At 38.6% G+C, this 120,595-nt stretch overlaps 2 protein-coding genes across 5 annotated transcripts; one reads left to right on the forward strand and one right to left on the reverse strand.

Annotated features, from left to right (window-relative positions):
- Positions 1–7,823: 7,823 nt before the first annotated feature.
- Positions 7,824–90,094, forward strand: SEC24D (SEC24 homolog D, COPII coat complex component). Of its 3 annotated transcripts, none has more exons than XM_058192778.1 (23): positions 7,824–8,074; positions 13,952–14,119; positions 14,585–14,714; positions 27,798–27,922; positions 30,678–30,935; positions 32,840–32,961; positions 34,196–34,307; positions 34,986–35,113; positions 51,306–51,444; positions 55,474–55,589; positions 59,456–59,580; positions 61,528–61,731; positions 62,011–62,104; positions 65,783–65,899; positions 70,397–70,567; positions 75,613–75,709; positions 76,285–76,430; positions 79,319–79,457; positions 79,946–80,064; positions 85,214–85,393; positions 86,690–86,881; positions 88,644–88,733; positions 88,892–90,094. In XM_058192778.1, exons 2-23 carry the CDS (start codon positions 13,969–13,971, stop codon positions 89,030–89,032), a joined length of 3,096 nt encoding a protein of 1,031 aa, XP_058048761.1. In that variant the 5' UTR covers positions 7,824–8,074; positions 13,952–13,968; the 3' UTR covers positions 89,033–90,094. The 3 variants fall into 3 exon arrangements, with proteins under 3 accessions (XP_058048761.1, XP_058048763.1, XP_058048762.1); XM_058192780.1 differs by having other exon boundaries at positions 61,543–61,731; XM_058192779.1 differs by lacking the exon at positions 7,824–8,074 and adding an exon at positions 10,189–10,210.
- A 1,492-nt stretch (positions 90,095–91,586) lies between these two features.
- METTL14 (methyltransferase 14, N6-adenosine-methyltransferase subunit) lies at positions 91,587–107,660 on the reverse strand. 2 transcript variants are annotated; one of them, XM_058192781.1, is made up of 11 exons: positions 107,414–107,660; positions 106,905–106,993; positions 105,464–105,551; positions 103,831–104,022; positions 102,967–103,054; positions 101,492–101,582; positions 100,248–100,389; positions 99,187–99,279; positions 97,964–98,080; positions 94,190–94,400; positions 91,587–92,082 (listed from the first exon to the last, which is right to left on the reverse strand). In XM_058192781.1, exons 1-11 carry the CDS (start codon positions 107,477–107,479, stop codon positions 91,778–91,780), a joined length of 1,482 nt encoding a protein of 493 aa, XP_058048764.1. In that variant the 5' UTR covers positions 107,480–107,660; the 3' UTR covers positions 91,587–91,777. The 2 variants fall into 2 exon arrangements, with proteins under 2 accessions (XP_058048764.1, XP_058048765.1); XM_058192782.1 differs by having other exon boundaries at positions 103,831–103,911; positions 107,414–107,653.
- Between the last annotated feature and the right edge of the window lie 12,935 nt (positions 107,661–120,595).

A 120,595-nucleotide genomic window follows, 5' to 3' on the forward strand; every position in this document is an offset into this window, starting at 1 on the left:
TTTTTGTCTATTAATAATTCAAAGAATAATACTTTTGTCTCTTGCCATTTTTTTTGATGCATTAATCTCTGTCTTTCCTTCATTTCTCCTTTTGAAAAGTCAGTCACAATATTACCTAGTAAATCCTTACGTTCAAAAATCCACAAAATACTACCATATATTCCATCAGTCCAAAGAGGGAATTCTTGATAAACATTAAGTCTATAAGTTTTTCCAGTTCGGGAGACAGCCTCCTGTAGCACTAATTCTGACATTTCATCCAAACTATTTGAAGGAAGCTTCTTTACATCAGCTTGTTTATTCACGATCATATCTTCATCCATTGCATTTAAGTCCTGTTTCAGTTCGTACTTTTGAGTAATTAAATACATTCTTTCTGTGTAATCCTGTATAAAGTCACGAATCCATTCTTCTGAAAGAACCTTCATAACAAAGTTCTTGCTGAAAATCCCCTTATGAAATACTTAAACAACGTAATATGATCCAACAAACCAGAATCCAACACAATAAGATGATGTCTCCATTCAGTTTCGATTTCACAGCAAGCTATTTGCAGTTAGTCTAAAACGCCATTTTAAGAAAAGGAAAAAAAAGAATAATTTTTCTCTCTTTAAAAAGAGGAGGAAGTCAGGAAATCAACAATACTTGCAAACCAATAATTATTCACTTATGCTTCTTCCGCCTGCTTATAAATCCATAAAAAGAAATCAATTGTTAGCAGAACTTGGACACCTTCCTCTTTTCCTGCTGTTGCAAGAGATAGGAGGAGATAGGAGGGATTCGAAGGGACTCACCTTCCAGGACTTTGCATAACAAAAACAAAGCCCCTAAGGGAATCTACCTCTCTCCCCCCTGCTCGTTCCCCTGCTCTCTCAACCAGAGAGGGAAAATTAAGTCGGGAACAGCTGTTTGAAAGCTATTTACACTGGCTTTTACAATATCCAGCGCGGAGTGCCAGAAATTAGCACCCAGCGAGAAAGGTGGAGCCAAGTGGAAGTCCAGGGCGAAGACGTCTTGTTGGGGTGGTGGATGACGCCTGAGCTACTCGTGGCAGTGATCGTAGTAGGCTTTTTCCATCTTCCCCCCCCCCTTTGGAATTCCATCTGGACCTGTTAGGGCTGTTTTGGGCCGACTATTTCTGCCTCGTAGTCTGTGTGTGCGATGGTGTTCCATGATGGTGCACATTACATGGTAATCCTCCCCCCCCCCGGACTCTGGAGCTTGGATGGGGATTTGGACTTTGGATTTTGGAGTTTAGACTCCCTCCTAGACTTTGGAGCTTGGAAGGGGGTTTTAGATGGTCGTGACTGCTTTGCCAGGCTTGCCTTAAGATCTGGCAAGGGCCATGGGACAGCGTTTGTTTGCTGTTCAGGACTGGCCTCATTTTGGCCAATCTATGGTAAGATCTGCCTTATCCTGGTTCTTCCCCCCCCTTCCCGCACTCCCTGTTGGTGGGGAGTGGGGTGTCTTGGAGGGGAATAGACTGGCACCTTAAACACCTGCTACTTTAACATCGTCTTGAGGATTTCATGAGAGAGCATCCATCTTGTCTTCATCATCTTGCCTTATCATCTTTATCATCTTTACCATCTGTGGGCTTTTTGTTATCGGCCCCTAAAATTATGACTGCCATACCATCACTAGTGGTCTGGGATGAACTCTTTTTATGCCAGTTTGGCCCAATATGAGATATGAGATACTCTTCGTTGGAACTCCATCACCTGCGAGGTTCCCCCACCTCACAGGAATGGCCCTCTACGTTACCGGGGGCCTATCTCAATGATGGGTTTTGGGACCCAGAGAGATGGCATGTGGCAAGAAGGAACCTTTGGGGTTTTTTAGATAGATTTTTAAGGGGAGGGAGGGTGAAGTCGGGTAATGGGGGATATTTGTCAGGGAGGGAGCCAGTCCTTGCAAATGCTCGCGGCGAGACTTTATTAGGTTCGGAGGTGAAGGGAGAGGTTCATTGTTCTACTCCAGAGGGATGTTCCATCAGCACGGTAAGTGGGAGGGGCAGATACGGCGGAAGTGAGGGGCCGTATCATGTTCAGGGGGCGCGTTCTCGCTGTTTAAAAGCGATTGCACGCTCGGGCCCCTCAGACTTTTCCCGTTCCCCGAGCGGTCAGCATCACCAGGGCTTGGACCTCCGGCTGATGTTGTGCAATGCGCAGTCCATGGTTAATAAAGCCCCCCTGATTTGGGATCTTATACAGGGGGAGTCCGCGGACCTTATGGGCATTACGGAGACCTGGCTGGGCACGGAGGGGGGAGTGTCCCTTGTTGAAATGTGCCCACCGGGTTTCCGAGCATTCCATCAGCTGAGGGCCCAAGGTAGGGGTGGGGGGGTGGCGGTTGTTATTAAGGAGAGTCTAGAACCGAGGGAGACCACTGTTCCTCAGATTGCCGGTTGTGAATCCCTCTTTGTAAAGTGGGGCCATAGGGGTCAGATGGGCTTGTTGGTCACGTACCTGGCTCCTTGCTGCGTGACAACAGCCCTGCCCGAGCTGTTGGAGGTGCTTGCCGGGGTGGCGGTTGAGACCCCCAGACTTATGGTCATGGGGGACTTTAACTTGCCATCGACCGGCGTGTCATCGACAGCAGCTCGGGAGTTCATAGCCTCCATGACGGCCTTGGACCTGACACAAGTAATTGATGGCCCTACTCACATTGGGGGAGGCACACTGGATTTGATTTTCATCTCTGGTCAGTGGTTACATGATCTGGACTTAGGAGATTTAGTCACCGAGCCTTTGTCATGGTCAGATCATTCTCTCCTCTGTCTGGACTTTCGGACCACCACTCAACACTGCAGGGAGACGGGGCCAATACGTTGGTTCCGTCCCAGGTGCCTGATGGACCCAGAGAGGTTCCTGACGGAGCTTGGGCCGTTACCTGAGGGTCTGACCCACGGCACGGCTGAAGAACTAGTTGCGGCTTGGGAACAGGCCGCGGCTGCGGCTCTAGACCATGTTGTGCCTTTGCGGCCTCTGACCCGGCGTAGGTCTCAACCAGCCCCTTGGTTTTCCGAGGAGCTGAGGGAGATGAAACACCGGAGAAGACGCCTAGAGAGTTCCTGGAGATCCAGTCATTCGGAGGCTGACCGGACACTAGTTAGGTCATATAGTAGGACCTATCTAGTGGCAATGAGGGAAGCGAGACGCCTCTATGTCTCCTCCCTCATTGCATCGGCAGATAACCACCCGGCTGCCCTGTTTCAGGTGACCCAACAGGAGACGCGGGATGACCCATTGCAGGGATGTGCCGAGGAGTTTAGTGGTTATCTATACGATAAAATCGTTCTGCTTCGGGATGGATTGGATCAAAATTGGGTTGATCCAGGTGAGAGGTCGGAGACATGTCTTGTTGAGACTATTTGGGATGAATTTGACCCTGTGGCTCCCGAGGACATGGACAGGTTGTTGGGGAGATTGAATGCCACCACATGTTTACTGGACCCGTACCCCTCCTGGTTGGTACTGGCCACGCAGGAGGTGACACGAGGCTGGCTCCAGGGGATTGCTAATGCTTCTTTGTTGGAAGGGGTTTTTCCTTCTGCTTTGAAAGAGGCAGTGGTGAGACCCCTCCTCAAGAAGCCTTCCCTGGACCCAGCTGTTTTAGGACATTATTGTCCGGTCTCCAACCTTCACTTTGTGGCGAAGGTTGTAGAGAGTGTGGTGGCACGTCAATTACCCAATACCTGGAGGAAACTGTCTATCTAGACCCGTTCCAGTCCGGTTTTCAGCCCGGATACTCTACAGTACAGAGACAGCTTTGGTCGCGTTGGTTGATGATCTCTGGAGGGCCAGGGATAGGGGTTACTCCTCTGCCCTGGTCCTATTAGATCTCTCAGCGGCTTTTGATATCATCGACCATGGTATCCTGCTTCACCGGTTAGAGGGTTTGGGAGTGGGAGGCACTGTTTTACGATGGTTCTCCTCCTATCTCTCCGACTGGTTGCAGATGGTGTTGGCAGGGGGGCAGAGATCGACCCCGAGGCGCCTCACTTGTGGGGTGCCGCAGGGATCAATTCTCTCGCCTCTCCTGTTCAACATCTATATGAAGCCGCTGGGTGAGATCATCAGTGGTTTTGGGGTGAGGTACCAACTGTACGCTGATGACACGCAGCTGTACTTTTCCACCCCAGGCCACCCCAACGAAGCTGTCGAAGTGCTGTCCCGGTGTCTGGAAGCCGTACGGGTCTGGATGGGGAGAAACAGGCTCAAGCTCAATCCCTCCAAGATGGAGTGGCTGTGGATGCCGGCACCCCGGTACAGTCAGTTGCAGCCGCGGCTGACTGTTGGGGCCGAGTCATTGGGCCCAATGGAAAGGGTGCGCAACTTGGGCGTTCTCCTGGATGGACGGCTGTCTTTTGAAGACCATTTGACAGCCATCTCCAGGAGAGCTTTTTACCAGGTTCGCCTGGTTCGCCAGTTGCGCCCCTTCCTAGACCGGGATGCCCTATGCATGGTCACTCATGCGCTCGTGACATCTCGCTTGGATTACTGCAATGCTTTCTACATGGGGCTCCCCTTGAAGAGCATCCGGAGGCTCCAGTTAGTTCAGAATGCAGCTGCGCGGGTGATAGAGGGAGTCCCTCGTGGCTCCCATGTGACACCACTCATGCGCAGACCGCACTGGCTACCTGTGGCCTTTCGGGTGCGCTTCAAGGTTTTGGTTACTGTCTTTAAATCGCTCCATGGCTTAGGGCCGGGTTATCTATGGGACCGCTACTGCTACCGAATGCCTCCCACTAACCCGTGCGCTCTCACAGAGAGGGACTCCTCAGGGTGCCGTCGGCCAGGCAATGTCGGCTGGTGACCCCCAGGGGATGGGCCTTCTCTGTGGGGGCCCCTACCCTCTGGAATGACCTCCCCACAGGACTCCGCCAACTTCCTGACCTTCGGACCTTTCGCCGCGAGCTGAAGACCTATTTGTTCACTTGCGCAGGACTGGCATAGGATTTTAGATTTATATGGTTTTTAATTTTATATGGGTTTTATTATTCTAAATTTTTTAATTTTGGCCAATTGAATAAGTTTTTTAATTGTATTTTAATAGTATTTATATTGTAATATTATTGTTTATTTTATCTGGCTGTGAACCGCCCTGAGTCCTTCGGGAGAAGGGCGGTATAAAAATCGAAATAATAAATAATAAATAAATAAATCACGCCTGAAGCCGTATTGGCTAGCGATCTGAACTGCTTGCGATTGCCTTGAGGACGGAGGCATTAAACCGGAGACTCCTCCCCTATCAAGTTTATCATGCCTGAAGCCAGATTAGGCTTGGGAGTGATTGCAGCTGGCTTGAGAGGGAGACATCAGAGCAAAGATTTCTCTCTTTTTTAATTCATTGCGCCTGAAGCCGAATTCGGCTAGCGATTTGAAGAGCCTGCAGCTGGCTTGTGGAGTCAACCATTGGAGCGCGATTCTTTGACTCGCAAGTATACTTCGCATATTTCTGATGGTCTTAGGCGACCCCTGGCAAATCGTCATTCGACCCCCAATGGGGTCCCGACCCACAGGTTGAGAACCGCTGCTGTAAGAGCTTTCTGGGAACCACATAATAGAAGTTTAACAACTAAAAGGAAGGAACACCTGATTTTATTGTGAATTGAACTGTGGCCAAAGTCACACATCATAATTGGCCATAATATTGTTTGTTTGCTTGTGTCTTAGTTCATGGCTATGATAGGTGTTTGAAATATAATATCATGAACATCTTCATAATATCATTGAACACATATGAATTATTTTGATGCTACTAAAAATGTAATGTTCTACAGTTAGGCAAGAAAAACAAAATGCACAGGTACAGTATATGTGGTACCTTGCTCAATAGTGGTAACTGTGAGAGGGAACTTGGAGTCCTAGCTGACAATCCTTAAGTATGAGCCACCAGTGTGCTGCAGCTGCCAAAAAAACCCAACATAGTTCTAGGCTGCATAAAAAGAGGGATAGAATCAAAATCATGTGAAGTATTGATACCAGTGATGGGTTGCTACCAGTTCGCCCCTTCTGCAGGCACAGAAGTGTTGTGTGTGCGCACGCATACACCCACCCACAAGCGAACCGGTAGCAGCTGAAGCTGAAACCCACTACTGGTTAATACCACTTTATAATGCCTTAGTAAGATCACACTTGGTATACTGCATCCAGTTTTGGTCATCACGATGTAAAAAAAGATGTTGAGACTCTAGAAAGAGTGCAGAGAAGAACAACAAAGATGATTAGGGGACTGGAAGCTAAAACATATAAATAATGGTTGCTGTAACCGGGTATGTCTGATGAAAAGAAGGACTGGGGTGACATGATAGCAGTGTTCCAATATCTCAGGGGCTGCCACAAAGAAGAGGGAGTCGGGCTGTTCTCCAAAGCACCTGAGGGTAGAACAAGAAGCAATGTGTGGAAACTAATCAAGAAAAGAAGCAACTTAGAACTAAGGAGAAATTTCCTAACAGTTAGAACAATTAATCAGTGGAACAACTTGGTTCCAGAAGTTGTGAATGCTCCAACATTGGAAGTTTTAAAGAAGATATTGGATAACCATTTGTCTGAAGTGGTATAGGGTACCCTGCCTAAGCAGGGGGTTGGACTAGAAGACCTCCAAGGTCTCTTCCAACTCTATTGTTCTGCTTTGTTCTGTTCTGTTCATATAATCATTTAGATTATGCGTCTTGTTTGCTTGGCTTGAAGAAATTGCATCCCACCTTTTTTCTACCAAAGATGAGCTTCTGAACTGCTTCTTCGGTATTAAAAAACAACCATGATTTATGGGCCTTAATTTCTAATTTTGTTTAGTATATCCAGTTCAGCTTGCGACCAATCAGTGAAAGCTGCAGTATATCAAATAATTAGAATAGTTGAAGTATTTCAACTTTAATTTAATTTTGTTTTTAAACTATACCAGACTAATTTTATATAATTGGATCAAATATTATCTTAGGACCTTTAAACGCGAGCTCAAGACTTTTTTTTTCACCAAGCGGGGCTGGCCTGATTGATTGATTCTAATATTTGGGGATTTTAGCAGGTTTCTTAACAGGTTTTTTTTATCTTTTGTATTTTTACCTAATAGTTTTAAGTATACAGCAGTCTAATTAGATTTTTAACTTTGTTATGATATTTTAAATGGTTTTGGATTATTGTCGTTTTACTTGCTGTACACCGCCCTGAGTCTTCGGAGAAGGGCGGTATAAAAATGTAAATAAATAAATAAATAAATAAATTTTACTTGATTATGTAGTAAGTCAGATAGTAATACTGTTTGTATCTTTTTCTGGTACCAACTGTCCCATTTTCATTAGCTGTATTCTTATTCAACAAGTATTCTTCCTCCAAAGCAAGCTCCAAAGATACACGTTAGTCTATTAAAAGGCAGACGATATTTGGTCCAATGTTTGTTAATTGATGTTTGCTCTCTAAAGGATGGTAATTTGTTCACTCCATTGAAACAGAAAACACTCAGCCACATTTAAGCGATCACATTGACCAAGTTCACCCTGTGTGATTAAGATATAGTTCCATGTGACATGTAAATCCATAAAAATTGGGTAAACCATGGTGGGTTAAACAAGTACTATGAAGATAACCACCATTACTGCCTTCAAATGATGGAGTTTAATTTCCCTGTCAATCTTTCATTCCTTGTTAAAACCTTGGTGCGTTAACCTTTTTCTCTCTTGCATGCTATTTTCACAAGATGCGATTACTGGAACGCAACCTAAGGGCGAAATGCTTCAGCGCAGGCAATACGCATGCGCTCCTCCTTCCTGTCTCTTTCTTTCTGGTGTTTGTTTTTTTTTTGGGGTGGGGGGGGGGAGAGCATGCTCTCAGCCCGACTGGCAGCTTAGAGCAGAGCCCAGCTTGCGTGGCGGCGGCAATGCGCGCTTCGAGCCCAGCTGTGGCCTCGGTGCGCGCTCCCGCGAGCACAGTTACACGTGGCAGTTCTCTGTGCGCTCCCGGGTAGGGAGAGCCTGAAGGCAGCCGGCTCGTCGCGCGGCTTTCTGACAAGCGCCTGCAGGACCAGCTTAGAAGCAGGGCGAGGTAGCGAATTGAAAGCTGGGGACGGCCAGGTAAGGGGAATGACCTTCGGCAGATATTGGGGTGGGGGGCAAGAGAAATTAGAAGGCTCTGGGGACGGCCAGTCTGGACCCGAGAGCGCCTTTGAACGCAGTCTGTATTTGTTAGGTAGGGCAGTCAGAGATGATAGCATCCCTTTGAACCAAGGGGCATCTAAGGCTGGGGGGGGGGACTTTTGCATTTGCATAGAAGAGGAGGGAGAGAAGATATATCTCAGCGCAAGAGATGCAGAGAAGCCTCTCCGTTATAAAATTGGGGGTCTCATAGGGAACATTGCGAATGCAGTACCTGATCCACATCTGGCCAATCTGTCTAGCTTTAGGAAAGCTGGCTGGATTTGCTTTGAAGGCATCCGGTGATTTAGTCTGCGACCTGCTCAGTTATCTTGAAGTTGTTCAGGTTCTAAATATGCTTAATTCTTTTAGAAAGTTATACTCCAAATTATTAAAAAGCCCATTCAAGCCCCATTCCCCCAGCTTGGGTGCAACTAGCCCTAATTTTATTGCAAGACTGAAGGATTTGTAATATATTCAAAAACTGTGAAAAATGGGCTGATTGCATGCCAGGCAAGCTTTTCATATTTAATGTTGAAATAGTACTTTTCAAAGGGGTTTACTGTAAATGCTATATAATAAAAATATTGACATTGCTTTCTGGATTGAGATTAATCTTCACCACACACAAGCTACCTGAATCCACATTGTGTTGTGTTGTGGGGGAGGGAAACTGACCCTGCCATATTGTATAACAAGAATGGGGAAATAGTTATTTTAACATATGTGCTGCAGTGGTGGCATGTATCTTTTGTCCTTAACTTGCATCCCAGTTGTCACCCTTTAATTATGAGCTGAGTATATTTTGAGTAAGCTCTTATGTCTTCATACATTAAAGAATATATGGGACAATCATAACATATTTTCTCAGTTTATAGGAATATGGGAACTTGACATTTCAATACTGTTTTATCTGCTATCATTATAGAAGTATTTTCTTTCTCTGTTGATTCAGTGTAATTTAGTGATTATTTTTGTTTTATATCTTCTTTGGTTTTTAATAACTAGGTACATAAAATGTGCGTATTTACTGTTAGTTATGATTCTCTTCATCACTAATGTTGGAACCTTAAACATGTAGTCTGACTCGCAATCAAATCCTTGTTGGCATTATGGACCATGCTCCAGGTTCATAGTCTCCAATTTCATACCAATGTTTCCTGATTGCAGTGATTATTATTTGCTGGAGTATTTAGATTGGACAAGCTGTCACAAACCATAAATCACTTCCAAACTAGATTTGGGGACTATGATTCCAACTGGATTTTCAAAACCAGTTCTGTCATATATCATGCAGCAAATAATGAAGCAACAGAAGAGGTCAAGAGTACTTCATAATGGGACACAAAGAGGTTATAGCAAGACAAAAGAGGAAGTCATCAGTTCTATTAGAGAAATTAAGCTGCTCCCTCCATCTGTTGTTACCTATCATCAACCATCTGATTTGGCTATATAACAGAGTGTAAAAAGGAAAAATAGGGAAACATTCTGCTGACTTAGTTAGTGTTTGTCTATTGTTTGGATAGTTTTCTATGTAGGTAGTAATTAATAACTATATAACTAAAATCTGAATTACTTTTTTTGCTTCTTAACCTAAAAAAATATTTTCTTTGTTGTCTTTGTTGCAGAGATTGTTTTTAAACAAATATGTAAACTTTTTTTTTGGTATAACGTAACTATGATGGATTATCTTCTTAGTATTGAGATGCTTTATAAAATGGGTTTTAATTTGCACTTTGTTGATACACATTGTTGGAAGGGAAGGAAGGATGGAAGGGAGACACATTTGTTAGGTTACTTTGTTTATCATGAAACTGAAAGTAGATTGAAGTCATTTTAAGCACAGTTATGCTTGCATTTCTTTCTTGGCCTTTGGTTTGCTTAGGATGTTCTGACGTGGCACATTTTTTTCCTGTCTCAACTGTGCAGGAAGTAGTTTTATTGGCTCAGAATATTATCAACTGTAACTGGCTAGAATGGAATTCTTTATAGACTATCATCATGGCTTATCAAGCAGTTAAATGCACCTGTTGAGATGATTACACTGCCACGTTTCTATCCTGAAAGAAAAAAGAAGTATGTGTCTATTTTGGGGTGGGAGACGGTAATCACTGGCAGCAATCTGCTTCTTTCATAGAATGTACTTAATTAACTAGTGCCACCTCACCAAAAATATTTTTTTTCATTTTATGTGCATGGCACTTGAAAAATGGGAAAACTTGTGAATTGGAAACTTTCCTCTTTCAAAGAACGTGTTCCTAAATGTGAACCCAATTATTATTTTCAACTGTAATTACCACTTTAAATAACATCCTCATCAGTTATACCCAATCAAATCATATGTTTCTTCTAATGAATAAGTAATGTGATGCAAGCAAATAGGATTTTCTTGCAAGTAGTGGGCCATAGAACTGCAGAAATTGATATTTTGGTTATACAATTAGGAAAAATACACCTGTGAATTTTACCCGTCAGAGACTTATTTATTTAAATTTTTTTAGAAGCCCCTGCCCACTTCTTACGCAAGTCTCAATGGCTTAAAAATTAGGGTCTTCACTTATCTATGAATTGAAGTAATGCTACCTTTGAGTTGGTGCAAAACTCATAACATTTGTTTTCTCCTTTACCAATTCTTACCAGTTTTTTTTAATTATTATTATTATTACTACTACTACTATTACTACTACTATTACTATTATTATTACTATTATTATTACTATTATTATTCCAAGGCTTGGTTGGGCATGATTCTGTACCATTAATTGCTTGGGCAAAATGATTGCTGTGTTCTTCTGGCTTTGATGCCATTCTTTTCCAATATAATACCAAGCAGTAGGGAAAACACCTACCAGTGAGGGCTCTGCAGCAGGATTTGAGGAATTCTGATTTTTGGTTTTGTCTTCTCTGGACTGATTTATCTGCTTCTTCACCCAACTGTATTTGGACATTCCCCAAATTAAAAGAATATGAAATTCAGAAATATGGAAATATGCTGTGCACCAATAACCTTACAGAGAACGGAGGCAGACCCCTTCACAGTTAGTGAGGTTCTTGTAGAGCAGGAGCACTAAGAAACTAACTGCTAAATAATTTAGGGTTCCGCCCCCCCCCGGAATTGAGAGGACTTATTTAGAAGCTACCCAACTCTGGGCATTCATATTTTAAAAGCAAGAAACATTAAAATTAGGGATGAAACTGATAAATACCAGGAAAGGGACAAATAAGCATTCATCTTAAATAAAATCGGGCTGCTTTTCTTTCTTTATGCTGAATATCAGTGTTTCTCAGTCTTCGCAACTTTAAGGTGTCTGAATTTCAACTCCCAGATGTCCTAGCCCCATGATGGAGAACCTATGGCATGTGTGCCAGAGGTGGCATGCAGAGCCCTCTCTGCTGGCACGAGCGCCATTGCTCCAGGTCAGATTTCCATGGCGTTTCTTTTGTGAGCTTCTGTTTCCCTGCAATCGACGAAACAGAAGCTCACAAAAAAAAAAAGTTCTCACCTTTTGCCGCACTGTTGATGTTGGGATGCCCCGCCTCCTGCCGGCCAACTGGTCTTCGGATCTCAGCTGCGCATGCATGCATCTCCGTGCATGCGCAAGTCTGCACACATGCATGTCTGTGTGCACACATACACACATGTCTGTGTGCACACATACACGCATGTCTGTGCATGTCTATGCATGTGCATACACGTGTACCTTTCAGTTTGGGCATGTGCGCATGTGCAGTTTGGGCTCTCGGTGTCAAAAAGGTTCACCGTCATTGTCCTAGCCAGTATTCTGGGAATTGGTTGAAAGCCTGCAGAGATGTTGTGGTCAAAAACAGCAGATGTAAAAAGAACTTGAAGAGAAGGACAGAAGTTAGAAGAGAATGAATAAGACGGAAGTTGACTTATAAACAGAGAGTGAAGAGGCCAAGTCTATATCTCCCAGTACTTCCCAAAATACCCCACATCAGGACATCTGATGTGCTGTCCCCTCCTGGCCTCAGCCACACGAGCTGGCTAAATGAGCCAATAATTGAGTTCACAGCTGCTATCAGTCCTGGCAGGGAATCTGCAGCTGCCTGCCAAAGTCTCCCTTATCTTGGAGTTGCCGGGCAACCAAGAAGTCAGTAATCCAGGCCGAATGTTCAGCTCACTTCTCCACAAGTCAAGTAGTTCAGCTCAATTTTTGCTCGTCACGGAGCAGAAGAGCAGCCAGGGCTGCTTTTATACTGTGTGGGGTGTGGCTCCATGACTCAGCACTCTCTAGGCCTGCCCCACCCCTTCCTTTGTTGTAGCCGCCTCTCGTATCTCCGAAACCTGGGATCCAGCCAGGCCTGATTGCCAGCAGCCGGGTCTGGATGCGTGGCCTGGGGGGGGAAGAGTCAGGGGACGGAGGCCTTGTTATCTCCTCCACTTGGCCTGCCTCTGGCTCATGGAGCTGAGCCAGAGGATCTGGTGCTCCAGAGGTTAGTCCTGATGGCCCTTCCCCTCACTTTCCGAGTCACTTTCTGGCAGGGGGCTGGGCTCGAGGGGCACAGACACAACACCTGACTGCTTCCAAAGTAATGGCGAGCAACGTAATATGTTTTATTCATCTTGCAGATGTCTTGTGATGATATTGGAATAACGTAGAAAATGCTATTAGAGTGGCATGGCTAATAATGATTAATGTCTTTCTCATTCATGGAGTGGGAATGAGATAATATTAGGTGAATAGAGTAAAAATTATATTCATGGGAGGATAGTACTGTGTTAAGGGCAAGTAGCGATTGGGTCTTAAGGTCTCCTTGGAAAGGTCTCCTTAAGGTCTCCTTTGCTGTTTAAATACTTATTTGTTGCCACATACTCCTCTATTGAGGCAGGTGAGGGGATGTTGGGGAATTCTTGCCTTCTTGGAAAGGATATGCCTGTCAGTTAGAGTGTTGCAACACTATAGAGATAAAGATACTGTAAAGAGATAGATATAGATAGTGTTTTCGTGTGGCATATGTATGTATGTATGAATACAAAATGATTTTAATGATATATATAATTACCGTATTTGTGTCATTTGACAAAAGTAGGTATAAAAGGGTTTAACACTTCAACGAGACAGGGAAATAGTGGAAGGACAGAAGAAATTGAGGAATGGGTCATAAGAGGGATGGATATTATTTCAGCTGCACATAGATTGTCCTACTTAAATAAGGTGTAGAGTCTAAGTCAGGATGAATCACTTGTGTCCTGTAAGCAACAGGTGGACTCTAATCTTTTTCTTCATACTCTTGGGGTATCCTGAAACTGTACTCCTGAATTGTAGTCACATAGTTTTACATATTCAAAAGAAACATGTTGGAAGGTGCATTATTTGCAGTGGCTTAACTTACCAATTTCTTTAACCAATTGCAGAGAGAGTGTAAAACTGAAAATTTAATTCCTACTCCTTCAGAAAATGTTGCTGTTTTCCCTCCATCATAAGAAAATGTGTATGTCCAGGCACCAAAGAGATGTCTGCTCCTCAACTTTATCCAGAAAAAATAGACTTTGGAAAGATCTTCCATGAAGGCATTCTGGAAAAATTCTATATTTTATAAAAGGAAATATATATTATCCAGTTGTGCGATAAAACCATAAATTTACATCTGTATCCCTGATATAGAAGAACTACCATATGCTTTGTCCATATAACCATTCTTAAGAGAATTATCAGACTATGGACCACTTTCTTGGGTCTGATCTGCCAAAACGCTGATTCTGTTTCTTACTATTATAAAACAATAGTAACAATTCAATTCACATTTTTAGAGCGTGAAAATTATAATTTTTCTGTTTGTTCACATTTTTATAAGGAAAAAATACCGCTGAAATGAATCACCAAGGATATGTTGCAGCACCTCCATATTCCCAGGCCCAGCCAGGAATGGGAGGATTTTCTTCTAGCTTTGGACAAACAGTTTCTTCACCTCTTCATGGACATTATAATGATCCAAATCCAGCACCTTTTACATCTCAGTCAGGTACAGTTACTTCGAGTTGTATTCTAGAAATAATGGGTTGTATTTTCCAGATTCTTAGCCAGGATAATGTTTGAGGGGAATTCTGGACGTATGAGTTGGGGAAAAAGAGTTCACTATCATAAAACTAACTAAAATTACAACAAATAAAGGTATATCATGGTCTGTGGACTCAGGTTGTATGTGATTCAGCATTTAAACCCTGGGAAAAAACCTAATACTTATGGACTTCTTTCACCGACGTCTTTGTCCTTTTTTAGTATGGCTATAAAATTTTTAAAAGCTTATTGCTTTCTCGTCTTTCCTGATACTGATATAAATGGAAGATACTGAATAACTTGGAATTTATTTAATTTAGTTTATTAATGTATTTCTTTAACATACATTATTTATGCTTTGACTTTTATGGTGTACTCCTTTAAATGTAATGGTTTTCCATTAATATTGATATGTTTACTTTTCCTTTAGGTATATTGAAAACAAATGTGCCTTTTGGAGCTCCTCCTGTCATGGGATCTCCACCTCAGAACCTCCACTCACCTAAGCAGAGTAATTTCCAGAATGGACCCAGCACTGCAGCAGCTCAACAGCCACACAGGTGATTTAAAACAAAGCAGAATAAAGCATTAGGAATATTCCCTAAGGTGATTTTTCAAGAGGCAAGTGGACTTTCTTGTTTTTCTTGGAAGATGTTTCACTTCTCATCCAAGAAACTTTTTCAGTACTGAACTGATGAAGTTTCTTGGATGAGAAGCGAAACATCTTCCAAGAAAAATAAGCAGGTCCACTTGCCTTTTGAAAAAGCACCTTTGGGACAATCATGAACCTGGATGACTGAGAATCTCCATAGACATTAGGAATATTTTTTATGCTTTTATTTATTTATTTATTTATTTATTAAATTTGTATACCGCCCTTCTCCCGTAGGACTCAGGGCGGTTCACAGCCAAGTAAAAAATACACAATAAATACAATTAAAATACAATTTAAAAACCTTATTAAATTGGCCAGAATTAAAATTTAGAACTAAAACCCATAAAAAACCCATAAACTAAAAAACTAACCCAGTCCAGCGCAGATGAATAAATGAGTTTTAAGCTCGCGGCGAAAGGTTCGGAGGTCCGGAAGTTGACGAAGTCCTGGGGGGAGTTCGTTCCAGAGGGCGGGAGCCCCCACAGAGAAGGCCCTTCCCCTGGGTGTCGCCAGACGACACTGTCGCGCCGACGGCACCCTGAGGAGTCCCTCTCTGTGAGAGCGCACGGGTCGGTGAGAGGTATTCGGTAGCAGCAGGCGGTCCCGTAAGTAACCCGGCCCTATGCCATGGAGCGCTTGAGGACTGTGCAGACCCTTTGATGAAATTCTTTGCTCATGTGACATGAAACAGGCTCAGAAGCTCCAGGATGGCTCTTCATTAGAGTGTTGGTTTATGCCAGTTGTCCTTCCAGAAATGTCTTTTATGCAAATAAATACAACCTCAGAAAACTTTGGGGTAGTGGGCTGTAGAGTAGGGTACACTAAGCCTTCGAAGGGCTTGTGGTTGCTTTGTGTTTTTGCATGGTAGATCCAAAAATACTTTTAAAAGATTGGCGTTCTATGATATATCCATTCCTGAAAGCATTTTGTTAATATTTATCACGAACTTGTTTTGCAAATTCAGTAGGCTGTGCTCAGTCCATGATATGATGTAAGCAGAATCTGCCTTCCTTTGGCAGTATGATCTTGCACAATTTTACATGCTCTTTGGTCTGGCAGAAGCTCTATTTTTCATATGCTGTGTAAGCAGCATGGAATCATAATACTGGAAGGAACCAATCTACGCTCAGTGTAGAATTCCAACTTAAAGCAGCACCCCCAAAATATATCCCTGGTTCAACATATAGAGGAACCTACCACCTCCCTTAATGATAGATTCCACTATAAAAGTGGAATTACAAAAGTGTTATGACATTTTTCCTAATATTCATCTGGAATGTGCTTAAAAACATTATTCCAAATTCAGGAACAACAAAGTATAAGTCTTTGACTTGTATTGTATGATATATATTCCTCTATTAATAAACTACTATCATATTTGTTCTACTACTTCACTTCTCAAGGCTAAATATAAAACTACTCTGTCAATATTTTCTCATTGGATTTGCAATCTAACTTTTTTACCATCTTACTACTATTTTAAGAGTTTACACCAGTTTATCTCAGTCTTAAAGTATGATGACCCAAATGGAACAGAATACTTGAATTAATATCTGACCAATGAGAACACAATGGAACCAATACTTTCTGTCAATTGGAAACATACTTATATTGGGTATCACTAAACTTTGATTTTACAAACTTTAATGCAATGAAATTTGAATATAACAGTTATATTGTGTCGGCATTTATGTTGTATGTGTAATATTATTATGTATCTGACATATATATGGTAAAGTCAATATACATATCACTTTTGTGCCAATTAGTATAATTTGCATAATGACAACATAATGTGAATGATGTAATCTGCATCACTATAATGACATACCTATTGATTTACTGGACTTAATAATAATAATAATAATAATAATAATAATAATAATAATAATAATAATAATAATAATAATAATAATAATAATATTTTTATACCGCCCTTCTCCCGAAGGACTCAGGGCGGTTAACAGCCAGATAAAATAAAATATAATATACAATAAAACCCATTTAAAAAACTTATTCAATATGGCCAAATTAAAATTATAAAAGACCTAATATAAAACCCCGTTTAAAATCCAATTTAAAACCCATGTTATGCCAGTCCTGCTCGAAAGAATAGATACGTCTTCAGCTCGCGGCGAAAGGTCCGGAGGTCAGGAAGTTGACGGAGTCCAGGAGGAAGCTCATTCCAGAGGGTAGGTGCCCCCACAGAGAAGGCTCTCCCCCGGGGGTCGCCAGCCGACATTGTTTGGCTGACGGCACCCTGAGGAGACCCTCTCTATGGGAGCGCACCGGTCGGTGGGAGGCATATGGTAACAGAAGGTGGTCCCGCAGATATCCGGGTCCTATGCCATGGAGCGCTTTAAAGGTGGTGACCAGCACCTTGAAGTGCACCCGGAAGACCACAGGTAGCCAGTGCAGCTTGCGCAGGAGAGGTGTTATATGAGAGCCATGGGTGGCTCCCTCTATCACCCACGCAGCTGCATTCTGGACCAACTGGAGCCTCCGGGTGCTCCTCAAGGGGAGCCCCATGTAGAGAGCATTGCAGTAGTCTAGGCGAGAGATGACGAGGGCATGAGTGACCGTGCATAGGGAATCCCGGTCTAGAAAAGGGCGCAACTGGCGAACCAGGCGTACCTGGTAAAAAGCTCTCCTGGAGACGGTCGCCAGATGATCTTCAAAAGACAACCATCCATCCAGGAGAACGCCTAGATTGCGCACCCTCTCCATTGAGGCCAGTGATTTGCCCGCAACAGTCAGCAGCAGTTGCAGCTGACTGTACCGGGATGCCGGCATCCACAGCCACTCCGTCTTGGAGGGGTTGAGCTTGAGCCTGTTTCTCCCCATCCAGACCCGCATGGCCTCCAGACACCGAGACAGCACTTTGACAGCTTCATTGGGGTGGTCCAGGGTGGAAATGTACAGCTGCGTGTCATCAGCGTACAGTTGATAACTCACCCCAAAACCACTGATGACCTCACCCAGCAGCTTCATGTAGATGTTGAACAGGAGAGGCGAGAGAACTGACCCCTGTGGCACCCCACACAGGAGGCGCCTCGAAGTCGATCTCTGCCCCCCTGTCAACACCGTCTGTGACCGGTCAGAGAGATAGGAGGAGAACGACCGTAAAACGGTGCCTCCCACTCCCAAACCCTCCAACCGGCGCAGCAAGATACCATGGTCGATGGTATCAAAAGCCGCTGAGAGATCTAACAGGACCAGGGCAGAGGAATAACCCCTATCCCGAGCCCTCCAGAGGTCATCCACCAACACGACCAAAGCCGTCTCTGTGCTGTACCTGGGCTGGAAACCGGACTGGAACGGGTCTAGATAGACAGATTCATCCAGGTACTGGGGTAACTGATATGCCACCACACTCTCAACAACCTTCCCAAAACAGCTGGGTCCAGGGAGGGTTTCTTGAGGAGGGGCCTCACCACCGCCTCTTTCAAGGTGGTGGGAACAACACCCTCCCTCAAAGAAGCGTTTAACAATTCCCTGGAGCCAGCCTCGTGTAACCTCCCAAGTGGCCAGTACCAACCAGGAGGGACACGGGTCCAATAAACATGTGGTGGCATTCAGCCGCCCCAGCAACCTGTCCATGTCCTCAGGAGCCACAGGATCAAACTCCTCCCAGATGGGCTCAACAAGACTTGCCTCCGTCACCTCGCCTGAAACTACCCAATTTTGGTCCAAACCGTCCCGGAGCTGAGCGATTTTATCGTACAGATACTTACTAAAATCCTCAGCACAACCCTGTAAGGGATCATCGCGCACCTCCTGATGGAGGAGAGAGCGAGTCACCCTAAACAGGGAGGCCGGGCAGTTATCTGCTGACGCAATGAGGGTAGAGACATAGGCTCGCTTGGCCTCCCTCAGTGCCACTAGGTAGGTCTGAATATGAGACCTAACTAGTATTCGGTCAGCTTCAGAACTGCTGGTCCTCCAGACACTCTCTAGGCGTCTTTTCCGGCGTTTCATCTCCCTCAGCTCCTCGGAAAACTAGGGAGCTGGTTGAGACCTACGCCGGGTCAGAGGCCGCAAAGGCACGACACGGTCCAAAGCGCCCGCTGCGGCCCGTTCCCAGGTCGCGACAAGCTCCTCTGCCGAGCCGTGGGCCAGATCACCAGGGAGTGGCCCAAGCTCTATCAGGAACCTCTCCGGGTCCATCAGGCGCCTGGGACGGAACCAGCGCATTGGCCCCGTCTCCCTGTGGTGTTGAGTGGCAGTCCAAAAGTCCAGACGAAGGAGAGAATGATCTGACCATGACAAAGGTTCAATGACTAGTTCTCCTAGTTACAGATCATTCAGCCACTGTCCAGAGACAAAAATCAGATCCAGTGTGCTTCCCCCAATGTGGGTGGGGCCGTCAACTAGTTGGGTCAGGTCCATGGCCGTCATGGAGGCCATGAACTCCCGAGCTGCCGTTGACGACACGCCGGCCGATGGCAAGTTGAAGTCCCCCATGACCATAAGCCTAGGGGTGTCAACTGCCATCCCGGCTATCACCTCAAGCAGCTCGGGCAGGGCTCTTATCATGCAGCAAGGAGCCAGGTATGTGATCAACAAGCCCACCTGCATCCTACGCCCCCATTTCACGTAAAGGGATTCACAACCGGCTATCTGAGATATAGTGGCCTCCCTCGGCTCTAGACTCTCCTTAATAACAACCGCCACCCCTCCACCCCTACCTTGGGCCCTCGGCTGATGGAATGCTCAGAAACCCGGTGGGCAGATATTACCGGGGCACACACCCTTCGGTGCCCAACCAAGTTTTTTGGGGGAAAAACAGGCACTCTCCTTCCCAATCAGTTTACTAAAATCAGATTTTTATTATATTACATCTGCTAAGGACACATGGTAACGTAGTCTTTTTGAAAAATAAATCATTTTTGTACTGAGTTCTAGAATATTGATAAATATGTGCCTCTATAAATTGGATTAACCAAAAGGAAAAGCCTAATTCTTTTTACTATTGTATCAAGCAGTTATTTTAATTAGAATCCAAGGCCTAATTTAATCCATATGTTTTGAACAGCCATAATGCAGAACATATTCTGTGGGCAGAGAATCACCTTTGACTTTTATGTCCAATTTAAAAGATCAAAGCTGAAGGTCTGTGAACCATGAGATGAGATTTAATCTATTTCAGTTCCTTTTTGTTTCTTAGTCGTTAAATGAGCAGTGTATGCAAGAATTAACAATGTCATATTTTGTAGAAGTTGTTAAGTTACTTATGCATGACTTTGAGAAATCATTTTTGAATAAGGGCAAATTATTCAAATTGAGCTGCCTACTAATTAAAATTATTCTTCTCTGATCCTATTAAGCTTTGCTTTGTTTAAGCCAGTTTTAAGTTTTAAGGAAAAGTATGCTCAGTACAGTGGTGGGTTGCTCCTGGTTCGGTCCGGTACTATAGAACCGGTAGTAAAACCAGCAGGAGGCTCTGCCCACCCGCCCCGATGTCATCATGGGTGATCTGAGCATGCGCAGAAGCGCACGTCCCATTGTAAACAGGTAGTAAATGTAAGTAGAACCCACCCCGGCTCAATATATATGTTGCATTTCATTAATTATTTCATCTATTTTTGTTTCAAGATTTGAAGAGAAAGGGAGAGAAAATTCTCTTTGTTAAAAGAACTTAACAAAACACATTTGCTAATATGGATTAAAAGAGAGAAGGAAAGATTTTTAGACTTCAGTCATACTTTTTAGAAAGTAAAATCCACGCTAAGCACAGTGTTCTTCATGATTACTCAGATTTTGGGCTTCTGCATCATGCAAAGTTAAAATGTGAATGTTTGGTCTTAGCTTAGCAAATTCTATAAATCTTGTCATTATGGTTTGCAAACCAAAGCTTAGGGCTTAGTCCAGTCTCAAACCAGCCAAATTGTGCCTGATTTATGTGAAATAGTTTTAACTTTGCACAGTCTACTGCGTTCTGTATACACAGGTTTGTATATATTGCCATTATAAATTAGAAAAAAAATTGGAAAAGAAAATGATGATCAAAAATGAAGGAGCAGAAAGAATAAGGCAAGGAAAAAAAAAACCTTAAATACAGAATATTGTTTGTAGTTCACGGTTGTGTTTCATAGGGAATATTAACTTTTTGTAAACTGAGATCGTTTGTATTAGATTGGATTTAATTACAAAACACCTATTTCCACTTAAGTTTTTTGCAATGTGAAAAAAGATCAATTGACCCTGAGGACACAGATAAATCTCCAAGTGCTTCAATGATCCTCTAAAAGGATGCAGATTACCAACTGTCTGCAAAGAATATAAATCTTTCCATTTCTTATAACCTGTCAGAGTTGAAGAAGCTTCTTGGATGAGAAATTTATTTATTTATTTATTTATTATTTATTTATTATTTAGATTTTTATACCGCCCTTCTCCCGAAGGACTCAGGGCGGTGTACAGCCAAATTAAAATATACAATCTACAATATTAAAACAACAAATTAAAATAACATATTATATAACGGCCTGTTGCTGTTGGTCTGCAACACTTATTTGTTGTCCTAGGTTCCCTGTTAATGTTGTCCTGAGTTCCCGCAGGAACGGGTCTCAGCCCTCGCTGAGACAATTTAGTGGGTCCTCGCAAGGACGAAAGAAGCCAAATAAAAGACACCACACCAGGAGTTCTTCAAAATGAGAGAGCACGAAGAAAGGGGTTGTAAAAGGAATGTTGTAAAAAGAAGTCCCCCTTAGATCGCAACAGTCTCTTTTATTATGCAGTTTTAGCAGGGAGGGGTAACTACAGCAAGGAGGGAATTAGCATATAGAAACTTAACATCACCAATCAGCAAGCGTTTAGAGTATACGTATTAGCAAAATACCACGTGTTTTTCAGGAAATCATGCATTTTACCTGAATAGAAACCCAACTCAGGAATGTAAAACTAACTCAGGGAAAGGTAGGGGCCCACTTCAGGGAGAGCAAAACTATGCATCTAACTCAGGGAAGGTTAGGCGGAATAGAAACCTAATTCAGGGAAATCAGAACTATGGGTACTATTAATCATGTCTGTCATGTAGCACTGAAAAAAGTCAAGTCAAGTTCTCCCGGCTGTGAGGCCTAAGAAAACCTGAACCAATGATATATCCATATGTCCTCTGTTTTTATTTTTTAAGATGGGTAAATGATATATCCATATGTCCTCTGTTTTTATTTTTTAAGATGGGTAATATTCTTCTAAAGCTATGACATCCCCAGTGGATCCCCCCTCCGGGAGACCCCGCAGGGAGTCAGTACACTTTTCCAAAGGAATGGTTCCCGATTCAGAGTCTTCATCAGCCTCAGAGGCTAATTCTAAAAGAGGTTGTTTATATTCATTTTCAACAGTGTTTCTTAGCAAGAGGACATCATCTCCAATACTGTTTAGTCGTTGTTTCAAGAATGCTAGAACTCTCCCATAACACATGGGCCAATTGTACATGCAAGGAGCAACAAAATCAGAGGACCGGCTAGGGCAGAGAGGAGGGTGGTCAACCAGGGAGAGAGTCCACCCTCCAGTGTCAAGTCCTAGCCTTTCTTTGGACAAGTATATTGTGCAGGAAATATAGGCATCCGAGGAGGCATTAATACAATAGTGAGAAAAGTTAGAGGGTACATACCCAAGGCAACAACCTTGACCTTCAATTGAGGATACCGTTATAGAAGAGTTAGACCACCTACAACCGGTATCTGAGGTGCTATTGGTAAAAGGTAGGGCAGAACCTATGGCCTCATAAAAAGGGGGTTGAGAAGACAGACACAGCCAACATCTACTATCATTGTTAGGAAAAGTACGGGCTGCTACAAGGGCATCATGCGCAGAGGAGACCAAGGACACCAATGGATTGTTGCTTTTAATCAAGGGCTGTAAAAAGGGCGAATTGACTTGTTTGTTTGGGCCCACAGGTGGGGATGTTTCTAAGGACATGGTAAGACGAATTATGAATATATTTCCTGGATGTCTGTATTCGGAATTATCTCTCGACCTTCCCCCCCATCTTTTCCCTTTAAGCCATTCAGTAATCGGAAGACTCCTTCCATGAGATGTAAAAGTAACAGTCATAGGATTGAGGCGAACGCCACAGCAGGCCCAATTGGAGCAGGAATTCCAAGGCAAATTGTTATCAGGGCCTAGTATAGCTTTGATATAGTCAGTAGTATAGGGAGCAGTCCAGCAAATCTTTCCGGTTGACACACATTGCCAGGACTTACAGTACCAATCAGAGATGGTCCCACATTCATCTAGGTGGGAGAGATCAGAAAGATGTCCTGGGCAGATATACAGGCCTGGACCAATTGACCAGACGTCCCGAGGGGAAGGATCACATTTTGTTTTATGTTTAAATCCATGGGCGCCGACCAGCATTTCAGCAAAGTCAAAGTAGAGTGCAGGAAACCAAGGCCACAAAGTTCGATTAGAGATGGAATGAAGGGCGCTTCCTTGGAAGTCCAAAATAGTCCAAGTATAATTTGCGGGACGATGCAGGTTCTGCTGTGCTCCGGATAAGGAGCGCCGCGAACGGAGAGCTGCAGAGGTAGAAACGTGGGAAGAGGGCAAGAAGCGAGATACGTCAGAGGAGAAATGGGTAGCAGAGAGAAGGGAAATTTTCATGTACATTTAGGAAGAGAGGAAGAGGCATTAGAGACAGAAGAGGCAAGAGAGATCAGTGATAGAGGAGTGAGGGGTAGATGCAGTCAACCAAGATGTGCTAACCTTAGCAGCCTGAGCGCCTCCCACACCTTGAACAGTAGAAGCGTCAGAAAGAGGCCAGGAAGAGGGCCATTCAGCTGTGCGAATCACCGAAACATCCGCTCCCGTGTCAATAAGACCTGAGAAGGTGCGGCCGTTGAGAAGAATGGAAATTATTGGCTTGGCGTTTTGCACAGGCTGCTGGAGAGCAAAGAGAGAAGGATGATCAGGGGGAGGCAAGAGAATGAGAGTAGCAACAACAGTTTCAGCCTTCAGAGAAAAGCAGCGATCACCGATCGCAGCCAGAGAAATGTTTTTTAAGGAGTCTGAATTATGCAGAAAAGGTGCAGCTATGACTCCTTCAAGAGTAAGAGAGGAATTAGGAAATAAGAGAAGAGGTACATCAGGGGGAATGGGATTCTGAAGAAGAACTTTCAAGGGCATGGTGAAGACAGAGCCAGGATCATCATATACAAAATCTACTGCTAGACGAACAGGAAAAGCAAGAGATGGATTAGAAGAAACAGCTTGCAAGTCAGCCTTTGAAGTGGGGCTGGCTGAACGCCCAGAATTAGTTTCCCTCGCAGCTTGAGAAGGATTCTGAGGACAATTGCAGCCCAATGAAAGCCTTTACGGCAGCGCTGGCAAACAGTTTTGGCTTGTCATTAGTAGGTTGGGGGGGAGGACCCCTAGCGCTCCCGCGCGGAGCTCCTCCACCTCCGGGGAAACGACATTGACTCTTAAAATGACCAGGCTTCCCACAATTAAAACAATTGCCATGCTGAACAACAGGAAAAGCTTGAGTATTAGAGGAAGGGATAGAAGGAGTTATAGCGGCTGCAAGAGCAGACATTTTATGAGAAGTGGTTCCCACCACGGCAAGCCTGTAAAAACTCAGCAAGAGTAACACCTGGTTTTCCTGTCAAGGGCTGAAGTACTTTTTTGCAATCTTCATTAGCATTTTCAAAAGCCAATTTTATCAAAAGTTCGTCTCGGGCAGTGTGATTTTGAATTTGCCTCTCAAGAGCCGTTTGAAGGCGGTTTATAAACGTGGCATAAGGCTCAGAGGGTTCCTGAATAATTTTTAGGAAAGTTTGAGAAGCCTTGCCATCCGCATCATCTACCTGTTTCAAGGCACCCATAGCACAAAGGCGAATGATAGCAAAGGCACGGCGCGGGCAATTTTGCTGCTGGACCAAGGTTGTGAAAGGTCCAGTTCCTTTTATATGATCAGCCAAAACTGCTTGAGGCAAGCCTCGCATGATCTCAGCATCTACCAATTTATTATACTCAGAAGACCAGATAACAAATTGAGCAGGTGTTAATAACATGGAAAATAAGGACTTCCAATCATACAGTAACATTACAATATTGGTATCTATTAAGGAATCAAGCAATCCCATTACATACGGAGAGTGAATGCCGTAGGAAGTAACAGCTTCTTTTAAATTTTTAAGCACCCGTACATTGATGTTCTCATGTATCGGCTGTCCCCCTCCTGCTGGATTGAGGTTTAAAGGGTAAGCCGATATCGGGGGTTCAGTTCTTAGAGAAAGAGAAGAAAGAGCAACCAAGGCAGAAAGAGTGCCTGCAGCTATGTCTGTATCCTCCGGCGGGGGGGGAGACGCTGCAGAAGGAGAAAGAGCTGTGTCTGCAGGGGGAGCAGAGGCAGCTACAGAGACAGAAGAAGATTCATACGGAGGTGGAGAGACCTTTTCATCTGTAGTAGAAGAGAGCGGAGCAGGCGAATCAGTAGAAGGAGAATTAGGATAGAGGGTGCCAAGAGCAGCCGTAATAGCCCGCCAAGTCACTAGAATATCAGGCGGAGCTCGAGGGTGGTCATGGAGGAATTTTCCCAAGCGCGTCCAGGTAGCCTTCTTAAGAGTACCTTCCTCCGGGTAGGCAGGGCACTTTTCATGAACATAGGATAGAAAAGAGGTAAGAGATTTCTTAGAAAGAGGATAGACAGTGGTGCCATTAACTTTTTGCAAACAATTAGCCTTCTTCACCAGAGAGTAAAGCTCATTCCTATGCAATGATGAGACTTTCGAGTTCGAGGAGCCCATTACTTACGTGTGCACGTGTCGCATCCCGGACGGGTAAGCAATGAGGGTGAAGGTGACGCACCGCTAGACAACGATCGCGCCTCTGGACAACACAACAGGTCCGGACGAGCCCCCAGATGTTGCTGTTGGTCTGCAACACTTATTTGTTGTCCTAGGTTCCCTGTTAATGTTGTCCTGAGTTCCCGCAGGAACGGGTCTCAGCCCTCGCTGAGACAATTTAGTGGGTCCTCGCAAGGACGAAAGAAGCCAAATAAAAGACACCACACCAGGAGTTCTTCAAAATGAGAGAGCACGAAGAAAGGGGTTGTAAAAGGAATGTTGTAAAAAGAAGTCCCCCTTAGATCGCAACAGTCTCTTTTATTATGCAGTTTTAGCAGGGAGGGGTAACTACAGCAAGGAGGGAATTAGCATATAGAAACTTAACATCACCAATCAGCAAGCGTTTAGAGTATACGTATTAGCAAAATACCACGTGTTTTTCAGGAAATCATGCATTTTACCTGAATAGAAACCCAACTCAGGAATGTAAAACTAACTCAGGGAAAGGTAGGGGCCCACTTCAGGGAGAGCAAAACTATGCATCTAACTCAGGGAAGGTTAGGCGGAATAGAAACCTAATTCAGGGAAATCAGAACTATGGGTACTATTAATCATGTCTGTCATGTAGCACTGAAAAAAGTCAAGTCAAGTTCTCCCGGCTGTGAGGCCTAAGAAAACCTGAACCAATGATATATCCATATGTCCTCTGTTTTTATTTTTTAAGATGGGTAAATGATATATCCATATGTCCTCTGTTTTTATTTTTTAAGATGGGTAATATTCTTCTAAAGCTATGACATCCCCAGTGGATCCCCCCTCCGGGAGACCCCGCAGGGAGTCAGTACACTTTTCCAAAGGAATGGTTCCCGATTCAGAGTCTTCATCAGCCTCAGAGGCTAATTCTAAAAGAGGTTGTTTATATTCATTTTCAACAGTGTTTCTTAGCAAGAGGAAAACCGTCCAATTGACCCCAATAAAACACAGTACCCCAATTTAAAATTATTAAAATTCAGATTTCAGAATTTAAAAATTAAAAGTTAAAAATTAAGCCAGTCCCGCTTGGATGAACAAATATGTTTTCAATTCACGGCGAAAGGTCCGAAGGTCAGGTAGTTGACGCAAACCAGGGGGAAGTTCGTTCGAGGGTAGGTGCTCCTACAGAGAAGGCCCTTCCCCAGCCGACATTGCTTGGCGGATGGCACCCTGAGAAGACCCTCTCTGTGTGAGCGTACGGGTCGGTGGGAGGCATAGGGTAACAGCAGGCGGTCCCGTAAGTACCCGGGCCCTAAGCCATGGAGCGCTTTAAAGGTGGTAACCAACACCTTGAAGCGCACCCGAAAGACCACAGGTAGCCAGTGCAAACTGCGCAGGAGCGGTGTTACCCTTTTGAAATGTCTTCAAAAGAAAAAAAGCACCTTTGGGACAACCATGACCTGGATGACTGAGAATCCTTACAGATCTCCTAATAAAAATACTTCTAATCATCTCAGCTCATCTCTATTGTGTTTATAAAGCATAATGTCACAATGGAAGCCCCCTTTTTTTAGAAAAGAAATTTCAGTTGGGCAAAATGATTCTTACAATTGACAGTGCCTGTGTATTCATAAACTGTATTTTATTATCCTGAGAATGAGCCTTGGTGAACTTAGGACTTAAACTCTATTACTGCTGAGCAGTCATATGAAGAAGAGATTGGCAACTTTGATATTTGATTAGCTGCAGCTTAGTATTAAGTAATTTTTAAAACCTGGTTAATGTTGATTAGTGCTTTATTGAAACAACCTGGCTATATCTAATTTTTTCCCCCAGTAAGCCACAGTGAAAGCTAATCATAGTTTATATGGGTTTAGTTATAATGATAAACTGTTACTAGTAGAAGGGGAAGAAAACCTCTTATTTTGAAAGTGCCTGAAAAAAAAAATACAAGGGACAAATAATTTATCTGAGGATGGCTCACCTAGAATTGTTCCCCTATAAATAATAATTAATCAGGAAGTTGCTGTACAGCATGTGATGAGTCAACCTGCTACAGACAAAGCCTCTTTTTAGTTTCCTAGACATTTTAGGTGTGGTATTTTCTCTGCAGAGTCTACAGGAATGATTCATGTGCATCTTGGATGATATGTTTTATGAGCAAAATAATATAGTGTATGGTGATTTCCTGAGTTTGTATAATGTTATTTTTTTCTTTTCAGATTGCCAGGTCCTCCAGCTTCTTATCCTTCCTACCATCATTCTTTACAGTCTGGTCCTAACAGCCCCCCTTTGCCTCCAGTACAGCTGACAAATCAGTTTGGCAACATGCAGATAAGTAGTTATGGTATGAATTGCATAATCCATGAAAGGTTTTTCTTTTCTTTCTTTTTTATTCGGTATAAAAACAAAAAGGAGGAAAAATAAAGGCAGAAAGTCAAAATAAAATAAAATCTTTTAAAAAGTATACATTACATATATTTATTCATATTTATACATATATAAAATGTTCTATATTAGCATTTCAGTGAATGATAACCATATTTCATTATAATCATCCAAAATCTATCTATTCCTTTATAAATTGCTAAAATATCAACTTTGCAAATCACTGGATAGTTTCTGACAGATTAGAAATTTAACTATGTATTGGTTTGTTTTAATATGAATTGGATTTAAATAAGCTTAGCATAGAAACACTAATTTAAAGTCCATGGAATTCCATAGACCTTAATGGTTAGATCCAGATTGAATTGGCTAGAAACAAAGTTAATTCAATCTGGATCTAACCATTGGCTCCAATTGTTGCAAGTGGATTTTTGCTTATATTAAGGCTTTCAATTATTTATTATTATTTTATTATTATTATTATTATTATTTATTTTATTATTATTTTATTATATTAAGGCTTTCAATTGGCGATTCCTGCACCATCACAAAAAGTAATAGAGCAAGGGGATGGGATGAGTGTATGATAACATGGGGAATTTGTGATCAGAAGCCTGGAAATGAGCATTTTACATTGCACAGATTTTACATCAACTGGTTATCATATATATACAAATCATCTAAAGGTGGTATAAAAATACTTAAGAGAGACAAACTATATAGTATGGTTAAGTCTATATAGTTTTTCTGGGATTTTCCTTTCTTAAAAATATTTAAAAGAATTAGAATGATTTATTGTACTATTCATTTAAACGTATTTTTGGTGACGGCAAAGATCTGATAGTTTGAAAGCTTATTGGACGCTTCCAAATAATATCAATTCCCAGTACTAATTGGATATGTAATACGACTAAATGACTAAATAAAGTTATCGTCATAATCTTACTTTGATACAAGATTCCTAATGCAAATTTTAACCCATTGTAAATCTATTTTAAGCAATTTTGTCAAAATCACAATTATTTACTCATTGGATAGAAGGGTGTTCATTTTTACAAACATCATAAGGTTAATAATACTAGAAAAAAATTTCCACTCTATTTTCTTTTATGTGTAAAGTGTCAGCTTTGGAAGCCATGCTAGGCCGAAGACTTCCATGCGCTGCCACAATTCTCCTCTGTGGGAAAGGAGGGGAGGAGGGTGGTAGTGCAAGGAATGATTAGACATAATAACATTTTCTGCCGGTCAAGGTCAGGCTGGGTTCGCATCTTGAGAAGGAGTGGCTGGAGTGATGCTTTGACATGGGACGGTTGAGGATTGGAGCATGTGACCGGCAGAGGGGTCATGAGGGTGGAGATTTTGGGGTTTGTATTGCTGAGGGAGGAACCGGAGTCCCCAGTTTCAGTTTTCCTCCAACTGTGCCAGTTTACCTATGCTAGAACTTTGAAAGATGTTGGTTTCGGAGTCTTTTCTGCAGGAGGGGTTTTCTGGGGTTGACATAAAGAAGCAAACAATTATTGGTTTATGCAAATCCTGACTTAATAAATCTGAATTTATCGAAGAGAATGCAAGAATGACAAGAATTACCAAATAATGATTGCCATATTTGCTCACACAGATTGTACAGCATACAATTTGACATGTGAAAATGAGTTTATCCTAGAATTCCTGTGTAATTTGGAAGCTGTATGTATTCAGACATGATCTCTGAAATATTCCATGGGACACTTACGGATTAGGCCTAACATTTCAGCAAAGGAACTTCATATTTTATGCCCTGTTTTCTATTGGTAATAAAAGTATTGATTAAAAATCTTTGCAGCTGCCATCTTTCATCTGATTCATAGTATTTAAATATCCCAAATTATGCTTCTTTTTATCATGAAATGGAATGAAATAATTACTTCTAGGAATGTGATTTTTTTTTTATTTGCATTTATATCCTGCCCTTCTCCGGAGACTCAGGGCGGCTAACACTATGTTAGCAATAGTCTTCATTCTATTTGTATATTTATATACAAAGTCAACTTATTGCCCCCAACAATCTGGGTCCTCATTTTACCTACCTTATAAAGGATGGAAGGCTGAGTCAACCTTGGGCCTGGTGGGACTAGAACCTGCAATAATTGCAGGCAGCTGCTGTTAATAACAGATTGCATTAGCAGCCTGAGCCACAGAGGCCCTGTGTAATTTATGTAAATTTAAGTAAATTTTATTTGCATATTAAATTTCAACAATAAATTTAGATAAATATCTTTATAGCTGTGCTTGTGGGGTAATTTTAGTTTAAAATCTAATAATTGTTAATTGATTGGATTCAATTCTAGTCATGGCTGGAGCAGTTAACTATTGAAAATAAAATAGTCATAATTGAATAGCTTCTGTGGATCTAAAGTCTAGACTAAGGATGAAAAACAACAACAACCCAGAAGAAAGCAGTGGCAAACCACTTCTTTATTGTTGCCAACAGTACTATATAAATACATCCATGAAATCACCAGGACTCTAGTTTGACTTGAGTTGCAGGGTGCCTCTGTGCAGACTTTAAATATAATCAAATGTATGGTATGTAATTTATTGTAATTTTAAAGTAATATATAATCATTAACAAAAATATGTATTGTAAATGTCTAGAAGACTAATTTACTCAGATGTGACTGCATGACAATTTTGAGTTTTAGATGCATACTTCATAATTGCATTTTTGCAATTAGGTCCCAGTAATCCTCAGAATCCACCTTCTTCTGGTCCTTCGGGCCTACCATCACGTTTGCAAGGTCCACCGCTTCAACCACATCAAATGGCTTTGCCAACAAGTCCTCCACCAAATAACTTGAATAGTCACTGCACTTCATCTTTACCTCCTTCAATGGCCAGGCAGGAGGGGATCCCTGGCCCAAATCCACTGAACACCAACTTGCCACAGCAATTTGCAGGTGAACCCCCAGGTCCTGGGTTTCCTTCTCAGTATGGTAAGTATAGATGCCTTTATTTCATTTCATTTCATTTATTTATTATTAAAATTCTACACTGTCCATCTCACCTAAGCAACATAGGGTTAAAGGTAAAGGTAAAGGTTCCCCTCGCACATATGTGCTAGTCGTTCCCGATGCTAGGGGGTGGTGCTCATCTCCGTTTCAAAGCTGAAGAGCCAGCACTGTCCGAAGATGTCTCCGTGGTCATGTGGGTGGCCGGTATGACAAAAAGCCAAAGGCGCATGGAACGCAGTTACCTTCCCACCATAGGTGGTCCCTATTTTTCTACTTGAATTTTTTATATGCTTTTGAACTGCTAGGTTGGAAGAAGCTGGGGCAAGTAATTGGAACTCACCCCATTACACGGCACTAGGGATTCGAACTGCTGAACTGCCAACCTTTCAATCGACAAGCTCAGCATCTTAGCCACTGAGCCACCGCGTCCCCCTGACACAGGATTATCAGGCTGTAATTTCTGTTTTGAATATAGAGAAGGGAGTAGTGTCTAATGAGAAATGAGAGAAGTATCTAATGCTGTAATTTAGAACAGACAAGATTTAAATGTGTTTTTTTTCTGTCCATAGATTCTTTGCTGTATGTAGCATAGTGAACAGAAATTGGCTCAGTATGACCTATAGAACTAACTCTAGACCTAACATGTTGACTAGACTGCACTATAGATCAAACTTTTATTGTTACAAAACATCCCTATTGCTGTTTTACTTGACTTCTTGGCCTCCTTGAAACATTTTATGAGTTCTGAACCCAGAGACAAAATGCTTGAGTGATGCAAATTAGGACATGATTTTTTTTCACCTTTTTATAGGCCTGGCAGAAGAGGAATAAAAAAATAGCTTTACGTATCCAATGCCTAACTGGACCATTACAGAATGTGTAGAACTGTTTAAATTGGGTCTGTAAAATGGATAGTTATCTGCAAATAATTTATGCTGTCTTTGAATGCCACCATTTACATGCGTTACCAGTTGTTGTATTTGAGCTTTTAAGTCTTTGTGACCCACCTTGAGTTGCTCTTGCAAGACGAACTCCCGTATAAATTGGTTAAAACAATATTTTAACAGTATTGTATCCTTACGATTTATATTGATATTGATTGTTTCCTGATTGCTTATTTGTACGCTATGACTATCATTGTGTTGCACCTTATGATTCTTGATGAACGTATCTTTTCTTTATTGTACACTGAGAGCATATGCACCAAGACAAATTCCTTGTGTGTCTGATCACACTTGGCCAATAAAAAATTCTATTGTTCTGTTCTGTTCTGTTCTGTTCTGTTCTATTCTATTCCAGTAAAAATAATTGTTAGGGAGATAGCAGTTGGCCAATTACCAGAATATTGCTGATCATACACTAAGAAAATGACCTTTGTTTGCTGGATTATCTAAATCAGATGTCCATAGGATGAATATCTTACTGATAGGTAGCATGCATGTTCAGCAAACATACTCACTAGCACAAAGGAGAGAAAACAACTTTGAAATAGAAAATTCAATAGTCAGCAGGATTACCCCATGTGTCTTCATATTAGGATAACATCTACTCCCCACCATTTTTAAAGAAAATGATAGAAATATTGGAAAGCATTTTATTTTGCATATGTTAAACCATTCTCTCCTTTTTTCCCCCCACCATTTCCCATGAAAAATTCCCAAGAGATCTTTATTTATAGAGATCTCTCTTTATCCTTCCCTATCATATAAGAGAAGAAAATAGCTATGTCTTGTTTGGAGTATAGATTTTAAACAGGAAATAGCTTTTTCACTTGTTTGTTTTTTTAAACCTCTTTAATAAAAATCAAAACAAATAGAAAATACAGGTTATAAAATAAAGCTGTAAAATAAATTGGTGAGATTATTACATTTTTATCTTTTTTGCAGGAAATTATGGTCCTCCAATGGCAGGGGCACAACTGTCTTATCCAGGTGGCCTTCCCTCAGGTCCAGCACAATTAGCTGGACCACAGCAAAGAAAACTTGATCCAGATTCCATTCCAAGCCCAGTGAGTAAGAATTTCATCCTTTTGGTTTCCTGGATGTGGCATTCAAGCTGTATCACTGTATCATGTCCCAAATCTTCTGAGCCTGAGATTTTCATTGAAGTGCTTAGAGCAGGGGTGTCAAACTGGCAGCCCGCGGTCTGGATGTGTCACGCGTGGGCCATGCCCACTCAAGCTCCGCGAAGGGGAAAAACGTCGAAAAACATCACATGACAGCAACGTGATACGGCGAGTTTGACACCCGTGACTTAAAGTAAAAACACAGCAACTGCTTGCAATTACTGCAGGTTCAAGCCCCACCAGGCCCAAGGTTGACTCAGCCTTCCATCCTTTATAAGGTAGGTAAAATGAGGACCCAGATTGTTGGGGGCAATAAGTTGACTTTGTATATAATATACAAATGGATGAAGACTATTGCTTGACATAGTGTAAGCCGCCCTGAGTCTTCGGAGAAGGGCGGGATATAAATGCAAATAAATAAATAAATAAATAAATAAATAAAAATAGCTGAAAAACAAAATTCCATATTATTTTGAATATTCTGCTCAACAAGCTCTTGCTTCCTTGTTTTTTTTTTTTATCCTAGGACCACAGATGTAATTTGAGTGCTGATACTTACCAAGTGACCAGCTATATTTTAAAAAGCATAGGGGGTAATTTAATAAATAAATAAATAAATAAATAAATAAATAAACAACTATGCAGGCAGACAACAAAAAACATTGCATTTTCTTGGTTTATTGCATTCTAAACTTGGAAATGTAATTCTTTTTATCCCTTTTTTAAGAAAAACAAAGTTCCAACTTTCCTCTTTTAGTTTCTGTTAAATGTTTTTTGTGTCATTTATCTGCTCATTTTATTTTGTTTATTGTAATTTTGTGATTAGCTGCAGAAACTCCCTAAGATTGTCCATACTTTGTAGAGCTGAGGAGACCAACAAAAACTGTTCTTTGAACATATGCTTGAATGTTAATATAATGGGTGAAAGACGGGTGGGAGTGTGAATCAATTACTGTATTATTATAATGCTTAAAGACATTTTTGAAGTATATAAGGTTCTTCATTTTTTTGAAATTGCATTCTAAAGTTTCTTCCAAGCAGCATCAAAACCTTTTGCTTTCCTGATCTATAAATCCTGCCTTGATTTTTGAACTGTGGTAACATGTCTGTAAACATTAATTTGAAAAAATTAGTCTGCCTCCAATGTTTATATTGTTTGTTTACTTTTATCCATAAGATTCAAGTAATTGAAAATGATAAAGTTTCCAGAGGAGGTCAGAGCTATGCTACCAATATCAGAGGTCAAGTCCCTCCTTTAGTTACAACAGATTGTCTGATCCAAGATCAAGGTAAATAGATCATATCAGTTAACTTGAATTACAATTTGTATTGATTTGAATATTCATATTTAATTTCTCTAATATTTGTTAAATTGATCTAGAAGTCAAAAGGACAAGATTAAATTAAATATTAAAGGTTTTTTTATTGGTGAACTCATGTTAATGTAGCTTCTTCTGGAAATAATTTATGTAGTTGCATAGTAACTTGGTTAAAACTAAGGTTTAATGGGAGAGAATTCATTTTTTTTACATTCCTTTAGGGATTTTATACTTTTGCAACTGATTCCAAACTTCTTGGTACAAAACTTAATATTTTCTTGGTTGCTTCTATCTTGGAAAGGAGCTCTTGGGAAAGGAGCTCATTCCTATGAGTGTTCAAATCTGCTCTGTGGGACTGAAAAATTTCTGTAGCTTATTGGTTTGGAAAGGAGGAGAAACCACGCTGAATTTTTTTTTTTTTTACTTACAGAGTTCTGAGTTGCACCCTATTAGGGTGTTGTTGTTTTTTGGTAGAGAAGCCCTAGAGATTTCAATGAGAGGAACAGAACCTATGTGGTTTTATCGTTAGGTTGAACTCAGTCAAAAGATATTTATTTTGCATTCTTTGTGAAGAAATATTTTCTGATTTTAAGGTCAAAACGTATCTGTTTTTATCATCTAACGTTGTCACTATTTGCAATTATTCAGGTAATTCCAGTCCTCGTTATATTCGATGTACCTCTTATTGCTTTCCTTCAACTTCAGACCTAGCAAAACAGGCTCAAATTCCATTAGCTGCAATCATCAAGCCTTTTGCCAATATTCCAGCAAATGAGGTAAGTGAGAAAACTGACAAAAAATCATAAATTACATTTTTAGTGATTTTACATGTAAAGAGTATGCATCTGTTTATAGCAGAGCAGAATATAATGTATCTGTTCATAGCAAAGGAGTGTTACAACAATGAATCAATAAAATCAGTTGTCAAGTCCAGTGATTGTTCAATTATCATGGAGCAGCTGCAGGAGTACAATTCTCCCATTATCACTGTGAAGTTAATTCACTATTCAGGATTTCAACCTACTGATTGTGTGAATAGAACCCTTTAATGTAAAGCTTTAAATCTATAACCTTTATTTTATAATTTTTATATATATTTCAAGTACTGGATAAAACTGAAAGCTATCTTTCTGATTAAATCACTAAAGCAAAGAAGTGAACATCAATAATAGTTACTTCTTTTATGCATAGTTCTTAGTTCTTCTGTATAATCTGATCAATGTGGCATGTACTAAAAGAGCTGTTTTACCAACCATTAAGTTTTTATTTAGCTGATTAATATTCAGCATGAATCTTACATATGTGAGATACTACAGTACATTTATCATTTGTAGAAAAATCTATATTATTAGAATGGTATGAAAGTTCTATATCTTTACTCCAAAGATACAGACTTTTTAGGTTTTTAAAATTCCATTTTTAATATATTGGACAATGCATAAGTATTTAGGTAGTTACAGATGTTCTTGAAGATTTTTGATGAGTTACCGGTATGTTGTTTTATTTATTCAATTTGAATGGACACAAATCTCACCTAAGTGATTCTGGATGGCTCACAGCTATTAAAAACAACAATTAGATCTAGTTAAACAAGCATATAAAAATCATCAATATCTACATTGTTCAAAAATAACCATGATCAGTGGCAAAATTCATCATTGTATCTCTAAATATTGCAAAAAACTGTAAAATGCCAGGTCCCCAGGCACAGCTAGAGAACCATGTGTTCCTAAAGGCTGGGAGAGTTGGGACCAATCTAAGGTCAAGGGGATGATATCTTACATAAGTACTGTGGGGTACTTACTACTTTCTGCGTGTCTCCCCGCCCCACTGCCCCCCCCCGCCACTATTTCTAGACAGAATCCACAACTTGCTTCTCCTGGAAATCTTGATAAAATGGATCAGAGGTGGGATTCTGTGCATGTGCAGTAATCGCACATTATACTGGGTGGAGCCTCCTGCAGTCACCACTACCGGTTCATGCAATCCGGACATAACCGGCTGAATCCTACCACTGGAATGGGTAGATATAAATGGAGAGAGTGATCCCTTAAATAAATCTGTCCCACATCATATAAAGCCATATATTGCCAACATCTTGAACTGAACCAGGAAGCATAATGACAGATAATGCAGCACAAGAACAAAGGTGTAATATAATAATAATAACAACAGAGTTGGAAGGGACCTTGGAGGCCTTCTAGTCCAACCCCCTGCCCAGGCAGGAAACCCTACACCATTTCAGACAGATGGTTATCCAACATTTTCTTAAAAATTTCCAGTGTTGGAGCATTCACAACTTCTGCAGGCAAGTCGTTCCACTTATTAATTGTTCTAACTGTCAGGAAATTTCTCCTTAGTTCTAAGTTGCTTCTTTCCTTGATCAGTTTCCACCCATTGCTTCTTGTTCTACCCTCAGGTGCTTTGGAGAACAGCCCGACTCCCTCTTCTTTGTGGCAACCCCTGAGATATTGGAACACTGCTATCATGTCTCCCCTAGTCCTTTTTATATGCACTGATTATATTTATATGCACTGATTAAAGAGTACACATAATGCCAACACTGCCACATTTTATGCTAGTTGCAGCATTTGGATGGTCACTAAGGGCAGCATCATGCATTATATTTATTGACCAGGATAAGCGTGAATATGGGCAGGGCCTCCTAATCCAGGAATGGGCACAACTGGCATGCATAAGTGCACCTGCATGCCTACCGTCCCTGTCCTAATATTCCTTTTTTTTCCTTACTCTTTTCATGTATCCAAATTATGTTTATACTTTTACCTGTTATCTTATATGTGATTGACAAATAAATAAAATAAATAAATAAACAATACAAAGTCGTGCAAATATTCTTCTGGCCACAGCAGCTATCTGTTGTCTGAGTAGGAGTTGTGAGTCCAAGAAAACCCAGATTGCATATACTATTCCATTAATTTCAGTAGAGACAATTAGGATGTTTTGGCAGAAATTCATCATATTCACATCCTTTTGAGTTTAGGCAGATACATGCATAATCCACAATTTGTCTAAAGAGTCATTTCACTGTTATATGAAATGTATTCCAAAGGGTTATATATTTTGGGATTATATTAGAAGTAGTTATCACAATTTAGCATGAAATAAATTCATTAAAAACTCATAAGCATTGAGTAACAGTTAAAATATCCTCACATTCAGAAGAAACGGAGAAGGACTATTTTATTGAAATATTAAGATTTTCAGTGTATATAGAAATCAGTGAATATCATACTCTTTCTTTTTACATGTGGGTTTACAAACTAATGATAAATATTTAAGCAGGTTGGAGTAGGCAAGCTAAACAGAAATAATTTTTTAGGAGGAGATGTTATGACAACCATCAGCTCTGACACACATAAAGATATATAACTCTTGTCGTTTGGGAAACTGTTTGTAAATATTTTGCCCTTAGGAAATGTGATCTATGATATTGCTTGTTTCCATCCAAGGATATAAAAGTCTAGGGACTGCTGAGGATTTTATAAGTGTATAAAGAAAAAAAAAAGAACTGATTTGTTGTTGTTAGTTGCGAAGTCATGTCCGATTCATTGTGACTCCATGGACAATGTTCCTCCAGGCCTTCCTGTCCTCTACCATCCTCTGGAGTCCATTTAAGCTCACGCCGACTGCTTCAGTGACTCCATCCAGCCACCTCATTCTCTGTCGTCCCTTTCTTCTTTTGCCCTCAATCTTTCCCAGCATTAGGCTCTTCTCCAGTGAGTTCTTCCTTCTCATTAGGTGGCCAAAGTATTTGAATTTCATCTTCAGGATCGACCTCCTAAAGAGTAGTCAGGGTTGATATTGCTTGTTTCCATCCAAGGATATAAAAGTCTAGGGACTGCTGAGGTTTTTATAAGTGTTTGAAGAAAAAAAAAACCCCAGGAACTGTTAAATTCTGGATATTTTGGACAAGAATTTGTCCCAGATGTTACTTATGCAGATGGTTTCAACCTTTGGAGGGGCTATGCGAATGGTAACAAATTTAATCAATAGCCAGAGCACCTTAATGGGATAACCCCACCCATAGTAAGGTCATCCAAAGGAATCTATTGAAGAGATACAGATGGAAAACCCAAGTAGGAAAAAAAGTTGGGTATCAAGCCTCAAGATCTATTAGCTGTGGAAAGGACTCTTACTTCCAAGAATTCAGGTATCTTGGGATCCCATAAATGGATGTGGAATGAGTCCAAAACCAACCGCAGTAGAGCTTATTTTAGAAATTCATTTTTTCAAATCTGTAGTTGACCAAGGGTATTTTTGGGGCTTGGAATAACACAAGCTTTATTCTATGAACTGATAGAGGTCTTGTGTCCTTTAAAATAAGTCTTTTTTTAAATAATATTTTTTATTTATACATAAATATTTTGAAAACTGTGTATTGTCCATGCATTTTATTTTACCAAAAAAGCAATAGATATAGTAATAAAGATAATAATAATAATATACATACTAATTATAGCAATATTAATAGTTATATTAGCTTATTTATAGTCATGTTCATTATACTAACATACAGTCATAGACAACTTCATCTTTTACGTGCACATAACAATAATCTTTCTTCATCTAACCTCTACCTCTTATGTCTAATCATTGATAAAACTGATTCCATGTTGAGTAGTACTCTGTATCTCCTTTATCTTTTATTTTAAATCTTTTTTTTTAAAGAATAATTTTTCAGGAGTATCAAATCACCAATTGAAAACCTGGTGCTGACATTTAGTGATGTCAGTGATACAGTATACTGTTGTGACTGGTGATGGTAGCAAGTATTAAAAAGGCAGAGTTTTGCTTCCGGATCATGAAGGGATGTTGATGCCAATAGTTCATAGTTTCAGAATAGTCCGAGATCCAGATATATAATATGCCCAAAGTCTCAGAGCGTATATTGCACAGTAGTGGGTTCCTCTTACCTTCGCTACTGGTTTGCAACTGGGAACGCGCTCATGTGTGTGCTTCACTTGTGTGAGGTGCTTCTGCGCATGCGCCGAGCATCCATGATGATGTCTGGGTGGGTGGGCAGAGCCTCCCCCTGCCACCGCCACTACCGGTTCACCCAAACGGGGGCGAACTGGTAGAAACCCCCACTGATATTACAGTGTATAAACAATTCTGAAAGTATCTTAATGGACTGGAATAGTAGCCACAATATACCGACCACCCATTCCAGGTAACATTGTAGAAGTTTGGACTATGCAGTAATAAAATGTAGAGACATATAATGATTAAAAACAACCTTCACAATTAATATCAGCCAGGTAAAACTTTCAATCTTAAAACAGTAAGTTTCTGGTAGTTATCAGAGTCCACCAAAATTTAGAACTGGAATCTCCTTACATTAATTGCTCAGTGGCTGCTCAGTATCTTAGCTGCTTTTCTTTCCATTCATTACCAATCAGCTGGTTAGATCAAACCTTATTTATTTATCCAGTACTGACCACAATTGTTAAATAAATGTGTTTTTTCTAAGAAATATTAAAAAGACCTTTTGAAATGAAATTGTATGGGAAGACATGCACAAATAATTGTCATTTAATATAGTTATATTATTTGCGGTAAGGAAAACAAACAGGAATTTTAATGCTTTTATAAAGAAACACGTAGGGTGGAGATGTTAGTTTAATTGGATAGTCCAACATTTGTTAAAGTTTTATTTAGTAACCTATGATTGTGGAAAGTTTGAAAAACACTGCTTTAAAAGAAGTGGAAAGGTACTAAGCATAAAAAATATTGTAGGCTTTACCATGTTTTTTCAGTGTGTACACACATTATTGCTTCTTATCCAGGACTATAAACAATGTTCAACTTTATACACATTAGTTGGCTGTCACATGCAAACATCTTGCCTACCACACTCAATCTATTACTGTTTCTTTGAAGAGAGAAGATTTATGGTATCACAGGGACTAATTCTCTATGGTAACAGAGTTGTTATTCCAGCTGAGATGCAACAAGGAATACTGGAAAAAAATCATTTAGGCAGCTCTAAATGGGCAAGAATATTTCTTTTTGGCCATAGATGAGTCAAAATCTTGAACAGATTATAGTAGGTTTTGTTTTTCCCACAAAACTAACTTTCTCATCAGAAGAAAAATGTGATAATTACAACAATGCCAGATAGAACCTGGAAGATAATTAGAGCTGATGTTTTTGATATAGGAGGTTGTAATTAATTAGTTGTCATGGGCTGTATTTTTCATGTATCTATAGATTGCAAGTAACAGCAGCTTTAAAAATCAGAACTATAGGCAATGAATAAGAATAAAAATAATGAAATTATAAAAATAAATATTTAAATGATAAGTGGATGAGACTATTCTGAGGATAGAAGACATTTGTGCCTAGTCCACAAGAACTTCTAGAGATGGGTTGTGAGATAAGCTAACCAACTGACAAAAATTCTAAGACTGAGTTATACCTCCACCCCCTAGAACACTTATTGTTCTCAAGTGAATTCTAGAACAGAATGATCTGAAACTCTACACATTGTAGAAACTAGTTTATGTATATTATGTATTAGAATGCTGCTCAAGTACTGTTAGAGGTGATTGGAGATCTGTACTGCAGTGTTATAGAAAGCATTAAGATTTATTTTTTTGGGTTACATATAATTTGTGTCTTAAACAAAGGAAAGTAAGAGCTGAGAAATACAGCCTTCTACTAGGAAAAGCAGACTGAGGAGTGGATGCAATTTATATATGTCACTGTAAATAAACTAAATGTTGCTTAACAAGAAACCATGGCAGTTTATACAGAGCAGGGGAAACTGAAAAAAAATATGAAGCTGTCTATTACAGAGTTTACTGTAGAGTCCTGGTAGCCAATGAACACACCTTTTTCTGTTGGTTGACTGCATTGTCCAAGCCTTACCCTCTGCTGCCTGTTTGACTACTGATAAACCGCAGTAAACCTCACCTGGGACAATGGCTTTAGGATACATGCATATTCTGAGGAAAATGTGAGCATTCTGTTCTCCAAAACAGTAGGTTTCAAAGCAGTTATCAAAATTGTTTGTTACTAGAATCCACTAAGAAGGAACTGTCATCAGGATAATGGCTATTAGCTTAAACATATTATATCAACAGAACCATGAAATAGTAATCAAAACCTTTAGTATTTAGCAGTTGCACTGACTCTCAGTTGTGATATGTTCAGGACAAAATGCAAATCATCAATTTTATTGGCAATACAAAGCAAACATAAGACAATAGAATACACATTAAGAGATACAAGTGACCTAACAGTCATCAAGTACCATTATAAATTCATGCACCCAGGCATGCAGAGATTCTTCCTTGAATTGGATCGAAATAATGCATAGAATTCTAGAGAGAAATTGAAGTTTGTAATTTTATATTTCATTGTTTTGTACCATCGATTTCTTCTCCATTTTGGCAATTCAAGTTATTTTTCTTTTCTGTGATCTGTGAGGAAAATTCATAAGTTCCTTTCCCCTCCTTTCCCTTTTCCCTTTCTTTTCCCCTTTCCTTTCCTTTCCTTCCCTTCCCTTCTTTCTCCTTTCCTTTCCTTTCCTTTCCTTTCCTTTCCTTTCCTTTCCTTTCCTTTCCTTTCCTTTCCTTTCCTTTCTTTTTCCTCTCTCCTCTCCTCTCCTCTCCTCTCCTCTCCTCTCCTTAAAGCAATATAATTGTTTGACAGAATATATTTTTAGCAAACTATTGCTTTAGCAACAGATCTTAGAAACAAAAGCCAACAGCTAACATGTTTGTCCAAGCACTTTGCACATTCTTTTTTGAAATGTATTAATAATAGCCAGAGTTGGATAAACTAGATGATCTTTGTTTAATATTTAATGCTGCTTGTTATTATTATGTTGGATAGATGATCTCTTTTTATAGTTTTAGAAGTTTCCCAGTCTTTGCCATCTTTTTAATCTTTGCAGTGTCCAGAAGAAATCAGGTTATTTCAATAAGTGTTCTATAGTAAATTAATATATTTTGTAATTCTTTAATATTTCTAAAAATTACTAATATTGATTGTAGAAAATTTAAGCAAATGCTTGATTTTTAAAAGCGTCTTTAAAAATGTGGCCATAGTAAGAGTACGGTTGCAGTTGGAGGTGTGTAACCATTTTTTAACTTCTAACTTTTTTTCAGTGGGAACTGGCAAATTTCCCACTGAAAAAATGAAAAGTTAAATACATGGAGTAGAAATACCTGGTTTTTATTTATTATTCAAATTTCAAATTTCTATACTGCCCTATCTCCCGAAGGTTTTAAATGGATTGTGTTTTGTTCTAAATATGTTAGATAATGGGATGTTTTTTGGGTTGGAAAAATTAATATTATTGAGAATTATAATAGCAATTGTGAAGCATTTTGAGATAGTTTCCATCTAATTGGGGGAAATAGACAGATCACTGTTATTATAGGACAGAGTTGACACGGTGTGGGATACCAGGCAGACTGTTCTAGGGAAAGGAGGCTCAAAATTATACTGTCAGTTCCTATTTCCATGTGGTGGATCCAACCCTGCATCCTTATTGTCAAGTTGCTGGTGACCTTAGCCTTAGATTTTAGAAGAACAGTGCAGACTTCTGATGAAAGTATGACAAACTAAAATTGGCTCTGCAAAAGTGGAGCCAATAGCCTCAGCCAAGACTACGGAACTGGTGAGCAGACTGGTTCCTGGGAACTACTCTGGAAAGGGAGGGAATGGGAGATCCCACACACAGGTGATCAGATGGTGCTACCCACGAGGAGATGCAAGACTATAGTTTTCATCAAGTTTAAGCGCCGGAAACAATGAGATTAGCCATCTTGCAACTCTGGCAAGCACTTTTAAAAGACAGTAACTGTCCAATAGACACTTAATTTGGATAGTCTGTACCAGGCATCTCATGGATCTAGATAGTTTGGTGTGGGGAATTTCCAAGTAACTTGGCAAGAAATTCTATTGATTGCCTCGAAGCAACTGTCAACAGGAGAGAACTTGGCTTCTTTCTGTGGAGCAGAAATGGAGCAGCATATCATTCTCTAGTTGCCAAAATTCAGTAATCATAATTGTTACGAATTCAAGAACATGGCACAGTGCAAACTTTGACTTACAACCTTAAGGGACATGATGCAATTTCTTAAGTAGAGCGCATTGAGTTTGAATAAAATTGAATGTTTTGATTTTTGAGAAATTATGACAATGTTGTTTTAATAAAGGAAAAGTGTCTCAATTGTTTTATTTACTGTATATACATTAAAATTTTAAATCAACTCTCACTACTTCAATAGTTTGGCTTAAAAAGGCATTTTAATGAATTTCTATAAAACTTAAATTGATTCTGTGGAAGTGATACATTTTTTTAAAAAAACCCAATAATTTTTAAGAAAATTGATTCCCTCCTGGTTATGGCAAGATTGGGCATTTCACAAGTCTTATACAGTCCTTAGCATGTCTTGATGCTCTATTAAGTGTCATCTTGCCATAGAAATTTATAATGTGTATGAACTAACCATGTGTCTGAAATGATACAGTATCTCCTCCTTGAGCTGGGACCTCCAAGGTCCCTTCCAACTCTGTTACTCTATTATATCACTAAATCGGCATTGCTATTAGTAAAAATAATAGTATTTACATTTCCAGTGAGGGCAAAATACATTGCATCTGCTCTTTATTGCTGGGCAGAAAATGCAGATTCACAACATGTCACTGTCAGTTTCCTCATTGGAGCTTGGCAGTAAATCACAGATTTTCCATCACAATCTAGTTAACTCGTCAGCTTGACTTGGATAAATCTTAATCATCTTCCATAAATCATATAACTGTCCTCTTTTTACTAACAAGGAACAAAGGAGAATATGATTATAGAATTTTAAAGCTTTGTAGTCTAAAAATGATACTAGAATGATTTCTAGAATGGATCAATGAAGCACATAAAAGTTTCCCTTTTCTCCTCTTTCATTCTTGGAAATTAGCCAATATGGTACATTCAGCAGAAACTAATACTTATTTTCCAGGGCTCACAAGAGCACTTTATAAAAGAAGCAATGCCCAGACACATCAGATACTATCTCTATGTATGGTCTTCTAAATGTCAGTAATCTAAATGTCAGTTCAGTGCTAAGTGGAAGCTATGAAAGGCAGAAGACTAGCATGAAAAAAAGCACTTTGTAGTCAATTATTTTCATGACCTTCTAGCAACAAAGTTAAAACTGCTGTTCTGATGTTATGGCAATTTACCATACGTTTTGCATATTAGCTTGTTAATTTTTTCTTTCCCGTTCCTTTGTTCTGATTGCTTCTGCTCCCTGACATTTTGGAGATCCATTGTCTAGTAGAGGCTTTTGATTACCTTGATATGTTCTGATTTGATATTTGTGTTTTTATCATTGGTTAATCCTGACTACTGACCTTCCCTTGATAAACAGCACCACCCAACTTCTATATAACAACCAACATTTTAAAAGTAAAGAAAGTCATTGGTATTCTAATATGAGCATACCCTGCTTAGTTACTACAGTGATTAGAATGGGTGGGACTCTGAATATGTCATATTTTGGCTGAAGGAGACTGGAACTAGAACTAGTATTCTTGACATTAATGAACCCCGATAAGATGTCAGGATAATTGTTGAAAATGAACTTTATTATTTATTTATTAAATGTCTATGTGCCCATCTTCCCTACAAGGTAAACGTGCTACAGGCAATTTGTAGAATTCTTTGGCATCATGACAAAAGACTAAAGTGGGCGATGTAATCTTTCAGAATCTCAGAGGCCAATTAATCCATTCGGGGCAGGGCTGGACTTTTATTTTTAAGTTTAGATAAGGTTAGTTGTGGTCATGCTTTAGTATTATCTGTTTCATGCCACAAATTTTGTTAACTAAATTGGGAATGCCAGTATAATTCTTGGTCATGTAATATACTGCACATTAATGATCTACCAATAAAGACCAGCCTTGTGATGTAAGAGTATTGCTATTGACTAGAACCAAGCACGTTCCTTGCTTTGTCACAAAATAAAGCAGCCATTAATTACTTAACTCTTATTTGGCTCTATTATCTAGAACTTTCTGAATTCAGAATTTGGATATTTTACTGTGAAAATCTTAAAAAATAATGGCATCATTATCATCTATCTATCTATCTATCTATCTATCTATCTATCTATCTATCTATCTATCTATCTATCTATCTATCTATCTAATTTCTATGCTGTGCATCCTCTTTATGATTTTGGGTGGATTACCTATTTAGGCAGAGTATTACAAATGGACCATTGCTGAAAGTGACTGTCAATACATTCACATTCAGAGTTGTATTTTGTTCCTCTAGCATTAATTTGTAGCAATTAATAGCAGATGACTTCAGTCAAAATAGTGTTAACTTGTAATGGAATGTATAAAGGTTTCATTTTAGTTAATGGCTAATGTCTTGATTGATTTGGCTTTGTTGTGTGGCATTAGGAGAACCTGTTTTTTTTCTACCTTTCTGATTTTATGATATGTCGGTAAATATTGCACTCCTTGACAACTGCAAATGTATTGACTTCCCTGGTTTGTACCTTGTTACCTGTTGAATGATACAAAAACAGAGAGTGAACGTATACTATTCATAGGAAGAAAGTTATTTAAAAATGTATAACATTATCACTGGTCTTAATACACACACAGACACACATAGATATATACTGTACATATCATATATATACTGTATATAACACACATATATATTATATTGTGCTACATGTTTACTGGACCCGTGTCCCTCTTGGCTGATACTGGCCACTCAGGAGGTGACACGAGGCTGGCTCCGGGGAATTATAAATGCTTCTTTGTTGGAGGGGGTCTTTCCCGCCGCCTTGAAAGAGGCAGTGGTGAGACCCCTCCTTAAGAAGCCTTCCCTGGACCCAGCTATTTTGGGTAATTACCGTCCAGTCTCCAACCTTCGCTTTGTGGCGAAGGTTGAAGAGAGTGTGGTGGTGTCGTGTCCCACTCCTCCGCTGATGGCCGGGTCAGGGAAATCCGAATCAGGCTTGCCTCTGCAGCTCTGCCCAAAGTCCTAGCAAAGTCCTCAGAGCAGGCAGGAGACCAGTAAGTGACTTCAGCAAGATAAGTTCGACTTTTGCCTGACTCAGAGACTGCCAGAAAGCAGATCCTTTATATAGGCCATGGGGTGTGGCTCCATGACTCAGCACTCATTAAGGCCTCCCCCTCCCTTCCTTCTGTTGCCTCCGCCTATCCAATCTTCTGATGCGAGGGTCACTCCAATCAGCTGTTGGTAATAAACCCTCCTCAGGCTCACATGCTATGGAGGAGGGGGAGGGGTCTAGCTGCTCCGTTTGCCTGGGCATGGAGTCAGGGCTGGGGCCGGGAGGTGCTCCTTCTTCTGCAGTTTGTCTGGGCATGGAGCCAGGACTGGGGCCGGGAGGCATACATTCCTCCGTGTTCGGGAGCAGATAAGAAGGCCCCGGCTGCTCTGAGGGCGGGCAAGACACAACAGGTGGCATGGCAGCTTCCCCAGTACCTGGATGAAGCTGTCTATCTAGACCCATTCCAGTCCGGCTTCCGGTCCGGGTATAGCACGGAGACAGCTTTGGTCACGTTGGTGGATGACCTCTGGAGGGCCAGGGATAGGGGTTGTTCCTCTGCCCTGGTCCTGTTAGATCTTTCATCGGCTTTTGATACCATCGACCATGGTATCCTGCTGCGCCGGTTGGAGAGTTTGGGAGTGGGAGGCACTGTTTATCGGTGGTTCTCCTCCTATCTCTCTGACCGGTTGCAGACGGTGTTGACAGGAGGGCAGAGATCGACCACGAGGCGCCTTACTTGTGGGGTGCCTCAGGGGTCGATTCTCTCGCCTCTCCTGTTCAACATCTATATGAAGCCATTGTGCGAGGTCATCAGTGGCTTCGGGGTGAGTTATCAGCTGTACGCTGATGACACTCAGCTGTACTTTTCCACCCCGGGCCACCCCAACGAAGCTGTCGAAGTGTTGTCCCGTTGCCTGGAGGCCGTACGGGTCTGGATGGGGAGAAACAGACTCAGACTCAATCCATCCAAGACGGAGTGGCTGTGGATGCCGGCACCCCGGTACAGTCAGCTGCAACTGCGGCTGTCTGTTGGGGGCGAGTCACTGGCCCCAACAGAGAGGGTACGCAACTTGGGCGTTCTCCTGGATGGACGGCTGTCGTTTGAAGATCATCTGGCGGTTGTCTCTAGGAGAGCCTTTTACCAGGTTCACCTGGTTCGCCAGTTGCGCCCCTTTCTGGACCGGGATGCCTTATGTACGGTCACTCATGCTCTCGTCACTTCTCATCTGTATTATTGCAATGCTCTCTACATGGGGCTACCCCTGAAGTGCACTCGGAGACTCCAGTTAGTCCAGAATGCAGCTGCGCGGGTGATTGAGGGAGCTCCACGTTGCTCCCTGGTAACACCACTCCTGCGCAGTCTGCACTGGCTACCTGTGGTCTTTCGGGTGCGCTTCAAGGTTCTGGTTACCACCTTTAAAGTGCTCCATGGCTTAGGGCCCGGGTACTTACGGGACCGCCTGCTGTTACCTTATGCCTCCCACCGACCCGTACGCTCTCACAGAGGTCTTCTCAGGGTACTGTCCGCCAAGCAATGCCGGCTGGTGGCCCCCAGGGGAAGGGCCTTCTCTGTTGGAGCACCTACCCTCTGGAACGAACTTCCCCCCAGTTTGCGCCAATTATCTGACCTTCGGACCTTTCGCCGGGAATTAAAAACTTATTTATTTATCCAAGCAGGACTGGCTTGATTTTTAAATTTCCAAATTTTAATTTTTTGTAATTTTATATGGGGTATTTTAGGTTGGGTCAATTGACGGTTTTAATTTGGCCATTATTGAATATGTATTTTAAATTGATATTTTAATTTTGTATATTTAATTGTTTTAACTTTGGCTGTACACCGCCCTGAGTCCTTCGGGAGAAGGGCGGTATAAAAATTTAAATAAATAAATAAATAAATACATACATACATACAGTACCTGATTCCTGATACAATTTTCACAAATCTCATTTGATTACTTAATATATATCACACTAATATGATACTTATTCTATTTAGTCAACTCCTGCAAAGCCACAGAAGAGATCTTAAATTCCCATAATCTGGTAATATAACTGTATCAAAAGAATTATATATGATAAATAATGCATCAAAAAGCAGCTCAGCTCTTGGTCTGCCAAGAGTCAAACACTACTTATTTGCCCCAGAGTTAACAAAATATTTGCTTCCACTAGATCATTCTAATCAATATGTCAACATTTTAAACGATATACTAAATAACTTCATGAAACACCAATATCACCCACACTTTCTCTCTAACAACAGTCTAGAGAAATCACAACATGGCAAATGGGAAATCTGGGATAGCAACATTATATATCATAGCATTTAATTGCCAGTTGCTTTGTTAGTAGTTTTGGTCTTCATTAGGAACAAATTTGGGTTAATTAATGTTCATACAGAATGTGTTTTTCAGTTATTAATCTTAGCACGTTATTTTATTGTAGGGCAAATGAATAACATTTGTTTGGTCTTTCTCAGTCTCATTGGATTTGTATTTTAGCATTTATGGCAATAAGCACAGATCTGTTGCTTATTATGAGTATTGTATCTCTTTGGGGCACAGTGACCTCTACAGATAGCTCAGAGCACAAATAAGATTTTGCTCAGAAAAAGACTCATTGTCTTTTCTTATTGTAGGCAATTATAGATGAAATCATACTCATACGAACGTCTCAGTTTTATTTTAGATAAATGAAATAAAATATTGCATTTAAAAATAATAAATTTAGTGCATATAATCTAATGTTAGATCAGATATGAAAAAAACCCAAGCTCTGTATTGTTTTCACTTTGAAATGAATTAATATGCATGTTTAGAAAATGAATGGCCATAAATATAAATAAGTGAAATTGTTGGAAAAATTATAGTAAACAGTGCTAATTTAAAATTACAGAGGCATTGGAATTTTTTTTTTTTTTAGAAAGGAATGACATTTCAGGCAACAAGAATTTTCTCTAACAATATAATAATTTTTTTAAAGAATGTGGATTTGATATGAATAGGAGAATTTCAGAGGAAGCAATATGCAACAACATGCATTTCCTTTGAAATTTATTGTACTTGAGATAAATAGATGATTTCTGCAATTTTTCCGCATTTTAAGTAACTTGTATATATAAAGTAAATAAAATAGTTGATGAAGTAGTTCTGATCATGGTAATGTAAGAGGCTCCCCCCCCCCAAAGTATTAGTTTTAATTATATTTCAGTTGTAATATTTCTTTGCAATAACTGTATTTAAATTTGGTACTGCTGGCAATTAAAAAGGCAAGACCATTCTTAAAAACATTCAGTGTAAAACCAAAACGTTACGTTGCTAATTTGAGTTTTTTATGGGCATCAGAATAAGTATAAAGATAACCTTTCTACTTCTAATAAGAAATCATTAGAAAAATCTATTTTGTTTTGATTTTATTCAATCTGTCTCTAGTGGCATATTAGAAACAAGCAAGCAGATTAATATATCTTCAGTCTGTTAACCTCAGCCAATGACTTTTATGAGCATTTCTTTTGAACTTGCTGATTTGAAGAAATAATTCATGGAAGATAAATTGCTCACAAATTATTTTTCTTAAGATAGCCATGTTTCAAATGCAAAACAATTTCATTGAAAGAAGAGGTAGATTAAATAATATAATGTTCATAAATCAAAGCAAATAAATAATTGTGTTAATGACATTTAATATGGTGTAACCAAACTACTGGCTTATTGGACACAATCCAGCTCAAACAGTCCAGTTTCATGTATTTTTATTCAAAATAATTCTTGCTGAGTTTAGAAGACTTTATTCCTTACCCTGTGAGTTTCAGTAGAAGGAATTATGCATGTTTTATCTCTTTTGTTAAATGCTATAGATTTTGAAGTGGAAAATGTTCAAAACTGACTATTCAAACCAATTTAAAAATTAACTTTATATCTCCTGCTTTGAGATAATAAAGTTGCTGCTGCATCAGTTATCTATTGTGGTGTTAATTTAGTGATTTACAGTCTAAATGAGGGGGGGGGGAAGAATTTTAATAATTTACCCCTTGGTTGACTCAAATTAATCTATTGAAGTAATTTTTTTAGTGTTCCTTGTGCATGTAATGTACTAAAGTTCATATTGACAAAATATTTAGGAGCCATTGTGATACAGTGGTTAGAATGCAGTTTTGCAGGCTAACTCTGCTCACTGCCAGGAGTTCAATCCTGACTGGTCCAAGGTTGACTCAGCTTTCCATCCTTCCAAGGTCGGTAAAAAGACCCAAATTTGTGGGGGCAATATGCTGAAATTTGTAAACTTCTGAGAGAGTGCTGTAAAACTCATATGAAGTGGTATATAAATGTAAGTGCAATGGCTATTGCTATTTATATATTCATAAGCACATTGCACATTCTTAGTAGAAACCTTGTCATTACTATGGTAATTATTTCCAAATAAATGTTGTCACTATGTTATACTATGCAATTATATACAATTAGTTGCTCTAATTTTTGTTTACAGTGGATAGGTTCAGCCCAAAATTAAGTACTTTCAAATCCCATTCATTTTAGTGGGAAAGATTTGTACTAAACTCTCCCATAAGAAAAGCGTGAGTGATATATGATTAGTGAACTAGTTTGTGTTAGATAAGGATAATGTAATTTTTAAAAGCTACTTTTACATTGTGAAATATTGATGCATGCAGATATATTTCATACTGATTCAATTAATCAACAAGAACAGTACGGTAAATTACAAAATATTAAAAGTACTATGCAGAAGAAAGCCCCAGGATTCAAATTCATTAAGAACACTGGTAGTTTAAAAGCTCCCTCATATCAATATGGAACCAGTGATCCTTCAGGTGTAACTGTCTGTAGCCGGGGCACTGACCTATTCAAGTTGCATCATCATTTTTTTTAAATCTCTGCAGACACCACTTTATTTGGTAAACCATGGGGAAAATGGACCAATTCGATGCAATCGATGCAAAGCTTACATGTGTCCTTTCATGCAGTTCATTGAGGGAGGAAGAAAATATCAGTGTGGATTTTGTAACTGTGTGAATGATGGTAAGTAGCACTGGTTTTCTGGTTGTTGTTTTTGAAATGATAGAAAGCTCATTCTCCAAAGAAATTTTAAAATAATTGAGTTAATTTAAAAAAATAACACCTAGAACTTTTTTCTTTCACTTTATTCCAACTGGAAATACTACTTCTTAAAAAATGTGTCACTTTTCATCTAGTGGAGATGAATGTATGTATCTCAATTCTGTTTCCAGAGACAATGCTGAAGAGCAAAGAAGATAACATATATTTTAATGCAGTTCTTGTCTTTTGAATAAAGATATTGCTTGCAAATTATGACTATTTCTTAGTTTTGCAATAATAGTTAAAATGGAGCACCCCTAACCAAAGTATTGATTTGCATTTATTATTTGTTCAAATATAGGCTGGACAATATATTTCAGGGATTCTTAATTTGGATTCATGAATTGAGTACAGGTTGGACATGATGACATAATAGGCCCTTTCCAACTCAGGGGTGTCAAATTCAAGGCCCGTGGGTCAAATCTGGCCCACAATGTGGTCAGATCTGGGTCATGGGGCCATCCTGGAAAATGTAAGGGACCATCCTGCGTCGCTTTGGCCCAGTCACTTAGACCAGTTTACCCACATCGCTGTGGCCCAATCTACCCAATGCAAAGAGGAAACATGCCAGCAGTTTGGGGAATGGCGTCAGACTGGCCACGCCCATCCAGTTGGCCATGCCCAGTGAGTGGCATCAAGATGGTCACCCCACCCTGTCAGCCACGCCTGCCGAGCCCTCGAGGGCAACCACAACCGTGAAGTGGCCTTCAGTGAAATTGAGATTGACACCCCTGTTCCAGAGAATGAAGGAATGATTAATTTAAAAAGACCAAAGGAAATGAAAATTAGATGTTCATGCTGATCTTCTACTCATCTAAGAGCCATTGGAAAACTCTGCTGAACTTTCTTCAGTCTCTGCCCTATTCTCTTCTCAGCATCATTTTATTTCTATTCTAATATGAAAATATACATTACAGTCAAATCTTGTGCCTGATTTTCAAATGTGTATTTTTTGTGGATTACCACAAGACATGTAGGTATAAAATTGCAATCCAGAAGTAAGAATCTGCATCCTGCCAGGATGAATTGGTATTTTGCTTAAACATTTTACTTTATACAAACTGAAATTTTGAATTTGTCCATTGAAAAGATTTCAGCATGATCCTTCATGCATTGCCTGATTGAAAGTAGACTTCTCAAAAGCCTATCCTGGCAATTGAAAACATGCAATAGAATCGCTCAATCTTTGCTTTAGGAATTATGTGGAAATATTTCATATTGATAAGACAAAAGACAAAAAAGCTTATCTGTTGTTTTCTATAAAGTTAGATTAGAACAACAACCAAAGCTAAGCTAGAAATCTTTGTAGTAAGGCTTCCCGTAAGATGTATAGATACATGTACTGGGCATGCTCAACAAAGATGAACAGGAAGAACAGTTAATCCTTAGAAAAGTACTTGAATTTTTCTGTAAGATCACTCCCATAAATAATAGCTGTGAAAATAGGCAAGCAGGGAAGGAAAGATATCATAATTAAATCAAACTGTTTTCTATATGGATTTAAATATATTTTTGAACCACTTAGAAAAGAATAAATATTAAGGACTTTGCCTTACTTTATGTCAGAGGACTACCATGGTTAAAACATCCATTAATTTTACTAGGCTTGGAGCTGCTTTGAACAGTAGATGCCATGCCATATTTGTCCAAGTACAACTGCATGTGACTCATAAATACAAGTTCCTGAATTTCTGGCTGAGTCCCAAAGCTTTGCCAGAATGCCTTTTTCAAGATGCTTGCATCTAGTTGGATTTCCTCAGCTGGATCAAAGTGTCACAAAGCTTTCCCTAATACAGTAATCTTTTCGGCTGTGAAACATGAACCTTAAAAGACTTATGCCAACTCTTATTTGCCTCAAAGCTTAATCTGTGGAAAGAAAGAGAAGGCTGTTGGCTGCTGTGACTTTATTCAGCAGAAAGTTCTCACAAATGTATGTAGCAGTGAGCTATCAAACATTTAGACTGATACTGCCATTTACAAAAGTTGTTTGCATGCCTGCAATATTCTTTTTATTATGATATTTTTTGCACTCTGATTTTCATCATAAGCAGGAGAACAATGTTCAGTCTTGTGGAGAAAACGATGGCGATAGTAAAATAATAGTGATTTTAGTTTCAGGTTCACTGTAGCCTCCCACTCAGCAACTAAGAAGTGAGATACAGGTGATACATTTGTATTTGTAGTCTAAAGTATGGTTCTGAGTTAAAACTGAAACTTTGAATGTGCAAAATGTTTGCTGGGTTCATAACAGAAAGATAGATTGTGCATTAATATGTATTGTTTGAATCAGTGGTGGTATTCAGTAGGTTTGGACCAGTTCGGGCGAACTGGTAGTGGCGACCTGCGGGTGGCTGCCCCCCGCCCACCCACCCCAGCACTATGCCGTCCTATTTAGCCATGTGTTTCTAAGCCACATGCATGTGTGCAAGCCACGCATGAGCAAAGCACATGTGCAGAAGGCCGGGCGCATAGCGTAGAAGGTGTGCACTTACATTTTCGGTGTGCGGCGAACTGGTCATAAAATTATGTGAAACCCACCTCTGGTTTGAATGTTGGAAGAGGTCAGATGTTTCCACAGTGAACAGTTGTTTGAGATCTGAGAACTGCTGCATTTTCACAGCCATTATTTATCTATGTTATTTACACATATGAAATAATACAGTGTAAGATATATTGTTCCAGTATATTTTTTGCATCTTGGCTGGTGTGCTGATTTTTTTTTTCAATTGCTGTCTATTGCCAGCAAGCTGCTTTTCCTCAAGGACAGATTTAAGGAAAGCCCTTTTTCTTTTCAAATTTTAAACTCTAATTGCACCAGATAAGCAAAAATGTAGAGGCAGCCCTTCTTTGCTTTTCCCACAGAGAACAAAAATCTCTTGGGTTCTTTTGAAGTGCAGGATCAGTCCTTTTCTAATACTTTTAGAGCCAACCCAAGCCCTACCCAGTTATTTTCTTCTTGCCTCCCTTTGCATTTTAACATTACACTAAAGGAAATGCACTTACCATATTGAAAACTCTACAATGGCTGTTGCAGGGATAGGCTGCTGGGGTTCACAGAGTTTCAGGAGAACCTCTAGCTAAGATTCTGTGCAGTTTGGAGAACCCCCAAATCCCACTTCTGGCTGGACCCGCCCACCTCACCCCTCCCTTCCCTCCCCTCCCCACCCAGGAATCCCCACATGGTCCGTTTTGGATGCAGGTAAATGCAGGGCATGTACAGAGGCTCGGGGAGGGCGAAAAACGGGCCTACCAGAAGTTCAGGAAGTTTCTGGCCTCCAGAGGGCCTCTGGAGCTTGGGGAGGCCATTTTCACCCTCCCGGAGGCTCAAGGAAAGCCTCCGGAGCCTGGGGAGGGCAAAATTGCTCCCCCCTGCTGTGGTGCAGGAGGTTGACTAGGCCATGCCCACCCTGGCCACACCCACCCAGCAACCAGGCAGAGAGCCCCTTGCTAAAATTTTTGAAGCCAACTCCTGGGGTATTGCAAGTGTGCAACATGCAAATACTGGAGTAACCAGTAAGAAACTTCATGTAAGTGATCAAAGGAAAAACAATATGAAGAGAAGTAACATCAAAATTAAATGTTTCCTTGTGTGATGTGTACCCCACTGGACAGGCAGCATATTGACAGATTGAAACTCTCTTAAATCCTAAAACTGAAAGATGTGTGATTAGATTGGCAGAAAGAATAGGGATGAGATAAGTAAAAGAAGTCCCTTTAAGGTGGATATATTTGGTCGGAAATGTGAACTTATATTACAAGTGGTTTCATCTTTGTTTACAATTGTTGTAAAGCAAAACCAATACAAAGAGTTCCATCCTTTGCAACACTGTTCCTTTCATGTAAAATCTATGCATGCATATCAGGTATTATCACTTCAGAACAATATGCTGAGATTGTATGTGGTTATTTCTGTTGAAAAAAAGGAGAAAATAATCCCCTCTCTTTTTTTAGTTCCTCCGTTTTATTTTCAACATCTGGATCACATTGGTAAAAGAATAGACCACTATGAAAGACCAGAACTATCACTTGGATCATATGAGTATGTTGCTACTTTAGATTATTGCAAGGTAAGTCTGATCAGCATGGAAAAAATAGTAACATGCTAAATCAGAGATTTACAGATTATATCTGTAGAAAGAGTGCTGCCTTATCTGTTTAGAGAGTTTAAAATTAAAATCTACACCCAGAGCGATATGAAATATAATCCAAATAAATGTATGGTAAATTATATTAATACAATTTTCCTATTTTTCCCCTAAGAAATTTCTTTTGAGGAAAAAAAAATACATATTTTTAGTTTTTACAGTTGTATAATTCATCTGCTCACGTTACATGCTTAATATGATTGCCAAATTGGTTCTTTTGGTTTTTAATATTTGCACAGAACATTATTATAAGTTGTATCACTTCACAGAATACACTAAGTCTCATAAAATTAATTTGGACTTAAAACTAACTAGGCTTATCCATTTTTTAAGCTGAATATAGCCACCATACCTGCAATCTGATAACCTGGTAAACTCAGTTCCCCCATTGATTTGACTTGGAATCTTTGATGTTTCAAAACACATCTGTAAAGGGTCTGGTTCTCCTTTTTGACCACATAATTCAAAAAGTTAGTATGAACCACCTGTGTGATGTGGCTGCTAAGAGCTAAATGCTATGTTGGGTGCCTTAAACAGGACCATACAATCAAGTTCAATGTAACTTGAACAATGATTGTTCCATTCTGCTCAGTTTTCAGTTTTGGGCACCTCAGTTCAAATAAGTCTGTGGCTAGTTGGAGAAAATATAGAGTAGGGGTACTAAAATAGTGAAGACTCTAGGCAGAGGTATCAAACTCAGGGCCTGGGGGACGGAACTGGCCTATGGGGTGCTTAGATCTGGCCCACAGGGCTGCCCTGGAAACAGCGAAGGACCAGCCTGCAGTGCCTCTGCCAACAAAAACTGAGCTCAGGAGGCCGTGCGTGGCCCTCCCAGGCTCCATTCTCAGCCATGACAGCTTCCTGCAGCCCTGTGCAAGCGGAAACAGATTCTTTTTATCTTGTTCAGGAAGCTGTCCTGAACTCCATTTTCGCTGGCAGAGAGCCACACCCACCCCATCCTGCTCCCACCCCCGAGATCAAACACAAACCTGATGTGGCCTTCAATGAAATCTTGACACCCTTGCTCTAGGGGGGGAAAGCCATTAAACAAGGTCAGTTCAAAAGTACAGGGCAAAGCCATATTGTTTGATAACGCCACCTTGTACTGATGTGAAGATTTGGATTTTTAGAATGATTTGGAAGAAGGGATGACATTGCCCTCCTCCCAAGTTTTATAATCCTGAGCCAGTGCCTATGGTCCTTAGCCTTAGCCTTAGCCTAAAACCAGCCCAGCCCATTAGGAACAGTTAAAGGATGTGGATATGTTCAACCTATAAAAGAGAAACGGAGGAGAGATACAATAGCAATCTTCAAATCCTTTCAAATTCCCATCACATGAAAGAGAGAATAAGCATGTTCTCTCTTGCCCCAGATAGCTGAAACTGGATCAGGACCTGAATCAGTGGGTTAAAGGTACAAGGAAGTACATCAGCAGGAAATTCCGAAATATAGAAGTGTCAGTCAATGGAACAGGTTGTCACATGAAGTGGAATGTTATCATTTGCTAGAAGTCTTCAAATAAAGTCTGGGTAGTTTTGTCTTAGAGATGCTGTAATGAATCCTCCACTGAGCAATGAGTGGATCAGATGACCTCTAAATTCTCTTCAACTATACTTTTACAGTATGTGTTCTTCTTGACCTTGCATGAATTTCTAGATAATCCTCATGGATAAAGTGTTGTAGAATTGCTTTTTTTCTGTCCAGTTTGTAAAATGTTCATAATTAAGCTAAAGGACCAATTGTCCATGCTTCTTTTATAATTGACATTCGTGTTGAAACTTTCTCACTAGTGTAGAGCATTTATAATTTGCAGGAAGATGTTTGAATTCTCCACCTCAATATCTGAGGAAAAGAGAACTTTCTATTGTGTTTATTGATGCTAAATATGTAGAAATATTAGCCATGATGATAAATATCTAGCTAGAATTTAATATATGGATATGTGTTTTGTGGTAGTATTTGGGGATTGATTAGAAAAGCTTTTAAAAACTCAGACTCCTCACAAATTTCTGCAGTCCTCTTATTTCTCTGAGGGATGTGCTGACATTGCTTCCCCTACAACTAAAAGAAGAAGAAACGGTCATTATTGTTAACATAATGGCTTATGTTGCAATTACTTGGAGTTGCATTCCTAATTGCCTTGTTATTTGTTTTCAGCAATTAACCTATGAATGTAAAGAGGAGCTTTATGAGTTACTTATGGCACAGGAAGTAGTTTTCGTAAAGCATTCTACTCCTGCTAAGAGTTCAGGCTCATTATTTGAAAGAGGAAATAAGGGAGTCTTTTCTAACTTTATATTTGACTTCAAGGGATAGTCTGTGTTGGATTGGAGCAGAGGGAATGTTGTTTGCCATTTTTGTGTTTCTGGAGCAAAGATGACTTAGGAGTGCTTGCAGTGGATAACTGATATTCTCAAGAGTATTCTCATAAATTGTCTTAATGCTGAGTATTTTCTTCAGAGCAGATCTGACAAACACATTTTTGCCTGCTTAAATTATTGATTAATATTATTACTACCTTAAATGAATAGAATAGAATAGAATTTTTATTGGCCAAGTGTGATTGGACACACAAGGAATTTGTCTTGGTGCATATGCTCTCAGTGTACATAAAGAAAAGATACGTTCATCAATTCATATGATACATGATCATTCTGCTGTCAGAGTGAAGTAAAATTGTGGAACATCAAAACATTTCACAGCTTTTCAACCTTGGTTGCAGAAAATCTGACTTCTGTAACAGGGTTGTTAACGCTTGGAACTCACTACCTGACTCTATAGTCTCTACTCAAAATCCCAAAAACTTCAACCAAAAACTGTATACTATTGACCTCACCCCATTCTTAAGAGGACTATAAAGGGCATGCATAAGAGCACAAAAGTGTCTACCGTTCCTGTCCTATTGTTCCCTTTCATTATATCAAATTAATATAGTTGTTGCATACTTTTGCTTATATATATGTTTTTCTTTTATAATGTGTTATTGTTTTATATCAATGCTTACGTATACTGTTGTGACAACTAAAGAAAAAACTCCAGAATGTGGGGAACATATATACATGCACATATAGAACATATAAAAGTGAATAAATATATGAGAACATTCCACATGTAGGAGGAGGAACAGGTTATTATAAATGTATTTTTCACCCTTCAGTCCCTTGTGCCTTGTAGCTTAAACAAGGTGTTATTAGGAAAGTGCAAAAGGGATGCAGAGAAAATTACATCCCTTTTAAGTAAGCATGTATTCTGCAACCCCATGTTACACATCGTAGTGTTTATATCTTTTCACTTTGCCCCATCATCTTGAATCTCCCAATCCTTTTTCTTCTGTATTAGTCACTTGGCAGTCAAAGGATATGCCTTTTAATGATGTCACAGTACAATCATTATTGTAAACTGTCACAGTTTGAAATAACTACATCATGTTATGTGGTTAGATCATATTTTCATGCACTAGCTGCATAATTATAAATTTCATGCCAAAGAAGAGTGTGAAAACAGAATAATAAATAAAAGATAGATTATTAGTAGAAAATTAGTCCAATACATAGTGCTTGGATTTTGTAATTTTTAATACTTTCACTGAAATGAATCTTAATACCAAAAGAGATTGAGTCTTAATTTAGCTATAAATACTGTATGTAATAGTAATAGAGTAGTAGTAGTAGTAGTAGTAGTAGTAGTAGTAGCAGTGTATTTGTAGTATTTCATGGTTGGTTTGAGAACCTTGGAAAAATAATCTAATTTGTCGTATTACTATTGTTTTTTCCCCCCCTTCTTCATAGAACAACAAGCCGCCTCAGCCACCAGCCTATATTTTTATGATTGATGTGTCATATAATAACATAAAAAGTGGCCTTGTTAAGCTTATTTGTGAAGAACTAAAAACTGTACTGAACAGACTTCCAAAGTAAGAAAAAAAGTATAACAAATATTCAGCAAAACTAGTGATATTTTTAATTGAGAAACAACTAAGGGGTAAAGGTCTTGATCAATGGATGGATTATCTGTTTGCTTTCTTTCTGCTTTCATTTCTGTAATGATGCATAATGATGCACATCATGTTGTCATCTTCAATCCCCTAACCTCAGTTTCAAGAAGATATTTAATGTAATAAAAAAAGACTGAAACTGCCACATGTTTATAATTTGTTTGGATTCTGTCCCCCTTCTTTCTTAAGCCAAATTAAGAGGATCAAATTCACCTTTGCCAAACGCCAAAAGCAGGGTTGCACCTGAATATAGCTTGGGTGGGAAGCTAGCAGTAAAGTCCAGGTCTAAAAGCAAATACCGGTAATTTCCATATTATGAGCAAGAAAGTGGCATGGCCCTCCCCATAAAGCCGCCAGGGGTTTGAGTCTGAATTAAGGAGATTCTACTGAGTAAGAGCATTGTTTAGAAGGTAGTAAGATAGGTGGGTTGAAGAAAGAAGTGCCTTCGGATTATTATAACAGCAATCCAGAATAGTTCCTAGAGGTACCAGTCTTTTTCTCTTTGATGTCCACCAGGCTATTTTTCCAATCTAACTTAGTTTTTTAAAGGTAGCTTTAATTAAAACAAAATAATTAAAAATACTTCTGAGGTAGACATGATTTACCCTGAGAAAACAAAAACATTGGTTGTCTGTAACCCAGGAGTGAAATTCAAAACTTTTCCCTACTGGTTCTGTGGGCGTGGCTTGGAGGATAGAATAGAATAGAATAGAATAGAATAGAATAGAATAGAATAGAATAGAATAGAATAGAATAGAATTCTTTATTGGCCAAGTGTGATTGGACACACAAGGAATTTGTCTTGGTGCATATGCTCTCAGTGTACATAAAAGAAAAGACACGTTCGTCGAGAATCATAATGATAGTCATAGGGTACAAATAAGCAATCAAATCATATTAGAAAATAGTCAATATAATCATAAGGATACAAGCAACAAGGTTACAGTCATATAGTCATAAGTGGGAGGAGATGGGTGATAGGAAAGGATGAGGAGATTAATAGTAGTGCAGACTTAGTAAATAGTTTGACCAGTGGTGAAATCTGAACTGGTTTGCTACCAGTTCGCTGGCCGTGCATGTGTGCTATGCACGAAACGTGCACTGCATGTGCATGTAGAGTACGCACCAAAAGCAGGCTTGGGAAGGTAAGTAGACCAGCGAGGAAGGGAAATCAGCCATGGCGTGCAAACTTGGGAACCTTTTTAAAAACATTTTTAAAGCATTTTTTACTACCAGTTCGGGCGAATAGGTAGTAAAAAATGTTTTTAAAAAGTAAAAAAAAAAGTTCCGATGATCACGCGTTGCTCAGCTAATCACTGGAACTTTTTTTAATATATTTTTTACTACCGGTTTGACGAATCAATAGCATTTTTTACTACTGGTTCGGGTGAACTGGCCAAAACCGGTAGCATTTCATCCCTGAGTTTGACAGTGTTGAGAGAATTATTTGTTTAGTAGAGTGATGGCGTTTGGGATAAAACTGTTCTTGTGTATAGTTGTTGTGTATGGGCGTGGCAGGGGAAGGATATTGCAAAATCTCCATTCCCACCCCACTCTGGGGCCAACTATTCAAAATTTCCACTACCAGTTCTCCAGAACCTGTTAGAATCTGCTGGATTTCACCCCTACTGTAACCCAATGCTCGCTTTAAAAGTCAGTCAGTATTTTCTGTGGTTGATTTATTCTTTCTAACTCAGACCCAGATTCTACCTCATATATATCTGTCTAGAAATGGATTCACTGAAAGATTGTATGCGTATGTGTTGATGTAGTCTTTTATCTAATATGTTCAGAAAAAATCCAAATGTTTGGGTGTGATGAAATAATAAACGAGTAAAAAAATTCCTGCAACTGTATTTTCTAAAGCTATTTCTCTTCAAGAGAGGAGCAAGACGTTTCAACAATTCGGGTTGGATTTGTCACTTACAATAAAATCCTTCACTTCTTCAATGTAAAAAGTACTCTTGCACAACCTCAAATGATGGTAGTTACTGACGTCAGTGAAGTGTTTGTACCTTTGTTGGATGGCTTCCTTGTCAACTTCCAAGAATCACAATCTGTTATAAATAAGTAAGAAAATATTTTATACATTTTTCTCATATTAATATCTAAGCAGGGATTATATTTGTAAAAAAAACCATGCACTAGTTTTGAAGACTGATAATGGGAAAAATGGATGTTCATAATTTCCCGCCCTTCATAAACACTTTAATTGAAAATAAGTCCCATAATAGACAAGCAACATTTTTATTATGCGAGTTATAGTTTAAGAGCACCAGAGCTGGAGAGTGATTTGTTTCTTCTTTTGTCCAGTCTTTTGAACAACCAGTTTTTTCCTCCTTTCTCTAGCTTGCTGGACCAGATTCCTGAGATGTTTGGCGATACAAATGAGAGTGAGACAGTCTTTGCTCCTGTGATTCAAGCAGGCATGGAAGCACTCAAGGTTAGACTCCTTTTCACCATAGAGCCTCACTAAGCTATGAAAAGCTCTCCTTGAAAAATATTGATCACCATAAAACCTACTGCTGTTTTCTGTCAGTAGAATTTTGTACTATACCTGGGTGCTGCTTCATGCATGCTATTTTTCCTATTAGAAGCCAAAAAGTAAACATAAGTAAATGTTTAAAATTTATTTGAAAAGGGGTAAAATCTCATTTGAGTTGAGCACAGTTTCTAGTGGCTTCATGGGTGCATCTCTGTAGTATTTCTTGATGACCACAGAAGATTTCCTGTCAAGATAGTTATTCAGATTTCCTTCAACTATTCAATCTAGCCTACACTATCCTGATATTTTCTGGTGGTCTTCCAATGAGGTATCAACCAGATCTGACCCTGATTAGTCAAAGCTGGCTAGGCGTTGCCACATAGCTGGATAAAATACTATAGAAAACCGTAACTATTTCACTTGCACATATACATTACCATTCTCAGCATTCCAATGCAAATGATACAGCAAGATACCTTTTACACATGTATTTCTAGTTGCCACACCTTAAAAAGGATATAATGGACATGAGGAAGATTCAGAGGACAGCAACTAAGATGGTGAAAAGGACTGGAGTAATTTCCCTAAGAGGAAAGCTTGTAAACTTTGGAGCTTTTTAGTCTAGGAAAGAACCACATGAGAGGGAACTTGATTGAGTATATAAAAATTATGCCTGATGTGGGTAAAGTGACAAGGAGGAGCTGTTTTCCCTTTCTCAAAATAATAGAATCAGAAATCAGCCAATAAAATCTTGAAAGAATCAGGAGAAACAAAAGGAAATATTCTTTTTTACCCAATGTATAATTAAACTTTGGAATTTGCTACTGTGAGATATGATACTATCTACAAATTTGCCTGGCTTCAAAAAAGGGATGGATCAAGTCATAGATCTCATGGGGATCATTGGTATTAGATTTGATGACACTTTGACCACCTCTGAAGGTCATCTGCTGGTAGACTACTGGTTTTCCTTGTGCAGTTGGTTGGCAGCTGTAAAAACAGAATACCAGACTTAATGGGATTGAGGTCCAGTCCAACGGGGCACTACTTATGTTCCTACAATTCACACACAAAATCTATAAAATATTCCATCCAGTATTCTCTTCAGTTATATTCCACTTTATCTCATTTTTATTTTTAATGCCATTTATATATAGAAGAAGAGGACGCAGTGGCTCAGTGGCTAAGACGCTGAGCTTGTTGATCGAAAGGTCGGTAGTTCAGCAGTTTGAATCCCTAGTCCCGCATAACAGGGTGAGCTCCCGTTACTTGTCCCAGCTTCTGCCAACCTAGCAGTTCAAAAGCACGTAAAAAATGCAAGTGGAAAAATAGGACCACCTTTGGTGGGAAGGTAACAGTGTTCCGTGCGCCTTTGGCGTTTAGTCATGCCAGCCACATGACCACAGAGATGTCTTTGGACAGCGCTGGCTCTGGCTTTGAAACGGAGATGAGCATTGCCCCCTAGAGTCGGAAACTACTACCACATATGTGTGAGAGGAACCTTTACCTTGACCTTATATCAGAAGATCTCTTGTTTAGCTCTCTTCACCCATTTTCAAAACATGCTTATACACAAGAAAATTAAAACGAAATTCCATACACTGAATACATTATAACTTCAAAGGGGATCCATCTGGAATGGTGTGTATATGTATATATTTACCATGAAAGTGATATCAGTGGCTCAGCAGACTTCTAGTCTCTCGATTTATTTTCTTTTGTTTTTTTGCTCACAATGCCAACTGTGAACAAATTCAGTAACACATGCTTTGCTACATAAATCAAATGATCACAGCATTTTTGTATTTCACCATCTTCCCAGGAAGAGGAAATTGATGTTTGAATAATAATAATAATAATAAGGTCTGTTTGAAAAGGTGTGGTGGTGGAATGAAAAGTTACAATTTAAACTGCTTATAAAAATACTAAGTATCAGATAGACTTCCTCATAAGAAATTATTGAAATTCATGTGTGGGTGGATAAATTAATGGTCTGTGTGTATAAAACACACACAATAATACTTCTTCTGTGACAAATGCAGAATTGAATCTAACAAATATGAGAAGGATTGATGCAAATTTAACTGCTTTCTTTCCCATATATGATCATATATATTTCATGATAGCTCTTTTTCTTTTGTTTTTCTGATGTGAAACATTTTTATTACTTTATACTTTATACATTTTCATGCTTTATATATTTTCATGCTAGGGAACGTGTAATTCACTATTTCAATGTGAATGATTTGGGTGCTAATTTCTCTTAAATATGGCAAAACGATTATGAAATCTTAGAATTTTTAATGCTAATTTCACTTGATTCCCATTAATTATTTGGTATGCAATTTACTTATGAAGGATAGCCAATGAACCATGTACTTTGAAAGATTGTATTCACACTCAGTAGAATGTAATTATGATTTAGGCAAAAATATGACATCATACATTTTTTGGATTTTTCGTTTTAAACAATCAATATTTCAGTCCCTGATAAGATTCAGTGGACATTTATATTTAAATAAATACAGATTTCCTTAAGTACAGGCTTCTTCGTTGCTCTTTGAATAACATGAAAGAACCAAGTAAGCCCCAATAATCAGTGATGGATAGTATGTCTATGTATTCTAGGTACTTTAGGAAATAAACTTTGAAGTAAAATAAATGTTGTGAATTTATTTTGCTTCTTTATTTAATCCAAGTGTGGCAATCTGTAGAGAGAGTCAGCGTTAACATTGGTGAAGGAACTCAAGAACTATTAACTGATAAAAGAGAATGTACAAGAAATCTTAGCCCTGGGAAAGTAGGAAGCATAGAAACTGATTTAAAGTCTGTAATTCTGAGTAGTATATGAGAAGACAAAGGAAAAATTGGAAAAACTTTTCAAAATTCTGTTTATTACATTTATAACAATAGAGCGCCACTAACACTTGTGAATTTTCTTCCCTGACCTGGCCTGTATAGGCACCCATAAAGCTTTGGTGCAGTTGAATAAACTTTGTTATTATAGCGATGTACTTCAGCTAATTTCATTATAAAGATGTTTAAACTTGTATATCCACTCTAACAGTTTTAAGATAAGCCAACACTGCTTTTCCAGGCTGAAGTAAACCATGTGTTCTATACTGAATCAATAAAGGAAAATATTTGCAGCACAGGGCTGAAATATGGGATCTTTGGGGCCTCTCTGAGCTTGGTTATTTTCTTGCAGATGTTTCAATAACCAAACTAGGTAACACCATCACTAAGGCACTCAAGTTTAACTGAATTAAATTTTGCATCTGGACAGTCTTGGCTTTCCTGGTGTGCCTGTTAACGCACAGACACATGTATCTACATACAGATGCACACAAAGAGAGAAAGTTTTAATTTTATCCATGACCCAGATACTACTATGTTGATTTTTTGCGAATACTAGATGTTTTCTTTTCTTTCTTTCTTTTCTTGTGGTAATAGAGGTGAAGTTTTAGGGTATCAAATGAAGTTCAAACTATAAACAAATGGACTATTTAGTTTATAAAGTCACTGAGAGTTTATACTGGAATAACAGAACTGTATAAGGCTCTATCTCAGAAGTTTATATCTGCAGGAGAATAAAGGTCATTTTTGTTTTTTGCTTTTTTTCTATTTTTGTTACAGGCAGCGGAGTGCGCTGGAAAACTGTTTATCTTCCACTCTTCATTGCCAACTGCAGAGGCACCAGGGAAGCTGAAGAACAGAGATGATAGGAAATTGGTGAATACAGAAAAAGAGAAGGTATTCATTAAAAAAAGGAATTATTCTACAACTTACTGTATAAAAGAGTAAACGTGTTTCTGCATTTCATTTTTACCAAGTTTATATATATAGTATATAGCAGAGACAGTTGCAATCAAGATGCTTTTACTATTGAATTCTGACACAAACTCCAAGGGAAGTTTCCAAGGTATGCAATTCATCCAGTTAGCAATGATAACAAACTATGAATATAGCTCTGAATAAATGTTGCATTGTACCATAGTAGTTAGGTAGTAGTAATGAATATAAAGCTTAACAACTGTGATATGAACCTCCAGCATCGTTAATATTTTTGAACTCTGTTTTAGGATGTATTGCTGTGAAGTATATAAATCAATTTGCATTGTTTTTCTACTAGTTTTCATTTAATTTGATCAAATAAAATTAGTTGCAGAAATTATTTCAAAAACAAAAAGAAGAGAATTTTGGAGAAATTCCTACGGGGGTGGTGAGCTTCTTTCATTTAGCTGGGAATATTACAGTAGATTAAAATGCAGATGAGTAATTTGTGGTTCAGCGTGCCATATTAATTCAGCCATTGGTCAACATTTTATGAACTAAGATAGCAGGTTAAGATACAGTGTGGATTATTTAGTTGGACATAGGAGGTTATATGAATGTTGTTAACTAAGATGATAGATAACTATAGATAAATAACTAGAGATAGATAGATAGATAGATAGATAGATAGATAGATAGATGGATGGATGGATGGATGGATGGATGGATGGATGGATGGATGGACGGACGGACGGACAGAGAATTAGAGAGATAATTGATTAGTTTTTTATAACCATATTTAAAATAAAATGTGAACCCTATTTATAAAATAGTTAAAAGAAAATACAGTAATAAAATACATATCTGGTTAAATACAAAGAATTAATGTTCAAATAAATACATCGCCTTTACATTATACCATGATCTTCAATATAACAAATTCTTAGCTCCACTGTTTTGTCTATCAACTCTGCAATTCTTCTAACAACATATATATTAGAATCTAAGAGGAAATAGAAGAATCTATGATTCAGGTCCTAGTGAGTTATTCATTGAAGTAGGAATTTTAGATATCTAACTCCAAAAGTAGCATACAATTGATGATCAAATAAAACATGAAAACATATACAGATCCTTTCATAATATGGCAAATGAGGGAAACTCCCATATTAGTCCATGGATTCCAACAATTCAATTCTTGCACCAGAATAGGCTCTTCTTAGGAATTGCTTCTAACTCATTGACTGGTATTTTTTTGGCTTGGAAAGTGGTTTTTTCCCCTAATCAACCAGTTTAAAGATCTACCATATTTTTCGGCATATAAAATGCACCGGAGTATAAGACGCACCTTAATTTTTTTTGGGGGGGGGGGAATAAGAAAAAAAGAATTCTGCCTCTGCCTACCAGCATTAGGATCAGCGGTGTCCTCACTTCCAATGCCTTAATATTATTAATATTATTATTAATAATTATTATAATAATTATATAATTATTATATAATTATTATATAATTATTAATAATATAATTATTATTATATTAATACTATTAATATAATTCTTAATATTATCACTCATAATTCGTTTTACATGTCATCCTAACTCGCCTAGCAAATAAATACATTGATAAATGTGCATAGCTGATAAGGATTAGAGTGGAAAGCCACCACGAGTAAGGAACCAACCAAATGAAATAAAATCTGCGATGGAGAATGTTTGAAAGCCCAAATCACAACTGTACACAAGTCGTAGCCTTTTAAGGGAGCATCAATACGAGGCACGCAGGGGGAAACGTGATCATAGTAGACTCGTCTGAATAAAAGTCGCTTTTAGACCGATGACCTCATTGGGCTTCAACGTTGAGAAAGAACATGGTCCCATGAGGAAAAGAAGGCAGCAGACTAGGAATAAATATTAAAGCACAGGTCTGCTTAGTTCTCTCCTGAAAAAGCATCATGGGCTACAACGCGGGGTACCATCTTTTTTTTCCTGCGAGTTAGTCACTACACTAACTCGCAGACAAAAGATGATAGCGGTAAGCACTCTTAGAACAAAGTTACCACCCACTTAAAATTCCAGCGGGATACGCAGTTGCTCCGGAGAGCACCTGCTGGTTGCTCTGCTGGGCATAAGAGGCTGCTGTGGGTCGGCTGTAGGACATGATCCAGGCCCTCTTCTTCTTCTTCTTCTTCTTCTTCTTCTTCTTCTTCTTCTTCTTCTTCTTCTTCTTCTTCTTCTTCTTCTTCTTCTTCTTCTTCTTCTTCTTCTTCTTCTTCTCCTTCTTCTCCTCCTCCTCCTCCTCCTCCTCCTCCTCCTCCTCCTCCTCCTCCTCTTCTTCTTTTTCCTCCTCCTCCTCCCCTTTTGGAGGCATAGATGCATTTTCACTTCGCTTGCTTCTCGGAAAATGGTTGCATGTGCTGTTTGGCTTTGAGGAGCCGAGGCGGAAGAGAAAGCCGTCCTTTGCTGCTTGGGGAGTCGCTGCCATGGGTTGGGAATCGAGGGTGTGAAGGGGCGGCGGACTTCAGGAACTGGCTTGGCTGTCGTGTTACTGTGGGAATTGCTTCGGGCAATGGGGGAGGAAAAAGAGCATCGCTTCCCTGCATGGCATTTTCCAGCTTTTTTCTCTCAATTCTCTGAAGCAATTTGCAGAAAAGGAGGAGGAGGGTGCGCGGCTTTGCAAATTACTTCAGAGAATTGAGGAAAAAAACTCCGGAAAACGCAATGTATGGAGGCGACGCTCTTTTTCCTCCCCCATTGCCCGAAGCAATTCCCGCAGTAATGCGACAGCCAAGCCGGCTCCTGAAGTCCGCTGCCCCTTTGCGCCCTCGATTCCCGACCCATGGCAGTGACTCCTCAAGCAGCGAAGAAGGACAGCTTTCTCTTCCGCCTCGGCTCCTCAAAGCCAAGCAGCGCATGCAACCATTTTCCAAGAAGCAAGTGAAGCAGAAATGCATTAACGATGCCAAAAGGGAAAGAAGAAGAAGAGGGTCCGGATCATGTCCTACAGCCAACCTACAGCACAACCCACAGCTGACCCGCTTTCCACACATAGGATTTTCAGCCGACAACCTCCGAAGGGTGGGGGGTGGCGGGTGGGTGCAGCTACATTTGGCGTCTGAGACGCACCCAGATTTTCACCCTCTTTTGGGGGGTAAAAAGATGCGCCTTATATGCCGAAAAATACAGTACTTTTTACCAATATCTCCATGTCTTTTTGGACACTGATATCTAAGATTCTCTTTTTTAATTTCCTTTGCTTGGGAGGCAGAAGAAAGAAAATATTGGGTGGAAAATCCCTACTGTAAAATGAGTAATATAAAGGTTTGGATCATTTGCCTGAGCTATCTCAATTAAAAATGATTGCCCTCCTTTGAGGTAGGGCAAGGGTTAGTTGCTTAGTGATACTAAAAATTATCTGGGAGAATTCATCAAGAAGGCAATAAGGAATTTACTAGAAGAGGGGAAACCTTAGCAGAGTTTTCAATTTAAAAAATTTAAAACCCATAAATCAATTTGATAATATAAAATTTAAGCGAGTCCAGCAAGATGAAATAAGTAGGTTTTAAGTTCGCAGCGGAAGGTCCTAAGGTCAGGTATTTGTCGGAGTCCAGGGGGAAACTCGTTCCATAGGGTAGGATCCCCCACAGAGAAGGCCCTCCCCCTGGGGGCCGCCAGCCGACATTGCTTGGCTGACGGCACCCTGAGGAGCCCCTCTCTGTGAGAGCTCACCGGTCGTTGGGAGATAGACGTTGGCAGTAGACGGTCCCGTAGGTATCCCGGTCCTAAGCCATGAAGCACTTTAAAGGTAGTAACTAATGAGGGAGATTTATGATGGGTTTATGACTGCATCCTTGCAGTCATTAGATCTTAATTCAGGTTCTTGGTAACCAGCTCACAATTACAACAGTGCAGCATCTCAGAGTCATGTAACTGCCATTTGTGACCTTCACTGCCAGCTTCCGACAAGCAAAGTTAATAGAGAAACTGCCCGGAAGTCGCAAATGGCAATTGTTTGATTGCAGAATGCTGTGACTGCAGGGGATTTGCTTTATGATGGCAGCTGCGACTGTCCAAACTGCAGTCGTAAATCGTCACAGTCACATAGTATTGTACTTTATGATCTCATTGCTTAGCAACAGAGTTAACAAAATTAGTAAGTGAAACGAATTAGTAACCATTGGTAAGCGAAGACTATTTATTCCTGTTAATGAACATATTTGTGTGCAAAGTACATAAATTTTTCTGAATACATTTATATATTTGATTAGTACCTGAAATAGATAGTGTATTCTTGTCAAGAAAACCTGCAACTGCCTTGTTGGTTAATGCTTAAAATTGTTAAAATTGTTTAGCTCTTAAAACTATATTTTAATTTTACATATATTTTTGTTTGCCTCCTTACTTTTTGCAACATCTTGTTCTTTTCTTTGCTGGTTACTTAGAATGCTTAATTCTTTTATATTCTTCTATATTCTCCAGACGCTGTTTCAGGCCCAGACAAATATTTATGAGGCCTTGGCCAAAGACTGTGTTGCCAGCGGTTGCTGTGTAAATTTGTTTCTTTTCCCAAACCAGTATGCAGATATTGCTTCCATGGGCCTTGTGACTTTTCATACTGGAGGAACATTGTACAAGTACAATAATTTTCAGGTAACTGACAAAAGCTTCTTTTTTTGTCTCAGTAGTTTGCAACCTGAGGTCTGTAGATCACTCAGACAATATTGTAGATGGAGCCAATCGTCCCATTGGCATATGCAGCAAAATAAACTCCTGGAACATTATTTTACCAAGATTATAGCTTTACTGATAGATTCATACAGGCACAGAAGAAGCAAAGCTAACTTTGAGATTTTTGCGTGAAAAACAGCATAATTAATTGCCCCTTTTCCCCATTTGGACCACCCATTGTGGTCCAATCCAACCCCTTTTTTTTTATTTTGGGAAAACAGTCTGCACCTTCAGAAAGTTCCCATCACATTGCCTTGAACTATCAGGAACTTCTCAGGTTGCCAACAGCTCACATAAATTCCTCACCTCCCATTCCAAGCATTTTTCCTTCCCCCCTCCCTTTGTTTCTATTGTCAAGCTGCAAGTAGAGATGAGTGCATAAGCACACCAGCATGCCTACCGTCCCTGTCCTAATGTTTTCTTTTATTCATATCCTTTACGTGAATTTATAATTATATTTACACTTGTATCTGTCATAAAATACATGCTTGATGAAATAAATAAAATAAAAAAACAAATAAAAACAATAAAAATTTGGTTTATGTAACAGCTGCAAAAATAAAGTAAAAAATGTAAGTGGCCAAAAATTGATGCAAAAGTTCAACAAACCTCAAAGGCAGTACAAGATACCAAAACAGAAGCAGTGGGAGGAGCTAGGCCGAAGATCCGTGAGGATTGGCAGCTGATGCTTCAAAAGCTTCCGTTTGCCAAAAATGGCAAATACATTTTTATCCTGGAATGTTAATGGTTTAAATTCACCATGCAAGAGACGGAAGATATTTCATTATTTGAAACAGTTTAAGTATGATATAATATGTTTACAGGAAACCCATATTAGAAGTTCGGACCAAAAGTACTTGATAAATTCTAGGCTTGGTACACATTTTGTTGCAGCAGCTCCAGAGAAAAAAAACGTTATAGTTGTGTATTTTAAGAAGAGTTTATTAGTAAAACTAATTGAAGCAGATGTTCAAGGAAGATATATTGCTATTGAACTTTTACAAGAAGGTGAAAAGATACTTATAATTGGAGTTTATGCTCCTAACCAACAGCAAGAACCTTTTTAAAAAAATTTTACACAATAGAATTATATATTGGGATTATAAATCGCATATATTAATGGGAGATTGGAATGGAGTTTTGGATACTTGGAAAGACAAAAAGGGCTTACTTTACTATATTTCAAGTCATGCAAAGTTACCTAAAGCCTTTTTTGATATGATGGATGACTTAGAACTAATAGATGTTTGGTGAGAACGGAATAAGGAAGAGAAAGATTTTACTTTTTTTTCAGATAGACATCAATCTTTTTCAAGGATTGATTTTATATTAATTACTAATGATTTGCTTTTTAGGGTGAAGAAAACTAAGATATGTCCAAGGATTTTGACGGATCATAGCCCTGTGTGGATAGAATTTGATCAGGGGAAGGGTATTAGGAGATCGTGGAGGTTGAATGAAAATTTGTTTAGATATGAAGAAAATGTAAAAGAATGTAAAAAACAAATGAAAGAATTTTTTGATATGTATATGAATAAGGGTACTTCTGTGGAGATGGTTTGGGACACGAGCAAGGCTTATATGAGAGGAGTTTTAATATATATGAACAATAAATATAGATGTAAATTACAGAAAAAGAGAAAGGAATTAGAGGAGGAAATTAAAAAAAGAGAACAGTTACTTATGAAGAGTCCTGGAGATAAGAAAATAAAGGAGTCAATAAATATATTACGAGGGCAATTTAATATGATGGTGGCAGACCAGGTGGCAACAAATTTACAATATGCTAAACATAATACATTTAATAATGCTAATAAATCGGGTAGGTGGTTAGCTTATATATTAAGGAAAAAACAGAAACTACATACTATTGGTAAGGTAGAATATATGGGTAAAGAAGTATATTAACAGAATTTGATTCAAAAAGCCTTTTTGGAATTTTATACAAAGTTATACCATAGAGATTTAATTAAAGAAATAGATATAGATAGATATTTACAAGATGAAGGTATTCAAGAAATTACATTAGAGCAAAGGGAGGAATTGAACCAACTTATAACAATAGAAGAAATATTTTTTGCAATTAAACAGTTGAAAATGGGTAAAGCCCCAGGTACAGATGGTTTAATGGCTGTTTATTATAGAAACTTACTAGAGGAAATGTTAGAGCCGCTTAAGGTGTTATTTAACAAAATTCAATCTGGAGGAGGAGTGCCTCCATCATGGAGAACGGCTTTTATCTTGCTGATTCTGAAGGAAGAGCAAGATTGTAGTAAACCTGAAAATTATAGACCAATATCGCTTTTAAATTTATAAGATTTTTGCTAAGATATTAGCCAATAGATTAATGTCAGTTATGAGTTATACGATTCATAGTGATCAATCAGGGTTTATTAAAGGGAGACAAATGAGATATAATATGAGACAGATTGTCGATCTATTGGAATATTTAGAAAGGAATAGCCAAGTCCCCACAGCGTTCTTTTTTTTGGGATGCTGAAAAAGCCTTTGATAGACTGAATTGGCAATTTTTATTTAAAGTAGTAGAAAGGATGCAGTTTGGAGACTATTTTATACAATCAATTAAAGCAATATATCAGAAACAGACAGCACAAATAATAATTAATGGTAGTTTAACAGAATCTTTCAGAATTGAAAAAGGTACAAGGCAAGGATGTCCCTTGTCCCCATTATTGTTTATTTTAACTTTAGAAATTTTATTAAATAAAATACGTGGCTCAAATCAAATAACGGGAATAAAAATTAGATAGCAAGAGTTCAATGCATTTTAACTGTATATATGTATATATGTATGTATGGTAGTATGTATGGTATGTATTAAAGTGAAATGCATACATAATAGATAAAAGAGTCATAAGCACTATTGTGTCACCTGATGACAATTTGCCAACAGCAAACTTATGTGGTAGCCCCAGTGATCTATATCGGGGGTCACCAACCTTTCGAACCTCAGGGACCACTAAATTCATAATGTTAAATCCTGCGGAGCACTAATACGATTTTTTTATAAAAAGAAATAGTATTTAGTGCAATATAAAAAATGCAAATAATTTTTCTACGGACCACCAAAATTTTCTCGTGGACCACCAGTAGTCCATGGACCACCAGTTGGTGATCACTGATCTATACATAGGAAATCAGTTTCTAATTTTGTTAAATGCAGTACAAATTCTCTGTTCAAGATTTCAGGTTATGTGACTTCCACCTTCAATAGGCACAGAAATATGCTGGGGATGTCCTAAAATCTTTCATCAAATATTGCTCTGGAAAGCTTCCCACTGGATAATAGCCTTCATATACCACTCCCAATCTCAGCCCACCCACTTTGCCCTGAATTTTTTTAACTGCAGGGGATAACTTCCATCCAGTTAACTGAACTAAATTAATTAGGGCCGCGGTGTGGCTCAGGCTGTAAGAAGCCTGTTATTAAACACAGCTGCCTGCAATTACTGCAGGTTCAAGCCCCACCAGGTCCAAGGTTGACTCAGCCTTCCATTCTTTATAAGGTAGGTAAAATGAGGACCCAGATTGTTGGGGCAATAAGTTGACTTTGTAAATATACAAATAGAATGAGACTATTGCCTTACACACTGTAAGCCGCCCTGAGTCTTCGGAGAAGGGTGGGATATAAATGTAAACAAAAAAAGAAAATTAACTACATGTAGATTAACACAGATTCCAATATTGTTATATTCAAAACATATTGTAGCACCAGGGCTATCAAACAAAACTATAATAATTCTGGCATCAGGATATTAATTTGAAAAAGCAAGGGTTTAGGGCCTATAGAATGTAAATCTTGTAAGATAAAATGTTCTTTTTAGTGAAGGGATTCCTCCGCCCCCCCACCAAATGCCTAACAATTTCCTGTGAAATTCCTCTCTATGAAGATGATGTAGAATTATTTAACATCCGACAGTCCTCAGCACTAACCATTTTAGCTAACTGTGATGGGATGTACATATTACCAGGAGAGCAATTCACCTACAGTAGGATAAATGTAAAGTGGTGTTTGGGCATTGGAAAATCTTACGATAAGATCTCTGAAAATGTGATGCAGTATTTAAGGTGTTGAACAAGAACCAAAGAGATAAAGGTCCAGATTCATCTGCAGTCAGAAGATTAGGGTTGAAAATTTTATAGGACATAGTCACTGCCCAAACTATTTCACAATGTTGTGTGGAAAAATATGAGAAATCTTGAGCACTTATAGGAACAAATAAAGAAGAATGCAATACATATTTCTATAAGTAGTGAGTAACATTTTTGTCTTGCAGCCTTCTATATGACTGGAACTAAAATTTTAATCTGATTTTCTTCTCCATTCCAAATGGGATAAAGAAATATATGGATTATGTCCCTCTCTGCTTATTAGTGCTAGACTCCTACAGGAACCATTTATGTTTAGTGGCATTTCTGTCCTTTTCCTGATGTTAAATAATTATAAATCACACTGGGTGTTTTTTGTTTTTTTTTTGCATTCCTATACGTTCTCTATGTTTATGATAACAATGTGCAACATAATCTTGTAAGATTATGAAAAAATTACAATTATTTTATTGAACTGGGAATATAATATCTAGCAAATTTCTAACATAAAATGCATGCTTACTCTAATGTTGGCTTGTTTTTTTAAATGATAAAAATATTTTCTAAATATCTGTTATTTTCATCAATCTATTTGAAAAGAATAGGTTTTCTTTACTCATAGTATTTTTTTCCTCTATGTATAACAAGCAGTTTGATTTTTCTCTTAATCTGCATGACTATGTGAGAATGTGAAAGACCTGCAAGTATTAACTAAATAAATTCTTTATTTAGGAGTGATTTAGTGCTATTCATTCCTAACAGTTTACAGTATCCTGAAACAATTTATGTTGTGCTGCTGCCATCCAGTGGTAGTCATTATTTAGTCAAGTTTTTCTCAATCTCTTCTTTTTGTTTAGATACATTCTGACAGCCATCAATTTCTCAATGACCTGAGAAAGGATATAGGAAAAAAAGTGGGGTTTGATGCTATTATGAGAGTTCGAACTAGCACAGGTAATAATGATTACTATAGAGGTTTTTATTTGCTTGTTTTATGTGGTTTAATATGTCTTTTTTTCCCCCTAGAACAAAATGTGAAGCATTGGGAATTAGTAAACCTCGATGTAAACTCTGTCAAATCTTTCCAAATGCATTCTGGATTTGGCTTGGTTTTTTAGATGAGAAGCCACCCAGGTTTCTTCATGAAACATTCAATTACATAGCGCAGAATAAATCCATCATTTTTGGCATAATTATAGTGGATCATTTGAAAAAAATGTGATGATCATCAGTCTTAATTTCAAGCACACTTTTCTTTTTGAAAGTAAGGTTCCAGATTGCTGCTTCAGCTACGAATGATACTTTTTGCTGGTTTCAGGTTAACCTTTCTTATGAGTAAGGTGACTGTAGTATTTATTTTTTTAACAAATCAACTTCTCACATTAAAGAGGATAGAGACTGTTATTAAGAATGGCACTGGGTGGGTGAGTAGGGGAATATGTCCTTTGATGCTATCAGCTATCATTACAAAAATGATGCTGGTTGCTTTTATTAACTGTACAACTTACTCTTTTCTAATCCTGACTTAGGCTTTAGAGCAACGGACTTCCTGGGAGCTATTTACATGAACAATACCACAGATGTTGAACTGGCAGCAATAGATTGTGACAAAGCTGTGACTGTGGAGTTCAAGCATGATGATAAATTAAGTGAAGATGGTGGGGCTTTAATTCAGGTAAGAGGTTCCTAGGTCACATGCCTCTTGGGTGTCTTTCCGGATGACCATTACTCTACATCCGTTATGCATAATTGGCAGTATTGCACAACCTGCGCTGCCATATGACTTCCCTAACATATGAGCAGTGATTTACCTCAGGGAAAATGCCATCATTCTGGCTACCTTTACCATAATTGACAATATATGCCAAATGCAGCATTGGAATTTTCATTGTTGCTGATCACAGTTAACACAACTAGCTGTTTTGTTGATGCAGCACTCTTCAGGATTATGAATCTTTATCACAGTAGAGAAGCTCCCATCCACCTTCAGTAAATTCCTGCTTCAGATGAACACATGTTGTCTTAGCTTATTTCTTAGTATCTTTACAATATTTGCTGCTTCAGTGGCTGTCATAGTGGGGGAACCCAGCAGCATTGAAATCAAAGGTTACATGGGCCTTTTTTACAGTTATGGTTTATGGGCTTTTTGATTTTAAAAGTGATGAAGCCATCCTTTACTTTAAAATATAGATAAACCCTAAACCGTCATTTGTAGTGAATATATATATATATATATATATATATATATATATGTTTTCTGAGGTTTTCACGGGTGTTTGTATATAGGTCTTTGGTTGTTCGGGTTTTCTCCCGTGTAAAATTGGAAGTGTCTTGGCGACGTTATATATATAATTACATTTCTATACCACACCATCTCCCGAAGGACTCAGGGCGGTGTACAGCCAATATTAAAATACACATACCACTATAATATAAATATAATAAATAAACACTATTTAAAAACAATTAGAAGCAAATATTTAGTGGCCGAATCACTAAAACGGTCAAAGACTGATTAAAACCCATTAAAATTTCGCTAAAATAATTCTTAGGCTAGTCCCGCTCGGTGAAATAATAAAATCTTCAGTTCACGTTTGAAGGCCCGGAGGTCGGGGAGTTGGCGTAACCCCGGAGGTAGCTCGTTTCATAGGGCTGGTGCCGCCACAGAGAAGGCCCTCCCCCTGGGGGACACCAACCTACATTGTTTGGTCGACGGCACCCTGAGGAGGCCCGCTCTGTGGGAGCGCACAGGTCATTGGGAGGCAATCGGTGGCAGAAGGCGGTCTCGCAAATACCCCGGTCCTAAGCCATGGAGCGCTTTAAAGGTGGTAACCAGCACCTTGAATTGCACCCGGAAGGCTACCGGCAGCCAGTGCAGGCCGCACAGGATGGGTGTTATATGGGAGCAACACGGTGCCCCCTCTATCACCCGCGCGGCCGCATTCTGGACTAGCTGGAGCCTCCTGGTGCTCTTCAAGGGGAACCCCATGTAGAGAGCATTACAATAGTCCAGGCGGGAAGTGACGAGGGCATGAGTGACCGTGCGGAAGGAGTCCCGATCAAGGAAGGGGCGCAACTGGCGAATCAGATGAACCTGATAAAATGCTCCCCTGGCGACGGCCGTCAAATGTTCTTCTTAGGACAGCTGATCGTCCAGGAGAACACCTAAGTTGCGCACCCTTCCCCTGGGGGTCAGTATTTTCCCCCCAACAGTCAGCGATGGCGTAAGCTGACTGTACCGGGACACCGGAACCCACAGCCACTCAGTCTTGGAAGGGTTGAGCTGGAGCCTGTTCCTCCCCATCCAGACCCGCACGGCCTCAAGACACCGGCCCATCACCTCGACGGCTTCGTTGGGGTGGTTCGGGGTGGAAATGTACAGCTGTGTATCATCGGCGTACAGATGATAATCCACCCCGAAACCATGGATAACCTCGCTCAGCGGCTTCATATAGATGTTGAACAGGAGAGGCGAGAGAACAGACCCCTGCAGCACCCCACAAGTGAGGCACCTCGGGGTCGACCTCCGTCCCCCTGCCAACACTGTCTGCGAACGGTCAGAGAGATAGGAGGAGAACTACCGATAAACGGTGCCTTCCACTCCCAATCCCTCCAATCGCCGCAGCAGGATACCATGGTCGATGGTATCAAAAGCCGCCGAGAGATCTAATAGGACCAGGACAGAGGAACATCCCCTGTCCCCTGGAATGCAGCAGTCTTATTTGTCAAGACTGCTGCATTCCATTTTTCCTGCTGGTTATAAGTGATTTCTAAAGTTATTTCAACATTTTGCTACTATTATAGTTATTCACATACCTTGAACTATCAGAAATCCTCATGTAAAGGTGGTAAAAAAGTGACTCTTGGCAATGAAAGCCCCATTCCTTAGTACAATATGCCCTTATTTCAAGCTGCAACATACCAAAGTGAATTAGTGCCTTTCTTTGGAATAAAGTACAGAGTCAGGTACACTAAATGAAAGAGACTGTAAGTCAAGAAAAATCTATAATAATTTTTTTAAGAGACATTTAATTTTCAAAGTCTCGGAAAACTATTACATGACAAAAAAATCAATGAACATATATTGCAATTCATAGGTTTTAGTTATATAATTTTAAGTATAAAGTACATGTGAATAAGAAAATAGTTAAGTCCCTGGCATGTCAAATTGTAGGGGTAGAGAAGACCTCTGTGAAGTACCTTGGAAGTCAGTTTAAGCAATGCTGCCGTAAAATGGTCTTTGGTCGAACTCATTATAATGTGTTATTACATTTTGGTACATCTGGACTCATCTTCAAAAGAAAAGAGTAAAATTCTACCTGAATTTTTCTACTTGTAATATCTTACTCTGTTACAGTGCCAACCTAGGTTTTAACCCTGTGTGTGCCATTTAAAGTTGCAATAGTGAGATAGGTGGCTGCATAAATAAATTAAATAAATAAATACACTTTTTGTGTCAGTGTCTCAAATTACTGTTTTAAAAACAAGTTGAAATACTTTCGTAGAAAATGCAAGTAACTTAATCATTTTAAGTTATCTATCATCTTGACTTTGTCATTGCAGTGTGCAGTCCTTTACACATCCATGAATGGTCAAAGAAGACTGCGCATACATAACATTGGACTCAGTTGTAGTTCCCAGTTAGCTGATATCTACAAGAGCTGTGAGACTGATGCACTAGTAAATTTCTTTGCAAAATCAGGTCAGTTTATAATACGTGATTTGGGAGTGGGAAAGGAGGAAAGGTGACGGTGGACATTTAAAATCAGAAATAATAAATTCCTGTCAAATATATATAAGAAATTGGCACAAGACAGTGATGTAAATTGGCAATAGTTGCTGAATGCTTTTAATATATCTTAATTTAAGTTCCTGGATAAATCACAAGTTCATACTTCAGAATTTCTGTGTATCATAGTAATATTAATAGAGCACTATTGTTAAGTCACTATGATAGCATTGGAACAAGAGTATGGGCATTTTTGTTGTGGTTGACCATGGATACAAGGTTGAATAATTTTCACACAGTTTATATACAGTTTAAACCTAATATACAAAGTTTTATACTCTGTTTAGAAAGAGTAGATTAGATGAAACTTTTTTAAATATCTGAAGTCTGATTTTTTTTCTTCTGTGAAAAGATATAATGGTTAACATAACATATTTTATCATTTCTTTATATAATGATAGCTTATAAAGCCATTCTCAGCCAGCCCTTAAAGACTGTTCGTGAGATCCTGGTGAATCAAACAGCTCGCATGTTGGCATGCTACAGAAAGAACTGTGCTAGTCCATCTGCAGTGAGCCAGGTATTTTATATTTCCAGCTATAAAAGTTTTATTTGAGCATTATTTGGGTATTATTTTAACATGTAAGCAAAAATATGTGATATCAAGTTCAGAAATATTGCATCTCCATAGGGTTTAATATGCAAATTTTATTTTTTCCCTTAAGTAGACTAGGTGCTTGTGAACAATAGTGAGCCTTCTGCCACACTCCCTATAGTTAAATTAGTTTAGAGACTGCAAGCCGATACGCTGCAGAAGTTATTATAGAATATAAACTCTATTTCAAGAATCTGGTGCTAAAATTTTGAGAATGATGCTGTCAAGTTTTGTCTCAGCAAATAAAGAGGCTGTTGAGGTCTGGATGGAGGAAAATGGGCTCAGGCTTAACTCTAGCAAAACCAACTATTAGCAGATCCTTGGATCTCTTAGTTTTGGGGTTTTCATTCCTTGGTCTTAAATAGGCTAGCTATGTTGGTTGTGATGAACTAGACTAACACAGCAAGTTCTCAGGCAGAAAGGAGTACATTCCTAGGAGTGGGGTTGAGATAAAAGACAGCACAATCCAGAGTTGGATTGTGAGGAGAGAGAGATTTAGCATAACCACCTTCTAGATCACGGGTCTCAAACTCGCCATGTCACGTTGCCATCACGTGACATTTTGGGACTTTTTTCTTATTTGTGGCACTGGGGTGAGCAGGGCCTGTGTGTGACACATCTGGCCCGCAGACTGCCAGTTTGACACCCCTGCTCTAGATTATCCATTCATTTAGGATAGCATAGGTGTAGTCCAGGGGTGAAATGCTCCCGGATCGGAGGGGATCACGCGATCCAGTAACGATGGCGGCTGCTGGTTCGGAGGTAGCAAAAATCCCTGGCCCCGCCCCCCCCCCGCCTCTGCTGAGCCGCATCATCTGCAGAGGTGTTTTTTTTTAAACTTTTAAAAGCTGGTTTTGCTTCAGCAGAAACAGGCCTTTAAAAGTAAAAAACAGCAGAACCTTACTTGTACTCTTACTTGTAGAAAACATGTTTTCTACAAGTAAAAGTAGAGATTCTAAGGCACTTACCTGATTACTGATGAACGCATGGCCACAGCCCGAAAGCAGTTTCAGTTTCAGCCCAAACAGAATCAATCGCTCAGCTAATCTATTTCCTCTGTGATCAACTGGCTGGCTTTGCTGAGGAACTCTGGGATTTGAAGTCCACAATAAAATAAAATAAAATATTTGTGCAGCTTTCTGAGATTTGGTGTGTTTCTGTAGTGTTTCACTCTAACTACACAAACACACAAAATCTCAGAAAGCTGTATATGGCATAGTGTGTGTGTGTGTGTTGTGTGTGTGTTGTGTGTGAAAGTTGGTTTTTGAGCTTTTTGTGGCTATGTGAAGTGTGAAGTGCAGCTGCTTTTACATTGTGTATGAGTCAGTTATGTTGTGTTGTGTGTGTGTAAAGTGTGAAAGTTGGTTTTTGGTACCTCTTATTGTTTTTTTATACTTTGTTTATTATTTTTATTATTTATTGTTATTGGCCACGCCCACCAAGCCATCTGACCATCAATTAAGCCACGCCCACAGAACTGGTAGGGAAAATTTTTAGATTTCACCCCTGGTGTAGTCTGGCAAATTTCTGTCTACATGATATAAGCAAATAAAGAACTGAATTTTGGCTGGATTGTATTATGTCCTTTTTAGGACTTAGCCTGACAATAACATCCCCCCATTTGGAAGTAGTATGCAATATGGGGGTTTTCCTGGACTTTGAGGTTTTTGTGTTGGTTGTCTGGTTGGCCATTCTAAGTTGGGGGTTATACGGATGATTGTTCTTTACATTGTTTTCTTGCGGCACTGTACTTTATCTACATAGGTCCTCAGTTAATGACTACTTATACAGCAATGATTTGAAGTTACAACTACTGGCCCTCAAAGTTCCAGCCATCCCAGCAACCCCAACAGTCATGTGATGGAGTTCTGGGTGTTTGGCAATTGGTTTACACTTATGATGGTTGCAGTATACTGTGGTCATGTGATTGTAAGTTGCAATCTCCTCTGCCAGCTTTCTAGCAAAGTCAATAGGGAAGGTCAGTAAGGAAAGTTGCAACTTCTTTTGGTAAATATCCCCTTCCCACTTCACAAAAGCAACAGTGATTGTAGGCATTGACATCACAAAGCAATGCATTATATGATGTTCAGTATTATATATATTATACAGATATAATATCAAAAAGTGTTGCTTAGTGACAGAAATGTTGATCCCAATTGTTATTGTAACTTGAGAACTACCTGAATATTATATTTTTCTATTGAGTGGCTTAGAAATTGGTTGGTTGGTTGGTTTAAATAAAGTAGCAGGTTGAAGACAACACAGACTTTCTCAGTGTAGACACAGCCAGATAAAATTGTAATATATATATATTTTTCATAGCACTATTCCTGTTATTGATTTTAAACTAGTAGATATGGATGGTTTGTGGCGCATGGATATATATTTTTTTCAATTCAAATAACAAAATGTTTAGAAGTCAAGATTTTGTGCTTTGTTTCTTCCAAACGTTAACTGATTTACAGTTAACTTATATTTTCTTATGCTGATTTTTAATAAGCTTACAAAGACATAAATTGGAATCTGAAATAAACATCCTTCCATGCTTACATTTTCACTCAATTATTTTTGTGGCCAGGACTGTAAATTATGTAATATAAACCACAATACAAAAATAGCACTTGCCTAAAGCCTAATTATTTAGTTAAGAAACACAGCAAAGAATTCAGCATTAAAGCTTTATTTTCAAGCTTTAGCTAGCACCTTTTATGGTCAGCATTAGCCCAGGCTGACTATGAGGAAAGATCTAAATGTTGTATTTATCATTCCCGTATGTGCTACACAGTTGTGCTGCATTTTCATTGGATTTTGTAGCAACTTCTTGCTTAAAATCTTGGCCTTCAATAGTCTTGGCATCTCTGTATGTGCAAGATAAGATAATCTCTAAATGTCATTGTACTATAAATAATGCAATATAGTTTTTAACAACATGCAATTTAGTATATACATTTCAGAACAATTTTTGCTTTGTATGGTATATGGCTAACAGAATGTTCTTTCATAAAAGAAAAATACTTTATTGTCCTATAACTAAACTGCAATTTTTAGCTTATACTTCTGTATTTTTAAAAAAGTACAACTTTTGAAAATTAGAAAGACTTTGTTCAGGCTCAAATCACTTGATCAGTTTATCCTTTTGTAATTACCAAGATCTGATCATAAGAGCAGTTATGATTGGGCAGGCTAAGTTAAGTCCTAAGTCATGTGATCCCTAATTTGTAATGTATGTATATGACACCAAAAAGCAGATATCAACTTTATATTATAGGTACAAAATAAGAATATTTAGGCAGGGAGAAAAAAAATCAGAAATTGAATATATTTCAATTCAATTCAATATAGACCCGTGCCAGTTTGGCTTCAGGCCTGGGTACAGCACAGAGACAGCTTTGGTCGCGTTGGTTGATGATCTCTGGAGGGCATGGGACAGAGGTTGTTCCTCTGTTCTTGTCCTTTTGGATCTGTCAGCGGTGTTTGATACCATCGACCATGGTATCTTGCTAAAACGGTTGGGGGGTTTGGGAATGGGAGGCACCATTTTATGGTGGTTCTCCTCCTACCTTTCTGACTGTTCGCAGACTGTGTTGACAGGGGGGCAGAGATCGACCGCTAGGCAACTCACTTGTGGGGTGCCGCAGGGGTCGATTCTCTCGCCTCTCCTGTTCAACATCTATATGAAGCCGCTGGGGGAGATCATACGTGGTTTCGGGGTGAGTTGTCAGCTGTACGCTGACGATACTCAGCTGTACATTTCCACCCCGAACCACCCCAACGAAGCCGTCGATGTGATGACTCAGTGTCTTGAGGCCGTTCGGGTCTGGATGGGACGAACAGACTCCGACTCAACCCATCCAAGACGGAGTGGCTGTGGATACCAGCGTCCCGGCACAGTCAACTAACCCCATTGTTGACTATGGGGGGCGAATCGTTAGCCCCCAGGGAATTGGTGCGCAATTTAGGCGTTCTCCTGGATGCACGGCTGTCTTTAGAAGACCATCTGATGGCCATCGCCAGGGGAGCTTTTCATCAGGTTCGCCTGATTTGCCAATTGCACCCTTTCCTGGATCAGGACTCGTTACGCACAGTCATTCACGCCCTTGTTACTTCCCGTCTGGATTACTGCATTGCTCTCTACATGGGGCTCCCCTTGAAGAGCACCCGGAGGCTCCAACTGGTACAGAATGCAGCCGCGCGGGGGATCGAGGGAGCACCTCGTAGCTCCCATGTAACACCTCTCCTGCGCAGGCTGCACTGGTTGCCGGTGGTCTTCCGGGTGCGCTTCAAGGTGCTGGTTATCACCTTTAAAGCGCTCCATGGCATGGGACCAGGATACTTACGGGACCGCCTACTGCCGCCAGTTACCTCCCATCGTCCGGTGTGTCCAGTCCGCTCTCACAGGAAGGGCCTCCTTAGGGTGCCGTCGGCCAGCCAATGTCGGCTGGCGGCCCCCAGGGGAAGAGCGTTCTCTGTGGGGGCTCCGGCTTTGTGGAACGATTTGCCGGTGGGACTCCGTCTTCTCCCTGATCTTCGGATCTTTAAGCGCGAGCTCAAGACCTTCTTTTTTCACCAAGCGGGGCTGGCCTGATTGATTTTAATATTGTGGGTTTTTAGTGGGCTTTTAAATAGGGGTTTTATTTTATTTTTGTAATTTTCTTAATTAATATTTTTAACTTACAGCGATCGAATTAGATTTTTAAACTGGATATTGTTTTTTAAATTTTTGGATTATTGGTGTTTTATCTGCTGTACACTGCCCTGAGTCTTCGGAGAAGGGCGGTATAAAAATTTGAAAAATAAATAAATAAATAAATATTCTCAGAGGTTTTTATATTTGTTTTATTTTAATTATTGAATATACTTTTTCTCATAACACTGATTTATGGATTGAAATATAAACCGAGTTGTGACATTTGAAGAAAGGAAAACCATTTAAATTAAACTTCCATTTGTTTATAGAAATCTGTCAGACAAAAGCAGTTGATTGTGGAACTAATCAGATGCAAATTCTGCTGGAGAAAACTTGGACTATATGAATGACAAGATATTTTAGCAGATGCCTTTTTTTCTTTTTCAGCTTATTCTTCCTGATTCAATGAAGGTACTTCCTGTCTACATGAATAGCCTTCTGAAAAGCTGTGTGCTGTTGGGCAAGTCAGAGATTCCCACGGATGAAAGAACTTTTCATAGACAGCTGGTCATGTCAATGGATGTTGCTAGCACCCAACTTTTATTCTATCCACAACTTTTGCCAATTGTAAGTGTTTTACTATCAGCAGATATTGGGCAATGTCACAGGGCAGTTGCTGCAAATATGGTAGGCTAGGGCACAAGGCTACCTCTAGCATAGTCTTGTGGATGCTAGTCAGTCCATCTGGTCTGAGTTAGTGGTTCTACCATTATAATTCCTTCAGCCCCCAGAGATTGTAAAAAGCCAATATAAGTAAGATAGCATCATGGCACTGATGAAGCAAAGTTCATGTTGGGCAACCACACTTTCCTCTGAATTAATTTGAAGCTATTGCCAATAGGCAAGTAGTTGGTAACCCTCCCACCCCCTACCAGTGGCAAAAACAGACAGACAGTAGTAAGTTGTGTAATATTGTCCAGTACTGTTGAGTAGAGAAAAATCAGAGCAATTTTTCCAATATGTTCCCTTGCATAAACCTGAAAATGATAATTGCAGATATATTTTCATCTAAAAATAAATTACTTTGCAAAATTTGTTAATCTTAAGAACATTGCACTCATTTTTGTGGCTAAAGCATTACTCTTTGTATATACCGCATAATTGCCAATGTAGGAATAGTCATCTGGCATTGTTGTCATAATGTGGAATTTGAAGATGCAGAAACTTTAGAAACACTGTCTCCTAAATTCATAGATGTACAGTCATCATTTCATTGATTCAGAATCTATGTATCCAAGCTTATTAGGAAAAGGAAAGTTCAGTTCAATGAATTATATTTGTCCTGACAGACAAAAAAGGAAGTATATATGTATGTATGTATGTATGTATGTATGTATGTATGTATGTATGTATATATATATATATATCAGAAAAGGTTAAATATAAATTAATAAATGTGTTAATTGTTCCATATCTTATGTTGATCTTAATCTGTTTATTTGAGTTCAGTCTGTGGGCTGCTGCTGATCTCAACCCTCAATCCTCCTTTGGTTGTGTCTCATTGCTCTGTCTCTCAATATCTTTCCTACATACCAGTACAAGACTGCCTATTCCAAGACTAATCACAGTATTAATTATGTGGTTTTTATGTGTACATGTGGCTTCAGGTTGCTGGCAACTATCTGGACAAGTCCATACAATGTAATTGGTATGCCATTGCCTGCTTCCTAGGGCTGAGAGATAGTAAGTGGCCTAAAGGCATCCAGCCAGCTCTATGTATAAGGCAGGATTAGAACTCATAGTTTCCCACTTTTGACCCTCGTGTTTTAAATCACTACATCAAATTTACTCTCATAGTTGTTTAGATTTTTTTTTTAAAAAAAACATGCAACGAATTTTAAGAACTTAAATTTTATCCCACAGCATTCCATGGATGTAAGTAAAGACACAATTCCTCCTGCTGTTCGCTGCTCAGAAGAACGTCTTTCTGAAACAGGAATATTCCTATTGGCAAATTCTCTACATATGTTTCTATGGCTTGGAGTCAGTGCCCCACCAGATTTTATCCAAGGGATATTTAATGTGCCTTCCTTTGCACACATCAACACCGAGGCTGTGAGTATAGTCTTATGTATTTGAGAAAGAGCAGTTGAATGCTTATTTTTTAATATGTACCCCGAAAATAAGACCTCCCTGGATAATAAGCCCAACCGGGCTTTTAAGTGCATGTGTTAAACTACTCCCCCCCAAAAATAAGACCTAGTGAAGGGGTGGGCATTCGAGAAGTTGGAATTAATTGATTGAACTCGTGAGAAGTGTTTTTTTTACGTTACAACTCGTTTCCCTGCACACAATGGCAAGAAACGCAATGGAGCTGGAAATCAGGTAAGATGGCAAGAGGAGCCCCATCTTGCTCCAGACACCCCAAAATAATAATAAGGCTGAGCGCTTATTTTGGGGTTCAAAATAAGGCCAAGCGCTTATTTTGGGGTTCAAAAAAATATAAGACAGGGTCTTATTTTCAGGGAAACACGGTACTTCATGCCTAGTTTTATCACCTGCTTACTGCAAGAGCTGCTGAAACATTCTAGACAAGGGGTCACCAACTTTTCGGACCTCAGGGACCACTAAATTCATAATTTTAAATCCTGCGGACCACTAATATGATCTGCCTAATGAGCAGCTGGGTTGGTGGGGCTAGATGGTCATGTGACTGAGTGGTCATGGCCAACTCGATGTCACTCATGTCGAGGGGTACCTCGCCAGCCTCTACTCACCCCTCCCACTTCTCACCTGCCTGCCTGGGCTCCTTAGGGCCCCAACAGGAAGCAGTTGTTGGAGTTAAGCAGCCACCACGAGAAAGAGTTGGCAAAACAGTTGGCTCAGTTCAAATTGGATCTGACCAAGAAGGAGGCTCAGTAGAAGCACCTCACTGAGGACTACAAGCATAGGCTTTCCAAGCAGAGGGACGACCTGAGGGAGTGCAAGGCCAGGTACAGGCGCCTGGAGGCTCAGCAGGCTGAGATGGTCAGCCAGTTCCAGGCCTTGATGCAGTCCCACTGGAACAAGGCCCTCCGGCTCTTTGCCACCAGCAGCACTTCCTTCCAGCCTTCGCCCAAGGCCCCGCACCAGGAGGCTGAAGCAGACCCCAAGTTGGAATTTCTGTCCCCCTCCGACCTGCACAAAAATACCCCAAATGGGGAGACTCTCTGAAGCAACACAAATGTTCATTGCATGTATCTGTCCCAGGGGCCGTAGTTTGAGGACCCCTGATTTAGTGCAATATAAAAAATGCAAATAATTTTTCTGTGGATCACCAAAATTTTCTCACGGACCACCAGTGGTCCATGGACCACCAGTTGGTGACCGCTGCTCTAGACAGTTAGCTAGTATCCAACCTCTGAATATTCCAGCAAAGGGAAGTATATCACTCCATAAGGATATTTATCTCACTGGTTGATATCTATTGTGAGGAAATTGCTTATAGCTAACATGAATTTCCTGTATATTTCAAACACTTGCATCCTAAGTAAAGGGAGCAAAGCCATTCAGTTCTGTGTGACTCTTTAGATATCTAAAGACTGTTATCATATCTTCTCTTAGCCTTCTTATCTGCATGATAAATAACCCTTTAACAATGCTCATAGGACTTGGTTTCCAGTTGGTAGCCTTCCACTGAACTTGCTTCTGTTTGTTAACATGTCTTATATTTGCCTTTTTATCTGGCATGGCACATTGATCTAAAAATGCCTTTATTAATGGCTGTGTCAAATTGTATGTGAATATTGTCCTATTAACTAATAGGTCCTAGATTGCCTCCAGAATAGCAATTTTCATGTGTGCTAATTCTGTATGTGTATTTATTCATTACATGTAGTCACGTCTTCCAGAACTGGATAATCCCTACTCTTCAAAACTGAGGTCCATAATAGATCAGCTCCAAAGCAGAACACCTTATTCCATGAAGGTAAAAGATTACTTTAAAAGTTAACTCTTATGATTGCCTAATTCCCTCCTTTGAAAACATTTTAATAACCTTAACATTTTTGCTCTTTAATTAAGCTGAGAAATAAGACTCAAAGCAGCATTTGTACATTTCGTTCATTCTTAAACTATTTTTTTAAGATTCTGATTGTGAAGCAACGAGAGCAAACAGAGATGGTTTTCAAGCAGTTTTTGATTGAAGACAAGAACATCTACGGAGGAGCTTCTTATGTGGACTTCTTATGTTGCGTTCATAAAGAAATATGTCAGCTTCTCAACTAATGGATTTTGATGTTTGTTCTTTGTGCATTTGTTCGGAACCTATTCAAGAACGGCCAACCACCATCACAAGGTGCTTTATATTGCTACCTTATTGTACAGTTTCTAATTTTGTAGATTAGTGCTTTGTTTCATAATAATGTAGCCATCTATAATTATGTAAACTAGGCAAATATTTGCTCAGGTATAACTCCTATGGGAGAGCCTTTATCCTTCTTTAAAAGGAAGTTTTCTAATGGCAAAGTTTGAAATCCTGGAATCTGTGTAAAACATGCAATTTTCATTTCACACATTTTAATAAACTGCAAATCATTAAGCCCTGTTATATATGAATTGTATTACTCATATAGTTTTTGATCCTTTTTACTGTACATTTTGACCTAATAACTTTTTTTTCTCCTAGCTTACATTTAATTTAATGTTCTTTTGCTTTTTATTATTTTGTGTGCTGTGGTATGGTGACATAGTTCAAAATAGTGGACTATTCAGCCCCAGCAAAACATCCAAAGACTGGGGCCATGGAAATTGTGGCTCTCCACTGGCCTATCTGTGCCTCCCAATCACCTGTTGATTTTGTAAATATTTTAAAAACAACTATTTCTTGGGTTAATAAGGGGAATGAGGAATGAAGTCATTTGGAGGGGCGGGATTTAATTCTTTTACATGCAATTTGTATTTAGGACAAAAAAAATATTTTTTTTTGTTGACCACGTCCAGATGCAATCTCAACATATTCACATGGCCTTTCCGCCAAAGATTTGTTTAACATACTCCAAACTCCCATTACTGTAAATGAGTCAAAACAACGAATTGTAACACTTTCTCTATGAGACAGTATTAAGGAATTTGGAATAGTTTTTAGGACAAAGCAAAATTTAATGCCTTGCAAAAAGCAAAGTAGCAATTGCTATTACTGGAATTTACCTAAAGGATAATTATTGCAGTAAATTAACATTTAAACTTTTAAACCTGTTCAACATATTAACTTCCCAGACCTGGAAAATGTTCTATTACTTGAAAGATGCTGTTGTTAACTTTATTCCTAAAATAAAAGTTCTTTATTTGACTAAATCCGCATGTTTATATATAACTCTTTGAACGGCTTTAGAATTATAAGACCATGTTTTTTTCAGGTTTTACACCGTCAGATTGGGAATCACATGATCTGGAGATTAATGGCTGGGCTCACATTTTATTAAGCCATTATATAGTTTGATTTACAATCATTTGTTTAATGACTGTTGGAAGTTATGACACTGAAAAGTGACTTACACTGTTTTTAGTTACACTTACACACCGCCATTGTAGCATTCCTCTGATCATGTGATCAAAATTCAGATGTTTGGCAATTGACATGTATTTATGACTGTTGCAGTGTCTGGGGGGTCATGTAATCTTTTGCAACTTTCTGACAAGCGTAATCAGTGGGGAAGCCAGAACCATGTAACAACTATGTTACTAACTTGATTCCCTTGGCAACTGTGGCAAGAAAGGTTGTAAAAGGGGCAAAACTCACATAACAGCTATCTTGCTTAGCAATGGAAATTTTCGGCTTAATTGTAGTCATCAGTCAAGGATTACCTGGTGGTGCCATATGTCCCTGATTGATTTTCAGCTTAATATTGGGTATCTATTAGGATGGGCTTTCAATCATGACTAAAATTCTGGCTTAAAAGGATTTTAATTTTTTTTAATCTATCTCACATCTAGGTTTGTGGTTTTGTATCATAAGTTTCTTGGACAACAAGCTATATAGCATTACAGTATAGTATCCATTTCAAAACAAAAGTACTTTACTTAAAAGTCCCGTTTTTTTTTTTAAAAAAACCTATGTTCTGTTAATAACGTTACTGAAATTGATCTGATTTACACATACATACATATGTCTGTCTCTGTGTTGTTTTTTTGCATTTTCTGTGGTTTTAGAATATTACTAATTATGAGACTAATATATATATTTGAGATTTCTCTTAATAGCACCAATTTTCTATTATTGAAACCTAAATTGCAATTTAAAGGGCCCTCTGTGGCTCAGACTGCTAAGATAGTCTGTTATTAACACAGCTGCTTGCAATTACTGCAGGTTCTAGTCCCACCAGGCCCAAGGTTGACTCAGCCTTCCATCCTTTATAAGGTAGGTAAAATGAGGACCAGATTGTTGGGGGCAATAAGTTGACTTTGTATATAAATATACAAATAGGATGAAAACTATTGCTTAACACAGTGTAAGCTGCCCTGAGTCTTCAGAGAAGAGCGGGATATAAATGCAAATAAATAAATAAATAAATAAATAAATAAAATTAAAAAAAATATATAATTCAATCACCTGAAAAGTAACAGAGTTACTTTGTCCTAGAAATTTGTCCTAGAATGATTAATAGCCAATCAAGAGAGTTTTTTAAAAAATATTGGAAAATAAAAAAAACATGATTGCTTAAAATTAAAACTAAAGCTATTGCGCAAAATAAATTCTTATAGTAAATGTGCTTGCTATATACTCATGATGCTACCAGTGAGGTAATGAAACAACTGCAACAAAACAACCAAATTCAGAGAATTCCACTGTAAATGTACTTTATTGTAAGATCTGGATTATTATACAAGACTGGTTCATAATAGGTACAAAAATATTTTGGTGAGCAGATTTAGAGTGAGCTGCTAATAAAGGTAACTGGAGAAATAAGACTGTATTTTTAAGCAAAAACTCAATAGGATAAAGGCAGGAAAAAAGATGAAGATTCTCAATGCTCAGCGAGGGGGAAAGCCCCCTCGGTGAGTACCTCCCCGTCCCCCTCTGAATCCACCTCTTTCCCCCCTGAAATTAGTTCGGTTTCTCTCTCTGCCTCTTTCTCCTCGACCAGCTGAAGTCCCGCCTCTTCCTCCACCCCTCGGTGCACCACCTCCTCGATCCTTTGGTGGTGGTGATTTCGGTCTGAGTCTCTCAATCTCTTCTGTACAACCAGTCAGGTGGGAGTTGGGAGCTGTGAAATATGATGTATATGTTTCGGCATTGAAGTTACTATTTGTGAGTGTGGGTCCAACAGTTAACCAGCCTAAGGGGAGGAGAGGGAACAAAAGGGAAGAGTGAGCCACATACAAAATTGTACCCCTTAATCCTTTCCTGATTGGTTCTTTAATACTACTTAAATTTAGCATATTTTGTATTGTCAAAGAAGGAGCAGAAGCAACTATTCCCATAAAATAAGAGCAAGGAGAATTAGCAATAAATACATGATGTAGCTGAATGTCATTTTTAAAAACTACAGATGCTTAAAATTAATCCACTAGGACAGTATTTCAATGATATGAGACATTCCCTTCTTTAGCTTTCTAGTAAGACATCTTAAAAACAGATAGAATAATCCAGGGGTGAAATGCTTCCGGTTCGGACGAGATCGCCTGATCTGGTAGCAATGGTGGTGGGTGGTTCGGAGAACTGGTAGCAAAAATCCCTGGCCCCGCCCCCTGCCGAGCTGCGCTATCATCAGAGTTTTATTTTTTACTTTTAAAAGCATTTTTTCTTCAGCCGAAAAAATGCTTTTAAAAGTAAAAAAAAAAAAAGCCTTTGATGATCACGTGGCTCAGCTGGGATCATCAGAACCCTTTAAAAGTTTTTTTTTAACAAACCTCTTCGGCTGAAGAGTTTGTAAAAAAAAAAGCTTTTAAAAGGCTCCTCTGGCGATCCCAGCTGAGTTGCCTGATCGCCAGAACCTTTAAAAAACATGTTTTCTAAAAACTCTTTGGCCGAAGAGGTTGTTAAAACAATCCTTTTAAAAGGTTCTGGCGATCAGACAACTTCAGATGGGATCGCCAGAGGAGACTTTTAAAAGCTTTTTTTCCTCTGGTGATCCCAGTTGCCTGATCATCACAGGCTTTTAAAATCATTTTTTTACAACCTCTTACAACAGCCCCCGCCCATCACCCCACCCCCACTCGCTTAATTGCTGCTTGTTTCGAGCTTGCTAAGCCTTGCTTTGGCTGCTGCAATCAATTGCATCAGCTAGCAACTGAATCTGCCTGCCTGTAATCCATCTCATTGGTGAGTAACTAAATCTGCCTGCCTCCAATTGGGTAAGTAACTGGGGGTGGGGAAGCTTTAAAAAATAGTTAATTGGGTTTTTTTAAAGGAGTTTTTTTTAGACAGCTATTTAAAGTTAAGGAAGTTTTAAATTTAGCTGCTTTTATCTAAAAATATAAATAAAATAAAATAATAAGATAAAATATTTGTGCAGCTTTCTGAGATTTGGTGTGTTTCTGTAGTGTTTTACTCTAACTACACAAACTCACAAAATCTCACATAACACTATGTGGCATTTTGTGTGTGTGAGTGAGTCAGTTGTGTTGTGTGTGTGCAAAGGGTGAAAGTTGGTTTTTGAGCTTTTTGTGGCTGTGTGAGGTTCCTGCTTGTTGCAGGGGCCATTTTGGGTGAAGTGCAGCTGCTTTTACATTGTGCGTGAATCAGTTGTGTTGTGTTGTATGTGTGTAAAGTGTGGAAGTTGGTTTTTGGTACCTCTTATTGTTTTGTGTACTTTATTATTTTTATTTATTGTTATTGGCCATACCCACCCGGTCACCTGACCACCAAGCCACGCCCACCAATTAAGCCACGCCCACAGAAACGATAGAGAAAATTTTTAGATTTCACCCCTGGAATAATCACTAATTATTAACAAAATTATTGAAAATCAGGTATCACATCCAGAAGTGATACATTTATTTCTGCCTTTCATGTTTATTTCAATTTAGATGTCAATTTCATATCCATATTTCTGCCTTAAGATCTAAATACTGTAATATACAAATAGGAAATTAGTTTTGTTTGCCTAAGCTACTACTATATGAAATGACACAGTTGAGGATAGAGCAAAAATCTAGCACGTTTAGAACACTCAGCAACCATTCTGAGCAAAAAATAAAAATTAAAAAAAAATTGTGCCTGTCTGTTGAATGCATATATCCTCATTATGTCTACAGTCATTTAGTAAGAAAATGAGCTTGGTAAAGTTGTCCTTTATGTTCAACTGGACCACTATATTGTACTGGAAGCCATAACTACTCCTCTAAAATCTACATTTTTCTAAAGAACACAAATTAATTTTATGACATTTTCATATTTACTATAAAGTTTTTGAAACGATTTAGTATAAAGCAAGATTTAACCTGGACGAATGGTGCTGTCACGTCCAAAAAGATGAAGCCGCCTTCTTCCAAGACAAAAATGTTCAATAATGTGAAATATTTCCACAGGTTTTTCTATGTTACCAATTTCTGGCTCTTCTGTGATAATTAAATCAATGTCAACATTAGCATGGATAAAATCCCCATCTGTACTACGGCGGACAGTTCCTTTAATGCCCATAAGGCAATGTTCCTAAAGAGAAAACATTTTTTTTCTTTTATATCAAAAAAGATGGGAGGGATAAGAGAAATTAAAAGAGAATGTGACTTTTTTCTAAGTTCATTTACATAATTCATCAAAAATCATCAGGGACCAAGATGTTCTATGGCTGTCTTACACCTCCATAAAATACTAAAACAATTAAAATCATTAAGCAGCAGTAAGAACAAGAAAATCCCTATCTGAAAAGTATCACCCTAGAAAAATGTTCTGAAATAAAAATATTTGCTATAAAATCAGTAATGCCACACTGCAAGGTAAGAAAGAGTCTACAATGAACGACATTACATTGATGTTATTACGGTAGATATATATTTTGCCTTTTCTCCAAAGCTCAAGAAAGTATACACCGCATTTCTACAATTTTTCCCCACAACCACAAACCTATGTGGTAGGTTAAAAGAAAATGATTGACCCAAAGTAATGCTTGTTTTACCACCCAAATATTGCCCTGAATAGAGCTGAGTTAAATGCTATGATAAATTTTATTGATCAAATTACTCACATCTGTCAAAGAACCCATCATATTACTCAACCCATACTGGGCATTGTGTGTGTGTGTGTGTGTGTGTGTGTGTGTAAATTTCAGTGTAGTATATATTATCTCTAACAACTCCAGAAGCAATAGAAAACACACTAAATCTGCAAAATGTTTTATGAGCTACTTCAAATCCATCTTATTCAATACAGTTCCATGCTGATATACTGATTTGCAAATAGGCTTTTGAAAATTATTTTCAAAGCTCTGCATATTCCTTGTATATATTCATAAATCATAATTTAAGGGAAGTAAACATTCAGAGTCTAAAACATCCCTAGAAGTATGATCGTGTTTTATAGAACACAACATGGATACAACATGAAGTTTGAACAAACTGGTTTTAACACCTCCTCCCCCCACCCAAAAAAGGGAAAGGAAACAGACAATGACATTGTATATCTTCTTTTTAAAGATGATATTGGAATGCAATTATATAAGAGGCCTCTGTGGGAAGTCTACAGTTACCTTTGGAATGGATAGATTCATCTTGTTTCAGAAGAATGATCCAAAAGGGCAATTTTCCACAAATTATTAAATGCTGCTTTACAGAAGTCACCAGATGGTTTTTACAAAATTATGAGTAAAGATGAATAATAATTTCCAGAACTGTCCCAAAAGCTGTGTAAACTGCAAATTCTGAAAAACCAGGGAAGGGAAGATGTCCCTTCAGATATAGAAAACAGTTCACTTTTACTATCTCTGGCAAGCAACACTACTTGGATTAGGCAAGATGCAGTCTTAAGCCAACTTTTTCTCACCTGGCAACTTCCAGATGGATTGAACTTCAATTCCCATAATCCCTAAACATCATGGTAATACATTTGGATTCACCAATTTGAAGAACGTTGATACTGTATGTCAGTGCTAATATTTCTAGACCTTAATTTTAAAAAAAGACTAAACCATTGTGGAAGTAACTGATTAGGAAAAAAAGAATACAGCACATAAATACCTAGTGATTACTTTTTCTTTATGTTTTGAGAGTTGCAGTCTCTAAAAAACCATAAAAGTAACAACTAATTTTAAGACACTATGGAATACTTTTTTAAATTTCTATGAGAATGATGATATGTTTAAAAATGTTAAATTTTATTTAGTGACATAGAATTTACTATTACCAAAAATGATACTGAGTATTTCAGGAACCTAATTTTTCTTTTTTCCTCTAGGGAAGAGGTATTTTAGGAGACAGTTTAGAACAGTCTTGAGGAAGATACCCAAATAGCCCCCTGAAACTATTTTCTAGGGCAGTGATTTTCTAAGTGTGGTTGTGGATCATCACTTACTGCAGTCTTCTCACAATCATGGTCCACAGCCCACTTGCCATCTTAATCCTCCCCACAAATGGCTGACATTTAGCCACTGAGAGCTGGCATACTTACTGCCTTAGCCATGAATCCACACAATGAATATTTACATTGTCCAAATAATTCTATAAACATTAGCACTAGCATTCAGAAAACTGACAATAGTAAACAAGTCTCAAATGAAGTTACCAGCTGCATGACTATATGTGTTCTGCCAAGTGGAATTGTGATTTCACACAAGCAGTCCCCCAAAAAGTGCAAATAGGAACTTAGATGAATGTCTAACATTGGGATTTCATTAGGGTAAAGATCAATTCACTCTTCCATCCACTTTGTTAATGCTCAAGCATTTTGTGCTAAACATACCTGACCAGGTTTGTGTTTATGAATTATTATAGCACAAGGTACATACAAATTTTAAATAATACTCATAATTTTGTATTAAATGTTGTGATAAGAAATAGTTTGAAAACACTTTAGAAATAGGCAGAATAAAAAAGCACACACAAATATAGGTTTTGTATTAGTAAATATAGGTTACTTAAAGACAATTTGATCAGCAACTGTTTGTAGTTACACCAGCACTGAACAAATGCTACTTATGTCCAGTCTCCAAAGTTACAGTCATTGCAACACCCTCATGTCCACAGAATCAAAATTTGAGCATTTAGCTGCTGCCTGCAATTAATAAGTGCAGAAGCACTTCCTTCATCCACCTCTCTCCCCACCATCTCTGCCCTTTTGGCCACCCTGCATAGTGACACTCCTTGGCAGCACTTGGCAATGCCAGCAGTGCTTAGTTTGAAGTAGAAGCTCTGGGCCTTCAGCAGGCTCAAGTCAGCCACTATTGCCCTGGGAAGCCATCACCAAAAAGGCAGTGATGGGAAAGATAGGTGGGAGGAGCTTGAGTTTGCAATCAAATGTTGATCATATGACTTCGGAAAAAGTACATACATGTGAGAACCAGTAAGAAGTCACATTTTTAGCACTGTTGTAACTTCAAACATTTGCTAAACAAATGGTCGTATGACAAGGACTATCTGTATTTATTTTATGGTCCATGGTTAGATAAAGAGTGAGGAAGATTCATGAATTTCTGTCAAACATATAGAAATATCTCAAAATCTGCTATTCTTACAAAACAATTGCTCAAGCAATAAGTATAGTTGTCAAAGCAATAGGTAAGGGTCTAAATATTGCTAAAGTACTGAATACTGGGAAGAAGTTAACACAGCCCCATGTTATTCTAGAGAAAATCAGATGAATTCTCCCTTGCCTCCATTTAATTTACATCTCAACATAGAACAAAATGAAAGCTACCAACGTTGAACTCCTAATTACAGCAACTGTTCAGCAAAAAGAGAATTATAAACGATATGCTACACCTCTTCCATCATCTCTCTGAAAGGTGAAAAAAAGACTAATTTTTCCATGATACTTTGATTTGCATTTCAATAAAATAAGTGAATAAGTGTTTCCCAGAATTTTCCAGAGTTTCACGTTGTAGACAGAAGTTCAATACTGCATCATGTCTTTCATTTGTAAACACATTTTTAAGTAGTAAGTGAAGCCACTTATTCTGCAAGTATTTTCGTAAAACTAAAATTACCATCAACAGCAACAGAGCACTTAAAAAGCATCCACTGACATAACACAGGGAGAAGCCAAAGAGAAATTCAAAGATATACCTTCGTTCTTTGAAAAACAGCTTTGGGATCCAGCGTCTTGGTCTTCCCAGGATTATTTTTATTTGTTTTAATCCAACATATATCTTCACATCTTCTGTATCCCCATTTGCGCAAACACTACCAGAGTCCAACAAAACAGAATTTTTGTACAATACAGCAAAGAACAAGAACAATGCATTGGAGACAAATTTAGACAAAGGTAACAAGGCTGCTGAAAACAAATTCCTTCTTTTCATTTTTCATTAACTTTTCCTGAAGAGAATGTTGGCAGATCCTATTGAATGGGGTAGTGCGTCACTAATGCTCCTCTGGGCTCAATACAAGATCCCCTTTTTTCTGAACTATAGCCTATCTCCTTCAGTAGGAACTGTGATCCTCTTTTACAGGAGGACTGAAATACAAGTACAGAGAGGTTGAAGCTCCACTATTGTTAACCAACTAAGTAGGCTTAACTCTGGATATAGTCCAACTTATTAATTCAATTTTTTAAAAAGAAAAACCTGATTTCTTCTGTAATTTTCCTAGAGACCAGATTGCTAAACTTCAAGCAATTAACAGGTTTTCAAGCAATGTCTCCATTATAGTATATATTTATTTGAATCCCTTCAACATTTTTAAAATATGTTTTAGATCACCTCATACGGGTGATTTATACATTATTACCTATGGCATTAAACATATTGATGGCACAATTTTATGTATATATGTATATATGCATGCATATATGGATGGATGTAATGTACAGAAGTTGGTGCGATGGCTCAGCAGTTAAGATGCTGGGCTTGTCAGCTGGAAAGCCAACAGCCCAGGTTTCAGATCCGTACATTATGTGATGGGGTGAGCACCTGTCCTCACCCTAGCTCCTGCTAACCTGGTTCAAAAGCATGCAAATGCAAGTAGATAAATAGGTACCACTTCAATGGGAAGGTAACAGCATTCCATGACATTATCCTGGCCACATGACCTCAGAAAGTGCTGACTCAACAATCCTTGAAACAGATGAGCCCCACCCACTATAGTCAGCAATGATTAGTGGAATAAAATCCACAGGGACAAAAATGGACCCTACAAATATTTGTAGGACTTTGCTTTCAAGACTTCCTGTAGTTGATTCTTAGTCAGAGACTCTAGACAGATATTTTTTAATATCTGGCCTTATCTGAAAGCTTCATTGAATCAGTTGTTATTATCAGTTTCAATGACAAAGAATTACATCATCTTACCACCCTGCCGAGATCCAGGCCCTCACCAGAACCACACCAAAGAAAGACAAATGATCGTGGGGCAGCAATTTCTTCTATGTCCAGCTTCATAATCTGCAAAAAGTGGAAAATGTATAATGTTTAAGCAAAACCATTTGCAAAGCAGAGCGCAGCAAACTCCCTGCACTTCTGGGAAAGCACTGAAGAAATTATATAATAAATAAATGGTCTTTCTTAAATAATACACCAGTTTTTATCTACATCTTTAGACTTGTCAAAGTGCCAAAAATAAAGGCAAAGAAAATACAACCATGCAGACATTCATGCTTGATATCATAAATCGCTCTATAGTGCATAAATTGCTCTATAGAGGCAAAGATACAGAAATAATAATTTTATAACTTATTTCTTTAATACTTTTCTAATTATTAAAGATCAGTGGTTTTAACGTATTAAATTCAAAGATTTAATAGAAGAAATTCATGATCAAAGGCTACAAGGTTGTTTTTATTATGAATTTCAACCAATACTTCAAATGCAAAATTTTAATTGCTTCTTTCCTATTATCTTAATTGTTCTCCGTAACAACATACAGAGCGATTTATCTGGCACATGTTATTTAGCAAACCTTGATTTTTTAAAAAAGTCTCCTTATAATTACCACCAAATATTCAAAGTTTATTTGTTTACACATTTTGTTCTAAGAACACTAAGTGAAGGACTCTTATGGCTCATATTATTTTTATGCAACAGTTCTTACTTTATTGCTTCATAACTGTATATTGTATAAATCGTTTCTAAATCTACCAATTAGAAATAGATGATGGCAGACAGTAGCCTACTGCAACTGCAATTTTAAAGTGAGCTAAATGTTAACATGACAGAATTATTAATGATACATGGTTTTAAAAATGAAGGTATTGCTTATTTTTCATATTTTAAATGGGTGATGAAAGAGCATTCACAGGAAATCTGAAAAGCAGCTAGATAAAAAGTATTTCAAAAGCCAATTCATGTAAAACAGTAACAAAACAAGACTATCTTAATTTTTCTTTTGTTTTTTTTTCCCATAGCAAACTCACATCATCCCATGTCCAGCATTTCTCATTAGCAGTAATGCCAGTCTCTCTATAGTATTCTTCCAATGGTGGCTCTAAAAGTATCACATCAAACTTAGACTTGAGTTCACGAAGATCAAAAGCTTCCAGTTCAGCTTGTAAATACCTATTATACAAATGAGAAATACATTATTATTATTTGATTAGTCTTCTAGCTTGACAATTTCACAGTGTCCATTTTCCAACTGTGATATTTAAAATAAGTTGTGCAATTGTCTTAGATTGAGATGTGCTAGTTACACACGCAACACACATAGTACTTTGTGCACAAAAGCAGTTTTTTTTGAGAAAGCAATTCACATTTGTAGAATAATTTGTAAGTAAAATCTAATAACTGTTTAGGTTAATACTCAGAAACTAAATTCTGAAAGCTAATCTGGTTACCATTACCTTATTAAAATTTACAAATATTGCTATAAAATTACTATTCTAATTAAAAATTAATTTGGGATAAGCAACTTCTGAAATAAGCACCGAAGTAAATTTAAAACCCACTTTCCAAAATTAATTTAAATGGGCTGTATCCAATAATTTAGCAGTCTATCACTGTTGAAACAGTATCCATTAGTTTAACAGATTCTTCCTGCTTCATTTCTGCCCTATCATCTATAAAATATTTTCTGAAACAGTTGGGAACTTTCAAAACAAATGGGAACCAAGCATGAGGGGTGCACAAGAAAAATTCTAGCTATGGAAATGCAACCTTGCTGTTTAATATGGGAGACAGTCCAATGGTTTGTAAAGCCTCTTTACATCAAGAAAGTTGTTTAGACTATGGTAATCTATCTGTGGGGTAATTGATATTGCTGAACTACATCTCTCTATCTATTAGCATTTATCCCAAAGAATGAGGGAGTGCCACAAGTTATGTATTCCTGATTTATTAACAAGGAGCCCTTGCACCAAGAAAATGATTATTTTAATCCATTGATGTAGTAAATGTGTGTTATTTACACATTTCAAACTAAAGCTTATGAACATGAGATATTTACAAACAGCAGAAGAAAAAAGAAAATTTGAGAAAATGATCAAGAGCAAAAATTCATTAAGAAAGCACACCAAAGAAAATAGATTAATAATTTTGAAGTTTATATATACAATCTAAAACATTCCCGTTGTCAACAGGTGTTCACAGAAAAATCTTAATTTGCAGTCAACTAAAGATAAGCCTGTCTAGACAAAAGAATCCAGTTATTTGAAATATTTACATTGGAGGGGTGTTAGATTTAGATATTAGCTCATCTTTCAGCCTGATGAGTTCCCGGAGTTTTGGATATTCTTCAAATCTATCTGCTAAACCTAAGAGAAAAACACATATATGTTATACTACAGAAACAACTTTCAAATACATGTGTCACAAAATAGGCACCCTAACATATTTGATTTAGATCACAGCTCTGCTGTTTCTTTTCATTATGATTTGAGCTCAGCGCAATTTAGCTGAACACTAGTAAGAACACTGATAAGAATATTTATCCAGCGTGCTAGCCATTTCAGTGCACATCTTCTAAACCCATTTATTATTTTCCACAATGTGCTTAAATTACTATGAAATGCAATGCATAGACAACGTAACATAAAATAAAATTCTTCATATTAGTTTTCAGAATTTAACTTGTGTCAATGCAAAAATCCGTGTCTCTGGATTTTTAAAGAGTAATAAGAGCTCTTACTTATTTTATGTATTAATTTAATCTTACTTATTTGAAACTATTTATGGCATGACTGGTATTATTTTGACTGCGTACAACTCAAACAACTGTTGATACTTCCAACTTGCAGATTTAAAATCCTTAACTGTCTTTACATAGTAAACTGTGTTTACTGTCTTTTTATTTTTATATATAATTTTCATTAAGAATTTTGATTATAATAACACCTTAAACAAATTGTTTATTTTATTTTTAGAAGTTGCTATTTGAACTGATTATAAGTAGTCCTCAATTTATGAAATTGTCAATCAAATGTGATGATGGCTGTAATGTGGGTCATGTGAACAGACCTGATTTTACAAGTTTACAACTTTGTTGGAGTGAAGGCTGTTAATCAAATGCTGCAGTTGTGAAGCTAACACCACAGTTATTAAGAAAATCCATTGTTCGCTATGGGGCGATTTTTGCCAATAAAGTGTGATCACATGATATGTGTTGCAAATGGCCATAAATGTGGGCCAGTAACCAAGCCTCCAAAATGTGGTCATGTGACCATGGGGGTGGATATTAGAACTTTGAATTTGCTTTTTCAGGATGCATTGTAACCTCAAATTGGTCACTAAGTGACTGGTTGTAAGTTAAGGTCTATTGTACTGAAATATAATTATTTTCTGCTCCCAACTTGAATTTTAAATTTTATACTGATGCCTCCATATTAAATATGAGAAAACTTAAAAAAATAAGTTATTTTTTTTAAAAAGCATTCAATAGCCACTATATTACAGGAACAGACCTTTCTTCTAAAACTAGGAGACTTTCGACCATGCAATCAATAATCACAGCTGTTAAAATCCAATTATTACTCACATTTGTCTAAACATAATTCCCAACTGCACTGTTACTTTTCATTTGACTGATAGTTCAAATACATCTATGAATTGAAAATTGAAAGCCTATACTTTTCTAAGAATAAATAAAGCCTCTTACAGCCTGTACAAAGAAATCTTCTATTATAAATTCCTCTGACATACCCACATCTCTGATGAAATTTTGAGGTCTGTGTCCAGTGTCCACAAAATGCTGACAGTAATCATTATGAGGATTTAAGCTCTGTGTCCCCTATAGGAAGAAAATCACCTAAGAATAAACATTAGCAAAATAAAGCATATCACTGATACACTGATTTGATATTATCACCTGCATATGGTTATCCATTCCTCCTAGACCAGGGGTCTCCAACCTTGGCAACTTTAAGCCTGGAGGACTTCAACTCCCAGGCTTTGCTGGCTGGGGAATTCTGGGAGTTAGTCCTCCAGGCTTAAAGTTGCCAAGGTTGGAGACCATTGTCCTAGACTCTTAGCTATTATTCCAGACTGCTGATATAATCATTTATTTTAATAACCACCTCTGGACAATATATTCCATTTCTCCTTTTTCAACAAAGACTGCATTAATTATATATTCAGGATAATATATTTTTCTTTAGCATATAAATGCCTCAAATGAGGAACAGCTATTTTTGAGTGAAATGTTTTCTCCGATTTTCATCAAAACATCATTTGGTATGGCAGACGCTCTTGTATTGATGGTAACTCTGAAATATTGTTTAAGTTAGCTACATTGAAATAGATGCGCCTGTGATCAGTTTTGTTGCTCTTAAAAGAGTATTCAAATCCTAAATTTGTGTAACCAGAAATCTCAATGATAACATTCAAGTGGAAGGTAGAACATTAAAGCTGAAATATTCTGTAAATGTATTTTCAACCCTCTTTGGTCATATAAAAACTAAAGACCTCTGAATGTAAAAATAAGATGTAAAATGCAAGTAACATAATACAAATCAATAAAGTAAATATAAAAACATAAAACATTTAAAAATCATAACAGCTATTTACCTTAAGAAAAGTACTGGAATCTTTGTAAATTTCTTCTTCGTATGGTAGATTCTCTTCATCTTGCTGAAGCTCCACTTCATCCTTTGGAATAAAGCACATTTTATATGTGTGTAGAAACAGGGTGTTTCTCTTCTCATTAGCATTCCGCTTCTTAATGAAGAAAGAAGATGGCTGTCTATGAATACTGTCTCCCTGAAACAGCAGATCATGAGTAGTCCCAGTGTAAGTCTGGGAAAGCAGTCAGTGAACCAATTACATTTTCCCCAAAACACTGTTTAACCAAGAAAAATAAAATTTAAAATGATTTTAAAAACCCAAATGTTTTCATATCATTTATCTTTTATCTTGGATGAATCACTCTATCAGAGATATGCCTTTCAAAGTCAGTTAATAATGCATGTAACTATTGTTACTTACGAAGGATTTATTTACTTATTTAGATTGATCCCCTGCCCTTTCTTCAGAAGCTCAAGGCATCATGTGTTACACACCATTCTATTTATCCATACAATTCCTCAGTACTGAGTGAGAATAACAAGCCTAAAGTCCTCTGCTTAACTTTTGTAGCTGAGACTGGGCTTCCCTAGTGACAATCCAATGTCTCAGCCACAATACTACACTGGATCTCATGGAGAGTATATTGGAAGGCAAGTGGATCTTTCTAACTCTTCATGTATTTTAGGAGATGACATCTTCTTGTGATTTGGTTCCACAGCTGGTTGGTATTTGTTTTTTCTTCATAGTTCTATTACAGGTAGCCTTCAACTTACGACCACAATGGAGCCCAACATTTCTGTTGCTAAGTGAGCCATCTATTAAATGAATTTTCCCCATTTTATAACCTGTCTTGCCAGAGTTCTTAAGTGAATCACTGAAGTTAACACCACAGTTGTTATGTGAATCTGGCTTCCACATTGATTTTGCTTATAAGAAGTTTGCAAAAGGTGATCACATGACCCTGGGATACTGCAACCATGATGAGTCAGTTGCCAAGCATCTAAATTTCGATCATGGGACCACGGGGATGCTGTAATGGTAGTAAATGTGAAAAACGGTCATAAGTCACTTTTTTCAGTGCTATTGTAATTTTGAATGGTGACTAAATGAGCTGTTGCAAGTCAAGGACTGCCTGTATTTAAATAACCTTTTTTTGTTTTTGTTTACATTTATACCCCGCCCTTCTCCGAAGACTCAGGGCGGCTTACAATGTATAAGGCAATAGTCTCATTCTATTTGTATATTTACAAAGTCAACTTATTGCCCCCCCAACAATCTGGGTCCTCATTTTACCTACCTTATAAAGGATGGAAGGCTGAGTCAACCTTGGGCCGGGCTCGAACCTGCAGTAATTGAATCCTAGAATCTCTATTGTGAATGGGGTGCTAATTTTTTTCTATGCATGCATGTATGTACGTATGTATAAATCAATACATTTTATTAGCTCCTTATAAAGAATACATCATATCTATTTATAAGGTTCAAAAATATTGTCCTTTCTAAAGAGAAAACAAATAAAAATGTTTATAAACAAGCATTGTTAAAATACTTTTAAATATTTTAATGTAAGTGTTAAAGTCATATGTTTCAATATGAAACAATTAGTCTTTTTTCTTTTTTAAAGTCACTTTCTTACTTTATATTCTTCTATTTCTTCTTCATCAGCTTCTCCCTCATCAGGATATCTACGTTTAGAATTTGGAGCAGATGTATCATAAGCAGCCCTAGAAATATGAATATTGAATGTTAGTTTAAAACAAATTTCATAAGATGCTGTGAAAAGTTAATTTAAGATGTACTGATCCTTGCTGTATTGCCTTTAGCACCCTATTTTTTATAAAAATATTGTAGGAAAACTGCCAACAGACTGGAGTTCGATCTTGAAAGGACTCTACATTCTTCCAAGGTTGGTAAAATGAAAGCACATATTGTTGGGGGTAATATGTAAGTAATGCTTCTACATTATAAAGCGCCTGGAGAGTGCTGTAAAGCACTATGGGGTGTTATATAAGCCTAAATGCTATTGCTATAAAAAGAATTCTTTTGGGATTCAGTAGCCTTTTAGCAAATAAAAAAGGATTTAAGTAAGGCAGTTCCTTCAAAGAACTCTCAGTCCTGAAAAAGGTTCTCCCTTATTTCACAAAGATTTCAAAATAATCGATTGGCATTCAGGAATTGAAATCATAACTCTGAAAAGAAATGATATTTTAAATCCTTTATATCATTTCTATATCTTTGGCTGGACAGTGGCTCAGTGGCTAAGACGCTGAGCTTGTTGATCAAAAGGTCGGCAGTTCAGCAGTTCGAATCCCTAGTGCCGCGTAATGGGGTAAGCTCCCATTACTTGTCCCAGCTTCTGCCAACCTAGCAGTTTGAAAGCACATAAAAAATGCAAGTACAAAAATAGGGACCACCTTTGGTGGGAAAGTAACAGTGTTCCATGTGCCTTTAGCATGTCATGCTGGACACATGACCACGGAGATGTCTTCGGACAGTGAAATGGAGATGAACACTGCCCCCTAGATTCGGCAACGACTAGCACATATGTGCAAGGTGAACCTTAACCTTTACCTTAATCTTTTCTTCTGTGTTGTTATATATTAATGATATTAATTATTGTAATTCTCTTCTGAATAACTGTTCATTGCATGTCTGATGATACAGTGGTATTCCTATAGAAAACCTTATCACAGATATACTAAATATTTAGCTAGATATACACAAAATAGGTTTATATTTTATTGAGGACCCAGATTGTTGGGGGCAATATGCTGACTCTGTAAACCGCTTAAGAGGGCTATAAAGCACTGTGAAGCGGTATATAAGTCTAAGTGCTATTGCTATATAAAATTATAAGATCATCAGATCACTAAGCATTTACAAGAGACACAAATTTACCAAATAAAGTAAATACTCACATTCTAGGATAGAATCTGTTTTCAAATGTTTGGTTGAAAATTGAAAACTCAATTTGGGTTAAAATAACAACAAGCAAAATTAACTAAAGTTTCTTAGCAGGAAGTTCAATTGTCTCTGCGATGTTTGCCTGATTTAAAAAAAAATAGTTTGATGCAAACCTGCATGTTTCTCTTGTTTCCGCAATTTCCCTTTGCTCATCCTTGCTGTTTAGTACTGCACCAATACTATCAGCATTTTCAGCTCCCAGCTAGAATATGGAGAAGAAAAGGGAACAGATGATGATTACAGAGGCAATATTCTACTAACCATTAGCATATTATACTGTTAGGGTTACTATATCCACGCAGTCCCAGTAGGTCTTTACATCAGGGCTCTCCAACCTTGCAACTTTAAGCCTGGAGGACTTCAACTCCCAGAATTGAAGTTGAAGTTGAAGTCCTCCAGGCTTAAAGTTGCCAAGGTTGGAGAGCCCTGCTTTACATCACAACTCTGCTTTACATCACAACTCTTGTGAGTTGTGATGTAAACTCTGTTTACATCACAACTCTGCACTAATAGACCTCCGGAGAGGCGTTTCCCCGCCCTCCTTTTAAGCCTGAGCCACGGAACCCGCACGAGCGGCCTCTCCTCCCAAGGACGATCTCTCGGTCACCGGGCGGCAGGGTACCTGCTGAGCCAGAAGCTGCCGGCGTAATTTCTGCCGCTCCCTGATCTCCTGCAAGCGGCTGTTCATCCTCCTCCGCCGAAGCCGTCCGCTGAGAAGTCGCCGCCTCGCCGACGCTCAATTCACGCGACGCATGCAGAATCGCCGACCGGAAGCAAGAGGCGGAGATTTAGAAACGTCATAACCCAACGACGACGCCGTTCCTGCGCTTTCTGGCGGAAGACTGGAAGTTCTGATTCTGCGTGTTTGCGGAAAGTAGTCATGCTTCCCTGGAAGTATGTAAATATTGCAAATGGTTATTGCAAATGAAGCTACTATGAACAATATTTTATTTATTTAAAAGGAACATGCGTTTTTCGTTTTTCCAAGACGAGGATGGACTACATTGTAGCCTAGGCTAATACTGTATTCTCTGCGGCTGTGTTCTAGCTGCCTCTTAATCATTCTGCTTTCAAAAAAACTTGACTCTAAATATCTGGTAGTGTTAAATGTTTATTTAAACACGGAAGGGAGGGGGACGGATCGCACATTCTTAGCATGCCGTACCGATGCTTTGCGCACAAAATTTATACTGCGCCTGTTTTAAGTTTATTTCTGACGGTTGAGGCGTTTGCATTGTTCCGTCATTCAGCTTGCAGTGAATAAATTTTTCATTTACATGTTGCAAAAATTAGGAAAAATAATAATGAAGAGTAAACATATTCTGAAAAATAAAATATCTCCGCATAAACTATGATTTATAACAATTTCAGCAAGCTTGTGCAAGAAAAAAATACAATTTTGGATGTCCTAAAAATGAGTATTACCTTAAGCTGCTCTGTAGGTAATAGTTAGAATAAAAGAGATATTTGTCAGAAAGATTAATAGCTTTAAAAGGAGAGCACAAGAAGGTACTTTAGAAGTAGAATTTCCAGGGTCCAAAGGAGGTCACTGACAATCAAAAAGAAGGGCACACTTATTGGGCTATTCATATTTGCTATATTCATTGGACAGGAATGGATTACAAGTGAGTACACAGGAACACAATGGAGCAAGCACAGTGAGAGGAATAGGCTAATTCCAACTGATTGCCTAGCATGCTGGCTGCCAGCTGGTTAAGAAGCAAAAATCTCCAGTATTTAACAAATTAAGGTGGTTTCAATATCTGATGGCAGCGCAAGATAGGATACTAATCAACTAATTAAGATCACAGAGCTGAGTTTGTTAACTTGCAGTTAGCACTTATTAGGGAAGCACTGCATGCTGGAGAAAAGCTATTCAGTAATCTTGTTACATGCTTGAAAAACCAGGCAATATTTGATTTTAAGGCTATGTCTGCCAGAGAGAGGACATGGAGACAAAAAAGGATATGTCCTCCTTTTGCTGTCTGATAATCCTATTTAGAAGAAGAGTCTTCAAAAATTAACTTCCATGAATTTGATGTGGGAGTTGACAATCTATATATAAATAGTCTACACCTGGGGTGTCAAGTTTGCAGCCCGCAGGCTCTATGCATCACATGCTGGCCCCATCCCCGCCCGGTTTAGCGAAGGGGAAAAAGTCCCGATATGTCATGGGACACCACTGTGACAACGTGAGTTTGACACCCCTGGTCTATACCAAAGATACATCCTGCAAAATTTCAGAACTGGTATATAGTCTCCACTATTCTCAATAGTAGTTTAAAGAGACAGCCATTTTGTTTTGTTTTTTGTAAGCAGAAAGTTTTGGTATCATAAATTTACAATTTTAGATTGTTAATTCTGTTCTATCATCCTTATGATCTGCAGCAGCTTGGTGCTGAACTATTTTCTCTTCATTGGTATATCAGTACACCTCCTTTCCTCTGGTGTGGTTAATCTTTCCCTTTGTTAGCATCATGGGTGTTGGAAAACACCTGGATGCTTTTATCTGGAAAAGCAGAGTTATTGCATTTCAAGGGGTGAGAGAAAATTCTAACTTAAAGGCCAGACACAAAGAAAAATGACAGTAGTGAATGCTGTCATTGATTAACAGAAAAAGTATGTGATTATACTTATAGCAGTACACATTTGAGTAATCCAACCTACTTCCTTCAAAAAGAAGCTGTGTAGATTTATTTAATCCATTGCATAACTTTCAGTTATTTAACATTTTTATTGGCAATAAACATGATAAATTTTGAGTTGAGAACTAGACCACATCACTTTGTAAATCATAAAACTTTATTGTCATGGACCACTATAAGACTTGGGGTTCGGTCATTAAAAAAAGCTAGTCACTGACTGCATGGAAGCTCGAAAACATATAGTGAAAATGTAAATTGACAAACCATGATACAAAATTAATAAAGTATATATAAATTTAAAGTGTGAATTTAAAAAGATATACAAGTGTTATCCAAGAATAGAGTGTATTTGAGAAGTTAGTGTGTATAAAACTATTAACATATTTTTTGGAGTATAAGACCGTATTTTTCAAAATATAAGATTCACTCCCCCCCAAAAAAAAAGTGGGTGGAGATGTCTGTGCGTCTTATACAGCGAATATTGCAGTGGGGGGAGGAGGGTTGGTGTGCTGATCAGCTATTCTAGAATGGGCCATGGTGGCAGTGGTCAACAGGACTGTGGCAGCAAATGGGCTGCGGCGAACGGGCCAAATGAATACTGGATGGATGCTGGGAGGCAGAGGCAGATTTTTTTTCTTGTTTTCCTCTCCAAAAGCTACATGCGTTTTATAGTCCGGAGCGTCTTATAGTCCGAAAAATACGGTGTGTGTGTGTGTGTGTGTGTGTGTGTGTGTGTATCAAGTTACAGAGCACTCTAATACTGGGTGCACATTAAATCTAGTTTACAAAGCTGAGACTGGTCATCATCTGATGTGTTTTTAGTATTGCTTCACAAAACCTGAGATCACTGTATGTGCAGCAGGGTTAGTATCTGCAGATGATAAGGTGGTACAAAATAGTCCTGTGTGCCCTGGGTATTTATGTAGTAATGGTAAAAATTAGACTACTGCAAATGTCTTTATAGTACAGACACTGATGAAGTCCTTGTTTCTGTGTATTCAGAGTTATGGGGACATTGTTGCTCCAAATGAAGTCTTCCTACAAGTGCCTTCAAGGATAGTTTAGGAAAGGGCCTGACACAGTGCCACAGTCAAGTATGGGAAGTAGGGTACCTGTTAGATTCATAGGCAAGAAAGTCTGGGGTCTTAGCTGCATCTGGCTGGTGCTCTATTATGTGCTGTTTAATAAGCATTTTGATCAGACCCCATGCTGAGTAGAAGACCTCGAGAGAACCCCAAGCATGAGATTTTAGTTGCCACTGCCTGTTTCCATGTAGACTGAAAATCTTCACTCCTAGTTAATGGGGCAAAAATAAAATAGCTTGAATGTAGAATTGAAGCCACCCTAACATTCAATTTAATAGAGCCAGTCTCCAGTCTCAGGATAGCACTTGAAAGAAACAATTAGTGAATTAAACAGCTGCTGTTAGAAATTTTGACTATGCACATGCTCTAGTTACGCAAAATTGGGAAGCTACCCCCCCCATTACAATAAACAACTAGTGTTAATGGCCCAGCTTCAAATAATTTGAGAGCTGTGAGTATGTGGTGGCCACTTATTCTGTTCAGGCATTTAACGATGACAGATGAGCCCCTCTGCATTTTCAGTAATGTAGTCCCATGAGTTTTCCTTATGATGCAAAAATAATGGACTACTCCCTGGTAGTTGAAACATAAGACTTGCTTTATGTTGTGGCTATCTATTCGCCTGGAATGTCTGTAGGGGTTTTTGACAAATGCCATAGTTGTGTTGTGTTAGTGCCCTAGGTGCTGTTTTAAGGCTAGTAGGTATTCTTGAAAGTATTACTGCAATGTCTGCATAAAGTAGAACAGAAATACATCTTCAAGGAGATTTAGGGGAATAAAAGTCCATGTGCTGGAAATGACTCACTATGGAATTCATCACTTTGTATAATCCAAGGATTATACAATCCCCGTTCTGAAATACAAACAGTTATTTTAAAACACTGGTGTGACCTGAATTCCATTAAAAACATAATTCAAAATATAAGATATATACCAGCATTATACTTACTAGAAGTCTTATGTTCAACTATTTCTATATACTTTAAATATTTACCATAGTAGTAGTATAGTACATATAGCAATGTTTTATATAAGTGTCTGCAGAAAAACTGTATTTTAACTTATTTGGTAAGCATTCGCATTAATGTGGAATTTCACACACTAGCCAACAAAAGCTAGCAATTTTTATTTTTACTTAAGTGAAATGGATCATTGCTTTCATTATTCTTAATCTCTTAGCCTTAATTGTCAAACTGATTACAAAAATAACGGCATTTGCAGGTAACTTATTGTATTTCACTTTTTTGTATAAATATCTACCTTTAGGGATTAAAATTTCAGTTCAACTAATATTTTACCATGATGTTTTTGAAAGTACTAATTTTAGAGTTGCCTACAGAATCAGCTCTTAAAAACTGCGTAATATAATGCAAGAATGCCTTTTAATCAGGAATTCTAAGCCGAACATTTGTTTTCAGCAAATATAAAATTATTAATATAATTATTAATTATTAATAGAACAGCTTTTCTAAGGTGAAAATGATTTGTTTACATAAAAGTTGAAGATACAGCAAAAACAATAGCATTTAAAGTAAAATAAAATGTGAAAAAATGAAGCCTTTTCAGAAATGAATATGTACAGTGATAATCAGCAATAGCTAGACACGTAAGTATTTGATTACTTATCTACTAGAAAATGCTTGATATTCCTGCTATGTTAAAAACTATACTTCACCCTGGTTTTAAATACTTTAGTTCAAGTTGTCCTTTCTTTTTTTATTCAAATGCATTTGACTTACTGAAATAGAAGAAAGTTATCTCAAGACTGTCTTTAAAAAGTTGAAATGCCACAGTCATGAAAGAACACTTTTCTATTTACTCGGGTTTTGCTGATTTCACTGATCAACTCCTACTGTAATTAAGTTTGAACTAACTGAAAGATGGAGAAGCTGTGGCTCCAGGGATGCATGCAAATCCCGATCATATTTTTTGTAGACATGTTAAAATTTTTCAGCATGCTTTTCTGCTTTTTCAGGATAGTGTAAGCCCTAAAACAGATTACAAAATCAAAAACCTCTCTCCGACTAAAATATTCCTGACCAAACCCATCTGAGTAATTTATTGCTTGTCAAAAATATTTTTTTAAAAATCCATGTCCCCTTCTCACTTAAAGGTCTAAACTTGAAAACACTGATGGGTAGGATTTACTTCAGACTAAACATGCATTAAAAAAAATTTCAGACACAGAGTAGCTTCTAAAACATTTTTTTTTATTTATTTTGTCACAACAGTATACACAAACAATTGTCATAGATAAAACAACATATTTTGAAGAAAATATATACATATATGTAAAAAATATGCATCAACTATATCAATTTGATATGATGAAGGAAACAATAGGACAGGAACGGTAGGCACTTTTGTGCTCTTATGCACGCCCCTTAGATACATTCTGTATCTAAAGCAAAAAGACTCTATGAGTTGTTTCCTATTAGATGTGAAAGATTCTCTTTCTTTTTTTCTAAGCATTTCAGGACTTTCTATAATATCAGAGGATTTAGATCAGGGCAGTGGTAGGATTCTACTGGTTTGGACCGGTTCGGGCGAATCGTTAGCTCCAACTTTCAGTTGTGAGCGAACTAGTTCGCTCTGATTTTGAAGTGGGCTTGCCCACTTGCCCCTCTGTTATACTCCCTTGCAGTTCTGTTTCCAAAGCCCATCTGATTGGCGTGGATCAGCTGTTTTCCTTGCCAGCAGCAATGCGGAAGTTCTTCAAACCGTGCACATGCACTCAGCAAACCGGTTGTTAAACTGGTAGGATCCCACCCATGGATCAGGGCTGTCAAACTCCTGGCCCATGGGCCGGATGAGTCACGCCCTGGCCACACCCGTGTCCAGTTTAGCGAAGGGAGGAAAAGTCCTGATATGTCACATGATGCCACCATGACGTGAGTTTGACACCTCTGATTTAGATGGTGGTAGATTAATTATATCATGTATCTCTCCCATGATTTTTTTTTTATTTACATTTATATCCCGCCCTTCTCCGAAGACTCAGGGCGGCTTACATTGTGTAGGGCAATAGTCTCATTCTATTTGTATATTTATATACAAAGTCAACTTATTGCCCCCCCAACAATCTGGGTCCTCAATTTATTGCTTTACAATTTATTGCTAAATTGTAAATAAATAGCATACAGGACTCCTATTTATTTGTGAACAACAATTTATGAACTGGTGAACAGAAGACAATTCTGTTAAGAGTGGAGTGAAGAGTCAGTAAATGGACATGTTCTTTGTGATATCTCTGCAGATATGGAGAGAACATGAAATTGACCGGAAGTGCTCCAGACAGTTGCTCCTCGTGTTTCTTTCTTTTTTTTTTAAGTGATGAAATGGGACTTTTTGAAGATTTAACATTGAGAAAACCAGAAGAATATAAAGTTTACAATTAGAGGAGAACACTTAAATTTCATTTACTAATACAAAATGGAGAAAAATATTTTAACATTGGACTTATTGAAGGATGTTTGTGAACAATGGACTCAAAAGATAATTTTAAGGATATCTGCTATTATAGACAGACTGAGTTTATTATGGAAGCTATTATGGAAGAACAACAATTCTGCTCGATTGGACAGGACTGAGACTGAGCTGAAAGTAGATTTTAAAATGACAGGCTATAAGAATGAAATGGAAAAAAGATGCTATACTAGTTATACAAAAGAAACTACTGTTTTAATTATTAAGGGAATATATAAATAATAAGAAAGTGATCTGACTAACTTTCTTATATTGGATTTATAAAAGAGATTTCTTAAAGTTTTGAAGAACTTTGTAAGAAGGGACAAAGAAAAAAATGAAAAATTAAGTTCTAGGACAGCAGTCACCAACTGGTGGTCCTTGAACCACTGGTCCGCGAGAAAATTTTGGTGGTCTTCATAAAAATTATTTGCATTTTTTATATTGCACTAAATCAGGGTCCTCAAACTATAGCCCCTGGACTGGATACGTGCAATGAATGCTTGTGATGCTGCAGAGAGTCTCCCCCTTCAGGGTCTTTTTCTGTGGGTTGCAGTCTGCTTCAGCCTCCTGGTGTGGGGCTTTGGGTGAAGGCTGGAGGGAAGTGCTGCTGGTGGCAAATAGCCGGAGGACTTTATTCCACTGGGACTGCATCATGACCTGGAACTGGCTGACCATCTCAGCCTGCTGAGCCTCCAGGCTCCGGTACCTGGCCTTGCACTCCTGCAGGTCTTCCCTCTGCTTGGAAAACCTATGCTCCTAGTCCTCAGTAAGATGCTTCTGCTGAGCCTCCTTTTCAGTCAGATCCAATTTGAACTGAGCCAGATGTTTTGCCAACTCTTTGTCATGGTGGCTGCTTAGCTCCAACAACTGCTTTCTGTTGGGGCCCCAAGGAGCCCGGGCAGGCAGGGGAGGAGTGGGTAGGAGGGAAGGGGTGAGTAGAGGCCGGTGAGGCACCCCTCGACGTGAGTGACATCAAGTTGGTCATGCCCACCCAGGCGGTCATTAAGCAAATGATATTAGTGGTCCATGAGATTTAAAATTATGAGTGGTCCCTGATATCTGAAAGGTTGGGGACCCCTGTTCTAGGATATTATTTGAAGGGATTAAAGATAAAAATGTTTAAAAGTTGGGGGCGAGTCATTGGCCCCAACAGAAAGGATACGCAACTTGGGCGTTCTCCTGGATGGACGGCTGTCGTTTGAAGATCATTTGATGGCTGTCTCCAGGAGAGCTTTTTACCAGGTTCGCCTGGTCCGCCAGTTGCGCCCCTTTCTTGACCGGGATGCCTTATGCACGGTCACTCATGCTCTCGTCACTTCTCGTCTGGATTATTGCAATGCTCTCTACATGGGGCTACCCCTGAAGTGCACTCGGAGACTCCAGTTAGTCCAGAATGCAGCTGCGTGGGTGATTGAGGGAGCATCACGTTGCTCCCGGGTAACACCACTCCTGCGCAGTCTGCACTGGCTACCTGTGGTCTTTCGGGTGCGCTTCAAGGTTTTGGTTACCACCTTTAAAGCGCTCCATGGCTTAGGGCCCGGGTACTTACGGGACCGCCTGCTGTTACCTCATGCCTCCCACCGACCCGTGCGCTCTCACAGAGAGGGTCTTCTCAGGGTGCCGTCCGCCAAGCAGTGTCGGCTGGCGGCCCCCAGGGGAAGGGCCTTCTCTGTGGGAGCACCTACTCTCTGGAACGAACTTCCCCCCGGTTTACGACAATTACCCGACCTTCGGACCTTTCGCCGGGAATTGAAAACCTATCTATTTATCCAAGCGGGACTGGCCTGAATTTTAAATTTTTAAATTTTTTAAATTTTAACAATTTTAGTGGGTATTTTAATATGGTCAATTTGACGGTTTTAATTTCGGCCTTTACTGAATAAGTTTTTTAATTGTGATCTTAAGTTTGTATATTTAACTGTTTTAATGTAGGCTGTACACCACCCTGAGTCCTTCGGGAGAAGGGCGGTATAAAAGTTTAAAAAAAAAAAGTGAAAAAGAATATGAAGTTGGTTTATTTGATTAAGATTAAAATAGATAGGTTGCCTCTGGTAACCCTTAATGGCCTTTTTCTGATCAAGACTGAACAATGAAGTTTCAAATCTATTCTTATAGACAATTATCTATTTGTTTATAGATAAAAGATATGGGAAGATCATTTAAATAGATGGTAATATGTTACTAAAATTGTTTATATTTGTGATGAAGGGGGAAGTTGTTATCTATATTTTTTATGTACTATGTTGCTTGTTTTCTTTCTTTTCTATTTTTGTTTTATACTTTTCCTTTTTAAATTTGCATTAGTTTTAACATTTTGATTGTAATGCTTAATAAAATTACTATTAAAAAAAGAATCTGGCATTTATCAGGATGGAAATTTGTTTTCCATCCTGATAAATGTCTAATAAGAAAGTCTAATAAGAAAGGCTGTATCTCTTCTCCCAGAGTTCTCAGGTTCTATGGGTCTAGCCCAGGGGTCTGCAAACTTGGCTCTTTTAAGACTTGTGGACTTCAACTCCCAGAGTTCCTCAGCCAGCTTTGCTTTCCTGGCTGAGGAACTCTGGGAGTTGAAGTCCACAAGTCTTAAAAGAGCCAAGTTTGCAGACCTCTGGGCTAGCCTTGCCTGTTTGCTACCATCTGTTACAGCAGGTGTTTCATCTGTCACCTTTTTTCTAATTCCTGTCTCTAAGAGACAGAGATCTTCCACAATTTGTAATTCCCTTTTGGTAGATAAAAGCGTAAAAATTTAGAAAATGAAAATTAATGTAGTATAGCTTCAAACTTTTCTTGGTATATAGAGCAATCTCATTTAGTGATTACCAAAATCAAATTTTATTTTACAAAAGAAAAAAAATACTAAAACCACTAAGAACACAAACTTTCAAAAGGGGGGAGGGTGGAACTGCAATGCGATGACCTATAACAGTCGGTTCTTTCTATTAAAAAACAAAAGGAGATGGATTGGAGAGTTTTGAAAGTATATCTAAATGAACACGAACAGGTTAAAAGATCTACATAAAAGTTGCTTGCAAGTTGTGAAAATTCCCTTTTTATGGATGATGATAGCTTGCAAATGCTGAAGAGATTCCATTTATGTCAACTGACCTTTGAAGCGTCTTTCAAAGGAACATGGAATTATCGTTAAATGAAAAACGGAATTGTTTGAAATAAATAAACATTACAGTCTCAATTAAAAAAGAGGAACTGTAAGAAGTACATTGTGTTCACTGACCCTGGCTTTACTCAGAGCTATGTGGCCTATGTTAGGAGTCAGCAATTTAAATTTAAAACACAAAAAGAGAGATTACTTGGAAAATAAGAAAAATTGAACAATCATTATGTCTTAAATTTACAAGAGTGATAGCTCATTTTTCAGTTTTTTTAACCCTCTGAATAGTTAAAATGTTCTGTGGCATTTAGCAATGCTAGTTTAATAGTGAACTTTCTTCCCATCTAATCCAGACATTCACATACACATAATTATTTAACAGAATAACAGAGTTGGAAGGGACCTTGAAGGTCTTCTAGTCCAAACCACTGCTCAAGATTGGACAAATGGTTAATCAATTTCTTCTTAAAAAACCACCAGTATTGGAGCATGACTTTTGGAGGCAAATCGTTCCACTGATTAATTGTTCTAACCGTGGGGAGATTTCTCCAAGTGCTAGGTTGGTCCTTCCTTTGATTAGTTTTCATCCAATGCTTCTTGTTCTACTTTCAGATGCTTTGAAGAATAGGTTGATCCTCTTTTCTTTGTGGCAGCCCTTCAGATATTGGGATACTATCGTGTCACCCCTAGTCCTTCTTTTCAATAAACTAGACATACCCAGTTCCTGCAACCATTCTTCATATATTTTTAGCCTCCAGTCTCCTAATCATCTTTGTTGCCCTTCTCTGCGCTCTTTCTGGAGTCTCAACATCTTTTTTATATCGTGGTGACCAACACTGGATGCAATATTCCAAGTGTGGTCAGCATGGTTGTTTCAGTTATTTGAAAACAAATGTGCTCACCACGCACAAGAGGAAAATGTTTTACCTACATGTATCTGCAAAAACATACTCAGAAAAAGCACTTCTCATTATAAATTAAATGTATATACTTAGTACAGATTGCAACTTGTCCTCATGTCTGTAATATTTTTTATTCATAATTAACTTTATAGATCAGTTATAATTTTGCATAAATGAATGTTACCATGTGGGTGAAAGCAGAGAGCTTTTGGTGCTCTGTGAGCTTGGTTATTTGCTTGCAGATTTCACTATATAACTACTGTAAATAACATCAGGGTGAGTGAGTGTGGGATTTGCTGCCAATTTATATGTATATAGTAAATTATCCTGCCATTTTTGGTGTGCTATGGTTTTTCTCCTTGAAGAGAAGAAAGGAAAGGAAGGGAATGGAGGTTGCATACCAGTAGATGTTCTTCAGTCTAATGATTGCAACCTCTACTGATCTAGGGAAATGTACCTTTAGCATGCCAGTACTTAAATACTTGAACTATCACAAATCTTTAAAAGAAACCCAGATGGCTCCATCTAGAGAAGAACCCATTCTTAGAATCCATTCTTATTTTTGGAATACCTACAGCATCTTCAGAGGTTTTTTTAAATTGTAAAATTATTCCTGACTTTGTGCACTGACCATATTGTGGACTAAAAACTGATATACTGGGTTTACTTTCATTTTTTGGCAAATTCAATTTTGTTAAGACAGTCTCACGTCCATATAGAAATCTGGAGTTGTTGCACATTTTAAATATTTTGGAATATAAATTCTTGAGATTTTGGGTAGGATCTTCAAAATAAATTAGTAAATCAACTAATCAATCGTGGTCTTATTCAAAAAATATGATACAGTAATTAAGGCACCAGGCTGGAACCTGGGAGACTGCGCTCTAGTTTTGCCTTAAGCACAAAGTCATCTTGGTGACATTAAGTCAATCACTGTCTGTCTCAGCCTAGGAAGGAGAAAATGGCACTTCTGAACAATATTGCGAAGTAAACTGCAGGGACTTGTTCTGGCAGCCGCCAGGAGTAAACAGTAACTTAAAAATGAACAAGCACATAAACAAATATTTGGAAGACTGCTGGCATGACCTGGATGCCGCTGGATATTATATTAATATTTTATACAGTGAAAATAAAAGGTAATTAAATATTGATAATTCATGAATATGTATATAGATATGAATAAACAATCTGAATTAAAGAAAACAGTCCTCAAGAAGTCAACTAGATTCTTCACGACATAAGTGAGTTAACATCATGGTGATTTACTGTGCCTGCAGGGTTAAAACAGGAAGATCTGAGATTTCTAAGGCACCAGCTCTTGGTACACCATTAGGGACTATATCAGTGATGGCTAACCTTTTTGCCATTGCGTGCCAGGAGAGGGGGTGGGGGGGGGTTGTGCACGAACGTGCCCACCCATAATTCTATGCCTCCCACCCCTGCACATGCGCGTGCGACCCCCCCACTCCCGGCACACAATGGCCTGGTAGGCCCCTTCTTCTCTCTCACCTGGCTCCAGAGCCTTTCTAGGAGTCTGGGGTGTGTGTAAAAATGGCCTTCCCCACTCCCTCGGAGGTCCTCCGGAGGCCGAAAATGGCCCATTTGCCAACTTCCGGTGGGACCGGAAGGCCCGTTTTTTGCTGTCCCCAGCCTCCAGGGCCTTTCCAGGAGTCTGGGGAGGGCGAAAACCACTTCCCCACCCCACCCGGAGGTCCTCCGGATGCCAGAAACGGTCCGCTGGCAAACGGGCCATTTTCGGCCTCCGGAGGACCTCCAGGTGGGTGGGGAAGGTCGTTTTTGCCTCCCCCAGACTTCTAGAGAGGCTCTGGAGCCAGGTGAGAAAGAAAAACGGGCCTTCTCCCCCACCCCCAAGGCCCTCCGGAGGCAGGAAACAGCCCGTTTTCCTATTTTTGGTGGGCCCAGAAGGCCTGAAAATCAGCTGGCATGCACCGGAGCTGAGTTTGCATGTCCACTGATATGGCTATGCGTGCCACAAATTCGCCATCACGGACTGACTATATGATCAAGGAACATGAGTAAGTTTGCAGCAGCATGTAAAGAAAGACAGAAGAAACAACAAAGAACATTTACTGGGGCAGCCTTTTCTAATGCAACGTCTGTCAAGAGTATGGAAGCAGATCAGTGGTGGGTTGCTAGCGGTTTGCCCTGGATCGGGTGAACCAGTAGCGGTAGCGGGAGGCTCCGCCCACCCATCCTGACGTCTTTGTGCATGTGCAGAAGTGTTGCATGAGCTCAGTCACGAGCGAACCTGTAGCGACAGGATTTGAAACCCACTACTGAAGCAAACACTAGCAATAACCACTTTACCACAGTTAGAAAATATGTTTGAAGGTACAGATAATCCTAATTAATCCTAATGTAATGTTCATTTATTTCAATTAGGACCACAATTAGGATGACAACTTGGTTGTTAAGCAAAGAAGTTGCTAAGTGAAATCATGATTGTGCTTATAATCTTAGTTTAGCTTCCCTGTTCCTAATGAAGGTCATAACTGTGATTAAAGATATGTTTAATTTCTGTCATAACTGAACAGTTGCTAAAGAGACAGTTGCTAAAATGAGGACTGCCTCTAT

The sequence above is a fragment of the Ahaetulla prasina genome, chromosome 8, assembly GCF_028640845.1.
Source record: "Ahaetulla prasina isolate Xishuangbanna chromosome 8, ASM2864084v1, whole genome shotgun sequence".
Classification (NCBI taxonomy): domain Eukaryota; kingdom Metazoa; phylum Chordata; class Lepidosauria; order Squamata; family Colubridae; genus Ahaetulla; species Ahaetulla prasina.

Bases quoted from the DNA above. Each gene is read 5' to 3' on its own strand.
- METTL14 (XM_058192781.1), bottom strand. From the start codon at position 107,479: ATGAACAGCCGCTTGCAGGAGATCAGGGAGCGGCAGAAATTACGCCGG. The intron at 101,583-102,966 runs GTATGTCAGAGG...TTTTTCTCTTAG, and splicing joins AAATTTCATCAGAGATGTGG to GTTTAGCAGATAGATTTGAA. The intron at 99,280-100,247 runs GTGAGTTTGCTA...CACTTTTTGCAG, and splicing joins AATGCTGGACATGGGATGAT to ATTATGAAGCTGGACATAGA.
- SEC24D (XM_058192778.1), top strand. From the start codon at position 13,969: ATGAATCACCAAGGATATGTTGCAGCACCTCCATATTCCCAGGCCCAG. The intron at 85,394-86,689 runs GTAAGTGTTTTA...TTTATCCCACAG, and splicing joins ATCCACAACTTTTGCCAATT to CATTCCATGGATGTAAGTAA. The intron at 86,882-88,643 runs GTGAGTATAGTC...CATTACATGTAG, and splicing joins CACACATCAACACCGAGGCT to TCACGTCTTCCAGAACTGGA.